This window comes from Somniosus microcephalus, chromosome 16, assembly GCF_052327205.1.
Source record: "Somniosus microcephalus isolate GS21.2 chromosome 16, FLI_Smic_1.0, whole genome shotgun sequence".
NCBI classification, from domain to species: Eukaryota; Metazoa; Chordata; class Chondrichthyes; order Squaliformes; family Somniosidae; genus Somniosus; species Somniosus microcephalus.
The window spans coordinates 83,430,129-83,574,307 of NC_141002.1; the positions used below are offsets into that span (position 1 = coordinate 83,430,129).

The 144,179-nt window shown below is 45.3% G+C and overlaps 1 protein-coding gene across 1 annotated transcript; it reads left to right on the top strand.

Annotated features, from left to right (window-relative positions):
- Positions 1–26,208: 26,208 nt before the first annotated feature.
- On the top strand, positions 26,209–102,780 carry LOC147106346 (carboxypeptidase M-like). The gene is made up of 8 exons (XM_086009376.1): positions 26,209–26,381; positions 41,609–41,706; positions 71,430–71,608; positions 75,328–75,512; positions 77,093–77,260; positions 83,206–83,358; positions 88,662–88,810; positions 93,671–102,780. The coding sequence occupies exons 1-8, from the start codon at positions 26,216–26,218 to the stop codon at positions 93,890–93,892; spliced, it is 1,320 nt and encodes a 439-aa protein (XP_085865502.1). The 5' UTR covers positions 26,209–26,215; the 3' UTR covers positions 93,893–102,780.
- Positions 102,781–144,179: the final 41,399 nt, after the last annotated feature.

Sequence of the window (144,179 nt, forward strand, 5' to 3'; positions counted from 1 at the left end):
AGAGGGGGCGGTACTGGACCTAATTCTAAGGGATGTAGCTGGGCAAGTGGTAGAAGTGTCAGTAGGAGAGCATTTTGGTGACAGTGACCATAATTCGGTGAGATTTCAGGTAGTCATGGAAAAGGACAAAGATGGACCGGAAATAAAGGTTGTAAATTGGGGGAAGGCCAATTTTAATATGATATGGCAGGATCTGGCCAAACTGGATTGGGATCAGCTACTTGTAGGAAAATCCACATCAGAGCAGTGGGAGTCATTCAGAAAGGAAATAGAGAGAGTATAACGCCAACATGTTCCCATAAAGGTCAAGGGTGGGACCAGCAAGCCCAGGGAACACTGGATGTCAAGGGCTATACAAGAATGGATTAGGAAAAAAAAGGAAGGCTTTTGGCAGATACAAAGGACTAAAAAAGTGGAAGCCCTAGAGGAGTATAGAAAGTGCAAGGGGGTACTTAAAAAAGAAATTAGGAGAGCGAAGAGGGGGCATGAAAAAACAGTGGCGGGCAAAATAAAGGAAAATCCCAAGGTGTTTTTATAAGTATATATTAAGGGCAAGAGGATAACCAGGGAAAGAGTAGGGCCCATTAGGGACCAAAGTGGCAATCTGTGTGTAGAGCTCCGGAAGATGTGGGTGAGGTTTTAAATGAATATTTTGCATCTGTGTTCACTATGGAGAAGGACGATGTAGGCATAAAAATCAGGCAGGGGGATTGTGATATACTTGAACAAATTAGTATTGAGAGGGAGGAGGTACTAGCGGTTTTAGCGGGCTTAAAAGTGGATAAATCCCCAGGCCCAGATGAGATGTATCCCAGGCTGCTGTGTGAGGCAAGGGAGGAGATTGCAGGGGCTCTGACACAAATTTTCAGAACCTCTCTGGCCACAGGGGAGGTGCCAGAGGACTGGAGGACAGCTAATGTATTAACATTATTCAAGAAGGGTAGTAGGGATAAACCAGGGAATTACAGGCCAGTGAGCCTAACATCAGTGGTAGGGAAATTATTGGAAAAAATTCTGAGAGACAGAATTAGTCTCCACTTGGAGAGGCAAGGATTAATCAAGGATAGTCAGCTTGGCTTTGTCAGGGGGAGATCATGTCTAACCAATTTGATTGCATTTTTTGAGGGGGTGACTAGGTGTGTGGATGAGGGTAGTGCAGTTGATGTAGTCTACATGGACTTCAGTAAGGCTTTTGACAAAGTCCCGCATGGGAGACTGGTGAAGAAGGTAAGAGCCCATGGGATCCAGGGAAATTTGGCACGTTGGATCCAAAATTGGCTTAGTGGCAGGAAGCAGAGGGTGATGGTCGAAGTTTGTTTTTGTGACTGGAAGCCTGTGTCCAGTGGTGTACCGCAGGGATCGGTGCTGGGTCCTTTACTGCTGTAGTGTACATTAATGATTTAGATATGAATGTAGGAGGTATGATCAGTAAGTTCGCAGATGACACGAAAATTGGTGGAGTGGTAAATAGCGAGGAGGGAAGCCTCAGGCTACAGGACGACATAGACGGGTTGGTCAGATGGGCAGAACGGTGGCAAATGGAATTTAACCCTGAAAAGTGTGAGGTGATGCATTTTGGGAGGACTAACAAGGCAAGGGAATCCACAATGAATGGTAGGATCCTAGGAAGGACAGAGGATCAGAGGGACCTTGGTGTGCATGTACATAGATCCCTGAAGGCAGCAGGACAGGTCGATAAGGTGGTCTTCTTCTTATCGTGGCCACGGACAGTCTATACATAGCCCAGCCAGAACTGGACACATTTTTGCGCCTTGTTGTTGAATTCGGCAAGATCTGCAACAGTGCAGGGTTCCTCTAACGATGGGCATTGCAGGAGATGTTGCATAGTCTGTGCCTCAGTTCCACATTCACAATTTGTCGGGCTAGTTGAATATCCCCATTTGCTTAGTGACACCTTTGAGCAACCTACACCGGTCCTAAGTCTGTTAAGGCACTTCCAGGTTGCCCAGTTGCAATTAGCTCCTGGGGGAAGGCTTTCATCAAGTAAAATTTCCATCACTGGGGGTTGTTCAAGACTGGCGAGCGGTCTTTCCACAAGGCGATGCGGGCTTCAGATGAGGTTGATTGTAATGGAACTGATGTGCCATCAATTACTCAAAGACAAGAAGTTAAAGGATTCAACTGAAGGCTTTTAATCGCTAAGAACATTGCACGCCATTCCACATCGGATTCGTCTGGCAGAATGACTCATACAGCTCTTGAGACCTTTATATGACAAAAGACAGGGGCAGAGCCAATACACACAATAGGGGAAAAGGGGGCGGTACACACAATACAATGCAGGTAAAACACAGGGGCTGATGAAGACATATATTTCATCACATTCACCCCTTCTACAGATTTAGTCTGTCCGGGGGTGTGATAGTCCTTCCTGAACGTCGCAACAGTACCTCGGGTTCCGACCGGGAGTCCGTGGTGCCCTCCTGGGCATACCCATGTGCTGGGGGTGTTGCAGGTACTTCTGGGGGTGGTGAGGATACCTCTGGGGATGGTGGAGGTTCTTCTGGGGGTGGTGAGGATGGGTCGTTGTCGCTTCCTGCCGAGGCGAGGTCCTTTATGGACACGGTGTCCTCACGCCCGTCGGCGTGCTTGACGTACGCGTACTGTGGGTTTGCGTGGAGTAGGTGTACTGCCTCCACGAGGGGATCCGTTTTGTGGCCCCTCACATGCTTCCGTAATAGGACTGTCCCTGGGGTGGAGAGCCACGAAGGTAGGGACACTCCCGAGGTTGATTTGCGGGGAAAAACAAACATCTTCTCGTGAGGAGTGGCGTTAGTAGCAGTACACAGTAGCGACCTTATCAAGTGGAGTACGTCTGGGAGGACCTCTTGCCAGCGGGAGGTAGGGAGACCTTTAGACCTTAGTGCTAAGGTGACCGCCTTCCACACCGTCGCGTTCTCCCTCTCCACTTGCCCATTACCCCGGGGGTTATAACTAGTGGTCCGACTCGTGGCTATCCCCTTCGACAGCAGGTATTGGCGCAGTTCGTCGCTCATGAACGACGCCCCCCTGTCAGTGTGGATGTAGTTCGGCATGCCGAACGTGCAAAACAGGCTGCCGAGGCACTTGATGACCGTGGCACTGGTCATGTCTGGGCAGGGGTAGGCGAATGGGAAGCGGGAGTACTCGTCCACAATGTTGGGAAAGTACACATTGCGGTCGGTGGAGGGGAGTGGTCCCTTGAAATCTAAGCTCAGGCGCTCGAATGGCCGTGTAGCTTTGATCAGGTGGGCTCGGTCGGGCCTGTAAAAACGGGGCTTACATTCCGCACAGGTGCGGCAGTCCCTGGTCATAGACCGGACCACCTCGATGGAATAGGGCAGGTTACGGGATTTTATAAAGTGAAATAGCCGGGTGACCCCCGGGTGGCAGAGGCCATTGTGGAGGCCCTGTAGCCTGTCCCCCTGGATGCTGGCACACATCCCTCGTGATAGGGCGTCGGGGGATTCGTTGAGGGCCCCCGGCCTATATATTATGTCGTACTCAAACGTGGAGAGTTCGATCCACCACCTGAGAATTTTGTCGTTCTTGATCTCCCCCCTCTGTTTGTTGTTAAACATGAAGGCTACCGACCGCTGGTCGGTAAGCAGGGTGAAGCGTTTGCTGGCTAGGTAGTGCCTCCAGTGCCGCACTGCCTCCACTATGGCCTGGGCCTCCTTCTCTACCGAGGAGTGCCTGATCTCGGGCCCTTGGAGGGTTCTTGAGAAAAAGGCTACGGGCCGCCCATCCTGGTTGAGGGTGGCTGCTAAAGCGAAGTCGGACGCATCGCTTTCGACCTGGAAAGGGATGTTTTTGTCCACTGCCCGCAGCGCGGCCTTCTCAATGTCGTGTTTAATGCTGTTGAAGGCGGCGTGGGCCTCGGCCGTGAGCGGGAAGGACGTTGATTTCAGGAGGGGACGGGCCTTGTCGGAATAATTGGGGACCCATTGGGCGTAATAGGAGAAAGACCCCAGGCACCTTTTCAGGGCCTTGGGAGTGTTTGGTAGGGGTAGCTCCTGTAGGGGGCGCAATCGGTCGGGGTCCGGACCGATTTCCCCGTTTTCCACCACGCAGCCCAGGATACAGAGGCGCGTGGTGCTAAAGACACACTTATCCTCATTGTAGGTGAGATTGAGTCTGAGGGCGGTTTTCAGAAATCTCGCGAGGTTCGAGTCGTGGTCTTGCTGGTCGTGGCCGCAGATGGTGACGTTGTCTAGGTATGGATAGGTGGCTGTTAACTGGTTCTCATCGACCATGCGGTCCATCTCCCGCTGGAAGACCGAGACCCCATTCGTTACCCCAAAGGGGACTCTGAGGAAGTGGTAGAGGCGTCCGTTCGCCTCGAAGGCGGTGTATGGACGGTCCTCCGGCCTAATGGGGAGCTGGTGGTATGCCGATTTTAGGTCGATGGTGGAAAAAACCCGGTATTGCGCAATTTGGTTAACCATATCCGCTATGCGGGGCAGAGGGTAGGCGTCTAGCTGGGTGTATAGATTAACCGTCTGGCTATAATCTATCACCATCCGCTTCTTTTCGCTACCCTTAACTACTACTACCTGGGCACGCCACGGGCTGGTACTGCATTCGATGATACCCTCCCGCTTGAGTCTTTCTACTTCAGACGCAATGAACCGTCTGTCCTCCCAGCTGTACCGCCTACTCTTGGTCGCTATGGGTCGACAGTTGGGTGCGAGGTTGGCGAACAGAGAGGGCGGCTTGACCTTCAGGGTAGCCAGACCGCACACTGTGAGGGCCGACTGGGACCCACCGTAGGTAAGCGTGATACTTCGGTGGTGGCACTGGAAGTCCAGACTCAAGATCACGCTCACACAGAGATCTGGCATTATCAACAGTTTAAAATCTCTGTAATCAGTGCCTTTTACCGACAACATAACCGCGCAGAAACCTGTAATTTTTGAGGTATGAGTCTTATCAGCCATGGCGATTTTGCCCTGTGTAGGGACTATCGTTAGTGAAAGTCGTTTTACCAGGCTAGGATGAATAAAGTTTTCGGTGCTTCCGCAGTCAACCAAGCATTTAACCTTGTTCCCGTTTACCTCTATGTCCATCATCGATCTAGACAACGGATGCGGCCTGGATTGATCCACTGTGATTGAGGCCACCAGTGGGTCCTGGGGGTCCGTGTAGTCGGGACAAGATGGTGGACTCCATGAGGGTGGACAAGATGGCGTCCAAGATGGCCACCCCCACGGCGCGCACGCGGCGGTGGCGGAGTTGGAGGCGGGGTTCCCTCTGCAGACTTTACTGAAATGTCCTTTCTTCCCGCATTTAAAACAGGTGGTGCCCTTCGCTGGGCACATATGCCTGGAGTGTTTGTCCTGGCCGCAGAAGTAGCATTTCGGGCCCCGATGCATCGCGGCAGTAGTGGGGCTCCTGGGTGGAGGCTGGGGCTCCGACGGTGCTGGGCTGGCCTGAGACCTGGGAGGTGAAGATGGCTTCCAAGATGGCGGCCCCCACGGTGCGCACGAGGCGGAGTGGGCCGCGTGGCCTGAGGAACAGGATTCAGAGTTCCTCTGGGTCATATCCAGCGATCGCGCTATGCCCATAGCCTGTTTTAAGTCCAGTCCCTCCTTTTCAAACAGTTCCTGCCGAATGTAATTTGAACTGAGGCCCGCAATAAAGGAGTCTCGGATCAGCTCCTCCGTGTACACGGTGGCAGACACGACCTTACAGTTACAGTCTCTGCCCAGTACTTTTAGGCTTAGCATGAAGTCCTCTAGTGACTCACCATGCCGCTGCGTGCGAGTAGTCAGAAGATGCCTGGCGTACACCTCGTTTATTGGCCGCACGTAGTGGGCCTTCAGAATGGTGCAGGCATCCTCGTAGCTGGTGGCATCTCGGATGAGAGGGGAGACCCGATGACTCACCCGGTTTCGCAGGATTCCCAGTTTCACATCTCCGGTGGCGGTCGCGGCTGCTATGGCGGTGGATGAGGTTTCGATGAAAAATTCGAAGCATTGGAACCAGTGTCCGAACTGTGTGGCTGCGTCTGTGGCATGGGGGTCCAGGTCCAAGCGCTCTGGTTTCAGGAGTCGATCCATCTTGGTGTTTTAGCGATTAAAATTGATGTGCCATCAATAACTCAAAGACAAGAAGTTAAAGGATTCAACTGAAGGCTTTTAATCGCTAAGAACATTGCACGCCATTCCACATCGGATTCGTCTGGCAGAATGACTCATACAGCTCTTGAGACCTTTATATGACAAAAGACAGGGGCGGAGCCAATACACACAATAGGGGAAAAGGGGGCGGTACACACAATACAATGCAGGTAAAACACAGGGGCTGATGAAGACATATATTTCATCACAGGAACAACACTGTTCATGAAGCTCTTTCTTGACTTTAGGCGGCTGGGTGTAGGTGTATGACAATGCAGAGGGTATCTCTCATCTGATGTTTGATGGAGTCGCTCTTTCTTGCTGGCTACCGTTCTTCTTATATCAGGGGGAGCGATACCCGCCAGGATATATAGGCTGTTGGTGTTTGTTGGTTTTAAGCAACCTGTGATAAATCGGCAGCTTGCATTCAGAACGGCATCCATCTTCTTGGCATGAGTAGACCTTTCCCATGCAGGGCAGGCGTATTCGGCAGTGGAATAGCAAAGAGCAAGTGCACTGGTTCGCAATGTTTTCGGGCTTGCTCCCCATCTTGTGTTAGTGAGCTTATTCAGGATGTTGTTTCGTACGCTCACTTTTGCCTTTGTCTTCTCGATGTGGTTCTTGAAGGTGAGGCATCGGTCAAGGGTGACTCCTAAGTAGATAGGGTGCTCGCAATGCGTCAGTGTTGCTCCACACCAGGTTACTTTCAGCTGGCGTTTGGCTTCACGGTTTCTGAGGTGGAATGCACAAACTTGCGTCTTTGATGGGTTTGCGCGAAGATGGTTTTCTTCATAGTAGGATTTTAGTCCCTCCAAGGCCTCAGAAAGCGTTTTCTCCACGGTGTTAAAATCAGTGCTTTGGGCAGTGACACATAAGTCATCAGCATATATAAAACAGCGTGTAACACCGTCTATACGTTGGTCATTCGTGTAGATGTTGTACAGCAGCAGTGCAAGCACGCTTCCCTGAGGAAGACCATTCTTCTGAATACGCCACCTGCTGCGCTTCCCACCTAGTTCAACATAGAACCAGCGATTCTGAAGCATGCTTTCTAACAGCTCTGTTAAGTGAATCTCTTTTGTCATCTCTAGAATCTTGCAGAGGAGGCGTCCATGGTTCACTGTATTGTATGCTGCTGACAGGTCTACGAAAACAGCACCTGTTACCATCCCTTGCTCTAAACCATCTTCGATGTGTTGTGTGAGGTTGAGTAGTTGGCTTGTTGTTGATTTGCCGGGGCGGAAACCTGCTTGCTCTGGAATGATCTTCTCGTCTACAGTTGGTGCTATCCTATTGAGTATCAGGCATTCAAACAGCTTATAGGTGGTTAAAAAGGCATATGGGATACTTGCCTTCATTAGCCGAGGCATAGAATATAAGAGCAGGGAGGTTATGATGGAGCTGTACAAAATGCTAGTTCGGCCACAGCTGGAATACTGTGTACAGTTCTGGTGGCCACACTATAGGACGGATGTGATTGCATTGGAGAGGGTGCAGAGGAGATTCACCAGGATGTTACCTGGGCTGGAGCGCTTCAGCTATGAAGAGAGATTGGACAGGCTGGGGTTGTTTTCCTTAGAGCAGAGGAGGCTGAGGGGGGGCCTGATTGACGTGTACAAAATTATGAGGGACATAGATAGGGTAGATAGAAAGGAACTTTTCCCCTTAGTAGAGGGGTCAATAACCAGGGGGCATAGTTTCAAGGTAAGGGGCAGGAGGTTTAGAGGGGATTTGAGGTAAAACTTTTTCACCCAGAGGGTGGTTGGAATCTGGAACTCACTGCCTGAAAGGGTGGTAGAGGCAAGAACCCTCACAACATTCAAGAAGCATTTGGATGAGCACTTGAAACGTCATAGCATACAAGGCTTTGGACCAAGTGCTGGAAAATGGGATTAGAATAGGCAGGGCTTGATGGCCGGCGCGGACACGATGGGCCAAAGGGCCTCTTTCTGTGCTGTATAACTCTATGACTCTATGATAGAATGGGCAAAAAAGTTGCAGGTGGAATTCATTGCAGTAAATGTGAGGTGGTACAATTTGGTTAAAAAAACTTTGAATGGGGGAAGGCTGGGTGATGTGGAAATGCAGAGGGATTTAAGGGTTCGGGTTCACAAGACATTCAACAAACCACTTTAAATGAATAAGGCCATTAAAAAAAAGTTTTTGGAATACTGGGTTTTATGGCAAGAGGTATAGAATATAGAAATTGAGTTGTAATTATGAAGCTAAATAAAACCTTAGTAAGACTACAGGTGGAGTCTACTTGCAATTTTAGGCTCCATACTACATAGAATTACATAGAATGTACAACCCAGAAACAGGCCTTTCGGCCCAGCTGGTCTCTGCCGGTGTTTATGTTCCACTCCAGCCTCCTCCCACCCTATTTCATATAACCCTATAATAAACTTCTATTCCTTTCTCCCTCATGCACTTATCTAGTTTCCCCTTAAATGCATCCATGCTATTCCTCTCAGCTATCCCATGTGGTAGCAAATTCCACATTCTAACCATTCTCTGGGAAAGAAGTTTCTCCTGAATTCCTTATTGGATTTATTAGTGACTATCTTATATTTATAACCCCTAGTTTTGGATTAGTATACATAATTTCTTGCAAGTCATGAGAACAATGTATTTGACAACAGTGCCAAGTTGGAAATCCTATAAACTAGAACATGATCATGTTTGTACAGGCCAACAAAAGAGATTCTATCTTCATTTAAAAGTATGTAATTAACTGAATGTAGAATGAGCTTTTCTTTTAAAGAAAGAAAGATTTGCATTTATATAGCGCCTTTCACAACCACCGGACATCTTAAAGTGCTTTACAGTCAATGAAGTACTTTTGAAGTGGAGTCACTGTTGTAATGTAGCAGCCAATTTGTGCACAGCAAGCTCCCACAAACAGCAACGTGATAATGACCAGATAATCTGTTTTTGTTATGTTGGTTGAGGGATAAATATTGACATGGACACTGGGGATAACTCCCCTGCTCTTCTTCGAAATAGTGCCAGGGGATCTTTTACATCCACCTGAGAGAGTAGAGGGGGCCTCGGTTTAACATCTCATCTGAAAGACGGCACCTCCAACAGTGCAGCACTCCCTCAGTACTGCACTGGAGTGTCAGACTAGCTTTATGTGCTCAAGTCCGTGAAGTGGGATGTGAACCCACAACCTTCTGACTTAGAGGCGAGGGTGCTACCAACTGAGCCACAGCTGACAGTTATTGCATACTATAATTGCAAAATACTGTGGATGCTGGAAATCTGAAATAACAACAGAAAATGCTGGAAATACTCAGCAGGCCAGGCGGCATCCGTGGAGAGAGAAACAGAGTTAACATTTCAGGTCTGGGGCCCTTCATCAGAACTGAAAAAAGCTGGCGATGTAACAGATATTAAGCAGGTGCAGAGATGGGGGGCGGGGGGGGCGGTTAGGAGGGGAGGAAGGAATTGAAAGAACATCCTGTACTTTTGTAAGAGGCAGGAAATGTTGCAAATGGGAGTGGCAAAAATCATACTGCATGAAAAATGGGGGCAGGGATAATTATCTGAAATTGTTGAACTCGATGTTGAGTCCGGCAGGCTTTAAAGTGCCTAATCGAAAGATGAGGTGCTGTTCCTCGAGCTTACGTTGAGCTTCATTGGAGCAATGTAATAGGCCGAAGACAGAGAGATCAGAGCGGGAGTGAAGCGGTGAATTAAAGTGACAGGCGACCGGAAGCTCAGGGTCACCCTTACGGACTGAACGGAGGTGTTCCGCAAAGCGGTCGCCCAATCTGCGTTTGGTCTCCCCAATGTTGAGGAGACCACATCGTGAGCAGCGAATACAGTGGGATAGATTTTCCCGAACCTGTCGGGAAGAAGGCGGGACTTCCCCTTTTGGGTTTTTGACCCGCCTACTTCTACGTCCGGCCAATCCGCGCGATTTTCCCTTGATTGACCTTGTTGAGCCCGCCCAGCGGGCTCAGCAGGCCAATTAAGGGCCACCCGGCAACAGGTGACTTCACAGACTGCAATTTCATCTGTCAAGAGTTTTTGACAGATGAAATATCAGTGTTTCACAGCTGTTTGAAGCTGTGAAACACTGACAGTCTGAGTTCTACCATGAGTCATTCTGCACAGACTCAGTTAGAACTCTTACCGGCACTCAAAGTTGCAGGCTGTCACTTTTCACAGATTGCAGCCGTTCAGCTTTCAGTTCCGGTTGAGTGATGGGCTCCCAACGGCTACAGGAAGAAAGGCTGTGAAGGTAAGTACAGGTAAGTAAAAGTTCTTTACACACTTTAGACACACCAAACACACTTACCTTTACACTCATACACCCATCACTCACCTGAGCACCGACATCGCGACCCCTCCAACTCCTTCAGCCCGACGGCCCGCCTGCTCTAACCTGGCGTGGTTTGGAGCCGTTGGGAAACCCACACGAAACCCCTCAAAATAGGGATTAGGCTAAAAACTGCCTGTTAACTACCTGTTAACAGACAGTTAATTGGCACTAATCCCTTCCCGCCTGGTTTCGGCAGGTCCCAGTGCGGGGTGGGTACCCGCCGCCCCTGAAACTTACGTGGGGCGGGGTTTTGGGCGGGATGGTGTTGGGACCCCAAATTCGGGATCTCCCCCCCCCCCACACGCCTGAAACCCCGCCTGACGGCTCCACGAAAATCTAGCCCAGTATATTAAATTGCAAGCAGCACAAGTAAATCGCTGTTTCACCTGGAAGGGTGTTTGGGGCCCTGGACAGTGGGAAGAGAGGAGGTAAAAGGGCATGTGTTGCATCTCCTGCGCGAGATGCAACACATGCCCTTTTACCTCCTCCCTTCCCACTGTCCAGGGCCCCAAACACCCCTTCCAGGTGAAACAGCAGTTTACTTGTGCTGCTTGCAATTTAATATACTGTATTCACTGCTCACGATGCGGTCTCCTCTACATTGGGGAGACCAAACGCAGATTGGGCGACCGCTTTGCGGAACACCTCCATTCAGTCCGTAAGGGTGACCCTGAGCTTCCGGTCGCCTGTCACTTTAATTCACCGCTTCACTCCCGCTCTGATCTCTCTGTCTTCGGCCTATTACATTGTTCCAATGAAGCTCAACGTAAGCTCAAGGAACAGCACCTCATCTTTCGATTAGGCACTGTAGGATTCGCAAAAATCCAGGAAAATACAGTCTACATTGTAAAACCCCTGAAATGGCCACATTTTATGAACACAAGATGGAGTTGGCAGATCACATGATTCATTTCAGAAGGACATACCACTGCAGTATCTTAAAGAAACCTGAGTCGCCACCGATTAGAAGATTCCAGAACTGACTGCAATTGATATGGTAAAATGGTTACAGTAGTAACGAAGTCAAAACAAAAGTATTTACACCTCAAGGTGTGTTAATTGCTAGCAAAACGCAAACCCATCTCTGAAATCGCAGAGCACAGACAAAACCTATTATCTGTACCAAACTCAGAGGGACACAGGACAGATCCCATTAGTTTCATTTACAAGACATTAAAATAAAGTACCCGCTTTTGTCAAAGCAGCCTGCCCATTACTTTAACAAAAGAAAACCCCTGATTTGGCGCCAAGATAAGGGCAAGAAAACAGTATAACTGTTGGGGGGAAAAGAGAAAAAAACACAGTTTCATACAGGAGCACCAAGGTCAAGAACAGTTTTAAAAACCCTGGTGAGGTTCGAGGAGCACAGAGGGCCTACAAGTTCGAGCAGGAGAGCAGGTTCAGGAGCCGGTCCCATAAGGAAGATTGGAGATCCCAGACGATACAGGAGCACCAAGGTCAAGGACAGTTTTAAAACCCTGGTGAGGTTCGAGGAGCACAGAGGGCCTACAAGTTCGAGCAGGAGAGCAGGTTCAGGAGCCGGTCCCATAAGGAAGATTGGAGATCCCGGGCGATACAGGAGCACCAAGGTCAAGGACAGTTTTAAAAACCCTGGTGAGCATAGAGGCCCAACTCCACCTAACTGATCTAGTTGAGGTATACTGTAGAGACGGGAGGGTTTTTAATATTAAGGGCTTTGTAATTCGGGAGTGTTATTCATCCTTCGTTGTGCCGTGCGCTTTCTCCACCCCCGTTTTATTATATCGCTGATCTAGAATTGATGTATTATGATAGTCAAAGTAACTCTTGTGTGTTAAATTTTAGTTCCCATTGAGAGGCGTGTTCATGATTTTTGTCTGCATTGTTTCTTCATTCTCTATGTTTTATTCTCCTTAAAAATAAAGATACCTTTGATTTAAAACTTACCTTGTCTCACCTGATCCATTTGTCTTCCGAGTCACAAGTTGGGCCAACACATCAAGGTGGTCTGGCAAAAAGCCCAGTGTCTAGAACCGGTGAGGGGGGAGCGCTTCGGAACCGCTCACGAGCAGTGTGAAATCAAAAACCGATCTCACACACCACAAGCTCGTTAAAACGACCCCTTACACACTTTAAAGCCTGCCAGACTCAACATCGAGTTCAACAATTTCAGATAATTATCCCTGCCCCCATTTTTCATGCAGTATGATTTTTGCCACTCCCATTTGCAACATTTTATCTTTCCTGCCTCTTACAACAGTACAGGATGTTCTTTCAATTCCTTCCTCCCCTCCTAACAACCCCGCCCCCCCCCCCCCCCCCCCACCGTCTCTACACCTGCTTAATATCTGTTACATCTCCAGCTTTTTCCAGTTCTGATGAAGGGTCCCAGACCTGAAACGTTAACTCTGTTTCTCTCTCCACGGATGCTGCCTGGCCTGCTGAGTATTTCCAGCATTTTCTGTTGTTATTTCAGTTATTGCATACTGTCCAGTTATGACTGCTTTGTTAGTTTTGAATAATTCTTTCTGTTTGTTCTGATTATGCTTTAATACTGAACGTGCAGTAATAGCACAAAGGATAAAATGTGCCTCGTTAGCTTAGATTTGATTTAAAAATAAACTTCATAATTAAAATGTAAATACAGTACCCTAAAGAACCAGAAATTTATTCTGAAACTAACACATTTTTTTTTGGCAGAAATGTTCTTTAAACTTAAATATCTAATTGCAGCGCAGGAGTATCAAGTTACTGAAAATATTTATTAAAACAGTAAAATTGCAAGCTGTCAGAAGGATGTCACAGCATTAGACGGTACAGAGCAGATGCACTAGAATGCTATCTAGAATGAAGAAATGCAAATAGGACTATAAATATTGGGGCTTTTTTCATTAGAAGAGAGATTACGGGGTGATTAGATAGAGGTGTTTAAAATGATGAAGGATGGGACTGGGTAGATAAAAACAGACTGTTTCCAATGGCTAATGGGTCTAGAATGAGGGGACATAGATATAAGATGAAATGTAATATTTAGAGCAGCGAGCAAGAGAAACCTTCTTTCATACTTGCAAGGCTTTGGAATGCATTACTAAAGTTAATAATTGAAACAGAGACCATGTCAACATTTAAGAATGGGTTAAATAGGAAAGGGGAAATAAAGTGATGTAGGGTCACAGAAGGCGTGGGAATAGGATTACTGCTTGTGTGGAGGATGAAGACCAACACAGACTGGTGAAGCCAAATGGCCTGTTTCTTGTTGCAATTTCTAGGCAATTTTATGTAATTCACTAAAACATGTTCTCCTGTGTTTCTCTTTGATATGCCTATCAATTAGTCCAATAAAAGGCGACGAGTTAAGAACGTAACTGAAGGTTTTTATTGGCTAAATAACAGAGCCCACCCTCGTGGGTGATCCGATCCAACAGGGAGGAATACTAGCCAGTCAGCTACCTTTATACCTGGGCAGGTAATGGGCGGAGTCGGAGGTGGTCAGCCCAGGTATAACAGTGCGACAAGAGGCGACCTCGTGTAGTGATGTGACAGTGAGAACAGTGAGAACAATATACAGTGATAACTATAACAGTGGTTTACCACATTCACCCCTTGTTTAGATTAGAGTCCGGCGGGGTGAAGTGTATTACCAGCTCTGGTATGTCAGTCTGTCCGGAGGCTTCGTTAGCCTCTCCGATCGTCGCAGCGGCGGTGTTACATTATCCGGTGTTAAAGCTGGTGTCTGCGTAGTCGGCAAAGGCTCGTGGGGTTCCGGCATGCCGTCTACCTCGGCTGGACTCGGGGGGTTGGGAGGGGGGGGTGAGGGTGCGAGGTCTCGTAAGGAGACAGTGTCCTCCCGTCCGTCTGGGTAAGCCACATAGGCGTACTGGGGGTTGGCGTGCAGGAGGTTCACCTTCTCGACCAGGGGGTCCGTTTTATGGGCCCTCACGTGCTTTCGCAGCAAGACGGGTCCCGGAGAGGTCAGCCAGGTTGGTAGGGTGGTTCCCGTAGTCGACTTCCTGGGGAAGACAAACATTCGAGCATGGGGGGTGGTGTTAATGGCAGTGCAAAGTAGTGACCGGATGGAGTGCAGCGCAATCGGGAGGACCTCTTGCCAGCGGGAGGTTGGGAGGCCCTTAGACTTTAAGGCTAAGAGGGTGGCCTTCCATACCGTCGCGTTCTCTCTTTCCACCTGGCCGTTCCCTCGGGGGTTGTAGCTGGTGGTCCTGCTTGCTGCAATACCCCTCTCCAATAGGAACTGACGGAGTTCCTCGCTCATGAAGGAGGCGCCCCGGTCACTATGTATATAGTTCGGGAACCCGAACAAGGCGAAGAGTTTGTTCAGGCATTTAATGACCGTGTTACTGGTCATGTCTGGGCAGGGGAAGGCAAAGGGGAAACGGGAGTACTCATCAACGATGTTGAGGAAGTACACATTACGGTCGGATGACGGTAGGGGCCCCTTGAAGTCGATGCTCAGACGCTCGAAGGGGCGGGTGGCCTTGATCAGGCTTGCTCTGTCCGGCTTATAGAAGTGCGGTTTGCACTCAGCACAGATCTGGCAGTTCCTGGTCATGGTCCTGACCTCCTCGATGGAGTATGGCAGGTTGCGGGCCTTAATGAAATGGTAGAGTCTGGTGACTCCGGGGTGGCAGAGGTCATTGTGGAGGGTCTGAAGTCTATCACTTTGCGCGCTGGCGCATGTAATGCGTGAAAGAGCATCAGGGGGGTCGTTCAGTTTACCGGGCCGGTACAAGATCTCATAATCATAGGTGGAAAGCTCGATTCTCCACCTCAAGATTTTGTCGTTCTTGATCTTGCCCCTCAGCTTGTTATTAAACATGAAGGCAACCGAGCGTTGGTCGGTGAGGAGGGTAAATCGTTTGCCTGCCAAGTAGTGCCTCCAGCGCCGTACTGCCTCCACAATTGCCTGGGCTTCCTTCTCGACCGACGAGTGTCGGGTCTCGGGGCCCTGTAGGGTCCTTGAGAAGAAGGCTACCGGCCTACCCTCCTGGTTAAGGGTAGCGGCTAGGGCGAAGTCGGATGCATCGCTCTCCACTTGGAAGGGGATTGACTCATCCACTGCGTGCATTGTGGCCTTGGCTATGTCTCCCTTAATGAGGGAGAAGGCTGCGCACGCCTCTTCCGTGAGGGGGAAGGATGTGGTTTTCAGGAGGGGTCTGGCTTTGTCCGCATAATTGGGTACCCATTGGGCATAGTAGGCGAAAAGCCCCAGGGTTCTCCTAAGTGCTTTTGGACAGTGGGGGAGGGGTAGCTCCATGAGGGGGCGCATTCTTTCGGGGTCGGGGCCGATGACTCCGTTCTCTACTACACAGCCAAGGATGGCAAGGCGCGCTGTGTTAAACACGCATTTCTCCTTATTGTAGGTGAGGTTCAGCCGTTGGGCCGTACGGAGGAATTTCTCCAGATTCACGTCATGGTCCTGCCGGTTGCGGCCGCAGATGGTGACGTTATCGAGATAGGGGAAAGTGGCCTGTAGTCCGTTCTGGTCAACCATCCGGTCCATCTCCCGTTGGAAAACCGAGACCCCGTTGGTGACACCAAAGGGGACCCTAAGGAATTGGTAGAGGCGGCCATTCGCCTCGAAGGCGGTGTACTGGCTGTCCTCCGGGCTGATGGGGAGTTGGTGGTAGGCCGACTTGAGGTCGATGGTCGAGAATACGCGGTATTGTGCAATCTTATTGACCATGTCCGATATGCGGGGGAGGGGGTATGCGTCCAGCTGGGTGTATCTGTTTATGGTCTGGCTGTAGTCGATAACCAGGCGATTTTTGTCGCCGGTCTTGACTACCACCACCTGGGCACGCCAGGGGCTGCTGCTCCCCTCAATAATGCCCTCTTTCAGGAGTCGCTGCACCTCAGAGCTAATGAAGGCTCTGTCCCCAGCGCTGTACCGCCTGCTCTTAGTAGCGACAGGTTTGCAGTCGGGGGTGAGGTTAGCGAACAGGGAAGGTGGCGGTACCTTGAGGGTGGATAGGCTGCAGGTGTTACGCGGTGGGCGGTTTAACTTTCGCTGGTTGTCGACTGTGAGTGGGGGGAGGGGTCCACCGTATGCTAGGGTTACACTTTGGAGGTGGGATTGGAAGTCCAGCCCTAGTATGACGGCAGCGCACAGCTGGGGGAGTACGAGGAGTTTAAAATTTTTATACTCTGTCCCTTTAACCGACAATGTCACGACACAGTAGCCGCTGATGTCTGTGGCGTGCGACCTCGATGCCATCGAGATGCGGCTGCGCGTTGGCAGGACGGGGAGGGAGTAGTGGCTCACCGTGTCTGGGTGGATGAAGCTCTCCGTGCTTCCGCTGTCGAACAGGCAGGTCGTGGCGTGGCCGTTGACTTTGATGTCCATCATTGAGCTGGCCAGGTGGTGCGGGCGGGCTTGATCCAGGGTCACGGAAGCTAGGGTGTAGATGAGCGCGTCGTTGTCATGACAAGATGGCGGCGAAGATGGCGGCCCCCGTAGTTCACATGAGGCTCTGTTTAAATCGTTTGCCCCGCACAAAGATGGCCGCCCCTGCTGTTCCCATGAGGCTCTGCAGGCTTCGGCTGCCCCGCACAAAGATGGCCGCCCCTGGTTTTCCCATGAGGCTCTGCAGGCTTCGGCTGCCCCGCACAAAGATGGCCGCCCCCAGGGTTCGCATGAGGCACTGCTGGCTTCTGAGGATTTGCTTCTGCAGGCCTTGGAGAAGTGGCCTTTCTTGAGGCAGGTTTTGCAGGTCGAGTTTTTGGCTGGGCAGCGCGACCTCGGATGCTTCTCCTGGCCGCAAAAGAAGCAGCCAGCGGCCCGATCGGGGTTGCCTGATGTCGGGGCCGGTACCGGGGCTAGCGGGCCCGGTCGGATCCGTGATGCAGACGCTGAGGTAGGTCCCGGGGGCAGCGCTGTGAAGGGTGGTGGGGTGGGGGTCGGGCCCGAGTCCCAGGGTCGCGAATAGTACCTGGCAAACGCTTCCTGGTCTTGCTGGGTGGCCTCTAGGGTGAGGGCGAGGGCTTCGGCCTTGTCCAGGTCTATGTCCTTAGCTTCAAGCAGTCTTTGCCGTGTGTAGTCGGAACGTAGGCCTCTCACCAAGGCGTCGCGGACATTGTCTTCCATGTTCGCAGTAGCCGTCACCGCTTTAAAGTCACAGTTCCTGCCGAGTTGTCTCAGCGCTCGTGAAAATTCAGCTATCGATTCTCCTGGCTGTTGCTGGCGAGATCTTAAGAGATGCCTAGTGTACATGTAGTTTACCGGGCTCCGGTACTGCTGTTTCAGTAGGTTGATGGCGTCGTCGTACGTAGTCATGTCCTGGATGAGTGTATATACTCTCGGGCTCGCTTGGGCTTTCAGGACTCTTAGTTTGGATCTCTGAGGGACGACGGCTTCCTCCAGGTACGATTCGAAGCAGTCCAGCCAGTGTTTGAAGTCGTTGGCTGAGTTTGGTGCCTGTGGGTTTAGATCCAGGTATGGTGGTTTCAAGGCTTGCAGCCAAGCCAGCTGGTGTGGCCCGTTGTCTGGAGGCTGCTGTTGCTGTGCTGCTGGGTGAGCTCCTTGCTGTTGCTGTTCATTATCAGACATCTTTAAAATTTAGTCAATAAAATTGATATGCCTATCAATTAGTCCAATAAAAGGCGACGAGTTAAGAACGTAACTGAAGGTTTTTATTGGCTAAATAACAGAGCCCACCCTCGTGGGTGATCCGATCCAACAGGGAGGAATACTAGCCAGTCAGCTACCTTTATACCTGGGCAGGTAATGGGCGGAGTCGGAGGTGGTCAGCCCAGGTATAACAGTGCGACAAGAGGCGACCTCGTGTAGTGATGTGACAGTGAGAACAGTGAGAACAATATACAGTGATAACTATAACAGTGGTTTACCACACTCTTTTATTGCAATTTTTGGCCTTTACTGACACAAGCATTTTATGTCATCTTCATTAACATAAGAAAAGTGCTTGCTTTTGTTTATTATAGCAGTGACTTTGGTAACTTTCACATAATATCCAATTGGATGGCTTAATTTATTGCTGGTGGAAGTTTAAGATGCAATGGATTGTAACATGCAGGGTTAGCAGCTTGACAACTGGACTAGATCTTGCATTATTGACTGTGGATGGATGGAAAATCCTATTGTACTTAACTGCAGACAGCTGTCTAAAATGCCGTCATGCACAAAAACGAAATTGGCCTTTTATTACCAAAAAACCTCGTCATCTAACTTTTCCTCAGTGTTGCGCAAATTAGTTTCATTACTCCTTTCAACACAGCTGTCCTTTTGCTTCACTGACTATATATGTTCATACACTTGTTTTTCTTTCAAGAAAATTATTGTTCTCAGCACTTATGGAGTGACTTGAGAGGAAGCTGGATGACCAATATTACAGCATTGGTGGGAGACCACATGGTTATGACTCGTTTGGAAATACAAAGTACCAGAACTTTCAAGCTGATAGATAATTTGAGATAACTGCAACTTCTATTCCTTTAAGAAGAATGAATGGAAGGACAATAGGATAGTCACCGAAAAGTATGAGTGATTACTTTCCTCAGCAATATCGGATAAGAACAAGTAAATATCAAAGGAGAAGGAAAGGTGGACTGGGAGTAAGAGGTTGAAGAGATGACATAGAAGAGGGATAAGTTTGGAGACACACATATTGAGGATCATGAGAGGGATACCATCAGGGCCAGAAGTATTATTGGAGTCCAGAAAGTGGAGGGCAAAACATGGTATTAATTATTAATTGTAGAACAGAATGCAGCAATGGAGAGATGCCATTGGAGATATCAGCTTCACGAGATATCAGCCTTCTACTAATCCATGCCTCCAGCTGCCTGTGCCAAAAAATTTCAAGCAATGCTACATGTTTAGTATCATTTAGTTACTTATGTACACATACATTTCTATCGACACAGCATGTAGTGTAATTCAAATAAGTTACTGTTAGGAATAGTTTGTGAAAACATAAATAACACTAATGCCAGACTACATAGTTGCCTAAACCTTGAACATGGTAGATTATACAGTATTGATGTCAATTAGTAGTTTTATATTTTAGAAAACTATTGCGCCTGGGTATTTATTCGTTCGATTTTCACTTTATAAAAAAAAAACCTCAGCACTGTTTCGGTCTCAACCTTGGCTCAATGGTAGCACTCTTGGCTTTGAGTTATAAGGTTGTGGGTTCAAGCCCCACTCCTTCATCTTGGCTGACACCTCAGTGCAGTACTGAGGGAGTGCTGCACTGTTGGAGGTGCCATTTTTTGGATGAGACGTTAAACCTGTTTGTCCTCTCAGTTTGATGGAAAAGTGCCTATGGCACTATTTAAAGAAGAGTTGGGCATTTCTCCTGGTGGCCTGGCTAATCTTTATTATCTTTTAATTTATCTTATTGCTGTTTGTGGGACCTTGCTATGTGCAAATTGGCTGCCATGTTTCTCTACATTACAATAGTGACGATATATTTCATTGGCAGTGAAGCCCTTTGAGGCATCCTGGGGTCATGCAAGATGCCATGTAAATGCTCCATGTTGGAACATCACTTGGAAGAAGCAAGGGCACAGAATATACTCTGGGTGGAGACTACAATGTCCATCACCAAGAGTGGCTCGGTGGCACCACTACTGACCGAGCTGGCCGAGTCCTGAAGGGCATAGCTGCCAGTCTGGGCCTGCGATAGGTAGTGAGAGAACCAATACGAGGTAAAAACCTACTTGACCTCATCCTCACCAATCTAGCTGTCGCAGATGCATCTGTCCATGACAGCATTGGTAGCAGTGACCATCGCAGTCATTGTGGAGACCAAGTTCCATCTTCACGCTGAGGACACCCTCCGTTGTGTGGCACTACCACTGTGCTAAATTGGGATAGATTCAGAACAGATCTAGCAGCTCAAAACTGGGCATCCATGTGGCGCTGTGGGCCATCAGCAGCAGCAGAATTGTATTCCACCACAATCTGTAAACTCATGGCCCGGCATATCCCTCACTCTACCATTACCATCAAGCCAGGGGACCAACCCTGGTTCTATAAGGAGTGTAGAAGAGCATGCCAGGAACAGCACCAGGCGTACCTAAAAATGAGGTGCCAACCTGGGGAAGCTGCAACATAGGACGACATTCATACTAAAAAGCAGAAGCAGCATGCTATAGACAGGGCTAAGCGATCCCACAATCAACATATCAGATCAAAGCTCTGCAGTCCTGCCACATCTAGTCGTGAATGGTGGTGGACCATTAAACAACTAACGGGAGGAGGAGGCTCCATGAATATCCCCATCCTCAATGATGGTGCAGCCCAGCACATGAGTGCAAAAGACAAAGATGAAGCATTTGCAACCATCTTTAGCCAGAAGTGCCGAGTGGATGATCCATATCAGCCTCCTCCTGAGGTCCCCTCCATCACAGAAACCAGTCTTCAGCCAATTCGATTCACTCCACGTGATCAAGAAACGGCTGAGCGCACTGGATACAGCAAAGGCTATGGGCCCCGACAACATCCCGGCTTTCGTGCTGAAGACTTGTGCTCCAGAACTAGCTGTGCCTCTGGCCAAGCTGTTCCAGTACAGCTACAACACTGGCATCTATCCGACAATGTGGAAAACTGCCCAGGTATGTCCTGTCCACAAAAAGCAGGACAAATCCAACCCGGCCAATTACCGCCCCATCAGTCTACTCTCAATCATCAGCAAAGTGATGGAAGGTGTCATCGACAGTGCTATCAAGCGGCACTTACTCACCAATAACCTACTCACTGATGCCCAGTTTGGGTTCCGCCACGAGCACTCGGCTCCCGAACTCATTTCAGCCTTGGTCCAAACATGGACAAAGGAGCTGAATTCCAGAGGTGAGGTGAGAGTGACTGCCCTTGATATCAAGGCAGCATTTGACCGAGTCCGGCATCAAGGTGCCCTAGTAAAACTGAAGTCAATGGGAATCGGGGAGAAAACTCTCCACTGGCTGGAGTCATGCCTAGCACAAAGGAAGATGGTTGTGGTGGTTGAACGTCAATCATCACAGCCCCAGGACATCACTGCAGGAGTTCCTCAGGGCAGCGTCCTAGGCCCAACCATCTTCAGCTGCTTCATCAATGACCTTTCCTCCAACATAAGTTCAGAAATGGGGATGTTCGCTGATGACTGCACAGTGTTCAGTGCCATTCACAACTCCTCAGATAATGAAGCAGTCGATGCCCGCATGCAACAAGACCTGGATGACGTTTAGGCTTGGGCTGATAAGTGGCAGGTAACATTCGCGTCACACAAGTGCCAGGCAATGACTATCTCCAACAAGCAAGAGTCTAACCACCACCCCTTGACATTCAACGGTATTACCATCGCCGAATCCCCCACCATCAACATCCTGGGGGTCAGCATTGACCAGAAACTTAACTGGACCAGCCACATAAATACTGTGGCTACAAGAGCAGGTCAGAGGCTAGGTATTCTGTGGTGAGTGTCTCACTTCCTGACTCCCCAAAACCTTTCCACCCATCTACAAGGCACAAGTAAGGAGTGTGATTGAATACTCTTCACTTGCCTGGATGAGTGCAGCTCCAACAGCACTCAAGAAGGTCGACACCATCCAGGACAAAGCAGCCCGCTTGATTGGCACCCCATCCATCACCTAAAACATTCACTCCCTCCACCACCGGCGTACCGTGGCTGCAGTGTGTACCATCTACAAGATGCACTGCAGCAACTTGCCAAGGCTTCTTCGGCAGCACCTCCCAAACCTGCAACCGTTTCCACCTAGAAGGACAAGGGCAGCAGGCGCATGGGAACACCACCACCTCCAAGTCACACACCATCCTGACTTGGAAGTATATCCTTCATCGTCACTGGGTCAAAACCCTGGAACTCCCTCCCTAACAGCACTGTGGGAGTACCATCACCACACGGGCTGCAGTGGTTCAAGAAGGCAGCTAACCACCACCTTCTCAAGGGCAATTAGGGATGGGCAATAAATGCTGGCCTTGCCAGCGACGCCCACATCCCATAAAGCGAATTAAAAAAAAGTTCTTCTTTCCTTCTAAATTAATCTTACAAGAATTTTGTTGACATCCATTGGGAGGTTGTCAGCAGATTTGCTTCTTGCTGGTGGCAGTATCAGCTGTGTGCAAATGTTTTCAATTTTCATTTTAGTTCAATTATGAAACTAATCTGTATCATCAGTTACAACAGAATCATTGCAAACTCTTGTTGATAAACATAATTGAATACAGCAGAAACTCCCACTATATTCGAGTGTTGTTGATGGCTTGAAGATGAATAATTTAAATGCAGCGCTCATTACATACAAAGAAATGTCACAGAGCACTTTACAGACAGTGAATAGTGAATGGACAGTGAAGGAATTAAAGATGCTCAGGAGGAGACAAAAGAATGGTCAAAGATGAGCTTTTTGAAGAGAGGTGGCATGCTGAGGGAACTGGTTCCAGAGGGTGTGGGAAAGGTGGATGAAGGAACGACTACTGATGCTGGAGTGGAGGACAAGAGTTATGCTGGTGTTGGAGGACCAAAGATTCCATGCAGAAACATAAAGCTGAAGGAGATCACAGAGGTAGGAAGGGCCGAGGCGGTAAAGAGACCTGAAGGTGAGGAAAAGAATCTTAAAGCTGATTCTCTGGGACACAGGAGCTCGGTAAGGACTGGGGTGATATGTGGACTGGGGAAGTGATGGGATGCAGGCCTTAATACAGATGAGGATGTTGGTCATGGTATTGTGGATGACTTGTAGTTTATCAATGAGAAACAGGGAGGTGGGCAAGGAGAACAATGGAGGATTATGGCCATGAGATGAAAAATGCTTGGATTAAAGTTTTGATAGCAGAGAAGGGAGAGAGGTAAGGCCAGTTGTGGGCAATATTGTAAAGGTGAAAAAAAGTAGTTTTGGCAACAGATCAGATGTGGAGAGGGGCTTGGCTTCTCTGTCTACCTATCAGGAAAGATGAACAGGCTGGGTCTCTTTTCTCATGAAAAGAGAAGGCTGAGGGGTGACCTAATAGAGGTCTTTAAAATTATGAAAGGTTTTGATAGAGTAGATACAGAGAGAGCGTTTCCACTTGTGGGGAAGAGCATAACTAGAGACCATCAATATAAAATAGCCACCAAGAAATCAAATAGGGAACTCAGAAGAAACTTCTTTATGCAGAGGGTGGTGAGAACGTGGAACTTGCTACCACAGGGAGTAGTTGAGGCAAATAGTATAGATGCATTTAAGAGGAGGCTAGATAAGCATATGAGGGAGAAGGGAATAGAGGCTTATGCTGGTAGAGTTAGATGAGGAAAGATGGGAGGAGGCTCCAGTAGTGCATAAACACTGGTTGGGCCGAATGACCTGTTCCTGTGCCATATATCCTATGTTATCCTATGTTTGGCATCCAGCAATCCACTAAAGGTCCGCAGCTATAAGCTAAGCCTGAGGTAACAGCTGTGGCGGGAGAGTTAGTGATGGCCAGCAGCACATAAATGGTTTGGGAAACAGATGAGGATAGCTTCAGTTTCATTGATATTAAGCTGGTAGAAGTTTTGGTCTTAACTGTCACATAGACAGCTGGGAGACAGTGGTAGGGTTGACCTGGGTGCAGCATCATTGAGGGATAGCATGTAAATGATGAAGAGGGGGGGGCAAGGAAAGAACCTTGGTGCACAACCGAGGTAACCATGTTTGAAAGGAAGGAGAAACCGTGTCTACAATGCAACAGGTAAGTGTGGAACCAGGAGAAAGAGATGGATTGTGGAGGAGAAGTTGTGAAGTTTGAGGAGGATGGAATGGTAGACATTGTCAAAGGTAATGGGAAGGAAGAGAAGGGACAATGAACCGCTGTCAAGAGTAAAAAAAAGCTATTGGTGAATTTGACCAATGCAATCTGGGAGCTGTGGGTGGGGCGGAAGCTTGATTGGAGGGCTTTAAATATGGAATGGTACTAGAAGTAGAGGTGTGGTTCCAGGGTTTTTTTTTTAAAGACTGGAGCTGGGGCAGTAATTGGAGAATTTGTAAGGGTTGAGAGTAGTTATTTTGAGGCAAGGTTAATAATAGCTGTTTTTATAGAGCTCTCGGAGGTCTCAAGCCCATGTGTGATGAAAAAATCAAGTGGTGACCATGACTGGGAGTCAATATACAAGGTTAGATTGAGGGAGACGAGGAAATCAACACAGGAGTGGAAGAGGGAGCACCTCCCAAACTTGTGACTTCCACCGCCAGAAGGATAAGGGCAGCAGATGAATGGGAACACCATCGCCTCCAGTTCCCCCCCACCCCCAAGTCACACACCATCAAAACTTAGACATGTATCGCTGTTCCTTCAGTGTTGCTGGGTCAAAACCCTGAAACTCGCTACCTAACAGCACTGTGGGAGGCCCTTCACCACATGGGCTACAGCAGTTCAAGAAGAAGGCTCACCGCCACCTTCTCAAGAGCAACCAGAGATGGGCAATAAATATTGGGTTTGCCAGCATCGCCCACAGCCCAAGAATGAATTTTTATAAACAGGGACTTCAGGTTTGAGGGATGGGTGAAACGATCAGCGGAGGGTCGTTGGGGGAACTGTTGCGGCAATCCATCGCCAAGATCCACGATGGGGGGTTGGGGGCAGTGTGTAATGGCTAGGCTGAGGCAGAAGAAGGCAATAAGCCCGTCCAGGAGGGATTTGAATCTGGGATGGCATGGGGGCAAAGAGTTTGGTGGCAGGCGTAACTGCATGTGTGCCCAGGGGGCAAGGCACGGCGGAGGTAGTCAAGCCAGAACCATGTTCCTATAGCTCCCTTGAAAATACATTTCCCCTTTAGTCATTTCTGAATCACGGGCACTTACTGTACTTTAGTCTGCTGCAGTAAAAGTAGTGGAATGTTGGGTATACTAACAGTTTAATTTATGATAAGCCAGCATGTGACCACACTCTGTGTAACCCCTTTGCTTTCATGTCATTCAGAGCTGTTTTTGAACAACTAACTTTTGAAGGTGGAGAGGTTGGAGCTCTGTCGGGGTATTCGCCTTTTTGTGATAGGAACAACGAAAGTTAAGACATTAGACAGGTTAAAAAACGTTTTACAAAGAAGACCTTTCTGATGAAAGGTCATCGACCTGAAACGTTAACTCTGTTTCTCTCTCTACGTGCTGCCTGACCTGCTGAGTGTTTCCAACATTTGCTGCTTTCATTCTAGATTGCCAGCATCCGCAGTATTTTGCTTTTGAACATAGAAGGCAATATTAACCTGTTAGTCATGGAATTTATGCTTAAGGAGGTGACTCAACTTGGAGGTGACTCAACTTCGAGTACTACAGGACAGCAGACATGGCGACCTGCGAACTGACCTACAGCTATAACACCGCTACTAACAGCAACCGCACAGGCAAAACTGATGTCTTATCTCTCAAACAAAGGCAGTTTGTGTGGGGTGGGGGAAAGAGACTCGCCGTTCTGTGTTGATTAGTGCTCGGTTTGTTACCCGTTGACGGGTTGAACCTTTTGGGAAGTATGTATGGCTACTTCTGCTGTCAATCAAACGAGCCGGGTGCTGGTTGGTGAATCGCAGCAGAGCAGTCTGGCTTTTAAAGAGTAAATTGCCGCAACCCATCAGTAATGTGAGATGGATGTTTGCTTGAGGCGCTTTAGAAGAACAGCCAGGTAAGGAACACTTTTTCCAGTTACCTTTTCAGTGTGCTCGCCTATTCATTCCTCATTTGAAGAAGAATTAAGATTTAAAGATAAATTACAAGAATATTAAGGTTACAGATTTTTTATTGTCAAAGTTCGAGTGAACTTATATTTCTGTTCTTTCAAAGTTTTTTTTGAAAGATGTTCCGCAGCATAACGCTTCTGTGGATCTGGGTGATTATTCCCTTTACGGCCGCACTGGAGTTTAAATATCACGATGGAAAAGACTTGGAATCGTTTTTACGGGACATCAACAGAAAGTACTCGTCAATTACACACTTGTACAGTATTGGGACATCTGTGAACGGTGGGTATGGTATGCAGGCTTGTTGTTTTGAATGAATGCATTCATTGGTCGCGGATGAAAACTTTGGTGTACTGTTCTATTCTCTGTGCGAGATTTTCAGTTCCCCGGTTCTCTTTTTAAATTGCCTAATATTGCGAAATGTACTCAGTTAAGCAATGCACGTCCTGCGAAATACTCTTTAATTTAACGACCGGCTACTTACTGGGCATGTGATAACACACTGATTTGTAGCCAATCTTCTCTTACAAGTTTGAGGATATGTCAAGTGGTGGCAGAGTGACTTCTTTGCAAAGTGCACAGTCCCGTATTCATTCATCAGAAGCTATAAATTGGTCGTTGCAAAACTGATTTCTGCAAACATTCAATTCAACACACTTTTTTAATTTGTAAAATATTGTCAATCGATCGGTTTAAAGTTATGGTATACAATTAAGACCTTCATTTGCCATGCCCACTTTGAGTAGCATCAGTGGTGTAGTGGTCATTTTAGAGTAGGTAAACCGTACATGAGATTTTTCTTCGATAGCAAAATACTGCAGATGCTGGAAATCCGAAATAACAACAGAAAATGCTGGAAAAACTCAGCAGGCCAGGCAATACATTTTTACTTATTTTTTATCCACACCTTTGTTTTGGCCCTTCCCCCCCCCCCCCAACTTTTTTCTCTCCCACGTGGCAGCTGTCTCCCATTCTGCCAGCGCATTTCACACCTAATCTAGAGCCGTCTTTTGTCTCCACTAGTCCTATCACCATCTCATCTCGTTTTGAATACCTCTTAATGTCTCTTCACTTCTCTTTTGTTCTCTCTCAGCCCCCAAACTGGCCTCATTTCCTGTGCTTTTTCAGTCTTGACAAAGGGTTTGACCCGAAACGTTGACTCTATTTCTCTCCACGGATGTTGCCTGGACTGCTGAGTTTTTCCAGCATTTTCTGTTGTTATTTGAGATTTTTCTTCTATTGTTATTGATATTTATATGATCACTTCTTAAACATTTGTCCACTTATTACCAATTTCTAGGCTTTGGTCTCATTGAATCAATAATATAATAGTATTGTATAAAATAGGTTTTTAATATAGTAACTACTATAGAGGCTTATGTTCTTTTATTTCTGCTTTACGAACCAGAACTTAAGCATCCAAAACATTAAAAGTGGGTTTGCCCCATACGCCTTCAATTACATGCTGCCAAAAAAGTGTGCCAACTGAGTTTAATGTTAACATAGAAACATAGAAGATAGGAGCAGGAGTAGGTCATTCGGCCCTTCGAGCCTGCTCCGCCATTCAATGAGATCATGGCTGATCATCCAAATTCAGTACCCTGTCCCTGCCTTCTCCCCATATCCCTTGATCCCTTTAGCCTTAAGAAATATATCCAACTCTTTCTTGAATATATTTAATGAACTGGCCTCCACCGCCCTCTGTGGCAGAGAATTCCACAGGTTCACCACTCTCTGGGTGAAGAAATTCCTCCTCATTTCAGTCCTAAATGGCTTACCCCTTATCCTTAGACTATGACCCCTGGTTCTGGACTCCCCGGCCATCAGAAACATCCTTCCTGCATCTAGTCTGTCCAGGCCTGACAGAATTTTATAGGTTTCGATGAGATCCCCTCTCAATCTTCTAAACTCCAGTGAGTATAAACCCAATCAACACAATCTCTCCTCATACGTCATTCCTGCCATCCCAGGTATCGGCCTGGTGAATCTTCGCTGCACTCCTTCCATGGCAAGAACGTCCTTCCTCAGGTAAGGCGACCAAAACTGCACACAATACTCAAGGTGTGGTCTCACCAAGGCCCTGTACAACTGCAGCAAGACATCCTTGTTCTTGTACTCGAACCCTCTTGCTACGAAGGCCAACATACCATTTGCCTTCTTAACCGCCTGCTGCACCTGCATGCTTACCTTCAGCAACTGGTGTACAAGAACACCCAGGTCTCTTTGCACTTCCCCTTCTCCCAATCTATTACCATTCAAATAATAATCTGCCTTCCTGTTTTTGCCATCAAAGTGGATAACCTCATATTTATCCACATTATAGTGCATTTACCATGTTTCTGCCCAATCACCCAGCCTGTCCAAATCGTGCTGGAGTTTCATGACATCCTCCTCACAGCATACCCTCCCATCCAGCTTTGTGTCGTCTGCAAATTTGGAGACAGTACATCCAATTCCCTCGTCCAGATCATTAATATATATTGTGAACAGCTGGGGTCCTAGGACCGATCCTTGCGGTACCCCACTAGTCACTGCCTGCCACTCGGAAAACGACCCGTTTATTCCAACTCTTTGCTTTCTGTCCGCCAATCAGTTCTCTATCCAAGTCAATACCTTGCCCCCAATCCCATGTGCCTTAATTTTGCACGCTAATCTCTTATGCGGGACCTTATCGAAAGCCTTCTGAAAGTCCAAATACACCTTATCCACTGGTTCTCCCTTATCTATTTTACCAGTTACATCCTCAAAAAATTCCAGTAGATTAGTCAAGCATGATTTACCTTTTGTAAATCCATGTTGACTTTGTCCGATCCAGTCACTGCTTTCCAAGTGCTCTGCTATTACATCTTTTACAATGGACTCTAGCATTTTCCCCACTACCGATGTCAAGCTTACCGGTCTATAATTCCCCACCTTTTCTCTACCACCTTTTTTGAATAGTGGGGTAACATTAGCTACCCGCCAATCCATGGATACCGTTCCAGAGTCTATCGAGTTCTGGAAGATGACCAGCAATGCATCTACTATTTCTAGGGCTACTTCCTTAAGTACCCTGGGATGTAGATTATCAGGCCCTGGAGATTTATTGGCCTTCAGTCCCATCAATTTTCCTAACACCATTTCCCTACAAATACTGATTTCTTTCAGTTCCACCCTTTCATCAGACCCTATGTTCCCCGGCATCTCTGGGAGGTTATTTGTGTCCTCCTTTGTGAAGACAGAACCAAAATATGTATTTAGTTGGTCTGCCATTTCTTTGTTCCCCATTATAAATTCCCCCGATTCTGACTGCAAGGGACCTACGCTTGACTTCACCAATCTTTTTCTCTTCACATATCTATAAAAGCTTTTACAGTCAGTTTTTATGTTCTCTGCAAGCTTACTCTCATATTCTATTTTCCCTTTCTTAATTAATCCCTTTGTCCTCCTTTGTTGAATCCTAAACTGCTCCCAATCCTCAGGATTATTGCTTTTTCTGGCCAATTTATATGCCCTCTCCTTGGACCTTATGCTATCCCTAATTTCCCTTGTTAGCCACGGTCAGGTCACCTTTTTTGTTTTATTTTTATGCCAAACTGGGATGAACAAATTCTGTAGTTCATCCATTCGGTCTTTGAATGTTTGCCATTGCCTATCCACCGTCAACCCTTTGAGTGCCATTCCCCAATCAATCCTACCCAACTCGCTCCTCAGACCATCATAGTTTCCTTTATTTAAATTGAGGACCCTAGTCTCCGAGTCAACTACTTCATTCTCCATCTTAATGAAGAATTCGATCATCTTATGATCGCTCCAACCCAAGGGGCCTCTTACAACAAGATTGCTAATTAATCCTTTCTCATTACATAATACCCAGTCTAAGATGGCCTGATCTCTGGTTGGTTCCTCGACATATTGGTCCAGGAAACCATCCCGTAAACACTCCAGGAATTCCTCCTCCACAGTATTGTTACTCATTTGGTTGGCCCAATCTATATGTAGATTAAAGTCACCCATGATGACTGCTGTGCCCTTATTGCACGCTTCTTTAATTTCTCTTTTAATGCCATCCCCAACCTCCGCCTTACTGTTTGGAGGTCTATAAACCACTCCCACTACATTTTTTTCCCCTTAGTATTTCTCAATTCTACCCATACAGATTCCACCTCATCAGAGCTAATATCCTTCATTACAATTGTGTTAATCCCTTCTTTAACCAGTAATGCTACCCCACCTCCCTTTCCTTTTTGCCTATCTTTCCTGAATATCGAATACCCCTGGATGTTGAGTTCCCAGTCCTGGCCTTCCTTGAGCCACGTTTCCGTAATCCCAACCAAATCGTATTTGTTTACTTCTATTTGCGCAGCCAATTCATCCACCTTATTACAAATGCTCCTCGTATTAAGACACAAAGCCTTCAGGCTTGTTTTTTTAACGCTCTTAAACCTATTAGAATTATTATTTACTGTGGCCATGTTTGATTTAAAGCGTTGATTTCTCTGACTGCCACTTTTGTTTTTCTCCTTCCTATCTTTTGCTTTTATCCTTGTTTCCCTTTCCTCTGTCTCCCTGCTCAGGTTCCCAACCCCCTGCCATTTTAGTTTAAAAATGGCATTGAGGAAAATAAAGACGAGAGCCACTGTTATTAAGCCCAAAAAGGCAACAAAAGAACAAGCTCGAATTTGCAATGAAGTCACTTCATATCAAGCAGCTCTGTCAGTAGTCTATATCAGTAGATTAAAGAGGAGAGGAGTAAGAATTTAAAAGAACCCCCTGCAGTTTTCTGTCTGTATATTACTACTATGGTTGTAATTCATTGGGCAAATTATACATTCCATTAGAAGAAAATGTTCCTCAAAAAGGGATGAGCGGCAGAGTCAGTTTTAAGTACCTGTGAAACCCATGGCAGACGATGGGAAAGAGTTTGATGGCAAATGAATCAACCTTGACGCTGGTCAAGTTAAGCAATTGGCGCTTCAGAATCAATGGCACATAATAAAACGTGCTTATGTAACTCGATAGATTGAAGATACTCTACAGCAGAAGGTGGCCAGACCATAGGCCGGAGACTATATGCAGCCTACTAGCCCTTGCAATCCAGCCAATGATGCCCAGGCAACTTTGCGCTTGTATTTCTTGTTGCTGATTTGTCCTTTTTGAATTTCATGGCCTGAATATTTGGAGCAGGCTGTTGCCTTATTTTTCAGTAAATTCTGAATTGGAATACTAATATACATTTCTGTTCCTGCTAGTTAGGTGTTGGTCCACATATATTAAGAAGAATGTAGTATGAGCACATGAAGTTTTTGTATATGAACTTTGCTGATCAGAAAATAAATCCCACCAGAAAATTGGATAGGTTTCCAATGAGAGAGAATTGAGAAAACAACAAACAACTTCAATTTATATGGAACCTTTCATGGCCTCTGGACGTCCCAAAGCAGTTGCCAATTAATTCATTTTTGAAGTGCATTTATTGCTAATGTAGGCAAGCATGGCAGCCAATTTGCGCACAGTAAGGTCCTACAAATAGTGAATGAGATAAATAAATAGCCACCCAATCTGTTTTGGTCATGTTGGTTGAGGGATGAATGGTTGGTTGAGGGATGAATGTTGTCTAGGACACTTGGTTTAATCAGATTGTGCCACAGGAGCTATTATTTCCACCTGAACGAGCAGATTGAGTATGGTAGTGTTATTGTACACTCTATCCTACATTATGGTACGGACTAATAATCCAGAGAAAGGGAGTTTAAAATCTCACCATGGCAGTTTGAGAATTTCAATTCAGTGTGTGTATATATATATTTTTTAAAAATCTAGAAATAAAAAGCTGGCATCAGTAAATGTGATTATGATGCTGTCGGATTGTTGTAAGAACCCAACTGGTATACTAATGCCCTTTTTAGGGAAGGAGAACTGCTGTCCTTATTTGGTCTGGCCTATATGTAACTCCAGTCCCACACCAACGTGGTTGATTCTTACCTTCCCTCTGAAGAGGTCTAGCAAGCCACTCCGTTGTATTGAAACGCTACAAATAATAAAAATGATTGCAGCAGATTAAGATGGGCCACCACCACCTTCTCAGGGCAACTAGGGATGGGCAAACAATGGCCACATCCTGAGAATGGCGGGGAGGGGGAAATACCGGCGCTCAGTTTAAAGTCTCATCTGAAAGATGACATTTCTGACTATGCAGGACACCCTCAGGATTGCACTGAAGTGTCCGCCTAGATTATAAGCTTGAATCCTGGAGTAGGTCTTGAACTCACAACCTTTGTGACTCCAAGGCAAGAATGCTGGCAACTGAGGCAAAATGACAACTTGGCAATGTAGTAAGAAGCTGGGAGGTGGGGTTAATCTTTAAAAAGAAATAAATAATGGCTATTCATGATCTTAGAAATTCTTATATTCTTGTGTTCTGTATGTGTGCAGCTGTTAGGAGTAACCATGCTTAGTGGTTGTGAAACTGATGCTGAAGGAAGACTGTGTTTTTCTACATATTGTATCCTGTTTAGAATGTATTGTTGGTCTGGGCACTGGGCATTTATTTGTTTGTTTTCTTTTTAATCTTGCATATTTTTGTTATGGAAATGGGCTTTGATATCCCAATATATCCACTCCTCACCCCGCCCCACCCGAAAGCCATGTAATCTCCTGGGAGAGGCGAAAAACTAGATTTTTAAAAACCCAGGCCAATTAGGCGGGGGGGGGGTGGTAATCTGGAAATTTTCCCTCCGACCCCTTTAAGCGATCAAAACGAATCCAGGAGACCATTCTAACACTCTGATTAATGTTGTGCAGTACCTGCCTTTTGTACAAAGTGATCTCCGCCCCAGCCAGAAACGGGCCCCGCTCTCGCTTGACGGAATTTAGCAAATCAGTGTTCACCGCATGTGCCGTCAGCCTGTTCCAGACGTCCGCTATTCTCCGGGAATAGAACCACCTCCTAACCTCTAACCTAGCTCTGTCCTTGCATAACTTGAGAGTACTTTTTGAAGTGTAGTCATTGTTGTAGTGTAGGTAAAAGCAAGGCCCCATACACACTGCATTGAGCTAAATGACCAGTTCATGGGTGCCAGCTGTCCTCTGGTACCTTAGCCAAGTGGTCATTCTTCACGTGTGTAGGGTGAGTGTCAGGCTATTGAACCATCACAGCCAAGTGTGACTTATTGCAAGGGGGTTGCGTGTGTGACTCATTATGATGGAGAATAAAGGAAGGATAAGGTGCTATGAACCCCAAGCTGAGGCCAGATCTCCTTCCTCTTAACGTCTATATTTGCAGGGTCTGTTCCTCAAAAGTGAATGGAGGATATAGGTTTGCTAGTCTTCCTCGTGTTCTCAACCACTCCTTGTTAAGTGCTCTCTTTTGCAAAACCAGTGGCATGCACTGAGCAATTGACATTTGTGGCATGACATACACTCATGGTTGTATATTCACGTGGTATCTCTAGATGCTGGGAATATAGAAGCACGCATCTTGCAGGTGCTACACACGGATGAAGTTGGCGGGGAGGTGTACAGTTGAGGCTCCTACTGAAGGAGGTGGCTTACCCAACAGCTATTGGGGGAAACAGAACTCTTATCCTCTGCTGCATTTATTGCAGTGAGATTTCTGTGCCTCTCTCCTTGAATTGTGTCACTCTGCTGCCACAACTGCACCTGATATTTTCCTGTGCTCCTTTCAGCATATCGGCAGCAAAATGAGAGAGAGAGGAAAAATGATTTGTCCCATTAAGCTGCTGCACATGAATTTCCAGCTGCATGGCCATGTGCCCAATAGCCGGCAGCCCATATTGTGCTAATTGGCTGATTCAGGCAAAAGTGAGGCCCAGGCATGTGCTAACATTGCACTGCCTAACACACGCCAGGCCAACACAAGAATTGGCCTCCGAGTGCCTTATCCTGCTTCCCTTCTGGTAAAAAAAATCAAGCAATGCTATTAATATCTAACCAGAGAGTGGTGAGAATGTGGAACTGGCTGCCACAGGGAGTAGTTGAAACAAATAGAATAGATGCATTTTAGGGGAGGCTAGATAAGCATATGAGGGAGACGGGAATATGCTGATGTAGTTAGATGAGGAAAGACAGGAGGAGGCTCGAGTGGAGCATAAACATCGGCATGGACTGGTTGGGCTGAATGGCCTGTTTCTGTGCTGTGTATCTTATATAATCTTGTGTAATAACCTTCAATCCTTTTTCTCAACATCCAGCTGCCGGTTAAAGGTGCCAATTGAACCCAAATGAACTAATTGCATTCCCTTCCACATGCCCTCTTTCCTTTAGGGGATGGAAAGAGATTTTTCTCATCCCTATCTTTGCTTCAAGATTGTAAAATTTGCATTTGTGGCCTCTATTTCTATGATCATGATCTGATTTCAATACCTTATTTATATTTTTTTTAATAATGAATCATGTTGCCCTTTGGTCATCTTTTCTGCAGTGTATATAAGTTTAGTTGCTTGAGCCTTTCTTTACAATTAAGGCTCCTAGGGTCTGGAATCATCTTTGTCATTCTTTCTAATGCATCTATAATCCTTTTGAGTTGGGGTGATCTGGTCTCACCACAATGTTAATATAACTCCATCTGATTTCTAATCCAAAGCCCCCCCCCACAAAAGCATCCCAACTTCCCATATTCATAAATGACTCGGACTGATCAGATGCTTTTGGTGAGTTCACCCTTTTACTTTTTAGCTGTGGTCGGTGGGGACTTAAAAATAGGATTTTTTATGTTCCTGCATTACTATGATCCCAGAGTGCTGCCAGACTACTATAAAATGGGACCCTTTTATGCTTTACACATGTTTACTGTTAATTTACCTGTGTTCCTTGCTCTAGATTTATCCACATTAAAAATGGTCTGCCATATTTCAGCCCATCTACATAATTAGTCATAATGTCTCAAGTGTTCTTTCCACTCATTATGTGCCCACATGACTTTGTGCCATCAGCAACTCCGAACACCCTATTTTAAATTATTCACAAATTTAATGAACAACAGGGGTCTTTGAACAGATCCCTGTGGAAGTAATTACTGATGACTTATTCCTAGGCAGGGTTTTATTTTCCGTTTATCTCCACCCTCTGCCTTCTGTACTTTAGCCAATTCTCAATCCATCGAACCAGTTTGTCATTTATTCCAACAGTCTTGACTTTCCTACTAGGAACTTAAATCTAAGTGAACAACATCTCCTGCATCAATTAGCTTAGTTACCATCTCACAGAATTTTAGTAGGTTTATAAAACCATCCTAACTGCTCCTATACTCTTTAGAAATGTTCCCTTTAATTTTTTTTTTGGTTGCGCGGCCTATTCAAAATGCCACCCATGCTCGTTTTTTCCCATTTAAAAGCCGGTGAGCCGGCTGTGCAGGAGCTCCAGAGCGCGGCATGGCTGTGGAGCTTAAAGGGAATGTCGCTCTTCAAGTATTCATTTTCTGGTAACCCGTAGAATGACCACAAACATTGATGGTTAGCCAGTCTGTCATTATAGCATCACTACTTTTTTTTTTAAATATTGGAATTATGTTTGCTATCCTCCAGTCTTTAGGCATTATTTCAGCATTTATGAAACTCTGAAAACTATCTAAGTATCACTAACTTCTTCATTTAGTATCTAAAGGATTCCAGGATGCAAATGGTCCAAGAGCCTCGGGGATATTTAATACTTCCAGTTTTTGCAGAACCTATTTTTTAATTGGCTCCATATATTACAGATCACTTATCTCCATTTACTATGACTAGAATTTGTTTAGTCATCTTTTGTGAAAGCTGAAGAATCCATTCAATATATTTTGTATATCCTGATCCTCTGTAAACTTGGCTCTTGTATTACATTATTTGTTATTGGTGCAAATTAGCATATCCGATGATAACTGCTGCAGTATAAGTTCTTAAAAAAAAAAGTATGTATATGTAATTAATTCTCTTATGCATATCATGTTTGTGGTCACGATTGCTATATGGCATTTACCGAGAAGTACATTGGCGCATCAGGGTTCTCCTTGCATTCCTCCTTCGAACACACCTCTTTGACTAAGCTTTTTGTTATCCTTCCTAATATCTCCTTTGGCTTGGCATTTATGTCAGATTATGCCTCTGTGAAGTACCTTGGGACATTTTTCTATGTTATTGGAGACGTATGTTGTTGTTTGGTCTGATAGCGAACCCTACGGGCCTCAATCATAAACTAGTGAGTACTCCTGTTAAATGGATATCTGTGTATTTCCACAAAACAAACTAATGTGTGCCTGAATTATAATTAGCCCACAAGTAGAAATAAAATATATTGGTTATCCTACATGTTGCTCTGGTTCAATTATTACAAAAACCCAAAGGAAAGTTAAAGTTATAAACCTTTTTAGTGATGTTGTGATTTCACTGTGGCTCATTACTTTGGAAACTCTTTGTATTTTTACAATTTTGGAAACACAACAGTGTTGTGATCAATTTTTGCTATTTTTATGGCAAATGATTCCTGTTGAGACCCAACTGTTCTGGTTCTAAACCAATATTTTATTTAACGTCTGCAATAAGAAGTAACCTTGCATTCTTTTGGTGAGTCTGTTATTGTAAATGCTCATTAACAACCAAATTGATTCTTATTCATAAAAGGTGTTTGAAATGGCATTACCATCACTGAATCCCCCACTATCAACATCCTAGAGGTCACCATTAACCAGAAACTTAACTGGACCAGCCACATAAATACTGTGGCTACAAGAGCAGGTCAGAGGCTGGGTATTCTGCGGCGAGTGTCTCACCTCCTGACTCCTCAAAGCCTTTCCACCATCTACAAGGCACAAGTCAGGAGTGTGATGGAATACTCTCCACTTGCCTGGATGAGTGCAGCTCCAACAACACTCAAGAAGCTCGACACCATCCAGGACAAAGCAGCCCGCTTGATTGGCACCCCATCCACCACCTTAAACATTCACTCCCTCCACCACCAGCGTACCGTGGCTGAAGTGTGTACCATCTACAAGATGCACTGCAGCAACTTGCCAAGGCTTCTTCGGCAGCGCCTCCCAAACCCGTGACCTCTACCACCTAGAAGGACAAGGGCAGCAAGCGCATGGGAATACCACCACCTCCAAGTTTCCCTCCAAGTCACACACCATCCTGACTTAGAAGTATATCGCCGATCCTTCATGGTCGCTGGGTCAAAATCCTGGAACTCCCTCCCTAACAGCACTGTGGGAGTACCATCACCACACAGGCTGCAGCGGTTCAAGAAGGCAGCTCACCACCACCTTCTCAAGGGAAACTAGGGATGGGCAATAAATGCTGGCATTGCCAGCGACGCCCTGATCCCATAAACGAATAAAAACAAAATTACTACAGAATCTTGTTTCAATAACTTAGACAAATATGAGTATAGAGCAATTTATCTGTATTACAATGTATTGATTGATTAGTAACAGCAGATGGGATTGAAAATCTGAAAGGCAGTTCTGCATATTTGTGTTTTTGTTCCAGTTTTTTAATGGTAACCAACAGTTTTTGTATATGGCTTCTTACTTCCAAAAGTCAGTAGCAAATCTCTGCATGGCGTCACTTACTTGCTCTTTCCAGATTTTACCTTGTTGCATTATAGTTATGCTTCAGGAAGGTCCATGAATTCATCCCTAATTTGTATTGAGATATCTGCTCTCATTGGTGGCCATGAGCTCAGATGCCCTCTCTTGATTGCCTTCCAGTGATTTTTCTTTTGCTGGGAAGTGTGTGGAAGTTCAGGTGAGGACAGAATCCGGCTTGCCTATGATGCCACCCACGGTTGAGTTGACTTGTGGAACTGTCTAGACTCAGCCATGATGGGGGTCAGGTGGGGGGGGGGTTGGGGAAGGAATCTGTCCTTCTGGGACCAGCAGCAGTCAACAGCTTCAGGTGAGAGGCAGGTCAGGTAGCATCTGTGGAGAGAGAAACCGAGTTCGATGTGAAACGTTAACTTTGTTTCTCTCTCCACAGATGCTGCCTGACCTGCTGAGTATTTACAGCATTTTCTGTTTTTATTTCAGATTTTCAGCATCTGCAGTATTTTACTTTTGTCCAGGTTGATTAACATGGATTTTAATTAGTGAGAAGAAAATCAGTCAGGACTTGCATTCTAATAGTATCCAGTGATACCTGCTAGAAGTACATATGTATAGGTGCCAGGTAAGGAGAATATCAGGCTAATCTGTGATGCCCTGCAGCTGAATAACTAACTGGCTAGCAATTGCAGTCATCACTCACCTGAGAATACTGGCCAGTTGGGTGTTAGAAACTAGGGGTGCTTAAAAATGTATATGGCTACGTGAATAATACTGTGTTTAAATGATTGTATTAGTGCTCAAGACAAATAAAGGGTTATGCACAAGTTGTTTTACTGGAACTGGAAGTTCCATTTTCCTGGAGGCTTGTATTAGACTTTGAAACACAATGGGGGTGATTTTCACTCAGAAGTCAGGAAGGAGGCGGGACTACAACTTTTGGGGTTGTAGTCCCGCCTCCATCGAGATGCGGCCAATCCACGCGATTTTAACTTGATTGACCTTGTTGAGCCCGCCCAGCGGGCTCAGCAGGCCAATTAAGGACCACCCGGCAACAGATGACGTCACAGACTGAAATTTCATCTGTCAAGACGTTTTGACAGATGAAATATTAGTGTTTCACAGCTGTTTGAAGCTGTCAAACACTGATAGTCTTACTTCTAACCTGAGTCCTTCTACACAGACTCAGTTAGAAATCTCTCTGGCACAGAAAGCTGCAGGCTGTCACTTTTGACATCACAGCCATTCTGCTTTCTGTGCCGGTTAGATGATGGACTCCCGAAACCTAGAGGAAGGAAGGCTAAAAAGGTAAGTACAGGTAATTTAAACTTCTTTACACACTTTAGACACACCAAACACACTTACCTTTGCACTCATGCACTCATCACTCACCTGAACACTGACATCTCGACCCCTCCAAGTCCTTCAACCTGACGGCCCGATTCCTCTAACTTGGCGTGGTTTGGAGCCATCGGGAATCCCACAGTTCAAGCTTTAAAATAGGGATTAGGCTAAAAACTGCCTGTTAACTACCTGTTAACAGGCAGTTAATTGTCACTAATCCCTTCCCGCCTCAGGTAGGCGGGTCCCAGTGCGGGGCGGGTACCCGCCTCCTTTGAAACTTACATGGAGGCGGGTTGGGGGTGGGATGGTGTCGGGACCCCCGAATTCGGGACTTTAACCCCCGCACGCCTCCAATCCCGACTCCACGGGTCAGTTAAAATCGAGGCCAATGTCTTCAGTTAGTTAGATTAGATGAGGCATAACATCCTACACAGAGGCCCATAGTATGGCCTTGTCGGCTAACAACAGTCTGTTGTTTGTAAGTTTAGGATTTTGACTCTGTTGTTGTTTCTTTAATTTGGCCAATGAAGGCCCAACCTATGTTTCTTCCATTATTACTTATAACCATATTATAATACTAAGGTAGAATTTGGAGTTTGTTTAACAGAACTGTTTGCGAAGATAATTAAAAGTTAAGTAGTATAAAGGACATAGAATAGAAGGAATGTATGGGAGTTAAGGTACCATCTCAGGATGGAATAGTCTGTTAGATTAAGTGGAGATAGTTTGGATAGTGGCTGGTTGAGCAGACAGCTCTGGCTTGGGCCTCTGATTTAATGGCCCAAAGCTGTGCCTGGTACACGCACTGGCTGCACCAGGGGGGACAAGACAGGATGAGATAAGAGACTATTGCTTTGGAAGGAAAGGGCCGGATGAGATAAGGGAAGACAGTACTCAAGATGCTGTAAGGCTATGATTGGTCAAGTACAGAAAGCATGTGTAATGGTTGTGAAGGCCCCTTAAGGGAGGGTCTTCATCTGTCGGTTTAGACAAAGAACTCGACATGCCATTGGGCACCTTGTTTTAAGGGGAACATCTATAGGTTAAATGGTCTTGTCCATTATCCTACCTCAGGCACACCCCTAAAAAGAGAATAAAAGGAAGAGCTAAAGAACTCTTAGCTCAGACCGTGGAGTGGAAACGGTGGTCTAGCACTCTTCAGAGAGTGGACCCATGTGGACCCTAGTCTAACACTCTTGGGTAGTTCAGAGAGAGAGACACGTGAGACAAGGAGAATGAATAAGAGTTGTTTGTGCACGCCAGCTGTCTGTCCGATCATGTCCGGTACCAACTACTTGTCACGATTGTATACTTTTGGTGTATCACTAATGTTATATTCCATCCTAAACTCCAATTAAACACAATATACCCACCATATTGGTTTGCACTCGATCCTGTTTACCAGAGATATGTGAATCTCTGCATGGGTGAGGTACTGGAGGTGACTAGTGTCTGTGGAACCATATCCTAGCCATGGGTGAACATCTTTAAAGGAGGTGGGGAATAGAGCAAAATGTTCTTGGAGTTTTGAAGAAAACAAATTGAAAGGCTGAATACCCTCTTTCTTCTCGATAGCAAAATACTGCCTCTTTCTTCTCTTTTGTGCCACTCCCCTTCCAGAAAATTGCAAAAATAGAAATATCTGAAGAACTGCATAAATTGAACTGAGTTGCCTGGGAATGGGCATATTTTGCTTCAGTGCACATTCCAGATAATGCTTCACAATGATGCAAATATTCCTGATTTTTTTAACGGCCTATCAACACAACAACTTGCAATTATATAGCAGTTAATGTAAAAAGAAAGGATGCTTTATTGAGAGAAGGGATGAGAAGAGAAGAAAAGTTAAAAGCAATAAAGGAATGAAAAACCGCTGTAATTTGTTTTTAAAGACTATGGGCTACAAATTTGGTATTTCCCCGGGGGCGCTAACCTTTGAGAAGTTGGAAGTTTAGTGCCAGGCGCTAATCAATCTCACTGCCCGCTAAATTCAGTCTCGGCGCTCAAAGAATGCAGGGGAGCGCTAAATCAGGTGCTAATGGTGCAGGTGAGTGACGTTAGGCTCTAAATGATAAGGAATATGAGGTGTTGTGTAATTGGGAGTGAGCATTGGCGCAGGCGCCTTCCAGCCATTAAAGGGGAGGGTCACTGGAGTCTGCACACCAGCCCTCGGTGATTCGGGGAGCGCAGAACGGCGATATGCTGTGGGATGAAATGCAAATTCCTTTAATGGCCCGCAATACTCCGGGCACTAAGCAACCTTTATTTGGCTGCAGTTGCATCCTGCGCTCTCTGCCACTCATAACTGACCTCTGGAACGAGCTGGGGCGCATCCCTTTATGTAGCGCCCCGCCAGCCAGTTGGTTCACGCCTCCGCTCCCTGGCGCAGTCAGCACGAGGCGGTAAGGCGGGGGGCGCTACTGAAGTCTGCAGATTGGGCGCCGTTGCACACTCGCTGACGTCACGATCTGCATGGCGAAAGGTGCCGAGGCGTTAACTGTTATCGCCGGCGCTACGGGACTGGCGAATTTACCATGCGGCGCTAACTGGGGGCGCTAACATGCCGAATTTCTCCCCCTAGGTCTTTATGACCAAAAAGATTTGTGTTGCAAACTTTCCAGTCAATAAAGGGCTTCTTTTGTTTCTGATGTAGGCACTGATGTCTGGGTTCTGGCAATTGGAAAATATCCAAAAGAACACACTGTAGGGATTCCAGATATGAAGTACATTGGTAACATCCATGGGGATGAGGTAACTTATTTTTCTCTATTTAACTTATACTGTCCAATTTATTTTACATCAATGTTTTGCTGGAATTAAGTGTATGTCAAAAAAACAATTTTGGAAAAAATGCTTTTGATAAAAATTGTCACTCCAAAGTGGATTGGCCAGATTTGATTCCCTTTTATTCTTTCCTTTATCTAAAGACTCCATGTTGCAGCTAGGCACTGTCTACATTCACTTTCTAGCTAATATTGGAACAAATATTTAATGAAATAGTATAAAATTCATTTGCAGCACAGAGTCCAAATCTGCTGTGTGAAATATAAATAGCAGTTATTTGTTGCCACATATCCTCTCAGTTGGGGAAACAATTTAATTACCTAATTTTCCATGAATTCCCTTAGCTTTAATCTTTAAAGGGATACATGTGGACTAAATTACTACTGAAAATTCCAGTAAATTATTTTCACTGGACTGTCCTGGAAACTACATCAAAAGATAGCTGGAGATTTAGAATCATAGAATAATACAGTACAGAAGGAGGCCATTCGGCCCATTGAGTCTGCGCCAGCTCTTTTGAAGAGCAATCCAGTCAGTCCTACTCGCCTGTTCTTGCCCCATATCCCTGCAATTTTTTTCACCTTCATGTATTTATCCAATTCCCTTTTGAAGGCTACTATTGAATCTGTTTCCACCACCCTATCAGGCAATGTATTCCAAATCCTAGCCACTCGTTGCGTAAAAAAAGTTTTCCTCATGTCGCCTCTGGTTCTTTTGCCAATCACCTTAAATCAGTGCCCTCTGGTTATCGACCCTTCAGCCATTAGATACCGTTTCTCTTTATTTACCCTATCTAAACCCTTCATGATTTTAAACACCTATCAAATCTCCTCTTGGCCTTCTCTGCTCCAAGGAGAACAACCCCAGCTTCTCCAGTCTATTTGCGTAACTGGAATTCTTCATCCCTGGAACCATTCTAGTAAATCTCTTCTGTAGCTCCTCCAAAGCGTTCACGCCCTTCGTAAAGTGTGGTGCCCAGAATTGGACACAATACTCCTGCCGGGGTGAACTACTAGCGTTTTATATAGATTTAGCCATATTGGTAAAGGGGGTTAGCTTAGCGCACACAAACCTAACCTCCGCTGGTAGCATGCAGAGCAGGCAGATCATGACATCAATCAGCAAGCAATGCTGATTTGACGCCAGTGCTGCCATTTTGGAGCTCCATGCTTCAGCCTACACCCTCTCTTCACCTCCCACAGCTGAACACTCTTCAACGGCATGAAGGACCCCCCCCCCCCCCCCAACCACCACCAGCGCTATTTAAAGGGATCATCAACTACTTACAGGTTAGTTGCTGGATTATTTCTGGCTGTTGCTGCAATTCTACGCTTTTTGGGTGCTTTTCATTACTTGTTAAAAGTTTCAATAGTCCACAGGGAGTGGTCTGGCTGTTACTGAAGTACTTTTTTGGTGACTTAAAGGCTTGTGCACAAACCAGTTGCTTCCAGAAATGGGGGGCCTAGTAGGGTTTCCTCTTGGCATTGAGCATGGTGGGGGGAAAATGCAGAGGCCATGCAGAGAAGGGCAAGCTGCTAGAGGAGGAGGAGGAGGAGGGGCAGGATGCCATATCCACAGAAGGTCTTTAGGGAGCAGATCCATTGGGGAACAGATCGCTGGAGTGCTGTGATGCCCTGGAAGTGCCTTTGCACACAGGTATGCAGAGCCACGATGGCAGCAGTCTGAGCTTCCATGGCAGCAAGCTGAGATTGCATGACAGAAGCACTCAGACGTTGGGTGGATGCTGCTTGTGCTGCAATGGAAGCTGGGACAGTGACCATCAGATGCTGCATCCTGGTGGGCTCAACAGGTGCGTTGATGGAGGTGGCCTCCGTTCCATGTTGGAAAAGATGGGCTCCAAGCTCTGTGCAAAGCCCTGTGCCAAGTTAATGTTGGACTCCTCCATGCTCCTTGACCTTGAACGCAGGCTTTCCAGCAGGCTTCCCAGTGCACCAAGCATTTGTACACCCACCAGCCGCCTTCTGTAGCCTGGCCCATCGAAGTCCTCATCTGAGTTCTCTGCAGCAGAACTAGTGTGCGACCTTGCCCTCCGGTGAGCTGGCACCTGTGCTATCTTTTCCCCCAGCCCTGGCTCCAGCGCACTTGTGCCTGGTTTCTCACCATGTGCAGGTCCCACCTATCCTATCCTCTAAATGACATGCAGTTTCAGTATCTGAGCCAGTGGCTGCGTCTGTGAAATCGAGTGATGGTGTCCCTTAATCTTCACTTTCTTCTGGTTCTTCCTCCACTGCCTGGGCAGGTTCCAGTTCTTGAGTATCTGAAATGAAAAAGGGACAAGGGTTGGGTTGTGGTGAGGGGAGAGGAGAAAGTACGAGTGCATGCTTACACCATCAGCAGCTTGTACATCAGAAGAGATTGAGGGAGAAGTGGGACGAGAGAAGAAGAATTACGTATGCGGATAACCTCCTCTTCAATGGCTTCAGCCCTGCTGGTGGCTATGGCCTCAGCAATGGCCCTTCCCATAATGGCCAGCACCGTCTCCTACATGGAGGTTAGAACATGCAGGCGCGCCTTTCCCCCTCCGGTCAGTGAGTATCATACAATGGGGGAGAAATTCAGTATCGCCCCTTTTGGGGCGCCATTATCGACCGTGCGCAAAGTTTAACGCCTGGCGCTAATTATCGCCTCCGACGGCAAACTTGGAGGTGATTGGAGTGCTAAATCAGGCGCTTCACACCTGTCTTAAGGCGCAAAGGCCGAGGAGCGAGGCGCTACCTCAGAGCGCTGGCGAAGCAAGGAAGGGCAAATCAAAATGAACCTGCAAAGTGCTGCTCAGTACCCAAAACTCCTTCACACAACGTAGAATCTCTCCAGAAGTCTCTCTCTCTCTCTCAGAATGCATGGTGCAAAAATGTCACCAACAAAAAAAGGCAGGAAGCGGTAGCCTTTAAATAGCGCTCCCCCATCCCTTTCTAACTGCAAAACGCTCCCCTCAACCTGTCATTGCTAGCGGCAGGCAGTAAGGCAGGGGGCGCCACTCAATATCCAGTCCGGGGTGTTGTGCACTCAACTGACGTCACAATCTGCTGGGGCAGGAGATCGTGGCGGTAGTGTTTAGTGCTGCCGCAAAATGTCTAGTTAATTTCGCAAGCGGCGCAAACATTGCCGCGCCCGGGCGCTAGTTGCTTTGCACCCCATTAGCACCCTCTTAAGGCGCTAACAGGAGGTGCAAACAACTGAATTTTTCCCCCAATATGTTTGGGTGATGTGGCTGTCATGGTTGAATAGCTGGCAGTGTGTGCTAGCTGTGAGATGTGAGTTTGAGGCTTACAACAGTGCTAAGTTTGCATGGGTGAAATGAAGCATATGAATGTTGGGTATGAGTCCTGATTGATAGAGATTGTTAGTAGGTGAGTGATGGGGGTGTGGTGAATTGAGCAGTGGTTGAGGCTAGCGGTGCAGTTGGTAGATTATGGCATTTGAGGATTCATTCACTGACCTTGACCACTTGTGTGAGATCATTAAACTTCTTGCGTTGCACACGTGTGCTTGGAGCTATACACCTGGTATTGACCTCTTCCGCTACCTCTTGCCACTGCCTTCTGAGCATGTGTCTGAAAGGCTTCCGGCCCTGCTCAGGGTACAGGACATCTCTCCTCTGTCCCACCTCTTCAACCAAGACCTCCAGTGCAGTGTCCGTAAACCTTGATGCTCACTTTCTCGCATAGTCAGCCATGTTGATTGTTGCACAGCACATTATTCCCAATGATCTCAGCACCTCCAGCAGCCACAGTGCAGCTTTCTGTTTAAGTGGTGCAGGCTAGCTTTAAGTAGTGCTAGGCATCAACAATATTGAGGGGCCCCTACTAATGCGTGCAGCCAATGAACAGCGTGGTTAGCGCTGGCTGCACACAAAAATCATTATAATGAGCAGGCAGCACAAAGTTGGCATCCTGCCTGCATTCCACGGAACGGGCACTGGAAAATCATGTATAGAAACATAGAAACGTAGAAGATAGGAGCAGGAGTAGGCCATTCGGCCCCTCGAGCCTGCTCCGCCATTCAATGAGATCATGGCCGATCATCCAAATTCAGTGCCCGGTCCCTGCCCTCTCCCCATAACCCTTGATCCCTTTAGCCTTAAGAAATATATCCAACTCCTTCTTGAATATATTTAATGTACAGGAAACTTTGGTTTATCCAGAGGTTGTATGTCCGGAAACCTCGATCTACCGGCAGAAATCAGGAGCCGTTTTTAGGTTTTTTTCCTTCTCGTGGCTTTTTTTTCAAACAGTCAGGCTCTGGAAAGTCTCTCTCTGAAGCTGTTGCTAAGCTACAGAGATGCTGCCAAGGTACGGGCCGACTGTTTAGAAGCTGTTGCTAAGCAACAGTGTTTGTTGTCAGATACGGAGATGAAAACCTCCGTATGCTTCAACATTAACGCTGGTATGTCCGGCAGTTTTGATAGATCGGCAACAGCTCGGTCCCGTCGGTGCCGGATATAACTAAGTCTCCTGTATTGGCCTCTACTGCCTTCTGTGGTAGAGAATTCCACAGGTTCACCACTCTGGGTGAAGAAATTCCTCCTCATTTCTGTCCTAAATGGCCTACCCCTTATCCTTAGACTGTGACCCCTGGTTCTGGACTCCCCGACCATCGGGAACATCCTTCCTGCATCTAGTCTGTCCAGTCCTGTCAGAATTTTATATCGTGATCCCCGCACCTGTTTTCAGGGGCTAACCAATTTAACCCCCTATGCCTCTATTTATAAAGCCCAGAATCCCATATGCTTTATTAACTGCTTTGTAAACCTGTTCTGCCACCTTCAGAGATTTGTGCACTAACACCCCCAGGTCTCTCTTCTTGCACCCACCCTTAAAATTGTACCATTTAGTTTGTATTGTCTCTTATTTTTCCCACCAAAATGTATCACCTCACACATTTTGATTCATTCAGGATATATTTTGACATGATGGGAGGATTACATCTCTTTTGGATCAGCTAAGGACATTGCTTCCATTCCTCACCTGGAAGACCATTCCCAATGTTGATCACTCTTTGAAGAAGTTCTTCCTGATAGATGCCCTAAATTGTTTTATCAGTTTTAATTTGCACCTTCTTGTCTTTGGCTTGACTTCAAGTAGTGCTCTAGATCTACCTTCTCAATAACATTTAAACCTGTATATGGTTCTCTTTACACCTCTTTCCAAGGCTAAAGAACTCCAATTTCTCGAGTCTTCCCTTGTAACTCAACCCTTTGATTCCAGGGATCAGCATATAGAGGGGCAGGACAATAGGAAATATAGCATAAGCTGTCGTGCCTTTATCCCGCACTAATTTGCATGCCCTCCGTTTTATTTTGGTGGTCCTTGGCAGTACTATTTTCCAGGGAGTGGATGAGTGAAGTGATCCCGAGCCACTTTCCACCCACGCTTGTCACTTGTATACTCATTTTCAGGCAGGTAGGAGCCAGAATAATCAGGCCATCCTTTAAAAAAAAATTAATATTAGTATATTGCCCATGGTCAATTGCTGAATTTTTTTTTATATACAAGATGGGGGAAAGAGCGAATTCAAAAGGTTTGCTCTGTGGAACCAACTAATGACAACAGCTTGCAAATACACTGCCAATTTACATAATTAAATTTAATGTTCAATGCTGACTGAAATGCGTAACCAAAAATCTTGACTGGAGGATATAAAAGTTGTTGGACAGAAGAGCACACCCTTTGCAATATATAGATGGACACTTTGTTTCCAATCTAATGGGACCTCCCCTGCAATCATTGACTTCCTTAAGATGATTGGCAGCAAATTTCATCCCCAGTTGCTCTTAGTACCCTGGGATAGATTTCATAATAAATAATTCCCCAGGAATAGATGAATAGGCTTTTAACCTGTGCAGAACCTCTCTGTTAATGTTGAATTCTCTAAATCTACTTAGATTATACCCGATAATGAAGGGCATGTTAACTGGAATCTTAATTTAATCTTTTTGAAATAAAATTGCCCAACCCAGTTTTCTAAGTGTAGACCATGCAGCTGCAGCAGGATCACTGGTTCATTACTTCAACAGTTGGATATGGTTGATCAGCCTTCAATTGTTCAGGCATATATATTCTAAATTGTTTACAGGGCACATGTCCTACACGCCATGGTACTGTGCATTGGACTAATCATATTTTCCACTGTTGTACCCTTTCAGCCTTGTTTTAAAAGGATTTTGTGATGCATTCCTTCTGCCCTATCTCTGGTTTAGGTTGAGTGCTAACAGCAGGCTAGGCTGGGAATTGCTGTCTAGCATGCCTTTCAAAAGTGTACACTTAAAATGGTGGTCTCAGTTCTCAATCTTTAACTGTCACCCATCCATGGAGGGGGAGGGGTAAAAATCATGATTGATTCAACATGGTTGACTCTTAACTGCCTTCTGAAATGGCCGAGCAAGCCACTTAGTTGCCAAGAAGAAGCCCCACCACTATCTTCTTGGGGCAACTGGCGATGGGCAATAAATGTTGGCCTTGCCAGCACACTCCCATCCTGAGAATTAAAAAAAAACTCTTTATCCTGTTAACAATCAAAGCCGATTGATTTAAGTGCTAATGAGGAATGAGTCATCAGCAGAAAATGGAAAATCAAATATATCTCTTTTATTTTTCAAAGCAATCATTCACAAACCAGCATGTATCATAAAACTGGCCAATCAAACTGTTCAAATTATGTCTTAACTGTTTTCCCCTTCACTCAAGTGTGTGTATATCTATAAATAATATTTACAAACGATCACCAAACTTACCTCCTAAAATTGGTTAGTTGATGTTGTAAATGACTGCAAGAGGTTTCCCCATAATAAATAAAGCCCCTGTATTTTGAGCACGTCCACCCTGGGCGGTAGAGAAAAATCCTTCTTCTTCTTAGGCAGTCCCTCAGAACCGAGGATGACTTGCTTCCACATTAAAAATGAGTTCGCAGGTGACTGATGAGTCCAATGCGGGACCTACAATCTCTGTCACAGGTGGGGCAGACGGTGGTTGAAGGGACGGGTGGGTGGGGTGCTTGGGTTGAAGTGCGCTCCTTGCGCTGCCTGCGCTTGGCTTCCGCTTGCTCCCGGCGAAGAGACTCGAGGTGTTCGGCGCCTTCCCGGATGCTCCTCCTCCACTTTGTGCGGTCTTGGGCCAGGGATTCCCAGGTGTCGGTGGGGATGTTACACTTTTTCAAGGAGGCTTTGAGGGTGTCCTTGAAGCGTTTCCTCTGCCCACCTGGGACTCTCTTGCCGTGCCGGAGCTCCGAATAAAGCGCTTGTTTTGGGAGTCTCGTATCGGGCATGCGGACAATGTGACCCATCCATCGGAGCTGATCGAGCGTATTTGTAATGTAAACAACTGGGAAAAGAGGTTTTGGAGAAGCAAGAACAAACGGTTACTTTACAAAACTTGCTCAAGATGTAAGGAATAGGTAAATAACTTTACATACCTCACTGATATAATGGCTCAGAAATTCGGGTCGGGGGCTTCCCGCGGGTACAAGCCTCCGACCTGCACTTACCTAACGCATCGGCTGTTGAGCTGTGAGCCCCTGTGGAATTCCGATCCGGGCCCTGGTCCAGCTGCTGGCGCACAGTGCTTGCATATCCCAGGGGCGCAGTTAGTTCAATGCGTCCCCTGGGATCAAGTGGGCCATGGGGAGCCAATCGGAGCAGGGAATGCTCCATTCATAAGATTGACAGGAAGACCTGTCAATAGTTATAAATACTATGGCCCCAAAACAGCACTAAATCTTCAAATACATTTTTTTTTATCACATTTTTTAAATAAACTATAAATTACATGGAATAACTATTTTAAACAATAATTTAAATTTTTGAAAAAAATAATTTTATTTTCTAACGGGGCTAAAAATAAACTTATCTTGCTTTAAAGTATTTAAAAATAATAAACCTGTGGAAAAAATGTTTTAATTTTACGCCTGCTTTTTAAATGTCCAACTTCTGGAGACTTACCCTCCCGGGAAAACCTGCAAAAAAAACAACGTTCGATGCGCACGCGCTGCCTCTCCCGCGCACGCGTTCGACCTCTGAACCTCTTCGTTCAGGGGAACGATGTAATGTATGTACCTTTAAGGGGAGAACTACTTTTTACAGCTCCTGTATACTGTAGTACCGGCAGTGACCACACCTGTATATAAACCCTGAGTAGTGATCTGTACAGTTAGTTCTAGAGTAACCCTCATTCAGTAAACACCTGTTGAATCGTTCCCTGCAGCCTGTTGTCTGATTATTGAAAGACACAACATTAAGATACACGGACCTAACATTGGCGACGTGGCAGATTCGAACCTACCTGCAACTCTGCATCACCTCCCAGGGATTCGCTCCTGTAGAACAGTGGAAGAAGGTCGAATCCAGAAGCACGGGCGTCGACCACGGGCAACCGCCCAGTCATCCAGCGGAGATTTGAGCATCGCAGGGGAGGCTGCCAAGAGGCAGGCTTGGCTTTCCAGTCACGGTGGTCTAGCGAAACGGGCTGGCAACAGGTACTGCGCAGACCCTTCCCGGACAGCGACGGGCTAGAGCCCGACTGAGCGGCACAGAAAAAGGCCGAGCAGCGTCGACGGGGGAGAGAGAGAGGGCAGAGTGCACAGGGCGCAGCCGGTGTTCAGGACCGAGCGGCGTCAACGGGGGAGAGAGACGAGAGAGAGCAGAGCGCAGCCGGTGTTCAAGGGCCGAGCAGCGTCAACGGGGGAGAGAGGCACGCAGGAAAACGCGAGGCGCTGCCATTGCCACGAGGACCGTAGAGAGCGGCGTTGGCAGCAGCGCAGGAGCAGCGCACTAAACCCACAGGGCGTCGCCATTTGCCACGAGGACCGCCGAGAGCGGCGTTGGCAGCAGCGCAGGAGACGCCATTTTAAGTCGCAGCGGGGAAGAAAGGAAAGCGCGGGAGACGCCATTTTAAGCCGCAGCGGGGAAGAAAGGAAAGCGTGGGAGACACCATTTTAAGCCAGTCTAACCACACCCAAAAATGCCGAAGAGTGGCAGTATCATAGCGTTCGACAATGAAGTCGAAGATTGGATGACATATGTCGAACGCATAGAAGTATACTGCAAGGCGAATGAAGTGCCAGATGACAAGAAAGCGCTGGTATTGTTGAATTCAATGGGTGCCAAAACGTATGGCTTACTACGAAACCAAGTAACCCCAGAGAAGCCAGTAGAAAAGGATTTTTTAAGACCAGCCGTCGAAGCAGAGCTGGAGAGTCTGGAACGTTCAGGTGTACTGTTCAAGGTAGACTGGAGCGAGTGGGCTACACCCATCGTCCCTGTGATGAAAAAGTCGTTGAGCAGCACGCCTGGGGAACCAAGGAAGGTTCGCATCTGTGGGGACTTTAAGGTAACAGTGAACCCGGTCCTTCACACCGTACAATATCCACTTCCGCGGATTGAAGATATTTTCACCTCGCTATCTGGAGGGAAACGCTTCACTAAGATTGATATGGCCCAGGCGTACCTGCAAATGGAGGTAGAAGAAGCATCAAAAAAATACCTCACAATCAACACCCATAAAGGTCTCTACCAATACAACCGGCTGGTATTCGGGGTAGCATCAGCTCCGGCTATTTGGCAGAGGGCAATGGAACAAGTCCTGCAAGGGATCCCAGGGACCCAGTGTTATTTGGACGACATCCTGGTCACGGGCGAAAATGACAGTGATCACCTTGCCAACCTGGAGCAGGTGCTCACTAGATTGCAGGAATATGGGCTCCGAGCTAACCGCCCCAAATGCGAGTTTTTTAGAAAACAGATCTCGTATTGTGGCCACATTATCGATAGAGGGGTTACATCAGTCCCCAGAGAAGATTGAGGCAGTAATCAAGGCTCCAGCACCGGAAAATGTGTCACAACTGAGGTCGTTCCTCGGGCTGGTAAATTACTACCATAAGTTCTTGCCAAATTTGTCTACAATACTGCACCCACTGAACACCCTACTGCAAACTGGGGTGCCATGGAAGTGGAGTGACGAATGTAGATGAGCTTTCCAGAAGAGCAAAACACTAATCACATCGAAAGAGGTATTGGCCCATTACAACCCGGCATTACCAATTCGGTTGGCATGTGATGCGTCACCCTACGGCTTTGGAGCGGTGCTATCGCACAAATTCTCGGACGGCTCAGAGAGGCCAATAGCCTTTGCGTCACGATCACTAACCTCAGCCGAGCGTAACTACACCCAGATTGACAGGGAGGCCCTCAGCCTAGTGTGGGGAGTGAAAAAGTTCAATCACTATCTGCACGGGCAGAAGTTCACCTTGCTGACTGACCACCAACCACTAGTCTCCATCTTTAATCCAAAGAAGGGCGTTCCGGTGATGACTGTGCAACAGCTACAAAGATGGTCCCTTTTTCTAGGGGCGCACCAATATGAAATCGAGTATAAGGGCACGAAACAGCATGGAAACGCTGATGGGCTATCACGCCTGCCACTGCCTACTGCGGAGGAAGCACCAGCAGTGGATCCTGTCGAAATATTTCATTCGACTATAATTGAATGCTTGCCAGTAACTAACGCTGGTATAGAGAAGGAGACCCGAAATGACCCGACACTGTCTCGGGTATATGATTTGACGGTGAAGGGATGGCCAGCACATGGCGACTCACTGTTGCCAGCATTCTCATCCAGAAGAGAACAGCTGTCAGTATGCCAGGGGACCTTGATGTGTGGATCCCGAGTGGTAATTCCACCCAAGTTAAGGGAGAGAGTGCTCAATGAGCTTCACGAAGGTCATCTGGGAGGGGTGAAAATGAAAAGCCTTGCTAGGGCTTATGTGTGGTGGCCGGGGATCGATCAGCAAATCGAGGACCTGACAAAGAGCTGCTCAGGATGCCAGAAGGTCCAAAATGCACCACCACATGCCCCTCTACACCCATGGGAGTGGCCCTCATCTCCATGGCAACGGGTGCATATTGATTTTGCTGGTCCATTCATGGACTCAATGTGTTTAATAGCCGTGGATGCGCACTCGAAATGGCCTAAGGTGATCAAAATGTCCTCCACCACCACGGAGAAAACTATTGCAGTCCTACGGACCATTTTTGCCAGGAACGGCTTGCCAGAGCAGATTTGCTCTGATAACGGACCACAGTTTGTGTCCGAAGAGTTTTGAAGATTTATGAAAAGGAATGGGGTAAGGCATTACACATCCGCCCCGTATCATCCAGCCACAAATGGATTGGCTGAGAGGTTCATACAAACCTTTAAGAAGGCAATAAAGGCTATGTACAATGACAACATTCCGCTGCAGCACAAGGTGGACAATTTGCTGTTCGCCTACCGGAATGCGACACATGCAGTCACCAACCAGGCCCCAGCCATGATGTTCTTTAACCGAAGGTTAAGATCTCGCCTGGATTTGCTCAGACCAAACGTACGAAGAGATGTTGAGAGTAAGCAATTCCAGCACATCCATGAGAAGCCAACAAGGAGCTTCAATGTAGGGCAACCAGTCTTGGCCCGCGACTACCGAACAGAAAAATGGCAGCCAGGAACGATATGCACACGGCAGGGCCCACTAATGTACACAGTGGACGTTGGGGAGAGCATTGTGAGACGCCATGCTGACCAGATTCTAGAGTCACAGGAACAAGTCAACCCCATGCCTCACCCATACGTACCTGGTGATGAACCCGACGTACAGGTAGCATCTACCCCAGAAACAGTAGCATCGGAAGCTGATGAACCAACCGACGACAGGGGGCCAGAATCGCCTCCGCACCTAGAGCAAGACACTCGGGAAAGGCGCTATCCAGAAAGGATCAGGAAGCCTCCCCAAAGACTGGATTTATAAATAGACTATTTTCAGCTAATGTTGCATGTTAAAAGTGTTAATTGTAATTAGTTTGATATTTAATTGTTAAATGAGTGTTATGGTACTGTTAATCTAAAAGGGGAGGAATTGTAATGTATGTACCTTTAAGGGGGCGAACTACTTTTTACAGCTCCTGTATCCTGTAGTACCGGCAGTGACCACACCTGTATATAAACCCTGAGTAATGATCTGTACAGTTAGTTCTAGAGTAACCCTCATTCAGTAAACACCTGTTGAATCGTTCCCTGCAGCCTGTTGTCTGATTATTGAAGGACACAACAGTAAGATACACGGACCTAACAAACGGAAGCGCCGGTTTCCCGCGCATGCGCAGTGCATGCAGGAAACCGGCACTTCCATTGGGCTGACGGGTGTGTACCCTGTGCGTACTCGCCCGTGGAGACCCGAATTTCCGGGCCATTAATTGCATCAGTAAGATACATAATATATTTACTTTAGTTATTTGTGCAATTATGTTGTTGTATTACTGTGATTGTCTAAACACTTTGCATTTAGGATGCATTGGTAAACATAAGAGCACACTCCAATCCTGACCTGCTGTTTTTTTTCCAAATAATGAGTTTCTTCACACTGTGATACAGTATTGCATTAACTCTATTGTCTGTGTATCACAGACAAGATATTCAAAGCTGGAGCCTTGCCTTTGAGTTTACAAAACATGCTTCTAATCTTGTGCATGTCAATTTTAACGTTTATCAAACGGGATCAACTGGTTCAGCGACATACTGTGTGTTTTCATGCTGGAGAGAACCTGCTAAAGGGCATATTTTCTTTTTAAAGTGAAATTCATACATTATAAAGTAATGCCATTTCATGCCAGAATGAATTTGAGGACTGTATGATCAATGGGCAATTTGTATAGATTGATGAACCATTGTAAACAAAGTGTTATAAGGGCTCTTGCCAACTTTACAGAATACTGTTTTCATAATAAGGTACGGTAAGGTTTTATTTTATAAACCGAATCTGGGAACACACGGGGGAGAGCACAGCAAAGTAACCAGGATGCATTTCAAGAAAACTGGCATGATGAATTACATAAGAACATCTGAAACCGGAGCAGGAATAGGTCACTTGGCCCCTCGAGCCTGCTCCGCCATTCAATAAGATCATGGCTGACCTTGGGCTCAAAGCCACTTCCCCGCCCGCTCCCCACAACCCTTCACACCCTTATCTTGCAAAAATCTGTCTATCTCCACCTTAAATGTATTTAATGACCCAGCCTCCACAGCTCTTTGGGGCAGAGAATTCCACAAATTTACAACTCTCTGAGAAGAAATTCCTCCTCCTCTCAGTTCTAAAAGGGCGACACTTTATTCTAAAACTGTGCCCCCCACGTTCTAAATTTCCCCATGAGGGGAAACATCCTCTCTTGTCCAGCCCCCTCAGTATCTTGTATGTTTTAATAAGATCACCTCTCATTCTTCTAAATTCTAATGAGTATAGGCCCAGCCTGCTCAACCTTTCATAAGAACATAAGAAAAATGAGCAGGAGTAGGCCATTCGGCCCTTCGAGCCTGCTCCGCCATTCAATGAGATCATGGCTGATCTTCTGCCTCAATTCCATTCACCGGCCCTATCGCCATATCCCTTGATGCCCTTACTAGTCAGAAATCTATCGACTTCTGTTTTGAATATACCCAATGACTGAGCCTCCACAGCCCTCTGGGGTAGAGAATTCCAAAGGTTCACCACCCTCTGTGAATAAATGTCTTCTCATCTCAGTCCTGAATGGCCTACCCTTTATCTTGAGGCTGTGGCCCCTGGTTCTAGACTCCCCAGCCAAGGAAAACATTCTCCCAGCATCCGTCCTATCAAGCCCTGTAATAATTTTGTATGCTTCAATGAGAACCCCCCTCATTCTTCTGAATTCAAGAGAATACAGGCCTAGTTTACTCAATCTCTTCTCATACGACAGTCCCACCATCCCAGGAATCAATCTCGTGAACCTTCGTTGCACTCCCTCTATGGCAAGTATATCCTTCCTTAGGTAAGGAGACCAAAATTGTACACAGTACTCCAGGTGTGGTCTCACCAAGGCCCTATATAATTGGAGTAAGACTTCTTTACTCCTGTACTCAAATCCTTTTGCAATGAAGGCCAGCATACCATTTGCCTTCCTAATGGCTTGCTGCACCTGCACATTCACTTGCAGTGGCTCCTGTACAAGGACACCCAGGTCCCTTTGAGCATCTGCATTCCCCAATCTTTCACCATTTAGGAAATACTCTGCCTTTCTGTTTTTTCTACCAAAGTGGATAACTTCACATTTATCCACATTATATTCCATCTGCCATGTTCTTGCCCACTCACTGAGCCTGTCGCGATCCCCTTGAAGCCTCTTCACATCCTCTTCGCAATTGACACTGCCACCAAGCTTTGTATCATCAACAATTTTGGAAATGTTATATTTAGTCCCCTCATCCAAATCATTGATATAGATTGTGAATAGCTGGGGCCCAAGCACCGATCCTTGCGGTACCCAACTAGTCACAGCCTGCCATCCTGAAAAAGACCCGTTTATCCCATCTCTTTGTTTTCTGTCTGTTAACCAATTCTCAATCTATGCTAGTATATTACCCCCAATTCCATGTGCCCTAATTTTGTTCACCAACCTCTTGTGTGGGACCTTATCGAAGGCCTTCTGAAAATCCAGATACACCACATCTTCATAAGTCAACCCCCTCATCTCTGGTATTAACCTAGTGAATCGTCTCTGAACTGCCTCCAATGCAAATATATCCTTCCTTAAATAAGGAGACCAAAACTGTACACAGTACTCAAGGTGTGGTCTCACCAATACCCTGTACAGTTGTAGCAGGACTTCCCTGTTTTTATACTCCAACCCCCTTGAAATAAAGGCCAATATTCCATTTGCCTTTTTGATTAATTGCTGTACCTGCATGCTAACTTTTTGTGTTTCATGCACAAGGACCCCCAGGTCCCTCTGAACTGTAGCATTTTGTAATCTTTCTCCATTTAAATAATAATTTGCTTTTTTATTTTTCCTGCCAAAGTGTATAACCTCACACTTTCCCACATTATACTCCATCTGCCAAATGTTTGCCCACTCACTTAGCCTGCCTATATCCCTTTGCAGATTCTTTGAGTCCTCTGCACAACTTGCTTTCCCACCCATCTTTGTATATCCGCAAATTTAGCTACATTACACTCGGCCTCTTCATCCAAGTCATTAATGTAGATTGTAAATAGTTGAGGCCCCAGTACCAATCCCTGTGGCACCCCACTAGTTAACGTTTGCCAACCGGAAAAGGACCCATTTATCCTGACTCTCTGCTTTCTGTTAGTTAGCCAATTCTCTATCCATGCTAATATATTACCCCCAATTCCGTTAGCTCTTATCTTATGCAGTAACCTTTTATATGGCACCTTATCGAATGCCTTCTGGAAATCCAAAAACACCACATCTACTGGTTCACCTTTGTCTACCCTGCTCGTTACCTCCTCAAAGAACTCCAGGAAATTTGTTAAACATGATTTCCCTTTCATAAAACCATGCTGACTCTGCTTGACTGCATTATGATTTTCCAAATGCCCTGCTACTGCTTCCTTGATGAAGGACTCCAGTATTTTCCCAACGACAGATGTTAGGCTAACTGGTCTATAGTTTCCTGCTTTCTGTCTCCCTCCTTTCTTAAAAAGGGGTGTTACATTTGCGGCTTTCCAATCCACTGGGAGCTCTCCAGAGTCCAAGGAATGATGGTATATTGCAAACAATGCATCCACTATCTCTGCAGCCACTTCTTTTAAGACCCTGGGATGCAGGCCATCTGGTCCAGGGGACTTGTCATCTTTTAGTCCCATTATTTTACCAAGTACTATTTCCTTAGTGATAGTGATTGTCTTTAGTTCCCCCCTCCCTGTGGCCCTTGATTATCCATTATTGGGATGTTGTTAGTGTCTTCTACCGTGAAGACAGATACAAAATATTTGTTCAGAGTCTCTGCCATTTCCTGGTTCTCCATTATTAATTCCCCAGTCTCATCCTCTAAGGGACCAATGTTTACTTTAGCTACCCTCTTCCTTTTTATATACCTGTAGAAGCTCTTACTATCTGTTTTAATGTTTCTTGCCAGTTTGCTCTCATAATTCATCTTCTCTCTCTTTATTTTTTTAGTCATCCTTTGCAGGTTTTTCAAAATGTCCCAATCCTCTGGTCTCCCACCAATTTTGGCAAAATTGTATGCCTTCGTTTTCAATTTGATGCCATCCTTTACTTCCTTAGTTAGCCACGGATGGTGCTCCCTTCTCTTAAAATCTTTCTTTCTCACTGGAATATATTTTTGTTGCGAGTTATGAAATATCTCCTTAAATGTCCGCCACTGCATTTCAACTGTCTTACCCTTTAATTTATTTTTCCAGTCCAATTTAGCCAGTTCTGCCCTCATGCCATTGTAATTGCCTTTGTTTAAGATCAGGACACTGGTTTGAGATACAACTTTCTCACCCTCCAACTGAATTTGAAATTCAACCATGCTATGATCACTCTTTCCGAGAAGATCCTTTACTATGAGATCATTTATTAATTCTGTCTCATTACACAGTACCAAATCCAAATTCGCCTGCTCCCTGGTTGGTTCCATTACATACTGTTCTAGGAAACCATCCCGGATGCACTCTATGAACTCCTCCTTAAGACTACCATGGCCAGTTTGATTTCTCCAATCAATATGGAAATTAAAATCACCCATGATTATTACCGTACCTTTTTTACAGGCCCCCGTTATTTGTTGATTTATACTCTGTCCAACAGTATTGCTACTGTTCAGGGGCCTGTGAACTACACCCACCAGAGACTTTTTCCCTTTATTATTTTTTATCTCCACCCAAACCGATTCTACATCTTGATCTTCTGATGCAATATCACTTCTCACCACTTCACTGATCCCATCCTTTACCAACAAAGCCACCCCACCTCCCTTACCTTTCTGTCTGTCCTTCCGAATTGTCAGATACCCTGGAATATTCAGTTCCCAGCCCTGATCACCTTGCAACCACATCTCTGTAATGGCGATCATTTATACCCATTTGTATCTATTTGTGCCGTCAACTCATCTATCTTGTTACGAATGCTGCGTGCATTCAGATATAGAGCTTTTAACTTTGTCTTTTTACCATTTCTCCTTGTTTTGGTGTTGCTATGGGAACCCACATGGGTTCTAGTTATGCCTGTCTTTTCGTGGGCTATGTAGAACATTCTTTGTTCCAGTCCTATTCAGGTCCCCTCCCTCACCTCTTTTTCCAGTACATTGATGACTATCGGTGCCGTTTCCTGCTCTCGCCATGAACTAGAAAATTTCATTCATTTTGCTTCCCATTTCCACCCTTCCCTCACCTTCACGTGGTCCATCTCCGACCCTTCCCTTCCCTTCCTCGACTTCTCTCTCTCCATTTCTGGAGATAGGCTATTGACAAACATTCACTATAAGCCCACTGACTCCCACAGCTACCTGGATGACACTTCCTCCCACCCCGCTTCCTGTAAGGACTCTATTCAATTCTCCCAGTTTCTCCGTCCCTGTCGCATCTGCTCTGACAATGCCATCTTCCAAACTAGTGCTTCCGATATGTCTTCCTTTTTCCTCAACCGAGGATTCCCCTCTACCATGCTCACGATGCGGTCTCCTCTACATTGGGGAGACCAAACGCAGATTGGATGACCGCTTTGCGGAACACCTCCATTCAGTCCGTAAGCGTGATCCTGAGCTTCGGGTTGCCTGTCACTTTAATTCTTCGCTCTGACCTCTCTGTCCTCTGCCTCCTACACTGTTCTAATGAAGCTCAACGTAAGCTCGAGGAACAGCACCTCATCTTTCGATTAGGCACTTTACAGCCCTCTGGACTCAACATCGAGTTCAACAATTTCAGACCATAACCTCTGCCCCTATTTTTTTTTCATATGGCAGCTGTTGATGATTCTGCCATTTACACCTCATTTAGAGTCATCTTTTGTTTCTTAACTTGTCCCATTACCATCTCCTTTTGCCTTGCACCATCATCCCTTTTGTCTTTTAATCACTCCTGCCTTCCATCCTATCACAGACCTTCTGTTTTATTCTTTCCTCCCCTCCCTGCTTTCCCTGCCCCTGCACTTGCTTAAAAATCAGTTACATCTCTAACTTTTTCCAGTTCTGACGAAGGGTCATCGACCTGAAACGTTAACTCTGTTTCTCTCTCCACAGATGCTGCCTGACCTGCTGAGTATCTCCAGCATTTTCAGTTTTTATTTTATGACGTCTTTGTTGCATCTGCTAGTGGAATATGTGTAGAGACAACGCCATTTTCACTTTACACCGAATCTCTAATCTTGCATGTGTTCTGGCAAAAGTGCTGTACCATCTATACTCGTCCTCGAATAACCTAACTTTTAATTTCTCAATTTTAAATCTGTTCCAAGCCGACTGAGATTTTCCATATTTTTTTTATTCCTTCATGGGATGTGGGTGTCACTGGCAAGGCCAGCATTTATTGCCCATCCCTAGTTGCCCTTGAGAAGGTGGTGGTGAGCCGTTGCCTTGAACCGCTGCAGTCCGTGAGGTGAAGCTACTCCCACAGTGCTGTTAGGGAGGGAGTTCAAGGATTTTGACCCGGCGACGATGAAGGAACGGCCGATATACTTCCAAGTCAGGATGGCATGTGACTTGGAGGGGAACTTGGAGGTGGTGGTGTTCCCATGTCCTTCTAGGTGGTAGAGGTTGTGGGTTGGAGGGAAGGTCATTGATGAAGCAGGTGAAGATGGTTGGGCGTGAGGTGTGAAACGCCCTCTGTCGCAGAGAGTTTCAGAAACCTCTTCCAGGTGGGAGAATTTAGATCTTGCCTTAATCATTAAAAAAAAATGATGCACCATACTAACCTGAAGTAAAATAAATCCATTCACCCACCAGCTCTTGCCGAGCTCGCCGCTTCTCCCGCGCATTGTAAAGGTTCCGCCCTCAGGCCAGTCACTATTGGCCGAAACACTGGGTCAGATTACTTAATCCCCCAGAGTGCAGTGCTGTCTGAGCTAATGATGGGGCCTTTTTTCTGTCGCGTTGCATTGTGGGAAGTTGGGTCCGTCTTCGTCGCCTACGTTCAACCGGCTCCTGGAATCCGTTCCTGAGCTCAAACCAGGTGAAAATGAGCCGAGAAACCGGGGTTTCTGTGTATTGGCGTTTTTAAAAAAAAACTAAAGATTTAATTTTACCAGTTTATCCAAAAATAAAGTTAAAATACAACTTCTGCTGCCCAGCGGACCAATGAATATGGTTCTACTCTGGGACAAGTTTCCTGAACCGGGGATGTTGTTTGCCTGTGGACATGGTACCTAATCTGGGGACTGTCCCTGGAAAACAGGGGTGTATGGTCAGCATATAATAAGGGTGCTTGAAATTAGAGTTTGGATGATTGTTAAAAGACGTTGTCACCTTAGTTGTGCCTCTCCACATCCCTTTCCTCCTTAAAAATTACTTCTTTGACCAAGCTTTTGATTACCTCCCCCTCCCTGCAATCTTGTCCTTTGGCTTGGTGTCCATCTTCCTCGTGTCTCTGTGTAGCACCATTAAACATTTTTCTATGTATTCTAAAGTTGCTATAGTTGCAAGTTGTTTTAGAAATTATTATTGTTGGTATACTGTGTTTAGCTTTCTCTCTTTATAATTGTAAACATTTTGATGGCCTACCTGTCATCTTACACTTAAACGTAGGAGGTAGCACAAAGTCAATATGTCATTGGAGATGCTCTTGTCGTTTTTCACATCTGGATTCTGGGTGTACTGAAATTGTTAGGCCAGGTATTTATAGTTTCAAACCAAGAATATGTTTCCTGTCCGATGTTTTATATAAAACAGCCAAGTCAAAATTTTGCAGTCTAATTTTAGTTTTTAAATCATAATGGGCAGACGCCAAGTAAATTGGAAAAACTGATCCCTGACAACTCATCCTTTAGTTCTCTAAAGCAGCAACGATTGCAGGCTGTAATTAGAGGAAATGGGTGTGGTTATTTGTTTTTCCCATGTGTTTTGTGGTGTAGCCATAATTGAAAAGATGTGTAGCGAAACTAAGTATTTTGTGTTTTTTTGGTTTAAGGAAAAATGAAATTTTATAGGAAGATTTATAGAGAGGCTCAGCCCAACCTGGAAAGGAGTAAAACGGGCTCTGTGACTGTCCTAAAGCTAGTAAAATACATTTTGAACATTTGTTTTTATTACAATGTGGTAGTTGGAAATAAAGGTCATAGAAATTTAAAAGGAAAGCCAGATGCTCCTTTTTATTATTTGACAACAGCGCTTCCCTGATATACCGCTCAATAAATTGTAAGGACATTTGAATCTGACACCAAATATGGTTGCAATGCAATTGTGTTCAACCAAATCTTTGACACATGCAATGTCGCTAAGCAGTAGACATACAGAGAAATAAACTTAGCCCATTTTTCCTCTGGGTAGAGATATAACCTTTGTCAATCCTTTCGATCTTGACTCTCAACAAATTGTGGGAAAGCTCAAGGTCTTTATAGGCCTCCAGTCATGCATACTGTCCTAGATGATTTATGTCCTGATAACAGTAATTGTGAACCAGACCCCCAGAAATGAGCTAGTTCCTGTCAAAACACCAGATGCTAACTTGTTTACCATTTAGCATGTTACTAGTCATCCTGAGCTGATTGTCCTGTTTCCTTATCTCAAGACTGTCTCGTTTCCCAATGTATTTTTTTTTAATTCGCTTATGGGATCTGGGCGTCGCTGGCAAGGCCAGCATTTATTGCTCATCCCTAAAATTGACAAAGTTTCGTCAAACAGACATGAATCACACACCCTGCATCTTAACAGCACAGTCAGCTAAATTTTACGTTGATGAATCAAACCCTAAAACATCCAGGGAATGAACAAATTAACCATTTCATAATTTCTAGCTACAATACAAATCCACAAGCTATTTAGAAGTAAAAAGAAAGCAAAAATCCTAATCATATGAGATTAAACCAAATGCTAATCCTACGTATATATGTATACATGACTTTGGTACCTGCACTGCCTAATGTTCTGCTGAGTGATAATTACATGGAAGGTACCAGGCTCAATCCCAAGTCTGGGCTAGGGAAGGGCCTAACAAAATATCATTTATTGAGTGACCACTACTGAAAGATGCATTTGGTGGATGTCCAATGAGGGTTTTTTATTTATTTTCGTTCTTGGGATGTGGGCGTCGCTGGCAAGGCCAGCATTTATTGCCCATCCCTAATTGCCCTAGAGAAGGTGGTGGTGAGCCGCCGCCTTGAACCGCTGCTGTCCGTGTGGTGAAGGTACTCCCACAGTGCTGTTAGGGAGGGAGTTCCAGGATTTTGACCCAGTGACGATGAAGGAATGGCGATATATTTCCAAGTCCGGATGGTGTGTGATTTGGAGGGGAACTTGGAGGTGATGGTGCTCCCATGCGCCTGCTGCCCTTTCCTTCTAGGTGGTTTGGGAGGTGCTGCCGAAGAAGCCTTAGCGAATTGCTGCAGTGCATCTTGTAGACTGCAGCCAAGGTGCGCCGCTCGTGCAGGGAGTGAATGTTTAAGGTGGTGGATGGAGTGCCTATCAAGCAGGCTGCTTTGTCCTGGATGGTGTCGAGCTTCTTGAGTGTTGTTGGAGCTGCACTCATCCAGGCAAGTGGAGAGTATTTCATCACACTCCTGACTTGTCTTGTAGATGGTCTAAAGGCTTTAGGGAGTCAGGAGGTGAGACACTTGCCACAGAATACCCAGCCTTTGATCTGCTCTTGTGGTCACAGTATTTATGCAGCTGGTCCAGTTCAGTTTCTGGTCACTGGTGACCCCCCAGGATATTGATGGTGGGGGATTCATCAATGGTAATGCCGTTGAATGTCATGGGGTGGTGGTTAGACTCTCACTTGTTGGAGATAGTCATTGCCTGGCATTTGTGCACCGCGAATGTTACTTGCCACTATCGGCCCAAGCCTGAATGTCATCCAGGTCTTGCTGCATTCGGGCATGGACTGCTTCATTATCTGAGGAGTTGCGAATGGAACTGAACACTGCAATCGTTTGCAAACATCCCCACTTCTGACCTTATGATGGAAGGAAGGTAATTGATGAAGCAGCTGAAGATGGTATGGCCTAGGACACTGCCCAGAGGAACTCTTACAGCAATGTCCTGGAGCTGAGATGATTGACCTCCAACAACTACAACCATCTTCCTTTGTGCTAGGTATGACTCCAGCAAGTGGAGAATTTTAGTCCGATTCCCATTGACTGCAATTTTACTAGGGCTCCTAGATGCCACACTCGGTCAAATGCTGCCTTGACCTAAAGGGCAGTCAGTTTCGCCTCACCTCCTGGAATTTAGCTCTTTAGTCCATGTTTGGACTAAGGCTGTAATGAGTTCTGGAGCTGAGTAGTCCTGGCGGAGCCCAAAGTGAGCATCGGTGAGCAGGTTATTGGTGAGTAAGTGCCGCTTGATAGCACTGTCAACGACACCTTCCATCACTTTGCCGATGATTGAGAGTAGACTGATGGGGCGGTAATTGGCTGGATTGGTTTTGTCCTGCTTTTTGTGGACAGGACATACCTGGACAGTTTTCCACATGGTCTGGTAAATGCCAGTGTTGTAGCTGTACTGGAACAGCTTGGCTAGAGGCGCAGCTAGTTCTGGAGCACAAGTCTTCAGGACGACAGCCGGGATGTTGTCAGGGGCCATAGCCTTTGCTGTATCCAGTGCACTCGGCCATTTCTTGATCACAAGGAGTGAATCAAATTGGCTTCTGTGATGCTGGGGGCCTCAGGAGGAGGCTGATATGGATCATCCACTCGGCACTTCTGGCTGAAGATTGCAAATGCTTCAGCCTTGTCTTTTGCACTCACATGTTGGGCTCTGACTTCATTGAGGTTGGGAATATTCATGGAGCCTCCTCCTCCCGTTAGTTGTTTAATTGTCCACCACCATTCACGACTGGATGTGGCAGGACTGCAAAGTTTTGATTTGATCTGTTGGTTGTGGAATCGCTTAGCTCTGTCTATTGCATGCTATTTCCACTGTTTAGCATAGAGAACTTGAGCCTCTCTCTGGATCAACCTGTACAAAACTCAACTTCTGTTTCCCGTGTGCTGAGTCACCAGAAGCAGTTAATTTTTCTTTTTCAAATTGGAGAGGAGTCTGAACCAAAACGACCCTACACTGTCTCAGTTGGACTACTAGCAATGCGGCGTGATCTGTGGAAACCGACTTTCCAGCATGCACAATGAACTACAAGTCGATAGTTTTGCATGTGTTTGGAGCTGGTGTAGATTGACACAATTTTTTTCCCATAAGTAAAATGTACTGCTATTTTTACGACATTTAGACTGCTGTGTGTAACAGCATTGTAGTATCTTCCTCCTTCTGGTTTCCTCACTTCCTTAAGATGTTGACTCTTGGTGGGCTGCCATTTTATGGCTGCTAGCTACCCTCTGGTACAGTGCACAAGTGGTTATTCTTCATATGTGATCTTAGGCAGTAAGTGTTGATATAATGTTTTGTTCTTGGAGAGAGGGTATCACAGCCAAACTGAATGATGTCCTCGAGAGGGCCTAGTAGGGGGCCTCCCTTTCTCCAAATGGCCCCCCAGGACTTGCCTTTGTAGGCCTTGATCTGTGCTGGCCACCACTCTACCTGAAAGTGACTTCCCCACCCCCACAAATTGTGTTACTGAGGGGGAAAAAATGGTATATAAAAGTGTTTTCAAATTGCCTCACTTTTTTTTAGTATTGGTACTTTTCCTGACTGGTCATTTCCAGTTTTGAGCCAATTAGCTTTTGAATTGTATATTTCCTACTGCTTCATTTCTGATTTGCTGCTGCTTTTTCATTTTGAGCCAAACAGCACAGTGCGACAGCAAAATGTTGACATGCAAAAGTCTGACTGAACCCCATGATGTAGGAAGTAACATTAATGACTGTAAAGTTCGGCACCTTAGCGCTGGCTGTTAAGACCGGTTTCGGAGGAAAAATGGAGGCTTCTGGTGGGTCCCATGGCGGCTGCCATTTTGGGCGGCCGTTGCCTGCGCTCGCTACAGAAATGGTAATGAGGTAGATCGTGCCATCAATCGGTGTGCAACACTGATTTGTCGCATGACCTGCCATTTTCAATGTCGCCGCTCCATTCAATGCCCTCTCAAAATCACAAACCGCTGAACATGTGTTCAGCAATAGAAGGGACCCCCACCAGTGCTATTTAAAGGGATCAGCAACAACTTGCAGCTGACTTGCTTTTTCAGTTCTATTGTGTAAGTTTGTGCAACTGCTGGGAGCTTTCTACAGTTACTTAAAGTTGGTGAGGTGACGGGGAGTGTTGCTTCAAGTGGAGAACACCTTGCTTCAGATGTAAAGGGTTCTGCTGACTCCACTTGCTCCCATAAGAACATAAGTAACAGGAGCAGGAGTAGGCCAATCGGCCCCTCGCGCCTGCTCCGCCATTCAATAAGAATCCAATCTTGTCCTCAACACCACTTTCCCGCTCTCCCCCCATACCCCTTGACTCTCTTGCAGTTCAAATGTCTGTCAATCTCCGCCTTGAATATATTCAGTGACTCCGCCTCCACAGCTCTCCGGGGTAGAGAATTCCAAAGATTCACGACCCTCTGAAAGAGGAAATTCCTCCTCATCTCCGTCTTAAATGGGTGACCCCTTATTCTGAAACTATGCCCCCTAGTTCTAGATACCCCCACTAGGGGAAACATCCTCTCAGCATCCACCCTGTCAATCCCTCTCAGAATCTTATGTTTCAATAAGATCACCTCTCATTCTTCTAAACGCCAATGAGTATAGGCCCAACCTGCTCAACTTTTCATCATACGTCAACCCCTTCATCCCAGGAATCAACCTAGTGAACCTTCTCTGCACTGCCTCCAATGCAAGTATATCCTTCCTTAAATATGGAGACCAAAACTGTACGCAGTACTCCAGGTGCGGTCTCACCAGCGCCCTGTAAAGTTGCATCAAAACTTCCCTACTTTTATACTCCATACCCCTTGCAATAAAGGCCAACATTCCATTAACATTCCTAATTACTTGCTGTACCTGCATGCTAAGTTTTTGTGTTTCATGTACTAGGACCCCCAGATCCCTTTGTACCGCAGCATTCTGTAGTCTCACTCCATTTAAATAATAATTTGCTTTTCCATTCTTCCTTCCAAAATGGATAGCCTCACATTTTCCCACATTATACTCCATCTGCCAAATTTCTGCCTACTCATTTAACCTATCTATATCCCTTTGCAGACTCTTTGTGTCCTCCTCACAACTTGCTAACCCACCTCTTTGTATCATCAGCAAATTTGGCTACAGTACACTTGGTCCCTTCATCCAAGTCATTAATATAGATTGTAAATAGTTGAGGCCCCAGCACTGATCCCTGTGGCACTCCACTAATTACTGGTTGCCAACCGGAAAATGACCTATTTATCCCAACTCTCTGTTTTCTGTTAATTAGCCAATCTCCTATCCATGCCAAAATATTACCCCCAACCCTGTGCGCTCTTATCTTGTGCAGTAACCTTTTATGTGGCACCTTATCGAATGCCTTCTGGAAATGCAAATACACTACATCCACTGGTTCCTCTTTATCCACCCTGTTTGTTACATCCTCAAAGAACTCTAGCAAATTTGTCAAACACGATTTCCCTTTCATAAAACCACGTTGACTCTGCTTGATTGTCTTATGATTTTCTAAATGTCCTGCTATTACCTCCTTAATAATGAATTCCAGCATTTTCCCAATGACAGATGTTAGGCTAACTGGCCTATAGTTTCCTGCTTTCTGTCTCCCTCCTTTCTTGAATAGTGGCGTTACATTTGCGGTTTTCCAATCCGCTGGGACCTCTCCAGAATCCAGGGAATTTTGGTAGATTACAACCAACGCATCCACTATCTCTGCAGCCACTTCTTTTAAGACCCTGGGATGCAGGCCATCAGGTCCAGGGGACTTGTTGGCCTTTAGCCCCATTAGTTTGCCCAGTACTTTTTCTCTAGTGATAGAGACTGTTTTAAGTTCCTCCCTCCCTATAGCCCCTTGATTATCTATTATTATTGAAATGTTTTTAGTGTCTTCTACCGTGAAGACCGATCCAAAATAATTGCTTAGACTCTCTGCCATTTCTCTATTTCCCATTATTAATTCCCAACGACGGCGCTGCCAGTTGCCCTCAAGGTCACCGTGGCCCTCCGTGAATCTGCCACATGTTCAATTGATGTCTGCAGTGAAGAAAATCCTTCCCTGATATTACTGCAAATGATGGCTATAAACTCCAGAGTCACAATTGTTAGTTGCTGCACATCTTCAGACCCTGCATGTAGGTGTAATACTCCTCAAATATCCGTTTTTTTTCAGGTGAGTACCCATGAGATCTCGGTCCTACAATTCAAACTCCAAAGGAGCCTTCACACACTCCTCAGGTTGTCTCATACTCTTTGAATCCCAGTGCCACAATCTTACTGTCACAATCTAATTCCTCCCAGGTAAAAGTATCTGAGATAGAGTCATGGGCCTAGAAATTCAGGGCGCCAGTCTCGCCAGAAGTACCGTTAGGCCAGGTATTTATAGTTTCAAACCAAGAATATGTTCCCTGTCCGATGTTTTATATAAAACAGCCAAGTCAAAATTTTGCAGTCTAATTTTAGTTTTTAAATCATAATGGGCAGACGCCAAGTAAATTGGAAAAACTGATCCCTGACAACTCATTCTTTAGTTCTCAAAAGCAGCAACGATTGCAGGCTGTAATTAGAGGAAATGGGTGTGGTCGTTTGTTTTACCCATGTATTTTGGGGTGTAGCCTTAATTGAAAAGAAGTGTAGTGAAACTAAGGCCTAGAAATTCGGTGGCACCCCGTCGCCAGTCTCGCCAGGGCGCCGGAAGTACCGCCCCGGAAGGAGTCGCGGCCGCCCACCGCAAATTCACTTTCAGCGCCCCAGACGGAAGCGCGGCGCTACTCGAGGCGCCCCGCATCCCTCTTGGGGCGCTGTAACTGAAAATCGCAGCGCAACGTGCCGCAGCGCCACGCGCTCCGGCACGGCGCGCTGCAGTACTGCAGGCCTTCCTCCCCTTCTTAAAGGGGAGGGGCCTGCTGCAGCGTGCTCGAAGAGCACGAGTGCTGGCAAAAGAGCCCGGCACCGAGGAGAAGTGCCGGGCTCTTGGGACACAGCCAACACTCCGCGGGGGGGGGCTCAGGAGGTCGGGGACGGCGGCGCGGGGAGGTGCTGGCAGGTGGCCAGCAAAAAAAATGGCCGCCCCGCACCTCAGCACCTCTACTGCCGCAGGTAGGCCCCCCTGAACTGGTCGCAAATTGCGACCGGCGTTAAAGCAGCGGGCGCTACTAAATTTCGCGTTCGGGGTGGTAGCGGGGCGCTGCGCACACCGATGACATCATCGGTAGCGGCGCAGCGCTAACGGCTAGCGCCACCATTAGCGTCCCGCTAAATTTAGCGGGAGGCGTGGCCAGTGGCGTAAAACCCACTAAGTGCCCTCTTAGGGCGCTAACAGGTGGCTTAGCCCACTGAACTTCTAGGCCATGGAGTCATGGGGCTCGATTTTCCAAGCCCCAAGGAGGCGGGCATGGAGGCGGGACAGCACGTAAAATCAGAGAAAGTGGGGGCGGATGGCAAACCCGCCCCCATCCCGCCTCCGTGCCCTTTTGCCAGGAGGCAGGAAGATTTGCAGCTCGGGTCCTGTCTCCTGGAGGCGGGAAAGGCTTTTAATCCTTTTAACTGCCTGTTAACAGGAAGTTAACGGGCAGAAAAGGGATTAGTGCCATTTTACCTTCACAGGTGAAGGCTTCCCGACCTCGGAGAACCCCGCCGGGTTGAAGGAGACATGGAGGAGGTCTGCGGCAGTCGGAGGCACCTAGAAGTAAGGTGTAGAGGTGAGTGATGGGTGCAAGTGTGGAGTGGTAAGTATGCAAGGTGAGTGATAAGTTTAAAAAAGTTCACTTACCTTTTTTTACTTCTGTAGTCTTTAGCCGTGCTGGATCGGGAGAGCGGACATCCACCTTGTCAATTTCAGGTAATGGCTGATGGACCCTCCAATCCATCAGACATCTGAAATTTACATTTTTACAATGTTTTTTCAGTCCTCACCACAAAAACTATTCAAACTCAAGAGAATGTCAGTGTTTGACAGCTTCACAGAGTTGTCAAACACTGTCATTTCTTCTTTCAAGAAGTCTTGACAGATAGCACGTCTGACGTTGACGTGATCTGTCAGTGACTTCTTCCCTAATTGGCTTGCTGAGCCCGCAGGGTGGGCTTAACAAGCTCAATCAGGGGAAAATCCCTCTGAATGGTCAGGCGGGACAAATACACAAGCAGCAGTCCCGCCTCCAAGTCGCCTCCATTGACAAAATCCAGCCCATAGAGTTATACAGCACAAAAAGAGGCCCTTCGGCCCATCGTGTCTGCGCCGGCCATCAAGCCCTATCTATTCTAATCCCATTTTCCAGCACTTGGTCCGTAGCCTTGTATGCTATGGCGTTTCAAGTGCTCATCTAAATGCATCTTGAATGTTGTGAGGGTTCCTGCCTCTACCACCCTTTCAGGCAGTGAGTTCCAGATTCCAACCACCCTCTGGGTGAAAAAGTTCTTCCTCAAATCCCCTCTAAACCTCCTGCCCCTTACCTTGAAACTATGCCCCCTGGTTATTGACCCCTCTACTAAGGGGAAAAGTTCCTTTCTATCTACCCTATCTATGCCCCTCATAATGTTGTACACCTCAATCAGGTCCCCCCTCAGCCTTCTCTGCTCTAAGGAAAACAACCCCAGCCTGTCCAGTCTTTCTTCATAGCTGAAGCGCTCCAGCCCAGGTAACATCCTGGTGAAACTTTCTGCACCCCCTCCAATGCAATCACATCCTTCCTATAGTGTGGCAACCAGAGCTGCACACAGTATTGCAGCTGTGGCCTAACTAGCATTTTGTACAGCTCCATCATAACCTCCCTGCTCTTATATTCTATGCCTCGGCTAATGAAGACAAGTATCCCATATGCCTTTTTAACCACCTTATCTACCTGTCCTGCTGCCTTCAGGGGTCTATGTACATGCACACCAAGGTCCCTCTGATCCCCTGTCCTTCCTAGGGTCCTACCATTCATTGTGTATTTCCTTGCCTTGTTAGTCCTCCCAAAATGCATCACCTCACACTTTTCAGGGTTAAATTCCATTTGCCACCATTCTGCCCATCTGACCAACCCGTCTATATCGTCCTGTAGCCTGAGGCTTCCCTCCTCGCTATTTACCACTCCACCAATTTTCTTGTCATCTGCGAACTCACTGATCATACCTCCTACATTCATATCTAAATCATTAATGTACACTACAAACAGCAAGGGACCCAGCACCGATCCCTGCGGTACACCACTGGACACAGATGGTGCGTTGGAGTGAAACAAAACAGTTAACACTGGGTGAGATTGAGAGGCCTGTGGTCGAGGAACATGGGGCAGAATGTTGATCCAGAAACCCATGAGTCAGCTTGGCCATCACATCCTCTCTCATCCTCCTCCTCCTTCTCGTAGTTGTCATCTTTGCTTCTTTCTCTTGTGGTAAAATTTATTGTTGCCTTCTTGGCTAGTTTGTGTTGTACTTTCAGATTTTTAAAAAATCCTGATTTTTCTTGTAGAAACTGTGGAATTTTTAAAGTTAAAAAAAATTCTTCTCCATTTTAAAGTTGTATATGTTGAGTAGAAAATAACTAGAGCTAGTTGCTTACGTATACACATACTAAAATGTACCCGTACCAGAAAGTAAGCCAGAATCTTCAGTGATAATATATAGAAGCCAGGCTTTTTGAGGTATAGTTGAATTGAAACAAAATTGTGATCTAATGCAGGTGGTGGGCAGAGAAATGTTGCTTCACTTGATTGAACATCTGGTTAAAATGTATGGAAAAGATGCCACCATAACAGGGCTAATAAATAATGCCCGGATTCACATCATGCCATCCATGAACCCAGATGGATTTGCAATCACCCAACTTAAAGCTCCAGACTGCCTTTACTCTGATGGCAGGTAAGAAAATTGCTTTTAGCTGTTCTGTGTAGCTGGATGGAGCGGTTTTCAATTCCATGCCAGCTTTTGTTCTCGTCACTCCTCAGTTGCAACACTCTCCAAAGCTGAAGTGGGTTATGACAAAGAAGAATGTTTTGTGTAGTTCAGCACTCAAATGATTACGCTTAAATCAACCTGTAAAAGAGGGGGGTGTCTGTGTGTGTGCTCTAGCTTGGAGGACTGGAGGAGCACTTCCCAAGGTCATTTGTGCATAAGTGGCCTCTTCATTAGTGTCAGCTGTGGCTCAGTTGGTAGCACCCGCTCCTGAGTCAGAAGGCTGTGGGTTCCAAGTCCCACTCCAGAGACTTCAGCACAAAAGTCTGGGCTCACACTCCAGTGCAGTACTGAGGGAGTGCTGCGCTGTCTAAGGTGCCATCTTTCAGATGAGACGTTAAACCAAGGCCCCGTCTGCTATCTCAGTAGACAGAAAAGATCCCACGGCACTATTTTGAAGAAGAGCAGGGGAGTTATCTGCGGTGTCCTGGCCAATACTTATCCCTCATTCAACAACACAAACAGATTATCTGGTCATTATCACATTGCTGTTTGTGGGAGCTTGCTGTGTGCAAATTGGCTGCTGCGTTTCCTACATTACAACAGTGACTACACTCTAAAAGTACTTCATTGGCTGTAAAGGCGATCTTATTGAAACATATAAGATTGTGAAGGGGCTTGATCGGGTGGATGCGGTGAGGATGTTCCCAATGATGGGTGAAACTAGAACTAGGGGGCATAATCTTAAAATAAGGGGCTGCTCTTTCAAAACTGAGATGAGGAGAAACTTCTTCACTCAGAGGGTGGTAGGTTTGTGGAATTTGCTGCCCCAGAAAGCTGTGGAAGCTACATCATTAAATAAATTTAAAACAGAAATAGATAGTTTCCTAGAAGTAAAGGGAATTAAGGGTTACGGGGAGCGGGCAGGAAATTGGACATGAGTCTAGGTTTGGAATGGTCATGGCCCTGTGGGTAGTGGAGCGGGCCCAGGGGCCGTGTAGCCTGGTTTTGTTCCTACTTCTTGTGTTCTAATTCTGTGTTAGATTTCAGGAGATGGTTTTATTCCTGTTTCTGGCTGGGGTGGAGATCGCCTTTACAGAAGGTAAGTACTGTAGAAAATATAGGGACAGAGTGATCTCCTGGAAGAGTTTCGATCGCCTAGATGGGTCGGAGAGGAATTTCCCAGATTTTTTCTCCCAAATTGGCCATTGGGTTTTTTATCTGGTTTTTCGCCTCTCCTGGGAGATCACATGGGTTCGGGTGGGATGGAGAGTGATAGAAGATTTGAGGTTAGGATCAGGTCAGCCATGATCTTATTGAATGGTGGAGCAGGCTCGAGGGGCCGATTGGCCTACTCCTGCTCCTATTTCTTATGTTCTTATGGGACATCCGGTGGTCGTGAAAGGCACTGTAGAAATGCAAGTCTTTCTTTCTTTCATTAGGACCAGAGACCGTTGATCCCATATACTGGCTAGGTGATTGACTATTAGAAATGTCAGGCACCGCATGGAGCAGGCTCCTGAAGTACTAATCTATCAAATGTAATATGAAGAAAAAAGTTGTAAGGCCTAGAAATTCACTGCCAGTCTCGCCAGGGTGGCGAAAGTACTGCCCCGGAAGGAGTCGCGAGTACCCGCTGGAAATTCAGTTTCAGCGCCCCAAACGGAAGCACGGCGCTACTCGAGGCGCCCTGCATCCCTCTTGGGGTGCTGCAACTGAAAATCGCAGCGCAACGTGCCGCGGCGTCACACGCTGCGGCACGGCGCGCTGCAGGCCTTCCTCCCCTTCTTAAAGGGGAGGGGCCTGCTGCAGCGCGATCGGAGATCTTAAGTGCCGGCAAAAGAGCCTGGCACCGAGGAGAAGTGCCGGGCTCTTGGGACACAGCCAGCACAATGTGGGCGGTGCCCAGGAGGCCGGGGACGGCGGCGCGAAGAGGTGCTGGCAGGTGGCCAGCAAAAAAAATGGCCGCCCCACACCTCAGCGCCTCTACCGCCGCAGGTAGGCCCCCCTGAACCGGTCGCAAATTGCGACCAGCGTTACAGCAAGGGGCGCTATCAAATTTGGCGATCGGGGCGGTAGCGGGGCGCTGCGCACACTGATGACGTCATCGGTGGCGGCGCAGCGCTAACGGCTAGCGCCGCCATTAGCACCCCACTAAATTTAGCGGGAGGCGTGGCCAGTGGCGCAAAACCCACTAAGTGCCCTCTTACGGCGCTAACGGGTGGCACAGCCCACTGAATTTCTAGGCCTAAGTGTTTTTGGATCGCTGTAGTGCATCCAGACACCTGTTTTGCTTTCTAAACACAGCACCATATTTTTTGTACCCACCATTCACATTTGTCTCAATTGGTTTAATGAGTTTGCCTATTCATAGCCAAGGAGCTGATAGAAGTGAGTTACAACTCCTGATTTCAAGAATATCTTTCAATGTACTTCAATCTTTTTGTTACAAAGTGATATCTTCTACACAGGTCAGATAACCACAATCAATCCTGCAAGAATGGATGTGGCAGACAATTTTTATATCTGTACTTTCTACCCATACCCTTTTACCCTACTTCCATATTTTTAATTATTTGGACTTCACTATTACTTTAAGCTTATATCTTTAAATTATTTTTAATGTTCTTTGCTTTTTTTTAAATTAGGTTTTTCTCCTTGATGTCAGGTCTCTATCTACAGTTCCCCTCTCTCCCAACCGTGCACTATTACCAGCCTGTTCAGCTTATTTCCTCTCCTCAGCCCAGATATCTCCGACCGTCTGAATTTCTGCTGTGCCAGACTGGACTTGACCAATCAAAAACTAACAAATAAGTCTCAAGAATATGCGTGACGAGCTTGTATACAGGGAAAAAGGGACAGAGACAAATAGAGGTTTACTCAAATTGAATGCCAGACATACAGAATGGAAGATATACTGCAGGGAGAGGGAACAGAGAGAAAGACAGAGTAACTAGCACAAAGATGAGATAGAAAGAAAGAATGAGATAGACTCAGACAGATACAGCAATAACGAGTGTCTCCAAGAAACAGAGGAAAACACCCAAGTAGAAACACACTTGCATGAGGAAAGATAAATTTTATTATTTTTGTACTTGAACAAAGCCATGGGTAAAATTCCTACATTACAACAGTGACTACACTTCAAAAAAGTACTTCATTGACTGTAAAGCGCTTTGGGACATCTGGTGGTCGTGAAAGGCACTATATAAATGCAAGTCTGTCTGTCTGTTTCCTGTCTTATGGGCTTTATGAATAATCTGCACAACACAAACCCTGGTGTACTTCTTCAGTTGAATATTTGTTTTATGTACAAAATGTTCTTTTTAAAATGAGAATTTAATTGATAACAATCTTCTCGGCACTATGATCTATTCTCAATTAGAAATTTGCAATAATATGTCATGCTCATATGACCGTGAATCACCTAACGTTCTCATCAATGATTTTTGTCATCACAGATAACTTGCTAAAATCATCATGGGATTTAATGTTTGTGCAATGTGTCTATTTCCGTTGGGTGCCTGTTGTCATGGTTAGTTAAAAAAAAATAACAACTTGTTGAAATGATAAAGAACAATTTCTAAATGTTTTTTTTGATCTTACAATGGGTCCAATTTTCCAGAAGAAATCAATCTTGCTGCATTTAACAGAAGGTCGCTGCTAACTTTTGACCCCCTCCTCAGATACAATAAAGAAGGCATCGATCTGAATAGAAACTTCCCTGATGCCTTTGACAATAACATGTCACCATTGCAACCGGAAACCATGGCAGTAATGAAATGGATTATGAATGAAACTTTTGTTCTGTCCATAAGTTTGCATGGAGGAGCTGTTGTAGCCAGCTACCCATATGACAACAAACAAGCAGGTAATGCAGCTGAAACATTTGCCTGTTTTTTCTAAAATGCAAGCTTGCTGTACAGTAATTGATACTGTCTTGATCTAAATACAGGAAACTTTCTGGTATCCGGCACTGACGGGGCCGAGCTGGTGCCGTTAGATCAAAACTGCCGTATAAACCAGCGGCAATGTTAAAACATACAGAGCTTTTCAGCTCCGTGAATCAACAAACCCTGTTGCTTAGCAACAGCTTCAAAACAGTCGGCTGCAGCTGCAAGCGTCTCTAGCTGAAGCTGTTGCTTAGCTACAGACCTTGCAGAGCCTGACTGGGAAAAAAAAAAGCAACGAGAAGTAAAAAAACTTATAGAAAACGGCTCCTGAATTTTGGCGGTAGATAGAGCTTTCCGGACTTTTAACCTCCAGTTAAACGAAAGTTTCCTGTACCCTATTCAAAGCTCAGTATTTAGTGTTAATGTATTTAACGTATTAATCCTTTGAACACTGTTTATTCTTTTTGGGGGAGAAGTCGCAACCATGTTTTGTGGTATGGCTTGCCATATTCCAGTTCACTACAGGGTCCAGTTCTTGAAACATCAACCTGTTTGGATGCTAATAATGTATACACACAAAATCGTTAATAAACTGTACTACCTGTATTACTTTTCCTTGCGGTGGCATAAATGAGAATTATTCTACTTTTATAAATATTTAAAATTGATTCCACATCTCTTTTAATTAATTCTCGGGATGTGGGTATTGCTGGCAAGACCACCATTAATTACCCAATTCTAACAACCAAGTGGCTCTGAGTCACTTCAAAGGTCAGTTAAGAGTTAAACATTAGTGTGGGACTAGTCACATTTAGGCCAGATCGGTTTCCTTCCCTAAATTAGTGAACCAGTTGGGTTTTTTTTTTTATGTTAACCGCTTCGTGAGCACATTTACTGATTTTTCCAGATTTTTAAAACTATGTTCAAATTCCCAAACTACCATGGTAGGAATTTGAACTTGCATTCCCTGGATTTTCTTGGGTTCAGGCCTACTGGATTACTAGTGCAGTAACATAACCACTACACCACCGTACCTGTGATGGCTATGGTTTAAACAACTTGAATGGTGCACATAAAGAACACAGCTGGTCAAGAATGATTCTAGCTGTAAATATTGTTGTAGATTGGCACTTTTTGTTTAAAAGGTATGGAAATTGAGTTCTGCCAGCCATTCAGTAGGAGGAGCAGATTTCCTATTGGGCCAAAACCTAGAAAGTAAAACAAGATGACTATCTAGCACTTCTGTTTTTATAAGAGTAACTCCAAGGGCCACTGTTATACTAGTTTCTGTCCCTGTACTGCCAGATTCAAAACTGGACTCCCTGACTCTCTGCTGTCTCTATTAAGAGACATTGAGATGTGCTTTAACATTTTTTTGTAAATCCATCTTATGTCTGCACATTTTCAATTTGGAAAAAAATGCCCTTGATTTGCTACATTATGCTTGTAACCTAATTGTTTAACTTCACATATCAATGGGCTGAAACCCATCATTATGTTTGTGTTTGATGTCCATTTAGCTTCACTACTAAACTTGAGTTTATGTCTCTCCACAAAGGCATGCAATTTCTAGGCTACAGCAAATGTCCTGATGATGATGTCTTCATGTATCTTGCAAAGAACTACTCTTATAGCCATGCAAGCATGTTCGATGGAGATGATTGTGAAAATATCCCATATTTCAAGGATGGAATTACCAATGGAGCCAACTGGTATGCTTTTGCAGGTAAACCTTGTATGACCAATCATTTTTAAATCCTATTTTGAATTGCCTCTATCTCCTAACCTGAAATAAATGCGAAGAACCATGAAGGAGAATTGATAACATGCAGGTTTATATGCAGTGAGACTTTCTTGCCACTGTCCTCTTTCAATACCTCATATCTGTCTCTTGCAGATTATTCTGAAACAAGTCAAGTTTTGTAATCGAGTCCAATCTTGTTTGGGACTTTGGGATAGAAATTCAATATTGTTGGGTGGTTTTTTTTGGGGCATAAAACCAGTGTAATAAATTTAGCAGTGGGAAGGCTCAAACCCAATTTGCCCTTGAAAATTAGGGCCAATTCTGTTGTCAGATCAATAATCAATGTCACGCTCTCTGTCTTTCCCTCCAGGATGTCCATTCACTCGTGATCAAGGTCCTTGGCATCAACAATCTTATTGTGGATGATTATATTGACATTCTGGCTTTGACTAAAATTCATGAGTGGCCCATACTGAAGCCTCCCAGCCTTTCCAGCACCTGCACCACCCAACCACTGCAACAGTGGCATGACCTGCATCACCAAACCACATCTTGGTCTCTTCCCTCTACTCCTCTGGCACTTATTCCTCCTCTGAGCACCTCACCCTGTTCCACTGATCTTGCCTCACCTTTAAAATCCTGTTACATCGCTCCAAGCTCCACCCCAAGTTTCTTTACCCGAGATATCTTCCCTCGGAAATGAACAACTGCTCATCCACGGCGATTTCAATCTCCTTCTCACCTTCCCCATGCTGTTTCTGCTTTGAATTCACTGTCCTCCTGCCCTCCCTAAACCTCACCCTCCATATAAACTCTACCTATATTCATTGCCATCCCCTCAACTTTATCATCTCCAATGGTTCTGCTCACTGACCACTTCATTGCATCCCACAGCACCACCCCCCCACCCCAAAAGGCCTTCCAACTCCACTTCCTTGTGCACTGCCCCTAGAAAAACTCCACCAAGTCACTTACAAGTGCACTTTAATACTTTTAACTGCCAAGCTTGTGGCCCTCATTGCCACAATAACTTGGCACTATTGATTTGTTCAATTACTCTCTCATCACTTTTAATGCCCTTGTTCCCAGCAAAACCTTCTGTGTCTCCCATCTCAGTCGTTCCCTGACTATGGCCCCCATTCTTCACTCCCTCCAGTCCAAGGGGTACACTCTTGAGCATATCAGGCACACAAGAGGCTTAGCCATGTATCGCCAGATCTGTTTGGACCACATCAAACTCTACTGGGCCACATTCTCCTCTGCTAAAATTGGGCTACATTCTCCTCTGCCAAAAACACCTACTACTCTAGGATTATCCCGAAGAGAAAAGATAACCCCTAGATTCTTTTCTCCACTACCAACTGCCTCCTTAAACCTAATACAAAAAGAAAATACTGCAGATGCTGGAAATCTGAAATAAAAACAGAAAATGCTGGAGATACTCAGCAGGTCAGGCAGCATCTGTGAAAAGAGAAACAGAGTTAATGTTTCAGGTCGATGACCGTTCGTCAGAGCTGGAAAAAAGCAGGAAATGGAACAGATTTTTAAGCAGGTGTGGGAGCTGGGAAAGGGGGGAGGGCTAACAAGGGAAATTAGGGATAGCATAAGATCCAAGGAGAAGACATATAAATTGGCCAGAAAAAGCAGTAAACCTGAGGATTGGGAGCAGTTTAGGATTCAGCAAAGGAGGACAAAGGGATTAATTAAGAGGGGGAAAATAAATGCGAGTAAGCTTGCAAGGAACATAAAAACTGACTGTAAAAGCTTTTATAGATATGTGAAGAGAAAAAGATTGGTGAAGTCAAGCGTAGGTCCCTTGCAGTCAGAATCAGGGGAATTTATAATGGGGAACAAAGAAATGGCAGACCAATTAAATACATATTTTGGTTCTGTCTTCACAAAGGAGGACACAAATAACCTCCCAGAGATGTCAGGGAACATAGGATCTAAAGAGAGGGAGGAACTGAAAGAAATCAGTATTTGTAGGGAAATGGTGTTAAGGAAATTGACGGGATTGAAGGCCGATAAATCCCCAGGGCCTGATAATCTACATCCTAGGGTACTTAAGGAAGTGGCCCTAGAAATAGTAGATGCATTGCTGGTCATCTTCCAAAATTCAATAGACTCTGGAACAATTCCCATGGATTGGAGGGTAGCTAATGTTACCCCATTATTCAAAAAAGGTGGTAGAGAGAAAACGGGGAATTATAGACCGATAAACCTGACATCGGTAGTGAGGAAAATGCTAGAATCCATTATAAAAGATGTAATAGCAGAGCACTTGGAAAACAGTGACAGGATTGGACAAAGTCAACATGGGTTTACAAAAGGTAAATCGTGCTTGACTAATCTACTGGAATTTTTTGAGGATGTAACTGGTAGAATAGATAAGGGAGAACCAGGGGATGTGGTGTATTTGGGCTTTCAGTAGGCTTTCGATAAGGTCCCGCATAAGAGATTAGCGTGTAAAGTTAAGGCACATGGGATTGGGGGCAAGGTACTGACTTGGATAAAGAACTGGTTGGCAGACAGGAAGCAAAGAGTTGGAATAAACGGCTCTTTTTCCAAGTGGCAGGCAGTGACTAGTGGGGTACCGCAGGGATCGGTCCTAGGACCCCAGCTATTCACAATATATATAAATGATCTAGACGAGAGAACTAGATGTAATATCTCCAAGTTTGCAGATGGCGTGTGTGCTGTGAGGAGGATGCCGAGAAACCAGTATGATTTGGACAGGTTGGGTGATTGGGCAGAAGCGTGGCAGATGCAGTATAATGTGGATGAATGCAAGGTTATCCACTTTGGTGGCAAAAACAGGAAGGCAGATTATTATCTGAACGGCAATAGATTGGGAGAAGGGGAAGTGCAACGAAACCTGGGTGTCCTTGTGCTCCAGTCACTGAAGGTAAGCATGCAGGTGCAGCAGGCGGTTAAGAAGGCCAATGGTATGTTGGCCTTCATAGCGAGAGGGTTCGAATACAAGCAAGGATGTCTTGCTGCAGTTGTACAGGGCCTTGGTGAGACCACACCTTGAGTATTGTGTGCAGTTTTGGTCGCCTTATCTGAGGAAGGATGTTCTTGCCATGGAAGGAGTGCAGCGAGGATTCACCAGACTGATACCTGGGATAGCAGGAATGACTTATGAGGAGAGATTGGGTCGATTGGGCTTATACTCACTGGAGTTTAGAAGAATGAGAGGGGATCTCATTGAAACTTATAAAATTCTGAAAGGACTGTACAGACTGGATGCAGGAAGGATGTTCCCGATGGCCGGGGGGTCCAGAACCAGGGGTCACAGTCTAAGGATAAGGGGTAAGCCATTTAGGACAGAGATGAGGAGGAATTTCTTCGCCCAGAGAGTGGTGAACCTGTGGAATTCTCTACCACAGAAGGCAGTGGAGGCCAATTCATTAAATATATTCAAGAAGGAGTTGGATATATTTCTTAAGGCTAAAGGGATCAAGGGATATGGGGAGAAGGCAGGGACAGGGTACTAAATTTGGATGATCAGCCATGATCTCATTGAATGGCAGAGCAGGCTCGAGGGGCCGAATGGCCTTCTCCGTCTCCTATCTTCTATGTTTCTATGAAAGAACAAAAGGGAAGGTCTGCGATAGGATAGAAGGCAGGAGAGGTTAAGAGAAATTAAGAGATATTCAAGGCAAAAGGAGACGGTAATGGGACAGGTTAAGAAACAAAGGATGGCTCTAGATGAAGTGTAAATTGCGCTGGCAGAATGAAAGACAGCTGCCATGTGGGAGAGAAGAGAAAAAAAAAGTGTGGGAAAAAAATATATATGATAGAGGCCGAGGTTATGATCTGAAATTGTTGAACTCTATGTTGAGTCCAGAAGGCTGTAAAGTGCCTAATCGAAAGATGAGGTGCTGTTCCTCGAGCTTACGCTGAGCTTCAGTGGAACAATGTAAGAGGCCGAGGACGGTGAGGTCTGAGTGGGAGTGGAGCGGAGAATTAAAGTGACAGGCGACCGGAAGCTCGGGGTCCCCCTTACAGACTGAACGGAGGTGTTCCGCAAAGCAGTCACCCAATCTGCGTTTGGTCTCCCCAATGTAGAGGAAGCTTCCGATCTGGAAAAAAATCTACGCACTTACCTGAGGGCTCCCAAGGTGCATGTAGTTCCGATGCTGGGCCTCTCCAACTCCAAGTGCGCAGGGCCCACGTATCTCAGAGGTGCAGGCGGTTTGCAGCGTCCCTGGGATCACGTGGGCCATGGGGAGCTGATCAAAGAAGGGAATCTCCCTTCGTACACTTGACAGATAGACCTGTCAAATATATGAATGGAGATCACCCCAAAAATACTTCAAAACATTAAATACATTTTTTTTAATCACATTTTTAAAATTATTTGAAATCACAATAAATTAAATATTTTAAACAAAAATTTAATGTTTTGAAAAAAATAAAGTTTTTTACAGGGCTAAAAATAAACTTACCTTTTTTAAAAGTATTTTAAAATGATAAATGACTGAAAATTTTATCCTGGTAAAAGCAGGCCTTGCGCTTGCTTTTACCAGGCGTAAGAATTCTAAAGGTTTTCTGCGGGCAGAGGGGCTCCAGAAAGCGGAACTCTCCCCCCGCAGAGGCCCTTCTCCAGGGCAGGCATCCGATCTGTCAAGAGCGTTCTTGACAGATCGGAAATGCCGGTTTTCAGTGCGTGCGTTGTGCATGCCTGAAACCGGCATTTCCGATGTCCCTACGGATGGGTACACAGCCTGTACATGCTCGTAGGGATCGGAATATCCAGGCCAACAGGAGGGGTGACCAAAAGCTTGAACAAAGAGGTGGGTTTTAAAAGGGACTTAACAGGGGGAGGGAGATGAAAGGGTTTAGGGAGGGTCATTCCAGAGTGTGGACCCTACATGGCTGAAAGCACTGACATTGGCCTCGGTGTAACTATGGGGATGAAGATAAATGTGTCAAACTTCACCTTGACCATCATCAACTAAACTTGTAAATTATCATTGCCTCAGTTGGTGATGGTGGAAGTCAAGCTTGTACTAGTTTATTGATAGAATGCCTGCATGATTTTATTTTTTTCAGTTTTGTTGCTCTCCCTGCAGCGATTTTGGCATCCGCTTGGATAGCCCCACATCAACACCATAATTCGGAGTAATGTTAAACAAGTTGAGTAAATACCAAAATCACCATATTAGATATTCCCAACAGGTCCACACTGAGCAAATCTACTCCTCCTGCCATGAAGTTTACTGATCAACATTATTGAATGCTCTTCCCCTTGTTTTTTTTAAAATCCCTGTGATAATCAGCTTTCCTAAATGACCAGAAAATTGCACAGGTGTGAGAACAAAAGTTCACATGGCAGGGTCAAAGGTTACACAGGGCCATGGAAATTCTTTCTTAATAAATCCCATTTTAACAACTGCCAGGGGACATCACAACTGAACCTAAACCTGTCCTCAACTGGAATAGTGAGCAGGAGCGGGAACTCTTGTTAATTTTCCCCTTCCTAACCTGGGGGCACGGAGGATCATGGTAGCACTGGCGAAGATCAGCTAGCCCAGCTAAATCTTGAACTTTCCTGGTTTGTATGACTAAGTTCTATTGTGTGTATTCAGTGAGAAAATGTGTTTTAAAAGAAATACTTGGTGACCCCACTAATTCATATCCTTAATTTGAAAGATGCCACTTTTGTCTTTATTGAGGCTTATTATTGAGTGCACAATTTAGGCATTTACCATTGATATAATATAGCTGCAAAGCCACTTTTGCATTACCAGTGATGTATCCCCAGAGTGAAATATGCAGATAAATATTGGGGATTTTTATATATAATTAAATAGATTTTTTTTTAGGTTTTCAGCAGACAAAAGGCTAAACAAATATCAATTATTGTATAACTTCTGTCGTTAACTACTACTAAAATTGCACTTTAAATCTTTTTTTGTTAGGTGGAATGCAAGACTTCAACTACATTTCAGGACAGTGCTTTGAGCTAACTGTAGAGCTGTCATGTTGTAAAAATCCACCGGCAATAACGCTGGAGGAACACTGGAATGAAAATCAAGTCTCTCTGATTAATTTCCTCAAACTTGCTCATCTAGGTTTGTGCAAGGTCTCATTCTATTATTGTGTATCTTTGTGGCAACAACTAATAATATAGACCAATGAGACTGCGTAAATATCAAATCTATTTTGTCATAAACTGCAGTTACTACAGTTATACAGGGCCTTGGTGAGATCACACCTGGAGTACTGTGCAGTTTTGGTCTCCTTACCTAAGAAAGGATATACTTGCCATAGAGGGAGTGCAGCGAAGGTTCACCAAACTGATTCCTGGGATGGCAGGACTGTCGTATGAGGAGAGATTGGGTCGACTAGGCCTGTATTCACTAGAGTTTAGAAGAATGAGAGGGGATCTCATTGAAACGTATAAAATTCTGACTGGGCTAGAGAGACTGGATGCAGGGAGGATATTTCCCCTGGCTGTGGGCTCTAGAACGAGGGGTCACAGTCTCAGGATACGGGGTAGGACATTTAGGACTGAGATGAGGAGAAATTTCTTCACTCAGAGGGTGGTGAACCTGTGGAATTCTCTATCACAGAAGGCTGTGAAGGCCAAGTCACTGAATATATTTAAGAAGGAGATAGATAGAATTCTAGACGCAAAAGGCGTCAAGGGGTATGGGGAGAGAGCGGGAATATGGTATTGAGATAGAGGATCAGCCATGATCATATTGAATGGTGGAGCAGGCTCAAAGGGCCGAATGGCCTACTCCTGCTCCTATTTTTTTTTCTATGTTTCTATGCATGTCCTATAAATTCATAGGACTAAATCATTACATCATTAATTAACATTCTAGCTCATTTTATCCAATTATTGACCACTTATGTGTCTACTCATCTTATTAATTGGTTATAGTTCTGAAGAGCCATTGAAATTCAACCTAAACAACATTTTCACCCAGACTAAGTAGAACTTCCCATTGGTCCAGAAACATTTAGTAGTAATCTATAATCTGATCTATATATACTTAAATGCCATTCATACCTCATTCTTGTCTGTGTAAAGTATCTTCTTGCTATTCTTGAGGGGTGCTTCTCTGTTGTGCAACATTGATAAACTCCTTCCTATACTTCTGGGCTTGGTCAAAGTTGGATATTCTGACTCATCAGTAATTTTAACATGGTGACTCCTGCATTCTGCGAATTATTTTTAAGCTTTCCTCCCTATGGGTATATAGGTCTGATGCTCTTTCAGCACACGTTGGCCTGGATTTTCCTCTGCTAGCTCTCTCAACTCAGGTGGGATAATGCTAGAAACATTGGGGAAAATCAGGTGGTTAGGCCTACCACCATCTCCCACTCAGACATTTTCCACCCCCCTCCGTGGCTCCAGCAGGGAAGACCATCAGTGGCCCCTTCACGGCTCCGCTGCATGTAACTGGCAACCCAGTGTATTTACCGGCCTCTGCCGCTAATCCTACTGACCCGAGGGACCACCAGGGGAGGGGTGGTGGTCGTCCCTAGGGGAGTGTTGAAAGGCCAGCTGGACCTCCCTTTGGGAGAGGGCTTAGTCACTCACCAGCTGAAGGCCTAGGCACAGTCTGAGGCCTAAACAAAACATTGAATGCTGACACAAAAGGCAAATACTGGCAGTTGCTGGAAATCTGAAATAGAAACAGAAAATGCTGGAAATACTAAGCAGGTCAGGTAGCATTGACTGTTATATCTGCTAATGTTGAAGGGTTCTCTATAGCTAAACAAAACATCCTCGCTACATTATGCACTGAGTTGGAGTGTGATGTCCTCTGCCTGCAGGAGACACATAGAGGAAGTGAGAACAACTGCCCAAAAATACCAGGAATGGTCCTGGCTATTGAAAGACCTCATCGACAATATGGCAATGCTGTATTTGTTAGAGCTGGTTCAGTTGTAGAAGCCACTTCTAAAACAGAGGAGGACAACATTGAAATTCTAACCGTAGAGCTGAGCAAAGTAGTAGTGACCTCAGTGTACAAGCCACCTGGCACAGATTTCAGCTTCTCTAACCCTGTACCCAACCTGCACAATAAACCACAGATCATCATTGGAGACTTTAATAGCCACAGTACCCAACCCGGAGTACAAGGAGACTAACAATGATGGAGAAGCAGTCGAAGAATGGATGGACGCTAACCAGCTTAGTCTCATCCACGATCCTAAATTGCCAGCCTCCTTCCACAGTGCCCGCTGGAAGTGTAGATATAATCCAGATCTTGCCATTGCCAGGAACGACATCACTGGCCTCTGCAAGAAGCTTGTCACAGACCCAATACCACAGACACAACACCGTCCTATTGGTATCCAGGTAAATGCAGCAGTGTTACCAACCGTCATACCATTCAAAAGGCGCTTCAACTTCAAGAAGGCCGATTGGAACGGTTTCACACGAGCACTTGACCGCAAGGTTAAACGCATTAAACCACTACCTGAGCACTACAACCTCTTTGCAAAAGCTGTCCAAAAAACAGCTAGAAGGAAGATCCCCCGAGGTTGCAGAGTACACTACATCCCTGGTTTCACCAAGGAGAATGCTGAACTCTACTGGGAGTATGTCTCAATGTTTGAATCTGACCCCTTCTCAGAGGAAACAATATCTACCGGTGAGAAGGTGATGTTAAGTATCTCTCAAGAACGTCAAAACACCTGGAACACCTTGATAGAGACAACAGATCCTACAAAAAACAGCAAGAAGGCATGGTCTCTCATACGCAAACTTGGAGGTGATCCCAAGAAAGCTGCCCAACATCCAAATGTGTCTGCTAACCAAGCTGCACACCAGTTGCTCCTAAATGGAAAAATCAACAAGAAACAACCAAGAGCACAACTAGATAGTAAGAAGTACAGCGATGATCCTGGCTTCACTAGACCATTCACCATGGAAGAGCTGGAAACTGGTACATCTAATCTAAAACACGGGAAAGCAATTGGTCTTGACAACATAGCAACGGAGCAGATAAAGCATTTTGGACAGCAAGCAAAGAAGTGGCTCCTACAATTGTTCAACCACTGTCTGGCAACACACAAGCCACCTAATATCTGGCAGAAGGCACATGTAATAGCACTATTAAAGCCTGGAAAAGATCCCTCAGATCCTAAGAGTTTTCGGCCAATTTCACTGCTTTGCCACACCTATAAGCTGTTTGAACGCCTGATACTCAATAGGATAGCACCAACTGTAGATGAGAAGATCATTCCAGAGCAAGCAGGTTTCCGCCCCGGCAAATCAACAACAAGCCAACTGCTCAACCTCACACAACACATCGAAGATGGTTTTGAGCAAGGGATGGTAACAGGTGCTGTTTTTGTAGACCTGTCAGCAGCATACGATACAGTGAACCATAGACGTCTCCTCTGCAAAATTCTAGAGATGACAAAAGATATTCACTTAACAGAGCTGTTAGAAAGCATGCTTCAGAATTGCCGGTTCTATGTTGAACTAGGTGGGAAGCGCAGCAGGTGGCGTATTCAGAAGAATGGTCTTCCTCAGGGAAGCATGCTTGCACCGCTGCTGTACAACATCTACACGAATGACCAACCTATAGACGGTGTCACACGCCGTTTTATATATGCTGATGACTTATGTGTCACTGCCCAAAGCACTGATTTTAACACCATGGAGAAAACGCTTTCTGAGGCCTTGGAGGGACTAAAATCCTACTATGAAGAAAACCACCTTCGCGCAAACCCATCAAAGATGCAAGTTTGTGCATTCCACCTCAGAAACCGTGAAGCCAAACACCAGTTGAAAGTAACCTGGTGTGGAGCAACACTGACGCATTGCGAGCACCCTATCTACTTAGGAGTCACCCTTGACCGATGCCTCACCTTCAAGAACCACATCGAGAAGACAAAGGCAAAAGTGAGCGCACGAAACAACATCCTGAATAAGCTCACTAACACAAGATGGGGAGCAAGCCCGAAAACATTGCGAACCAGTGCACTTGCTCTTTGCTATTCCACTACCGAATACGCCTGCCCTGCATGGGAAAGGTCTACTCATGCCAAGAAGATGGATGCCGTTCTGAATGCAAGCTGCCGATTTATCACAGGTTGCTTAAAACCAACAAACACCAACAGCTTATATATCCTGGCAGGTATTGCTCCCCCTGATATAAGAAGAACGGTAGCCAGCAAGAAAGAGCGACTCCGTCAAACATCAGATGAGAGGCACCCTCTGCATTGTCATACACCTACACCCAGCCGCCTAAAGTCAAGGAAGAGCTTCATGAAGTGTTGTTCCATTACAATCAACCTCATCTGAAGCCCGCATCGCCTTGTGGAAAGACCGGCTCGCCAGTCTTGAACAACCCCCAGCGATGGAAATTTTACCTGATGAAAGCCTTCCCCCAGGAGCTAATTGCAACTGGGCAATCTGGAAGTGCCTTAACAGACTTAGGACCGGTGTAGGTTGCTCAAAGGTGTCACTAAGCAAATGGGGATATTCAACCAGCCCGACAACTTGTGAACGTGGAACTGAGGCACAGACTATGCAACATCTCCTGCAATGCCCATCGTTAGAGGAACCCTGCACTGTTGCAAATCTCGCCGAATCCAACAACAAGGCACAAAAATGTGTCCAGTTCTGTCTGGGCTATGTATAGACTGTCCGTGGACACGATAAGAAGAAGAAGGTAGCATCTGTGGAGAGAGAAACAGTTAACGTTGTCCTTTGGGGCTGTTCTGCTCCCTTTGGTTTCCTCCTCTTCGGGTGCTGCAGCCGCAACGGGAATCCCACTGGGAGACTGCCCTGTATAACTAATGACCCCTGACCCAGGAAAATGAGTTGAGGTCAGTGCAGCAACAGGCAGACATCCTGCCCCAACTCTCTTGGGGTGTTTTGGAAGAAAATACAGGCCTGTCTTTCTACAGTTGTTGGCTGCAGTTTGTACACGTGGCTATTGAGGCTATCAACCTTTTTTCCCCCCAATTTTAATTTTTTTTTTCTTAATTTGTAAAATTAGAATACATTTAAGATGAGGAGAGACAGAAACTAAACTGCTCAGTGACAACAATGCATGTTGTGAGGTAGGTTTTAAGATTTGTACAAGATTGAGAACATTAACCCATCCCTTGGGTGTTGGGTGTTGAATACTGTTGAGAGTTTCAACCATAACCATATTGAGGGAATTAATTGAGTTTCTAACTGGTACCTATCTGATTCTGCAGCAGTTGGAGGGAATGTTTGGAGGATTCCAAGTTAACAGCAGAGACTATACCATAGCTATACCCTTTTCCCAAGGAATATTGTCATAAGCATCATGTGCACAGTAAATAGTTGAAATTGGTTATGACCAAAGAGATCTCAACAGTTCTCCATGCTAATCTATTTTATAATTTATTTTTAACATTTCCATTTATACAGGTATAAAAGGGCAAGTTCTGAATACTCATGGTACTCCCATAACAAATGCAATAGTGGAGGTTCAAGGCAGAAAAAACATCATTCCTTTTCAAACTAATAAATGGGGAGAATATTATAGACTCCTGTTACCTGGATTGTATACCCTGAATGTAAGTTCAATTTAATTATTCTTGTGCCCAGCCACATTTGTCTTGCTATATTTTGTTGTATTTAATAGCAACCGCCTAAAGGCACAGGGAATAATAACACAATTCACTTCACCCTGTGTAAAGATGAGCTGCCACTCAATAGGTGACCTTCACTTCAGGGCAATGAAGCATTTACTCAGAGATGCCTATGCTGGCTGTTTGAAAGAGCTATCCAATTAGCCCCATTGCAATGATTTTTCACCTGAGGAAACTAGGTTCACTAGGCCTACTACTTTTACTCAGCAGCAAGAGAGGAAAGTGATGTTTGTCAGTGAGTTACGTTGATTTGTTTCATTTTTTTGGAAAGTACACTTAACACACAAGCAGGCAGCACTTGAAAACAAACTGAAATATTCACCAGTATAATGAAGATTAACTACTGTGAAATGATTCTTAAGTCTAATTTTCAGTTTTTTTTAAAAACTGCCTGATAGCAATTGGAAATAATAACATTTTAGCTGGACGAGTGTGTGCTTTAGAAGCCTTTGCTGTGCTACTTTCAATTTGCGTTTGGTTGGACTATAGGTAACCATAGCAATCTCAGCATGCAGTGGATAGTCATGATTTGAAAAAAGTTGGCTTAATTTTTGGGTTGCATCTCTTTAACACTGTTGAACATGTTGTCTGCAGAATCAGATGATCAAGAACATGGGGAAAAAACCAATTGGTCCATTCTACTTGTCTCATTCAGTCTACTTGTCTCATTCAGCCTACATGCACCATCAAACCACCCCCCGCCCCCCAGTCACAATCCTCAGAGAGGCAAATGGACAAAAAAAACTTAGGGCAATTTAGGACCCACAAAGAAACTCGAGCATGAGTCTGAATTAAATGATAACACCAGTGGCTTCTGGCTCCACTTACCTTCTGTAACTCTGTCTTGCACTCGCTGCAACTCACCCAGCTCCTTTTTGAAGGCCTGTAATGAATCCAAAATTCACTGGGGGTGATTTTCACTCAAAAGTCGGGAAGGAGGCGGGACTACAACTTTCGGGGTTGAAGTCCCGCCTCCATCGAGATGCGGCTAATCCACGCGATTTTAACTTGATTGACCAATTAAGGGCCACCCGGCAACAGGTGACGTCACAGACTGAAATTTCATCTGTCAAGACGTTTTGACAGATGAAATATCAGTGTTTCACAGTTGTTTGAAGCTGTCAAACACTGACAGTCTTACTTATAGAAACATAGAAAATAGGAGCAGGAGTAGGCCATTCGGCCCCTCGAGCCTGCTCCGCCATTCAATGTGATCATGGCTGATCATCCAAATTCAGTACCCTGTCCCTGCCTTCTCCCCATATCCCTTGATCCCTTTAGCCTTAAGAAATATATCTAACTCCTTCTTGAATATATTTAATGAATTGGCCTCCACTGCCTTATGTGGTACAGAATTCCACAGGTTCACCACTTTCTGGGTGAAGAAATTCCTCCTCATCTCTGTCCTAAATGGCTTACCCCTTATCCTTAGACTGTGACTCCTGTTTCTGGACTCCCCCGCCATCGGGAACATCCTTCCTGCATCCAGTCTGTCTAGTCTTGATAGAATTTTATAAGTTTCAATGAGATCCCCTCTCATTCTTCTAAACTCCAGTGCGTATAAGCCCAATCGACCCAATCTCTCCTCATACGTCATTCCTTCCATCCCAGGTATCAATTTGGTGAATCTTCGCTGCACTCCCTCCATGGCAAGAACATCCTTCCTCAGATAAGGCAACCAAAACTGCACACAATACTCAAGGTGTGGTCTCACCAAGGCCCTGTACAACTGCAGCAAGACATCCTTGTTCCTGTACTCGAACCCTCTCGCTACAAAGGCCAACATACCATTTGCCTTCTTAACCGCCTGCTGCAGCTGCATGCTTACCTTCAGCGACTGGTGCACAAGGACACCCAGGTCTCGTTGCACTTCCCCTTCTCCCAATCTATTGCCGTTCAGATAATAATCTGCCTCCCTGTTTTTGCCACCAAAGTGGATAACCTCGCATTTATCCACATTATACTGCATCTGCCATGCTTCTGCCCAATCACCCAACCTGTCCAAATCATACTGGAGTTTCTCGGCATCCTCCTCACAGCACACACGCCCACCCAGCTTTGTGTCGTCTGCAAACTTGGAGATATTACATCTAGTTCCCTCGTCTAGATCATTAATATATATTGTGAATAGCTGGGGTCCTAGCACCGATCCCTGCGATACCCCACTAGTCACTGCCTGCCACTCGGAAAAAGAGCCGTTTATTCCAACTCTTTGCTTCCTGTCTGCCAACCAGTTCTTTATCCAAGTCAGTACCTTGCCCCCCCAATCCCATGTGCCTTAACTTTACACGCTAATCTCTTATGCGGGACCTTATCGAAAGCCTTCTGAAAGTCCAAATACACCACATCCACTGGTTCTCCCTTATCTATTCTACCAGTTACATCCTCAAAAGATTCCAGTAGATTAGTCAAGCACAATTTACCTTTTGTAAATCCATGTTGACTTTGTCCAATCCTGTCACTGTTTTCCAAGTGCTCTGCTATTACAACTTTTATAATGGACTCTAGCATTTTCCCACTACCGATGTCAGGCTTACCGGTCGGTCTATAATTCCCCGTTTTCTCTCTACCACCTTTTTTGAATAATGGGGTAACATTAGCTACCCTCCAATCCATGGGAACCGTTCCAGAGTCTATCGAATTTTGGAAGATGACCAGCAATGCATCTACTATTTCTAGGGCCACTTCCTTAAGTACCCTAGGATGTAGATTATCAGCCTTCAATCCCGTCCATTTCCCTAACACCATTTCCCTACAAATACTGATTTCTTTCAGTTCCTCCTGCACAGACTCAGTTAGAAATTTCTCCGGCACAGAAAGCTGCAGGCTGTCACTTTTGACAGTTCGCAGCCGTTCTGCTTTCTATGCCGGTTAGATGATGGACTCCCGAAACCTAGAGGAAGGAAGGCTAAAAAGGTAAGTACAAGTAATTTAAACTTCTTTACACACTTTAGACACACCAAACACACTTACCTTTGCACTCATGCACCCATCACTCACCTGAACACCGACATCTCGACCCCTCCAAGTCCTTCAACCCGACGGCCCGACTCCTCTAACTTGGCGTAGTTTGGAGCCATCGGGAATCCCACACTTCAAGCTTTAAAATAGGGATTAGGCTAAAAACTGCCTGTTGGGCAAAGATGGGAGGGAAAGCAGTGAGTGAGGAGGACATAAAAAACCTGCAAAAGGACATAGACAGGCTAAGTGAGTGGGCAGAGATTTGGCAGATGCAATATAATGTTGGAAAGTGTGAGGTTATGCACTTTGGCAGAAAAAATCAAAGAGCAAGTTATTATCTAAATGGAGAGAAACTGCAAAGTGCTACAGTACAAAGGGATCTGGGGGTCCTGGTGCATGAAACACAAAAAGTTAGTATGCAGGTGCAGCAGGTGATCAGGAAGGCCAATGGAATCTTGGCTTTTATTGCGAGGGGGATGGAGTATAAAAACAGGGAAGTCTTGCTGCAGTTATACAGGGTATTGGTGAGGCCACACCTGGAATACTGCATGCAGTTTTGGTTTCCATATTTAAGAAAAGATATACTTGCTCTCGAGGCAGTTGAGAGAAGGTTCACTCGGTTGATTCCGGAGATGAGGGGGTTGACGTATGAGGAAAGGTTGAGTAGGTTGGGACTCTACTCATTGGAGTTCAGAAGAATGAGAGGCGATCTTATCGAAACATATAAGATTGTGAGGGGGCTTGATCGGGTGGATGCGGTGAGGATGTTTCCACTGATGGGTGAGACTAGAACTAGGCGGCATAATCTAAGAATAAGGGGCTGCCCTTTCAAAACTGAGATGAGGAGAAACTTCTTCACTCAGAGGGTAGTAAATCTAAGGAATTTGCTACCCCAGAGAGCTGTGGAAGCTGCACCATTAAATAAATTTAAAATGGAGATAGACAGTTTCCTTGCAGATAAGGGAATTAGGGGTTACGGGGAGAGGGCAGGGAAGTGGACGTGAGTCTAGATTCGGATCAGCCATGATCCTATTGAATGGCGGAGCAGGCCCGAGGGGCCGTATGGCCTACTCCTGCTCCTACTTCTTATGTTCTTATGTTAATTACCTGTTAACAGGCAGTTAATTGGCACTAATCCCTTCCCACCTCGGGTAGGCGGGTCCCAGTGCGGGGCAAGTACCCGCCTCCTTTGAAACTTACATGGAGGCGGGTTGGGGGCGGGATGGTGTCGGGACCCCCGAATTCGGGACTTTAACCCCCTGTACGCCTCCAAACCCGACTCCACGGGTCAGTTCAAAGCGAGGCCACGGTGTTCTCGCAATCTGTTCGAGGTTGACGATTCTCTGCGAAAAGAAATACATCTTGGCATCTAACCTCCATTCTATGTTTTCTTACTTTTGTACTGATACCTCCTCATCCTCCCTATCCAGCTCGTAAGCAATGGCTTCATATATCCTGTTGCATGGGCTGCTAGCTCTGACAGATACTGATATGTGACCAATAAATGGCTGGCAGCTAGGATAAAATACACCTAATTTCAAACATTAAAGCAGAAATAGGAGGGAGATTTGTTGATGTAAGCAAAGGGAACCGGGCTTTGTTTAACATAAAACTGTATGCTTCGATTCTTTCATTAACTACATGTGCTTAAAATCTATCCATTCAAAACAAAACAGTGCAAAGCTTTCAGATTCAATTGCTGAAAATGTTCTAAATCCTGTGTTGCGAGTACTTTACTTGATCTGAAAGGAATGTATCTTGTTGGTGGTTGCAATATAATAGAAAACTAACTAACTCATTTTTGTAACTTTTTTTTTCTTCAAGGTTACTGTGCCGGGAATTGAATCAAAAACAACTGAGCTGCAAGTTTTGAATGACCTGTCGAATGTCTCCGCATTAGTCTTTAACTTTCACTTTGCCACCAATATTACACACGTGCCATCTCTTAAAGATGGCACTTATCAACAATTTGGCACTGCTAGCATAATGCAACAAAACACAATTTTGTTGATCACTTTTGTGTTTTGCTCAGTTTTAATTTATTAGTTAATGGATAGAGGTGTTCTAATGTTATAATTATAACCTGCCACCAAATCCTGTTACATAAAACCCGATCAGACTCTTGTATCCTACTAATTATAAATGTTAAAATTACAATTAAGGTAAGTTAGAACTGATGAAATTTAAATAATTTTATTTTAACACTTGGGTAAGATCAAATTTCATCTAAAAGATGAAATTTATGGAATTATACAATATTACCATGGATTTATCATGTTAGTATAATTGAAGTACTATTGATTGCATTGTGACACTCCTACATAGGAGGAATCCTCAGCTACCTTAACCCAACTACCGATGTTATCAAAGATAAAGAGAAACAATGGTAGCACTATCTGATCGAGAAGTTTGAGTAAAGACATACGCTATCCTAGAATTTGTTAGAAAGAACTTGGGGAAACTTGATCACTTAATATTTGAAGTCGTGGTTAAGATGCTTTGTTGAACATGTTTAATGTTTAACACCAGGCCATCCAATTGGAAGAGTTCCATTTACCAGTGAGCACCACATTTAGTCAAATGTCAAAGGGTTTACAGTACAGAAACAGGCTATTCGGCCCAACTGGTCTATGCTGGCATTTATGCTCCACACAAGCCTTCTCTTGCCTTACTTCATCTAACCCTATCACCATGTCCTTCTATTCCTTTCTCCCTCCTGTGCTTATCTAGTTTCCCCTTAAATGCATCTATGGTGTTTGCCTTAACTACTCTTGTGATAGTGTGTTCCACATTTTTATCACTCTTTGGGTAAAGATGTTTCCCCTCTCCCTCAAATCTGCCGTCATCATCCCTCTCTCCAAAAAAACAACTTTTGACCTCTCCATCCTTGCAAACTACTGCCCGATCTCCAACTTCCCTTTTCTCTCAAAGTCCTTGATGGTGTTGTCGCCTCCCAAATCCGTGCCCATCTTTCCCGCAACTCCATGTTTGAATCCCTCCAATCAGCCTTCCGCCCTTACCACAGTACCAAAATGGCTCTCATCAAAGTCACAAATGACATCCTTTGTGACTGTGACAAAGGTAAACTATTCCTCCTCGTCCTTCTTGACTTGTCTGCAGCCTTTGACACGTTTGACCACTCCATCCTTCCCAACGCCTCTCCACTGTCATCCAGCTGGGTGGGACTGCACTCTCCTGGTTCCATTCTTATCTATCTAATCATAGCCAGAGAATCACCTGCAACAGCTTCTCTTCCCACTCCCACATCATTACCTCTGGTGTCCCCCAAGGATCTATCCTTGGCCCCCTCCTATTTCTCATCTACATGTTGCCCCTTGCTGACATCATCCGAAAACACAGCGTCAGTTTCCACATGTACACTGATGACGCCCAGCTCTACCTCACTACCTCTTCTCTCGACCCCTCCACGGTGTCTATATTGTCAGACTGCTTGTCCGACATACAGTTCTGGATGGGCAAAAATTTTCTCCAATTAAATATTGGGAAAACCAAAGCCATTGTTTTCGGTCTCTGCCACGAACTTCATTCCCTAGCCACTGACTCCATCCCTCTCCCTAACATTTGTCTGAGGCTGAACCACACTGTTTGCAACCTTGGTGTCATATTTGACCCTGAAATGAGCTTCCAACCACACATCTGCAGCATAACTAAGAACGCCTATTTCCACCTCCGTAACATTGCCCATCTCCGCCCTTGACTCAGCTCATCCGCTGCTGAAACCCTCATCCATGCCCTTGTTACCTCTAGACTTGACTATTCCAATCCACTCGTGACTAACCTCCCATGTTCTACCCTACATAAACTTGAGGCCACCCAAAACTCAGCTGCCTGTGTCCTAACTTGCACCAAGTCCCGTTCACCCATCACCCCATGTGCTCGCTGACCTACATTGGTTCCCGCTTAAGCAATGCTTCGATTTCAAAATTCTCATCCTTGTTTTCAAATCCCTCCATGGCCTCGCCCCTCCCTATCTCTGTAATCTCCTCCAGCCCCACAACCCCACCCCCGAGATATCTGCGCTCCTCTAATTCTGCCCCCTTGAGCATCCCTGATTATAATCGCTCAACCATTGGTGGCCGTGCCTTCTGTTGCCTAGGCCCTAAGCTCTGGAATTCCCTCCCTAAACCTCTCCGCCTATCTTTCCTCCTTTTAAGACACTCTTTGACCAAGCTTTTGGTCACCTGCCCCAGTTTCTCCTTATGTGACGCGGTGTCAAATTTTTTGTCTTAAAATACTCCCGTGAAGCGCCTAGGGACGTTTTACTACATTAAAGGCGTTTTTGTTGTTGAATTCCCTATTGGATTTATTAGTGGCTATCTTGTATTTATGACCTCTAGTTTTGGACTCCCCCACAAATGGAAACATTTTCTTTACGTCTACCCTATCAAACCCTTTCATTATCTTAAAGACCTGTATCAGGTCTCCCCTCAGCCTTCCCTTTACTGGAGAAAAGAGGCCCAGCCTGTTTAGCCTTTCCTGATAAGCTTATCCTCTCAGTTTCGGTATCATCCTTGACGCAAGAAAACTACTAGGCACTTGGTCTAAGTGTTAAACAAAGCTTTAATCAACTGTTTTACAACATGGAGGTCTAGTTGTGTCCTTCACTAGTTCCTGTTAAGAATGTCCTGCGCAAGCTGGGCCCATGCCCGAGTATTTATAATCTCCCTGGACAGCGCCACCTGCAGGCCACTCAGTATTATTTCATAAGTCTTTCTTTCATGAATGACTGATTCGTGTCAGTCCTTGTGAATCTTTTTTGCACATTCCCCAATGCCTCTATATTCTTTTTATAATATGGAGAGCAGAACTGAATACAGTATTCCAAGTGTGGTCAAACCAAGGTTCGATACAATTCCTGCCTTGTGGTGGAAAAATTGCAGTGAGGTGATCTGCATTTTCACAGAACAAACTGCAGATACAAGAGGAATAAGATGTTGAGTAATATATCAGAATTTCATCATCTAAAGAAACTGTTTCCTTTTATTTCTCAAGATGGGGGCAATGTTGGTAAGCCCAGCATTTATTACTCATCCCCGGTTGCCCTGATTTAGTAGTTTGATAAAACCGAGTGGCTTGCTAGGTCACTTCAGAGGGCAGCTAAGAGTCAATGTTGGTGTGGGAGTCACATATAGGCCAGACCGGGTAAGGATGGCAGGTTACCTTCCCAAAGGACATTAGTGAACCAGTTGGGTATTTAACGAAAATTCCAACAGCTTCATACTTGCCTTTTCTGATACCAGCTTTTTATTTCCAAATTTAAAAAAAACTGAATTCAATTTCTCAACCTGCCATGGTGGGATTTGAACTCTCATTCTCTGGATTATTAGTCCAGGCCTCTGGATTACTGATCCAGTAACATAACCACGAAACCATAGAGTGAGCCTTTGGGTTAGTGGTAGCATTTCCGCATCAGGGTTTGAAGCCCACTCTAGACTGTCCCGGTGAGTGGAGACGGGAGCTCTGGCTCTGAATTCTGGGTTGACATCCAGTGGGATACACCCGTCCGGTGGGTGTGGCTGGCCCCCCTCTACATATGGGTTGTGGGAGCCCATAAACTCTCCCTCCCTTCCCTGCTGTATAGGCCGAACCACCCTACTGGCTGGTATAAAGATGGCTACAGCCCTGGAAGGAGCGTTCACGTTGCAGCCTGTCAGACTGTTAATCCTCCTACTACTTCACACTGTTCTCTTAGGGAAGATCTCTTAAAATTGACTGATGTGGTTCTAAGCTGTACAAACTAGAAGTTCCTAAGTTTGATCTCCTGTGTCATGAATCTTACCATTCATGTAGAAATGGCTCATGAGATAACACTGGGCGGCCAGCTGGTGGCGCCGTCCAAGTATAAATACTCGGGCGTGGGCCCAGCTTGCTCAGGACGTTTTTGTAACTAGGAATTAGTGATGTAACTAGAACTCATGGTTGTGAAACAGTTGATTAAAGCCTTGTTTTATACTCAGACCAAGTGCTTAGTAGTTTTCTTACGTCACCCTGCCTTTGCTGAGCTAACTATTGTCACGGGGCCGTGCATTCACAGGGCCGTTTTGCTAGGGTTTCGGTAGTGGACCCAAGCGCAGGAAACCTATCCAAGGACTCGAGACCAGATAGAACTCGAAAGATGCTTCACTTGACACTTGAAAACACAGAGACATGGTAACACTCGAAAGGAGATTCAGTAGAGACTCGAAAACACAGAGAGACATCAAGAGCTGTTACTTGCAGGCAGGCAAACCCAAGACTGAGCAAAGAGGACAGGAAACAGGAAGCTTAAATACAGGCTAGAGTGGTCACGTGACATAATTATTCAAATGAGACAGGAGACAAATACTTTAACAACACACAGGTGAGGCCAGAGGCACAAAGACAAGACCGAACAACTTTATTAACTAGCCTAATTACTCTGATGAGATCAATTACTCAAGAAACAGGTGAGGAGAGGGCCCAGGAGGCACGGCAGCAGTGCACCGAGGCCTCAAAAACCGCCCTCAGGCGGCGAGCAGAGGGAAGTGCCACTGAAGCCGTTACAGCTATGTCATTTGGCTCAACAAATGGGGTGCTATAAGTGTTTTCAATGGCTCTGGGCAAGGGAAGGGAAGAGAAGATCTCTGAAGGATTATTATCCAGTGACCCCTGTTAGGAAGTACCTGTGTGTGGACATAACTGAGGACAGGATCAGGTTCAGCTGGACGAAATGTAAATATAAACACCTTCAGGAGAGAAGAGCTATTCAAAATACACTTAATTTCAGCATAGAAATGGAATGGTGAAGTGATGTTTCATTGTAATTCGTAACAGCGAGAACGCAAAATAATCTAAATGCATCATTTTATGCACTTAACTAAAATTTCTCTTGACTGTATTCCAGAGAAAATAATGGTATGAATTTCAGCTTTTAGAAATGGAGTCAAGTGAAATAGATACCGGCTGCACATTCATTCCCTTCCCCGAAATCCTCTCCTGAACTGTTGACTCCTTACTGGAGTACAGTTTCACAGGCATCAGCTGCCTCTGCTACCTCTGTGACCATTATCCATATCTAAGTCTTCACAGTAATTTTTTGACCATGGGAGTTAAGTCACTCAAGAATTCACAAATGTAATGCAAACAGATCAAAGTTGGAGCACCAATGATGGTTGGGATCTACAATCAGGAGATTGGACCTCAATGCCACAATTGGAAATTACCAAAATTAATTGCGGACAAGCAATTGAGCTTGTAGCAGATGATAAAGTGGTGTACTTAAGTCAATCCCATCATCACCTGATGTCCACAAATTTCTTGCTACATAGTGATTAGGAGTGGGAACCCTAACGCTTTTACTGTCCCTAATTCAGGGACACAAAGGCCAATTGTAGCATTCCGAACACCATCCTAATGGAGACTGACTAACTCAGCACACACCAGGAAGTCAAACCAGGGACCTTTCCGCTTTGTAACGCTCAATGGATAAATACATTGAGCTATTGAGGGCGTGACAATGACTGACTGATTTCATGGCACATTCAAGTTGTTTAATGTAACTCTTATGAATTAGTTCTTTACTAGATGGCATTTAACAAGTCCAAATAGTTTTTGTCTACTTACAAATACTGTACAGTTCTGACAATTATATCCATATACACTGTTTTTATAGGTCACGGCCCAGATTCTCCACTTCTGTGCACTTAACTAAAGTTTACCTTGACGGTATTCTAAAGAAAATAATGATATGAATTTAGTACCCAGTCACTTTAATGGGAGGAAAATCATCGGCTGACAAGCATAGAATCTGAAAACCCCAGCTATAGACTTGACTTAATGATATTTATATCTGGCGGTGATATGGTAACAGTTAAATGTGTCTTGGCTAGACTCATTTTTTAGAGGCACAAGAATTCCAAGGTAACCGATACTACTGCATTTACCGAGATGCAGTGCAATAACACATTCTTCGTTGTTACTCTGCAGTATTAAGAAGTCCAAGAAAACTGGCATTAAAATTTATGGAAAACTTTGCTTGGAGGATTCTTTCCTAATCAGAACATCAGCAACATAAAAGATTTGACACATGTCACCACACATGACTTCTGATGCAATGTGGGCAACACACAGCTATATTGGGCCGGAATTTGTGGTGGGTAATAACGGCAAACTAACAACATTCGCCGTTATTACCCCTTTGAAACTGACCACGACTTCAGAAAGTAGCACATCTAAACGCGGAAATCCTGAAGTTACGGTCAGTCATTCACTGCTCCCACACAGGCTGCGCTGTGGACCACCTCCCCCATAGCAGGCAATCAGTGAAACTGACACAAACTTGGGCTTTTCCGTGGTAATATCGCTGTTAAATGGATTAGGTGTAACTGGGGTTTTATTGACTGCTAAACAAATGTTATGGTCCTGAAAAACCATAACCATTACTTCTGTGGAGTGGCAAATTTCTCCATTATGATAAAAATTACAATTTAAGAAACTTTAAAAAAGTTTGTTCATGATATTTCAGGTTCTCCCTTTATCTCCAATCTTTGTTATGCTCTCTAACATTTAAAAAAAGTCAGGATAAAAGCAGGTTCTCATTTCCTGCTTCCCTGCCTGAGAGAATTCTGCAATGTAATTGGCTGCATAGACAGCTTGTTGATTTCACAGCAGATCGCATCAAAAAGGTAAACTTCTTGCCACAGAGATTGCAAGATCTTTGTGAGCAGCTTTTTTCCAGGCCAGTGGCAAACACCTTTGCTTCGTCGCTGACCGCAAATTACGGACCATTATTGTTTGATGCTAGTGAAATGGTCAGGATGAGTTTAAAGCAGGAAACTATTCAGAGGTGAATCCAGAAAAGAGTACCCCATTGAAGCTAAAAGACTCTGGAGTTTACTTCTGTCAGTTATAGGATTCTTTCCTGTCTGCAATATACAGCTTGTTGAATTTGGAAATTAAGGTGGAGGTAGCAAGAGTAAATAAAACATTTCTCTCTAGCACTGACTGAAGTAACTATTGCTGTAATTACCAATAAGGATATAGTAGTGCAGTGGTTATAGTACTGGGCCAGTAACCCAGAGGTTCTGAGTTTAAATCCCACCATGGTAAGTTGTGAAATTGAATTCAATACATTTTGTCATTTGTAGACTGGCACTAGAAATAAAAAGGGTCATGAAAGCTGCTGGATTGTTGTAAAAAACCAAATGGTTCATCAATATCGTACCTGATCTGGGCTACATGTGACTTCCATTCTACAATACATGGTTGATTCTTTTGCCCTCTGAAATGGCCAAACAAACTGTGCAATTGTAAACTAGATGTGCAATAAATATGGCTTTACCAACATCGTCTGCCTCTGTTAAAAATTATAAACAATCGCTTAGACAGGTTCTATGCAATATTTTTATCCCAACTGCTCTTTATACAGTTTGGCAAAATTAAGTATTTTTCCTCTTCTTTACTACTAACCTGTGATGGAATACCAATAGTGAAGAAACATGGATTGTGTGTGTATCTGTTTTTTAAAATATATATATCCTTTTGTAGCAGATATTGGATTGTGTTAATGAGTATGTAAACCCAAATGATAGTTCTCTTCATTTTTTTACTTAGATGAAACTGTTCTTCATTATTGTAGAGCTATAGATTTTTCCAGATTAAGAACCAATGGGTTTTTAGAATTAGATTAAAAGCCATTAAATTTTGATGTGGACCAAATTTATGTATTTGAGAAAGTTATGTATAGCTTCTCATCCTGTCTAAACCTGGAAGGCGCAAGGGAATAAATTTGACAGCCATAAATCTCAAAAGAGAACAGTGTTTCTCTGGAAAATTGGCAGCCTCTCTGCACAATGTATTCTGACCAACACTGACTAGAACGACCGCTGAATTGGGCCTTGCACGCCTTCTAAAATAGTTTCACCCAATCTCAGGATCATGGAAGGATCAGTACCATTCTGCTTGCATGCTCATCAACACAATTCAGTTTATGATGCCACCTAGAGTGTATGGAGAGAATGGAAAGAGAGGAGCAGCTTCTGCCTAATCAGTTGAGGTCTGTGGGAAAGCTTATTTTCTTGGCCCAGATCAGCTATTGGCAGTTCCTAATCTGAGGAACCCAAAATATGCAAAGATTGGTGGCATCACTTTAAAAATAGTCTTCAAGCCACTGCGATTATTTAACTTCTAAACTTCAGTTAAACTATGCCAACCAGTTTTACACTGGTAGGACTTAACTGCTGTGGCAGGGAACAAGTTCTACTGGTTCACTTGCACGGCTCTCAAATCAGAGGAAAAATGTAGAATTCTACATGTGCCTTTGACACATGTGTAGGTTGTGCTTGTCTAAGTCCAGCTACCAGAGATATTTTTTTATTGTTAGTGAAGAGCTGACTGTCATGCTGGCTTTTTTATAACAATAGTATTTTTAGAATGGTCCAATGGAGTGTGTTGGGCGTTATCTTTTTAAAATTTAACTTTAGTAACTGTAACTGGTAAAAAGTCAAGTTTTAAAGTGATGTGAAATTGCTTCCGAGGGGATCGCACGTCTTGACGTCAAATCCTGAACGCATCCAAGTTCAGTTGCACTAATATTGCATATTTCATGTAGATGAAACTGCTTTTCAAAATGTACAGTGTAAATGCTCCATAAGAATAAAAATACACTTTGTTATTACACCTGGTTGGGAACAATTTGAATTCAATTAAAACAATGTTCTAACTGAGTGTCACTATGATTAATGTATCAAGGGCTAATGGTATATAAACTCTTAAGATTTGTTACAAATTCATTTTTACCAACTTTTGCCATTACATCTTTATGCAGCACATATCACTAATAGAATGTGATCTTGGTTTCAATATGTTAATGTTTTATACATAATTACCCTGTTGATTTGAAAAGTTGAAGGAGTTATCTTGTTAAACCCAAAATAAATGTTCATGCTTTACTTGTATTCATCCTGTACTGAATATTTGGAAGAGAGACTTTCTCATAAGGTATTTGTGGAATTAAATCTTGCTGTGCGTGTGTATGGATTCCTTCATTCACGATTTTAACCAAGGTGTTAACCAGTTTATCCTTCACTGCTCCTTAGACCTTTCCATGCAACACGCTATCTCCTGGGCAGATAACTTGCTCTTAGGCGTTGACAAATGCATCTTTGAGCTCTCCTGCTAAGAGATGTGCAAGAACAGTCTGAGGTGATACTTCACTCAGATTTTTCCATCAAGTTGCAGGTCTGGGTATGGAATTGGGGGAGAAAGAGTGCCTGGCCTTTGCGTGATCTTAGGTTAACTTGTGGTTGAGTGCCACTGCCAACCTTCTCCCACATGATGCAATGCCACATGTCCCACTGATACTCTCATGACCTTTTACTGAATTTTAAGGTCCCAATACAGTTCATCTTCTAATGGAATTATGCCATATCAGAAATATGGCATTATAAAGTAATAACATTGTTTTAAATGGGCGGCCCATCTTGTGGTTCTTCTGCAGCTCTGGAATGAGTTATGAAATGTAGTTTTAAGAACCTAAGAAATAGGAGCAGGAGTAGGCCAATCGGCCCCTCGAGCCTGCTCCGCCATTTAATAAGATCATGGCTGATCTGATCCTAACCGCCAATCTACTATCACAGAACCATCCCCTGAACTTAACAGAATTAGACACACGAAATAGGAGCAGGATCAGGCTACACGGCCCCTGGGCCCGCTCCGCTACCCACAGGGCCATGTCCGATCCGAACCTAGACTCATGTCCAAATTCCTGCCCGCTCCCCGTAACCCTTAATTCCCTTTACTTCTAGGAAACTGTCTATTTCTGTTTTAAATTTATGTAATGATGTAGCTTCTACAGCTTTTTGAGGCAGCATATTCCATGGACCTACCACCCTCTGAGTGAAGTAGTGCCTCCTCATCTCAGTTTTGAAAGAGCAGCCCCTTATTCTAAGACTATGCCCCCTAGTTCTAGTTTCACCCATCATCGGGAACATCCTCCCCGCATCCACCCGATCCAACCCCTTCACAATCTTATATGTTTCAATAAGATCGCCTCTCATTCTTCTGAACTCCAATGAGTGGAGTCCCAATCTACTCAACCTCTCCTCATATGTCCATCCCCTCATCCCCGGGATTAACCGAGTGAACCTTCTTTGTACTGACTCGAGAGCAAGTATGTCTTAAGTATGGACACCAAAACTGTACGCAGTATTCCAGGTGCCCTATTTTTATATTCTATCCCCCTAGCAATGAAAGCCAACATTCCATTGGCCTTCTTAATCACTTGCTGCACCTGCATACTAACCTTTTGAGTTTCGTGCACCAGGACCCCCAGATCCCTTTGTACTGCAGTACTTTCCAGTTTCTTGCCATTAAGATAATAACTTGCTCTACGATTTTTCCTGCCAAAGTGCATAACCTCACACTTTCCAGTATTGTATTCCATCTGCCAAATCTCTGCCCACTTACTTAGCCTGTCTATGTCCCCTTGCAGGTTTTTTATGTCCTCCTCACTCACTACTTTCCCTCCCATCTTAGTATCATCTGCAAACTTTGATATGTTACACTCGGTCCCCTCCTCCAAATCGTTAATATAGATTGTAAAGAGTTGGGGACCCAGCACTGACCCCTGCGGAACACCACTAGTTACTGATTGCCAGTCTGAGAATGAACCATTTATCCCAACTCTCTGCCTTCTGTTAGATAGCCAATCCTCTATCCATGCTAGAATATTACCCCCAATCCCGTGATTTTTTATCTTAAGTAATAATCTTTTGTGTGGCACCTTGTCAAATGCCTTTTGGAAGTCTAAATACACTACGTCCACTGGTTCCCCTTTATCCACCCTATATGTTACTTCCTCAAAGAACTCCAGCAAATTTGTCAAACATGACTTCCCCTTCATAAAACCATGCTGACTTTGTCCTATTAAATTATGATTATCCAAATGTCCTGTTACTGTCTCCTTAATAATGGACTCCAAAATTTTACCTACCACAGATGTTAGGCTAACCGGTCTATAGTTTCCAGCCTTCTGTCTACTGCCCTTTTTAAATAAGGGTGTTACATTAGCAGTTTTCCAGTCTGCCGGGACCTTTGCTGAGTCCAGGGAGTTTTGGAAAATTATTACCAATGCAGCCACAATCCCTACCGTCACTTCCCTCAAGACCCTAGGATGTAAGCCATCAGGTCCAGGTGATTTATCCGCCTTGAGTCCCATTATTTTACCGAGTACCACTTCCTTAGTGATTTTGATCATGTTTAGCTCCTCCCCCCCATAGCCCCCTGTTTGTCCAGTGTTGGGATATTCTTAGTGTCTTCTACTTTAAAGACTGATACAAAATATTCATTCAGTGTTTTTGCCATCTCCATATTTCCCACCATTAATTTCCCGGTCTCATCCTCTAAGGGACCAACATTTACTTTAGCCACCCTTTTTCTTTTTATATAACTATAAAAACTCTTACTATCTGTTTTTATATTTTTTGCTAATTTACTTTCATAATCTATCTTCCCTTTCTTAATCAATCTTTTTGTTATTTTTTGCTGTCTTTTAAAGTTTTCCCAATCCTCTATCCTCCCACTAGATTTGGCTACCTTATATGCCCTTGTTTTTAGTCGAATACTATCCTTAATTTCTTTACTTAGCCACGGATGGCTGTCTTTTCTTTTACACCCTTTTCTTCTCAGTGGAATATATATTTTTTGGAAGTTGTAAAATAACTCCTTAAATGTACACCACTGATCATGTATCGTCTTACCCTTTAATCTATTTTCCCAATCCACTCTACTCAATTCCGCTCTCATACCTTCATAGTCTCCTTTATTCAAGCTTAGCACGCTTGTTTGAGATCCAACCTTCTCACCCTCTAATTGAATATGGAATTCAACCATGTTATGGTCACTCATTCCAAGGGGATCCTTTACTAGGACATTTTTAATTAATCCCGTCTCATTACACAGGACCAGATCTAAGGTTGCTTGCCCCCTGGTCGGTTCAGTTACATACTGCTCAAGAAACCCATCCCTAATACACTCAATGAACTCATCCTCAAGGCTGCCCTGCCCAATTTGATTTGTCCAATTAATATGATAGTTAAAATCCCCCATAATTATAGATGTTCCCTTATTACAAGCCTCAACTATTTCCTGATTGATACTCCGTCCAACAGAGTTGCAACTGTTCGGAGGCCTATAGACTACGCCCACTAGTGTTTTTTCCCCTTATTATTCCTTATCTCCACCCAAACTGTTTCATTATCCTGATCTTTTGACCCAATATCATTTCTCTGTATTACAGTGATTCCTTCCTTTATTAACATAGCCACCCCAGCTCTCCTTCCTTCCTGCCTGTCCTTCCTGATCGTTAAATAACCTGGTATGTTTAATTCCCAGGCATTGTCACCCTGCAGCCATGTTTCTGTAATGGCCACAAGATCATACCCATATGTAGTTATTTGTGCCATTAACTCGTCTATTTTGTTACGAATGCTACGTTCATTCAGATAGAGAACTTTCAAATATGTTTTGTGACACTTAGTTCCTGCTTTTGCCCTTTTTATTACTTTACCTTTTACTCCATACCTTCTGCCCCTTCCTGACACGCTCTGGTTTTTAATTTCCCCACTGCTACCTAAGTCTATGACCTTCTCTGTTGTCATTTTTATTATTTGCTCTCTAGGAACCTCCCACCCACTAGTTAGTTTAAAGCCCTCTCTACAGCCCTAGTTATATGATCCGCCAGGACTCTAGCCCCAGCACTGGCCAAGTGAAGCCCGTCCCAACGGAACAGCTCCCTCCTGCCCCAGTACTGGTGTGTCCCAGGAATCAAAACCCATTTCTCCCACACCAGTCATTGAGCCACGTATTTAACTCTCTAATTTTATTTGTCCGAGCCAAATTCGCTCCCTTGAGGTTCTGTTTTTTAATTTGGCCCCTAGCTGCTCATACTCCTTTAACAGAACCGGCTTCCTCGTCCTATCTACGTCGTTTGTACCAACATGGACCATGACAACTGGATCTACCCCCTCCCACTGCAAGTTTCTTTCCAGCCCAGATGAGATGTCCTTAACCCTGGCACCGGGTAGGCAACACAGCCTTCGGGACTCTCGCTCTCGGCTGCAGAGAACTCTATCTATCCCCCTAATAATACTATCCCCTACCACTATAACATTTCTATTTACTCCCCCCTCTTGAATGGCCCCCCGTTCCACGGTGCTGTGGCCAGGTTGCTCATCCTCCCTGCAGTCCCTGCTCCTGTCCCCATAGGGAGTAAGAACCTTGAACCTGTTGGACAAGAGCAAGGGCTGCGGCTCCTCCAGCTCTACCTCCTGGATCCCCGTACCTGCCTCACTCGTAGTCACACCGTTCTGTCCCTGACCATGGGCTACATCTGAATTAATTAACTTCATAGGTGTGACCACCTCCTGATACACAGAGTCCAGGTACTTCTCCCCCCTCCCTGATGTGTCGCAGTGTCTGAAGCTCAGACTCTAGCTCATCAACACGGAGCTGGAGTTCCTGTAGCAGCAGACACTTGTCACAGACGTAATCACCGTGAGCCTCAATGGGGTCCACCAGCTCCCACATCTCGTAACAGTAACACATCACCTGCTCCATTCTATGTAATTAATTAAATTTTTTATTGTTAGTTATGGACACCCTCTGCCCGATTTTAGATGCTAGTATCCCCTTTAATTAATTGGATTTAAATTAAATAAATCCCTCTAATTACACCAGTTAAATGGTTTACCAACAGTCACTCTGCACCAGAAAGGCCTTATTAACTACAACCCACAGAGTTAAAGTTTGAAAAGAGCACCTAACACCCCATTTACCCTAACTCACACTTACCCAAACTCACAGCACTCTCTGCTGACTCACACTCAGTGCTTGCTCGCACTAGCCTGGTCTTTTTATACTGTTTGTTTACAGCCAAATGAGTCACCCCTGCTGATTGGTTAGAAAACTGGTTTCCACTGCCTGCTGTGCCAATTTACTCCTACTGCAGTGTAACCTTGTTTTACTCTTCTTAAACCAACAGAATCCCAATTATTTAACTTTTCCCCTTTACTTAAACTGCTTAAGTAATCTTATCAAGAATGATTTAAAGAGAAATAACAATTAAAGATCTCTCACACTTACCCAAACTCACAGCACTCTCTGCTGACTCTGCTAACTTCCCCAATTTTACAATTATGATAGAACCAATTTTACCACACTGAAAATGTTTAGTCATTGAATTCTTCATTTCAAAAATTAGACTTTAATTGTTGAAGGGGTTTTACGTGTTTCTTTGTGAATAAGGAAGATTGCTGAAGGGGACTGGCTTCCCCCCACCTGTAATTCTACACCTCTTTTGACAATTCTAACCAAATGACACTACTCCCATGCCAATAATTAAGAATGAGATTAATAATCTCACAGCAGCTCACATTAAATTAAAAAATGTAATAATTTTGTATTCATTTGGAAGTATTTAATTTTCTTTGTTATACTTGTATTGATATGGCCCTGTGACTTTAGTTCCAGTTGAGAGATTCTCAACATGGCTGCCAATCCTCTCAATAGGCACAGCCAGGGTAACCCATCTAATTAAATGGGAGTACAAGAGCTTTCTATAGTTCATAATCCCCTTAAAATTAAGCACCTTAAAGGGAGGTATGCACTAAGGTTTTAACAGAACAAATCACTGGAATTCTTAAGCAGTAGGATTTTGTAGCAGTAGGCTTTCTTTTCCTAGCAACGTTACAATTTTCTTTAAATACAGGTTACTGTGGTGCTAAACCAATGGCATGATGGCACAGCCAAGATGCTTCAACGGCAATGTTATGAAGCAAGCCAATAAATAATTTTGAACACTTGAGGCGCTGTGGACAGATTCTCATCCAGACACAATCATACTATTGGTGCCACAGGGAACTCTTCCAGTGGTAGTAGCTCTCCATTTGCCATGAGACATTCATGTCAAAGACCAATGTGCAGGCATCTCAGGCACCATCAGGCCAATCTTTGTAGCATTAAAATTGGACTGGCTTAGAGATAATTCACGGAAAAATTGCTCCAAAAGTCTATCAGATGCCAGTCTTTTTCAGTGTTGTTCTGACCTCTAAGACGCGATTTTGCCGGCGCTCAGAGGGCGGGTTTGGAGGCAGGTCAGAGGTTAAATTTGTTTTGATTGACGGCGGGTTCCGAACCTGCCGCCGTCCCGCCTCCACGCAACTTTGCCAAGTGTCGGCTCTGGGAGTCACGATCAGATCCACCACCAAGCGGCGGGAAAGGCACTTAAGGCAGTTAACAGCCTACATAATCCAATTTTAGCAGGCTCTTCCCATTTTAGGACATTTTCAGTGTGTTCCACGTCGTTCGCAAAACACGCCAGCTAATTGTGCCGGGTTCAGCAGCTACGCGAATTCTTGACAGCTGCACCTGCAGCATAAAAGTGGACCTGTAACATGGCTGACTTTCAGAAGACAGAACTTTGTTTTTTGAGGTGTTGGAACACTTTTTGCAGGTCTATTGAGCTTGTAAGTGGTTAAGCTGAGATCCATATGCACTGTGACCTCCTTGGAAAACCCTCTCCCCACATTGAGCGCTTATAACATCTATTCCTCAACTGACATATATACCAGTGGAATGGGAACCATTTATATCATCTCATCCTGGTCCTCAGACTCGGAGGAAGAGCAGCCACGGCAGCAGCAGAATGAGGCACAACAGGAGCGCCAACCTCCTCCTCACCCACCTGATGCTGCACAGGGCAGAGGGCATCAGCGCAGGGCTGCACCTCGCCGCAGGAGATACTCCCAACACAGGGTTTACAGGCAGAGGATCAGCTTCCTCAACATGACTGGGCAGCAGTGCCAAAGGAGGCTGAGACTTTCGTGAGAGGTAGCCGCTGACGTCTGTGCAATGCTGCACCAACACCTGGAGCCCAGAGGAGCGGGTGGACACTCCTTACCAGTGGCTGTCAAAGTTACCACCGCCCTCAATTTTTTTGCTTCAGGGTCCTTCCAGCAATCATCAGCAGCATCTCCCAGTCGGCCGCACACACTTGCATTATGCAGGTTACCGATGCCCCCTTTGCAAAGGCGCACAATTACATCCACTTCTCCACAGATGAAGCAAGTGTAACCGCGTGTGCGTTTGGCTTTGCAAATATGGCCGGCTTGCCAAGGGTGCAGGGCATCGTAGACTGCACACATGTGGCCATTAGGGCACCCCATCACAACCCAGCTGTATTTGTGAACCGCAAGGGCTTCCACTCCTTTAACATCCAGCTGGTGTGTAACCACAGGAAGAACATTATGCATGTTTGCGCCAAGTTCCCTGGCAGTTGCCATGACCTGTTCATCATGCGGCAGTCTACTGTGCCTCAGCTCTTCAATCAGCCAACTTTCCGGATGACTACTTGGAGACAAGGGCTATCCCCTGAAGACGTGGCTAATGACGGCGTTGAGGAGGCCATCAAACGAAACTGAGGAGCGCTACAATGCGAGCCACATTTCCACCAGAGCCATCATCGAGCAAACCATCGGCTTGCTCAAAATACAATTCAGATGCCTCGACAGATCAGGTGGAGCCCTACAGTACTCACCAGCCAGGGTCTCCAGAATCATCGTGGTCTGCTGTGCACTGCACAACATCGCACAGCAGCGTGGCTTACCGCTTCCTGAGGGACAAGTGGCATAGCGCACAGCCTCCTCCTCCTCCTCCTCAGAGGAGGAAGACCTCGCGGAGACGGATGTGCCAGTTCCACCAGCACGCGAGCACATTGCTAGCCGTGATGCAAGGGATGCACTAACCCATGCCAGATTCGCTAAAGTTTACAAAGCAAACACATGTGGCTGCCACCTTCTTAACACACCATACACCCACCTGAACAATAAACTGTGGGTTCCTATCACTCTCACCACCATCATTACAGATGAAAGGTGCCCTGACACCTCACTGTGACACTTCCATTTCTGGACACACATAGGCCTTAGATTCTTTGAATGTTTGCCATCGCATTTCTTTATTACAATTAAAATGACGATCATAGAAACATAGAAAAATAAGAGCAGAAGTAGGCCATTTGGTCCTTCGAGCCTGCTCTGCCATTCAATATGATCATGGCTGATCCTCTATCTCAATACCATATTCCCGCTCTCTCCCCATACCCCTTGATGCCTTTTACATATGAACATACAAATTAGGAGCAAGAGTAGGCCATTCGGCCCTTCGAGCCTGCTCCGTCATTCAATAAGATCATGGCTGATCCGATTACTCCACATTCCCACCTACCCCCAATAACCTTTCACCCCCTTGCTTACCAAGAATCTATCTACCTCTGCCTTAAAAATATTCAAAGCCTCTGCTTCCACCGCCCTCTGAGGAAGAGTTCCAAAGACTCACGACCCTCTGTGAGAAAAAATTTCTCCTCATCTCTGTCTTAAATGGGCGACCCCTTTTAAACAGTGACCCCTAGTTCTAGATTCTCCCACAAGAGGAAACATCTTCTCCACATCCACCCTGTCCAGACCCCTCAGGGTCTTATATGTTTCAATCAAGTCACCTCTTACTCTTCTAAACTCCAGCGGATACAAGCCTAGCCTGTCCAACCTTTCCTCATAAGACATCCCGCCCATTCCAGGTATTAGTCTAGTAAACCTTCTCTGAACTGCTTCCAACGCATTTACATCCTTCCTTAAATAAGGAGACCAATACTGTACACAGTACTCCAGATGTGGTCTCACCAATGCCCTGTATAACTGAAGCATAACCTCCCTACTTTTGTATTCAATTCCCCTCGCAATAAACGATAACATTCTATTTGCTTTCCTAATTACTTGCTGTACCTGCATAGTAACCTTTTGCAATTCATGCATTAGGACACCCAGATCCCTCTGCATCTCAGAGCTCTGCAATCTCTCACCATTTAGATAATATGCTTCTTTTTTATTCTTCCTGCCAAAATGGACCTCACATTTTCCCACATTTCCTCCATTTGCCAGATCTTTGCCCACTCACTTAACCTATCTATATCCCTTTGTAGCCTCCTCATGTCCTCTTCACAATTTACTTTCCTACCTATCTTTGTGTCATCAGCAAATTTAGCAACCATACCTTCGGTCCCTTCATCCAAGTCATTTATATAAATTGTAAAAAGTTGAGGCCCCAGCACTGATCCCTGTGGCACACCACTCGTTACATCCTGCCAATCAGAAAATGACCCATTTATGCCTACTCTCTGTTTCCTGTTAGCTAGTCAATCTTCTATCCATGCCAATATGTTACCCCCTACACCATGAGCTTTTATTTTCTGCAATAACCTTTGATGTGGCACCTTATCAAATGCCTTCTGGAAATCTAAGTACAGTACACCCACCAGTTCCCCTTTATCCACAGCACATGTTACTTCCTCAAAGAACTCCAATAAATTGGTTAAACATGATTTCCCTTGCACAAAACCATGTTGAGTCTGCCTGATTACTTTGAACTTTTCTAAGTGCCCTGCTGTAACGTCTTTAATAATAGCTTCTAACATCTTCCCTACGACAGACATTAAGTTAACTGGCCTGTAATTTCCTGCTTTCTGTCTCCCTCCCTTTTTGAATAAAGGAGTTACATTTGCTATTTTCCAATCTAATGGAACCTTCCCCGAAACTAGGGAATTTTGGAAAATTAAAACCAACGCATCAACTATCTCACTAGCCACTTCTTTTAAGACCCTAGGATGAAGTCCATCAGGACCTGGGGACTTGTCAGCCCGCAGCTGCAACAATTTGCTCAGTACCACTTCCCTGGTGATTATAATTTTCTTGAGTCCCTCCCTCCCTTCCATTTCCTGATTTACAGCTATTTCTGGATGTTACTTGTATCCTCTATAGTGAAGACCGATGCAAAATACCTGTTCAATTCAACTGCCATCTCCTTATTTTCCATTATCAATTCCCCAGACTCACTTTTTATAGGACCAACGCTCACTTTGTGAACTCTTTTTTAAATATCTATAGAAATTCTTACTATCTGTTTTTATATTTCTAGCTAGCTTTCTCTCATACTCTAATTTTTCTCTCCTTATTAATCTTTTAGTCATTCTTTGCTGTTTTTTATATTCTGTCCAATCTTCTGACCTGCCACCCATCTTTGCACAATTATATGCTTTTTCTTTAAGTTTAATACTATCTTTAACTTTTTTAGTTAACCACAGATGATGGGTCCTCCCCTTGCAATTTTTCTTTCTTGTTGGAATGTATATCTCCTGTGTATTTTGAAATATCCCCTTAAATGTCTGCCACTGCAACTCTATTGACCTATCCTGTAACCTGATTTGCCAGTTCACTTTAGCTAGCTCTGCTTTCATGCCCTCATAATTGCCCTTATTTATGTTTAAAATATTAGTCTTGGACCCACACTTCTCTCTCAAACTGAATGTAAAATTCAATCATATTATGATCACTGCTACCTAGGGCTATGAGGTCATTAATTAATCCTATCTCGTTGCACAATACCAGGTCTAGTATAGCCTGCTATCTGGTTGGCTCCAGAACGTGCTGTTGTAAGAAACTATCCCCAAAACATTCCATGAACTCCTCATCTATGCTACCTTTGCCCATCTGATTTTTCCAGTCTATATGCAGATTAAAATCCCCCATGATTATTGCCATACCCTTCTGACAAGCTCCCGTTATTTCTTTCTTTATACTCCATCCTACCATGTGCTTACTGTTAGGGGGCCTGTACACCACTCCCACAAGTGACTTCTTGCCTTTATTATTTCTCATCTCTACCCAAACCGCTTCTACATCCTGGTTTCCTAAACGTAGGTCATCCCTCTCTATTGTGCTAATACCATCATTAATTAACAGAGCCACCCCTCCACTTTTTCCCACCTTCCCGTCCTTCCTAAATGTCATGTACCCTTCAATATGCAGGTCCCAATCTATGCCATCCTGCAGCCATGTTTCTGTAATGGCGATCAGATCATATTTATTTATTTCTATTTGCGCTATCAGTTCATCAGTTTTGTTTCGAATGCTACGTGCATTCAGATGCAGAGCCTGTAGTTTTGTCACCTCTAGTCTTATCTGTTGATTTACACTTAGATTTGTACTCTCTATCCCTTCCCGTCACGGTCTGTTTATCATTTTTAAAATTCATTGATGGGATGTGGGCGTCGCTGGCTAGGCCTGCATTTAGTGCCCATCCCTAATTGCCCTCGAGAAGATGGTGGTGAGCCGCCTTCTTGAACCGCTGCAGTCCATATGGTGTAGGTACACCCACAATGCTGTTAGGAAGGGAGTTCCAGGATTTTGGCCCAGCGACAGTGAAGGAACGGCGATACAGGTCCAAGTCAGGATGGTGTATGGCTTGGAGGGGAACTTGTAGGTGGTGATGTTCCCATGCCTCTGCTGCCCTTGTTCTTCTAAGTGGTAGAGGTCGCGGGTTTGGAAGGTGCTGTTGAAGGAGCTTTGGCGAGTTGCTGCAGTGCATCTTGTAGATGGTACACACTGCAGCCACAGTGCGCCGGTGGTGGAGGGAGAGAATGTTGAAGGTGGTGGATAGAGTGCCAATCAAGCGGGCTGCTTTATCCTGAATGGTGTCGAGCTTCTTGAGTGTTGTTGGAGCTGCACTCATCCAGGCAAGTGGAGAGTATTCCATCACACTCCTGACTTGTGCCTTGTAGATGGTGGAAAGGCTTTGGGGAGTCAGGAGGTGAGACACTTGCCGCAGAATTCCCAGCCTCTGGCCTGCTCTTGTAGCCACAGTATTTATATGGCTGGTCCAGTCAGTTTCTGATCAATGGTAACCCCCAGGATGTTGATAGTGGGGGATTCAGCGATGGTAATGCCATTGAATGTCAAGGGGAGATGGTTAGAGTCTCGCTTGTTGGAGATGGTCATTGCCTGGCACTTGTGTGGTGCGAATGTTACTTGCCACTTGTCAGCCCAAGTCTGAATGTTGTCCAGGTCTTGCTGCATATGGACACGGACTGCGTCAGTATCTGATGAGTCTCGAATGATGCTTTGGCGGGCGTCCTCTGGGTTTGGGAGCCTGGGAGGGCTCGGCAACAGTCTGCTCCTCCTGCGGCTGTACAGGGGCTGAGACGGCCATCTCAGTTGGGTGAGGAATCTGGGGCTCTGACTGAGGGCTCCGCAGTGGCATGGGAGTCTGAGCACTTGGAGAAGAGCCCACACTTCCTTGTTGTCGACCACCAACATCCCTCCCATGGGTCACCCACACTTCACTGCTAGCAAGTAGCTGGAGAGTACCTTGCTGCACATCAGTGGGGCCATGAGGACCTGTCTCTGTACTGACAGTCCTCATAACGGGGACGTCCATGTACCTGTGGTGTCTCTCCTCAATAGCTGCCCATCTATCCTCCATAAAGACCATCTATTTAGAAGAGTCCCATGCTCTGTTGAGTCTGGCGAGTTATGTCCTCCAAGGAGGTTGCCACCCTCTCCATGGTGGCACGTTCATGCGCCATTGCCTCCAATGTGGCATTGCTTATATTTGAGATGGACTCCTCCATTCTCTGCACACTCGCAGTTACCATGGATGCAAACCCTGTCAGAGACTCCTGCACTTGTTGCTGAAGTTCCAGCACCGCTCTCTTTCTGGATGGCCCCAGAGGCACAGGGTCCACATGCAGCTGAGCAGAGCTAGGAGCGCCCTGCGGCCTCCGACGAGGACTCTCCACTGCTGTCCCTGTCTCCACCATCTGCTGATGCTCACTTGTGAGCTGTGATACACCAGGTGACAACACTACTCTATCTCGCAAATGACCCACCGAGGTGTGCGTCTCCGCACTGGTGCTGGGTGCACTCAATACTGCTAACACTGCGCCCTCAGAGGTTGCAGCTTCCTCTGAGGAGTCTTCCGGATCTTCCTCCTGGACAGTGGGGAAGGGGGCTCTCGATGGTCCTGTGGGGGAGTAAAGGCATGAGTTAGACATGTGATATTAACGTAGCAGGCACATCGAATTGTGCAGATGTTCAGAACTCAATCTGTATGAACATCAGATGCCATATCAGTCACTCTTGCAATCTAAATGAGAGGGCTGCAAATCTGTTCTGTCACCAGCTTGCTCTGCTGCGCCCGTCTGACCATCCCCCATTCCAGATCCTCAGCACCTCCGACGATGTGAGAGGAGAGCAGCCTCCTCAGCGGTGGTCAAGTGGGCAATCGAAGGTGGCCCACCTCCTGTCCTGCCCCTCTCCCTCTTATTGTGGGCTCTCTTTTCCTGCAATGAGGGACACAAGTGGAGTTTGAGTGACAATGTTGGAGTGACTGTAGAGAATCCATAGCATAGATGCTTAGAGGGAGACAAAGATGGAGTGAGGTGCCAATACCAAGGGCCCTCCCTGTGCGTTGTTAGTTGTTGTCATTGCATAACAGTGATAACGAGTGTGAGGGGTGCATAGTAGAATAGTGAAGTGATTCTGTACATAGAGAGAGAGGGATGGTTAAGGGTGCAAGGGATGTAAGGGTAAAGTGGGATGTGCAGGAGTAGGTTGACAATGCAGAGTGCTGGTAATGAGAGGAGATGGGGAGCAGATTGAAGGTAAGTGTGATGTTATACTCACTTTTGCTGAGCGTAGCAGATCATTGAACCTTTTCCTGCACTGAACCCAGGTGCGACCACACAAAGACCTGGCGCTCACCTCCTCAGCAATTTGTGGCCAGGCTGCTTTGGTTTGCCGAGGAGGCTTCTTCCGTCCATCTTGGCGCCCTCTCACTCCCTCCACAAGAGCATGGAGGGAGTCATCATCGAATCTGGGAGAAGCCTTTGGTCTTGAAGCAGTCATTTTCAGATGTGCCACACCGAGAAGCAGCAGAATAGGACTCATCAAAAACAAGTCTGCATGGGCCCCTTAAATGCAGCTGGCTGAAAGACGTCAACAGAGGCGAGCAGCAGACCCGAGCCCACTGATTAAGCCCATCGTGCGCGCTACTCGGCCCAATCAGCCCACTTAAGCAAAAATCGTAATTTCAGGGCGGCTGAAGCCGGCAGCGGGACCGGAACCCGCCAAACATCAAAGCCGCCTCCACTCGGAAAATCGCGGTCTAGACTTTGGAGGTTCAGGAAAAAGGATTACTGCTTAAATTTTTTTAAAGGAAAAAAAATTAGAATAGATTGAGTAGAGGCTAAATTATATAGAAATAAAGTAAAGTTAAAGTAATAAAAATAGGGAATGTCTATGCAGAAAAAGGTCAAAGAGAGAAAACAGTATAAGTGAAATGTTAAAAAAAAAAATTCCCAAAAATTGCTCTGTGTTTATTTTATAGGGTTGATAATGTAAAAATAAAACTCATCAGAATGTGTGTATTAAAAGCCTGCCAGCAGTCTCAGGGTTAGAACTATAATTAGACCCTGACTAATCAATCTCACTAAAGTTTAGTGACTTTAGTCATAGCGTACAGTTCGATAGGGTATGAGCTGTGGGCAGGAAGATGGTAACAATGCACTCACATCAGAGTGGGTGTGGCTGGAGAGGGTACAATCCCAGCACTTGGAGATAAAAACAGGTTAGCAGTCAGTAACATAGACCATATCTCACAAGTAGGCCAGTTCCATAATACTCTGCTCCACATAAAGTTGAGGAAGCAAATTTAGATACTTCAACAAGAACAGAAAATGCTGGAAAGACAACAGGCCCACGAGCATTTGAAAAGAGAAAAAGCAAGTTAACATTTGGAGTGAGATGATTTGTCAGAAAGAGAGGGAAGAACATGTATCAGGGAAAATGTAGAGTAATGCTATTATAAATGGGCAGCTAATAGTTTTAACAGCCTGTGAACAGAATTTTCACAAACTATTAAACCCACTGATAGCGTTTCTGTACTGAAGTTACCTAACCCTGTCCCCCATCTCAATTTGGTCAGTCCTGTAAAGTTGTCACACGTTTCTTTAGCATTGGTGAGACCACATCTCGAGTATTGTGTGCAGTTCTGGTCGCCTTATCTGAGGAAGGATGTTCTTGCCATGGAAGGAGTTCAGCGAAGATTCACCAGGCTGATACATGGGATGGCAGGAATGACGTATGAGGAGAGATTGGGTCGATTGGGCTTATACTTGCTGGAGTTTAGAAGAATGAGAGGGGATCTCATTGAAATTTATAAAATTCTGACAGGACTGGACAGACTAGATGCAGGAAGGATGTTCCGATGGTCGGGGAGTCCAGAACCAGGGGTCACAGTCTAAGGATAAGGGGTAAGCCATTTAGGACAGAAATGAGGAGGAATTTCTTCACCCAGAGAGTGGTGAACCTGTGGAATTCTCAACTACAGAAGGCAGTAGAGGCCAATTCATTAAATATATTCAAGAAGGAGTTGGATATATTTCTTAAGGCTAAAGGGATCAAGGGGTATGGGGAGAAAGCAGGGACCGGGTACTGAATTTGGATGATCAGCCATGATCGCATTGAATGGCGGAGCAGGCTCGAGGGGCCAAATGGCCTACTCCTGCTCCTATCTTCTATGTTTCTATGTTTCTATTTGTGATAAAATGTCTCTGATCCGAAACCTTAACCTGTCTTTTTTCAGGCACTAATGGACCTGCTGTGTATTCCCAGCAGTTTCCATTATTTTAATCTAATTTCTTAAATCTCTACAACTGAACCACTTCAATATTCAAAACTATCTTAAATCTGCATGCAACCTACTGGTTACATGGTACTTTTTTTTTATTCGTATATGGGATGTGGGCGTCACTGGCAAGGCCAGCATTTATTGCCCATCCCTAATTGCCCTCGAGAAGGTGGTGGTGAGCTGCCTTCTTGAACCGCTGAAGTGGTAATACACTGCACAATACACAACTGTATTACCTTCAGGAAGGTAGCAAGAGAGAGAGACAGCTTTGCAAATAGTCAAAAATATAACTGCCTAAATGAAACTGCAATTTGCAATCATAAAATAAGAAAAAAATGCAAATCCTGGAAAACTGAAATAAAAACAAAGTGCTAGAAATGCACAGCTGGTCATTCAGCATCCACAAAGAAAAACGATAGGTTATTTATGTATTGGGTGTGTATCCCTCCATCAAAACTGAAGACTAAAAGATAAACAGCCATTTTAGTAAGGTTGGAAAAAAACTGAGAGAAAAGAGGGTTGCAGAGAGAGAGAAAGAAAATCAACAGATATACCAGTCAGAGGCAGGGAATACATGTGTGGAATGACCTGCAAATTGCTCAATAGAAAATTGTTAAATGACACAAAAGGATCACTGGTGAGGTAATGTAGAGAAACTAAAAGAACCAAAAAAATATGCAAATTGTGTAGGATGGAAAGACACACAAGTGGCCCACATAAACACACAAACATGTAAGAAAAGAGCACAAGAAAGGGAGACATGCAAAAAAAATTGTCAACTGCAGCCGATGAGATCTGAAGTCAAAATAAAAAATGTTAAGTATGTGTATTGTATTGAACAATTAACACAAAGACTTAAACGTATAACTCAAACAGGTCTTTACTGGTTGGAGGTAGGGACTATACGTAGGTCTTTACTTCATGCCCACAGGCGGGAACTGAGGGGAGATCAGTACCCACAGTACTATTTATACCCCTATGGCCAGGAGTGGTACTGCGTATCACTACGCCCTACAAGTAGTGCAGTCCTGTCCATAGGTTCAAAGTAGCACACATATTACATACACAACATTCCTCCCTTCCTAGCTTTACAGTCATCTCCCCATTTAGCATAACGTAATAACATATATACATATATAACTTCAGGTTTACATAACAGAATAACATAGATACATAGATAACTTCATGTCAAAACAGATCACAGATTCAGTCTCTGCGGAAAACAGTTCACAGATTCAATCTCTGTGGTGTAGTCGGTTCACGTTGCTGGAGTGACTCATTCAATAGTCCTTCCATGGATTTAACAGTTTGAACTTCCGAACTGAATTGGCTCCGTTCGGAGGGACCACGTGTGTGATCTGGTAGAGGTAATAATGGTTCAGATGGGTCATCTTCTGTTTCGACTTTTCCTTTTCTGCTTCTTGGAGACTCTCTGGGCTCCACTGTCAGCTGCCAGCTGCATGCGCAGTTCCTCCTTCTCTTCCTCCTTTTTCCGTAGTAGAGCCACCTTCTCCCGATGTTCCGTAGACTTTCGGTGCTCCTCCATGATTTCTGTATGGTGGGAGTCGAAGTTACAAGTTGGGCAGGACAGGACATAGTAATATTCGGTGTCGTCCTGATCTAGGCCAGCGAGAGGGTCTTCTATTTCCTCCATACCCAGCTGGGCGTTAGCCAGCTTTTGTTCCAAGTCCAGACATCTTTCCTGAAGAGACTTCTTCATGCGTACCTCTTCATCCAGCTTTTTCTGGGCTTTCAGCAAGTCGTTTACTAATGACCTCATTTGAGATTTTACTACTTCAACTTCTTTTGGAGATTGATTGATCGGACTATTCAATCCCTCTACCGGAGCAGCTGTTTCAGCGGTCTGTTGTTCTACGTTGACGTGAGTCAGCGTACTTTTGGCATCCAAGGGCTGCTCTGTTGCAGTCATCTCAGTCTGTGTTGCCACCTCAGCTCTTCCAATAACCTTTGAGAGCTCCGAACCCCTTTCGTTTGAATATTGAAGTTCGTGTTCAAGTTTTTCCCATTTCAGAGTCCTGTCCTTCCGCATATGCAGGAGTTGGCTGACCGTTAACTCCTCTGACATCAGACGTTTTGTGTGCTCCTGCTCCATTTTCTCCATCAGCTGCTTCTGTTGTCTTTCCAGATTCTCCAACTCTATATCAAAGAACTCTTTCGTTGCATTCAACTCTTGCTCAAAACAGCGAAGCATTTGTTCTAATTGCTGTTGTAGTTTGAAATGGAGTTGAGTTCGAGCCCGGTGTCCCTCAGAAATGGGCACATCAGTAGACTTGCCAGACTCAGAATCCACAGTTAAACTATGTTGTTGTTGCTCAGTGGAATTCTGTGCTGAAACTTTGTCTTTTGCACCTGAGTTGGGCTTACCATCATCCGTTCCAGAGTCTGGGCCGACTATCTTCACCGAGTTCTCACTCGTTATTGTTTGTAGGAAATGCCAGTCCATATTCATTTTCCTAATCCACTCCCGTCCTAGTAGTGGAGAACCTCCTTCAGATATCACATATAAGTCCATTATTTGACTGTCTTCGCCCTTGTGGACCACTGCAACCTCTATTTTCCCGATGGGGTACACTCTTTGCCCCGTGTATGTTTTCAATATAATCCCCGTATCCTGTAGGGGAATATGTTGGAATAACTTTCCGTAATCTTTCTTATTTATGACCGTCAATGCCGATCCAGTGTCCAATTCCAGTTTTACTTGGACTCCTTCTATCTGAAGAGTGACCCAAATTGTCTGGAGGTCTGCACCCTTACCAGCGTTGAGTACTCTTAAGCTAGCCAGTTCATTACAGCTTAAGCTAGCCAGTTCATTACTGCTAGCGTCTGAATCGGACTCCTGTTCGGTCACCTTGTGTACCTTTGCGTATTTTCCTTGCGGTGACTTCTTGTTGCTGGTCTTCTTCCCTGACCTGCATGCTCTAGCTATATGTCCAAGCCTACCACAAGTTCTACATTCTTGGTTTTTAAACCAACACTGGTTCTGATCATGCGTTGTCTTTCCACAACGATAACATTTGCCAGAACTCACACCCAATTTGTGTGCACTGAGCTCCGGTGACCGTAGCTGCATTACTGCCGTGCCTCTCGCTGCGGCTTCGTGTGCTGCTGCCATAGTGACCGCCTTCTCAAGCATCAGCTCATTCTCCTCGAGCAGTCGCTTTTGTGTATCCTGTTTAAATAAACCACACACAAATTTGTCTCGTAGTGCATCTGTCAGTCCCGTTCCAAACTGGCAATATTTCGCTAATTTACGCAATTCCAGCAAATATTCAGCATTGCTTTCATGCTGTAGCTGCCTTCTGTCGTAAAATTTAAATTGTTCCGCTAGCATCAGCGGCGTGGGGTTTAGATGATCTTTCAGGACAGTAACAATCTCATCGAACGTCTTATCCGCCGGTTCATCTGGTGATAACAGGTGTTTCAATTGCCCGTATGTCTTCGCACCCATTAAATTTAATAATGTTAGAGCTTTATCTTGGTCACGAATTTTATTGGCCTTACAATAATTTTTTACTCTTTCAACATATATGGCCCAATCTTCGAGGTCACTATCAAAGGTGCTAATATTCCCGTGTTTAGGCATTGTAGATTTGCAATTTCTCAGATTTTATTTTGTTTACTTGTTATCAAAGATGGCGGCTTCCCGCTCTTGCCGTCGTCCTCCGCCCACAAAATGGCGGTTTTCCCGCGCTTGGCGGTCTTCACCCGTCCCCCGACGCCGTCTCCCTTCAGCCCCCGAGTGCGGCCCTTATCTTCGCCGCGATCGATAGCCCGCGCTGTGCACCGCGGCTCTCGCACCTTGAGCTTCTGCAGCCGCCGCGCCTTTCAGTCCGAGTGCGGCCCTTATCTTTGGTCCCGATCGCTGGCCCGCGCTGCGCCTCGCACTTGAAGCGGCTCCCGGGCTCTGGCTTACCCGCTCGCGCGTTTCACCGCGGCTCTTATCAGGGATTGCGATCGCCCTTATCTTCTCCAACTTCCCCAGCCCTGTCTTTGCAGCCAACGCTGCACGGCTTACCCCACCACCTAGGTTGAACAAGGAAACTGCAGAAAGACTTCTGTCAGTCGCTGGAAGCTGTCAGGATGGCTGCTGCACTCCAGTGCTCAGTCGCTGATGGAGGCTTCAGAGTCCTAAAGCCTGTCGCTTCTAGTGGGGTGGTGATGTTTGAAACCTCTCTTCAACTGCCGCAGGGTAAGAACCTGACTCGTCGCCAGTGTTAAGTATGTGTATTGTATTGAACAATTAACACAAAGACTTAAACGTATAACTCAAACAGGTCTTTACTGGTTGGAGGTAGGGACTATACGTTGGTCTTTACTTCATGCCCACAGGTGGGAACTGAGGGGAGATCAGTACCCACAGTACTATTTATACCCCTATGGCCAGGAGTGGTACTGCGTATCACTACGCCCTACAAGTAGTGCAGTCCTGTCCATAGGTTCAAAGTAGCACACATATTACATACACAACAAAAAATACTAGTGAAACAGAGTGAGGTAGAATTTCCATGGGGGTTCCCCTGATCTCTTGCTGTAACTTTGGCAGAAGAAACATGGAAACCACAGAGAAACAGCATAAACAGCCCTTCAAGCCATTTTTTCTGGGATTTCCTTCAGCTAAAGTTATGACTGCAGGTTGGGAAAAGCCCCCGTGGAAATTCTAGGCAGGCAAGTCTGCCAGTCTTGAGAAAGAAAAACAAGGCAACATCATGGGCTGTGTTCTGACAAAGGGTAGCCACCTCAAACTTCAACATGCCCCCACTCCACTCCCTCCCCCAAACACAGACCGACCAATCCCACATCACAAATACTACCTGCTGTAAAGGAAATGGAGGATATAGCTGAAGCATTTTAAAACTAAACCTAGATTGGGTGATTGCTTCACTAAACATTTCTGTTCCGTCCGCAAGTTTGACCCTGACTTCTATATGGCTCTCCACTTTAAATTCTTCCCTCTGACTTATGTTTGGTCTCTTGCACTGTTCCAACGAAGCGCAACACAAGCTTCACGATCTGTATCATCCTTCTGCTAGGCGCTCTGCTGCCCTTTGCTCTGTAGATTGTATTTAGTAAATTAGCAAGTATGTCACTTTTTTTATTCATTCTTGGGATGTGGGCCGTTAAATTGGTGGGATTTGAACTAGTGTTCAATTCTCTGGATTAGTAGTCCAGTAACATAATCACTACACTACCGTACCCAGTGAATACGCATTCACACAATCTAATTTCTTCTGTGCACCATTGCTTGGCTGAGCGGGTTGGCAGATGACCAGCTTTCAACCGATTACAGTAACTCACCTTCCAGTGTTTCCCTTCCTCTCTTCATTTGTGGAAGTGGTTGGCCTCCAGAAAAAGACAGCAAGACTGTTCGCCCATCTGAATGGAAAATAAAATGAATTTATAAAGGCAATATGACTTTTTGCAAAAAAGAAAAAGAATAGATATGACCACAACACAAGATATATTGAAAGGTGGAGCCAAAGACTGACATTTCAGTTTGCAAATCAGCTTACTTCATGTGATAGTCATTTTAAGTCTGAAGAACATTAGAGCCATTGCCTCTGAAAACTTGTCTCATGAGTGTTCTGAGGATATTGGATTTACTGACTATCGTGTGAGGCACTGTGCCTAATAATAAAGAAACTAGTCATGTGGGTTTTGGCCAATGGATAAAACTGAATAGCTCAGGCACAACCAATATCTTCAGCTGGAGAATGCCAAAACTCAGGTCTTTCTGGAAACTAAAGACATGTAAAGTGTTAAAAAAATGAACAGATCCAGCTAAAGTAAAACATTTCCTAGATATAAGCAAGTTGATCAATTTTTGTAACTATCTTGCATTTAGTCCTCTCCATTTCCATGTTACCAACTGCAAGTCATTAAGATTAATGGAGGGTTCAGTTTTATCACAAACCTTTCCTTATGTCCTAAAGCTAAGACTTGTACGGTCATGTTGTTTTACATAGAAATTACAACACGCAACCAGGCCATTTGGTCTAACCTGCCTGCGGTGGTGTTGATCCTCCACATGAGCAGTAGTCCTTTTCCATATGCTCAACCTGTTCCCATATCCCTTTCACAGAAACCCCACAGTGCAGATAGAGGCCATTTCGGCCCATCGAGACTGCACCGACACATATCCCACCCAATCCCTGTAACCCCTACACCAACACATATCCCACCCTATCCCTGTAACCCCATGTATTTAATCCCCCTAACACTAAGGGTCAATTTATCATAGCCAATCAACCTAAACCCACACATCTTTGGACTGTGGGAGGAAACCGGAGCAAACACGGGGAGAATGTGCAAACTCCACACAGACAGTCACCCGAGGCCTGATTTGAACCCGGGTTCCTGGCGCTGTGAGGCAATAGTGCTAACCACTATGCCACCCCTCTAATCTATTCCTAATATTGGGATCAAGGATGTACCATGAGTATAAATTGACAGCTATATTGTCTTTATGAAGCTGAACAGAGCATTCTCCTTTGCTTAATCTCTTGTTTTGTTTGCCTGAATTGCATTTTTAAATCACTGTTTCATATCCATTTACTTCTATTTATTTTTGATTTTACATAAATTTGGCTAGATATACTAGAGACTTCCCTGTAATGCATTTGAGGAGGAATTTGCATCAGGCAGCAGGCCTAAATAAAAGAAAAAGTAAACCATTTTGCTGTTGAATGGCTATAAATTCTGTTGCTACATCTCAATATGTACAAAAATCACATTCAATCTTAAAGACAATTATACTGCTTTCCTATTGATACTTACAATATTTGTAAAATAGCTATAAATTCACTAGTCTTTCCAATAGTACTGCAAATATTATAAATTCCCTACTGTTTTAATCCTCCGAGTACTGAATATCAACATTGAAAAACAAAGCATTACTCTCCCGGTGTTTGTAACCTCTACAAGTTTGGCAGAGACCTATTTCTTCTTTGCCAATTTTCCATCAGTTCAAATTATGAGGACTAATACCTTCTATTGATATTGGTGCCATAATGGAAGAAAGTACTTGGAAGTATTGAAACGATGATGAAGTGGTATAACTAAAAGCCCTGTTCCTGGGACTAGGGACAGGGTCACTGGCAAGGCTTAGAAGCTAAGCAGAACCAGGCCTGGTTAGTACCTGAAGAGGTGACCATCAGGAAAGACCAGGTACAGAAGGTCACAGAAGGAGCCCCGAGGAGGGGCGGTTGGTGAGAAGGTCACGGAAGGAGCGGCTGGTGAGCAGGCCCGGGCGTTGGGCTGAAGATTGTCGGACAGGAGGAATGGTGGAAATGGAATGGTGGCGCGCACAGACACAGCGGCTTTGCTTCTCCCAGGACGGTGCTATTTACGTTTAATGTTAATGTTATTTGTACTGGACTCATGGGAGCTTGCAAGATCACATTTTGTTGTTCATGTACTTGTGCATTGTACAATGAGAATAAAGTTGAATTATTATTAAAACAAGGATTTTTTCACTTTGCCCTCAAGTGATCAGACAATATTGCATCTGGGTCCATGAGATGGAACTGCCAGCAACAGTAAATAATTGTTGACATTTGCAGACATGAAAGATGTGAGAATGAGAAATTTATAGTTAACTAGCTAGTTACACTTAAGATACGCTGATATAATTTTAGCTGGATATTTAAAATTTATGACAAAGGATTTTTGACTATAATTAGCCAGGTGTTTCAGTAGGTATAGCTCAACAACAACTTGCATTTATTTTTTTATTCGTTTATGGGATGTGGGCGTCACTGGCAAGGCCAGCATTTATTGCCCATCCCTAATTGCCCTCGATAAGGTGGTGGTGAGCCATCTTCTTGAACCGCTGCAGTCCGTGTGGTGAAGGTACTCCCACAGTGCTGTTAGGTAGGGAGTGCCAGGATTTTGACCCAGCGACGATGAAGGATCGGCGATATACTTCCAAGTCAGGATGGTGTGTGACTTGGACCAGAACTTGGGAGGTGGTGGTGTTCCCATGCACCTGCTGCCCTTGTCCTTCTAGGTGATAGAGGTTGTGGGTTTGGGACGTGCTGCTGAAGAAACCTTGGCGAGTTGCTGCAGTGCATCTTATAGATGGTACACACGGTACGCCGATGGAGGAGGGAGTGAATGTTTAAGGTTGTAGATGGGGTGCCAATCAAGCGGGCTGCTTTGTCCTGGATGGTGTCGACCTTCTTGAGTGTTGTTAGAGCTGCACTCATCCAGGCAGGTGGAGAGTATTCCATCACACTCCTTACTAGCTAGGACCAACCTAAAAAAGGGTATCAGGACTGCCAAAAGGAAACAGACACTGCGGATAGAGGATCATTTCCACAACAACTCGGACCCCCGGCGCATGTGGCAAGGCATCTAGTCCATCACTGACTACAAGGGCAAAAACACCAGCCCCCTTGTTAGCGATGCCTCTCTTCCGGAGGAGCTTAACAACTTCTACGCTCGCTTCGACAGGGACAACAGGGAGCTGGCTACCAAAGCCTTGCCACCCCCGGAAGACCAGGTGCTCACTCTGTCGACCTCCGACGTAAGGGGTGTTCTACGCAGAGTGAACACACGAAAGGCTGCTGGACCGGCTAGCATCCCTGGACGGGTACTCAAGGAATGTGCTGATCAGCTGGCTGATGTCTTCACCGCCATCTTCAATCTGTCATTGGCCCAGGCAGTAGTCCCTACATGCTTCAAGACCACTACCATTATTCCTGTGCCAAAACAAACGGCTGTGACGTGCCCGAACGACTATCGACCTGTCGCACTCACACCCATCATAATGAAGTGTTTCGAGAGACTGGTCCTGGCTCACATCAAAGCCAGTGTTCCCGCCTCTCTTGACCAACATCAGTTTGCCTATCGTGCAAACAGATCAACGGAGGATGCAATCACAACTGCTCTACACTCGGCACTGAATCACTTAGATGGTAAAGAGACCTACATCAGAATGCTGTTCATAGACTACAGCTCAGCATTCAACACTATCGTCCCCAACAAGCTGGCCACCAAACTCCAAACCCTTGGCCTGAACACTTCCCTCTGCAACTGGACCCTGGACTTCCTAACAAACAGACCCCAGTCTGTCAAATTAGGTAACCACACCTCACCCCCCCTGACCCTGAACACGGGGGGTCCACAAGGATGTGTGCGGAGCCCCCTCCTCTACTCCCTCTTCACCCACGACTGTGTGGCTGTTCATGGTTCCAACACCATCATCAAGTTTGCGGATGATACCACGGTAGTAGGCCAGATCACCAACAACAATGAGTCAGCCTACAGGGAGGAGGTCCAGCATCTCGTGAAGTGCTGCGCCGATAACAACCTGGCCCTTAACATCAAGAAAACCAAAGAAATCATTGTGGACTTCAGGAAGTCTAAAGGCGGAAGTCACACCCCCATCCACATCAATGGGGCTGTGGTGGAAAGGGTGGACAGCTTTAAGTTCCTCGGAGTCCACATCACGGAAGACCTCTCCTGGTCCCTCAATACCTCCTCTCTGGTGAAGAAGGCCCAGCAGCGCCTATATTTCCTAAGGAGGCTGAAGGCATGTAACCTGTCACCCCTGATCCTCTCTAACTTCTACCGCTGCACAATAGAGAGCATCCTGACAAACTGTATCACAGTATGGTATGGCAGCTGTAGCTACTATGACCGGAAAGCCCTGCAGCGGGTAGTCAAAACTGCCCAACGCATTACCGGCACCCGGCTACCGACCATAGAGCACATATACCAGAAACGCTGTTTACGGAGGTCACGGTCCATCATCAAAGACCCTACCCACCCCAGCCACAGTCTGTTCGACCTCCTGCCATCTGGGAGACGCTACAGATGCATTCGCACCCGTACGACCAGATTTAGGAACAGCTTCTTTCCCAGTGCTGTCATCCTACTGAACTCCACAAATAAACTCTAAAGCCTGCACATCTGCCAATGCACTTTATTATGGTTATGTTTATGTTAATGTATTACAAGCCAAATGTATGTTGAATGTTTAAATGTCTTAATCTAAATGCACACTCTCGGGAGCCGCAAGCCTACATTTCGTTGTACTGCACTTGTGCACTAACAATGACAATAAAAGTTGATTTGATTTGATTCTTATGCCTTGTAGATGGTGGAAAGGCTTTGGGGAATCAGGAGGTGAAACACTCGCCGCAGAATACCTAGCCTCGGACCTGTTCTTGTAGCCACAGTATTTATGTGGCTGGTCCAGTTAAGTTTCTGGTCAATGGTGACCCCCAAGATGTTGATGGTGGGGGATTAGTTGGTGGTAGGGAATTTGTTGATGGTAGGGAATTTGTTGATGGTAATGTCGTTGAATGTCATGGGGTGGTGGTTAGTCTCTCGCTTGTTGGAGATAGTCATTGCCTGGCACTTGTGTGGTGCGAATGTTACCTGTCACTCATCAGCCCAAGCCTGAACATCATCCAGGTCTTGTTGCATGCGGTCATGGACTGCTTCATTTTCTGAGGAGTTGTGAATGGCACTGAACACTGCAGTCATCAGTGAACATCCCCATTTCTGACCTTATGTTGAAGGGAAGGTCATTGATGAAGCAGCTGAAGATGGTTGGGCCTAGGACACTGCCCTGAGGAACTCCTGCAGCGATGTCCTGGGGCTGTGATGATTGGCCTTCAACCACCACAACCATCTTCCTTTGTGCTAGGTATGACTCCAGCCAGTGGAGAGTTTTCCCCCCCCGATTCCCATTGACCAGTTTTACTCGGGCTCCTTGATGCCACACTCGGTCAAATGCTGCCTTGATGTCAAGGGCAGTCAACCTCACCTCACCTCTGGAATTCAGCTCCTTTGTCCATGTTTGGACCAAGGCTGTAATGAGATCTGGAGCTGAGTGGTCTTAGCGGAACCCAAACTGGGCACCAGCGAGCAGGTTATTGGTGAGTAAGTGCCGCTTGATAGCACTGTCGATGACTCCTTCCATCACTTTGCTGATGATTGAGAGTAGACTGATGGGGTGGTAATTTGCCGGATTGGATTTGTCCTGCTTTTGTGGACAGGACATACCTGGGCAGTTTTCCACATTGTCAGGTAGATGCCAGTGTTGTAGCTGAACTGGTACAGCTTGGCTAGGGGCGCCGCCAATTCTAGAGCACAAGTCTTCAGCATGATAGCCGGGATGTTGTCGGGGCCCATAGCCTTTGCTGTATCCAATGCGCTCAGTCGTTTCTTGATAGCATGTAGAGTGAAACGAATTGGCTGAAGATTGGCTTCTGTGATGGTGGGAGCCTCAAGAGCAGGCCGATATAGATCATCCACGCGGCACTTCTGGCTGAAGATGGTTGCACCATTCACTACTGGATGTGGCAAGACTGCAGAGCTTTGATCTGATCCGTTGATTGTGGGATCACCTAGCCCTGTCTACAGCATGTTGCTTCTGCTTTTTAGCATGCATATAGTCCTATGTTGCAGCTTCCCACATTTTTAGGTACGCCTGGTTCTGCTCCTGGCATGCTCTTCTACACCCCTTATTGAACCAGGGTTGGTCCTCTGGCTTGATGGTAATGGTAGAGTGAGGGATATGCCAGGCCTTGAGGTTAGAGGTTGTGGTGAAATACAATTCTGTTGCTGCTGATGGCCCACAGCACCTCATGGATGCCCAGTTTTGAGCTGCTAAATCTATTCTGAATCTATCCCATTTAGCACGGTGGTAGTGCCACACAACACGATGGAGGGTGTCTTCAGTGTGAAGACAGGACTTCGTCTCCACAATGACTGTGCGGTGGTCACTGCTACCAATACTGTAATGGAGCTGCATTTGCGACAGGTAGATTGGTGAGGACGAGGTCGAGTAGGTTTTTCCCTCATGTTGGTTCTCTCACCACCTGTCGCAGGCCCAGTCTGGCAGCCATGTCCTTCAGGACTCGGCCAGCTCTGTCAGTAGTGGTGCTACCGAGCCACTCTTGGTGATGGACATTGATGTCCCTGTGGTAAACCACTGTTTGTATTCCTGTTTGTCCTGTTTGTATTCCACTGTGTACATGCCTGGACATGCCTCGGCTGACTCCTCCCACAGGTCCTAGTATAAAGGTGACTGCTCCCCAGCCCTTTGTATCCTGGACCGGTCGACCACTCGAGGCAGACCTCCATTCTGTTGTTAATAAAAGCCTTTAGTTACTCTTCTAACTCTCAGTCTTTTATGAGTAATTGATAGCGCATCAGTCCCCCACTCAGAGTACATTCTGTGCCCTTACTGCTCTCAGTGCTTCTTCCAAGTGGTGTTCAACATGGAGGAGTACTGATTCATCAGCTGAGGGAGGGCAGTAGGTGGTAATCAGCAGGTTTCCATGGCTATGCTTGACCTGAAGTCATGAGACTTCATGGGGTCCGGAGTCAATGCCAAGGACTCCCAGGGTCACTCCTTTCCGACTGTATACCACTGTACCGCCACCCCGGTGGGTCTGTCTTTCCCGTGGAACAGGACATAGCCAGCGATGGTGATGGAGGCGTTTGGGACTTTGGCTGAAAGGTATGATTCTGTGAGTAGGACTATGTCAGGCTGTTAATTGACTAGTCTGTGGGACAGCTCTCCCAATTTTGGCACAAGTCCCCAGATGTTGGTGAGGAGGACTTTGCAGGGTCAACTGGGCTAGGTATGCCATTGCCGTGTCCGTAGCCAGTGCCAAGGTCTGTCCGGTTTTATTCTTATTGTGTTTCGTAGCGGTTTGATACACCCGAGTGGCTTGCTAGGCCATTTCAGAGGGCAGTTAAGAGTCAACCACATTGTTGTGGGTCTGGAGTCCCATATAGGCCAGACCAGGTAAGGACGGCACATTTCCTTCCCTAAAGGACGTTAGTGAACCAGATGGATTTTTACAACAATCCGATAGTTTCATGGTCACCATTACTGATACTAGCTTTTTTATTCTAGATTTATTTAATTAACTGAATTTAAATTTGAACTCACGTCTCTGGATTCATCCATGCCTCTGCATTACTAGCCCAGTAACATTACCACTATGCTACCGTTCCTGGTTTATATACCACCTTTAATGTAGAACAATATCCCAAAGCACTTCACAAAAAAATGGGCACGAAGTCAAATCTCTTCTCTTCTCAGGCAGTCCCTCGGAACTGAGGATGACTTGCTTCCACATTAAAAATGAGTTTGCAGGTGACTGATGAGTCCAATGCGGGACCTACAGCCTCTGTCACAGGTGGGGCAGACGGTGGTTGAAGGGGTGGGTGGGGTGCTTGGGTTGACGTGCATTCCTTGCGTTGCCTGCGCTTGGATTCCACATGCTCCCGGCGGAGACTCAAGGTGTTCAGCGCCTTCCCGGATGCCTCTCCTCCACTTTGTGCGGTCTTGGGCCAGGGATTCCCAGGTGTCGGTGGGGATGTTACACTTTTTCAAGGAGGCTTTGAGGGTGTCCTTGAAGCGTTTCCTCTGCCCACCTGGGGGTCTCTTGCCGTGCCAGAGCTCCGAGTAGAGCGCTTGTTTTGGGAGTCTCGTATGGGGCATGCAGACAATGTGAGCCATCCATCAGAGCTGATTGAGCGTGGTCAAAGCTTCGATGCTGGGGATGTTGGCCTGAGCAAGAACACTGACGTTGGTGCGCCTATCCTACCAATGGGTTTGCAGGATCTTGCGGAGGCAGCGTTGGTGGTACCTCTCCAGTGCTTTGAGGTGCCTGCTGTACATGGTCCATGTCTCTGAGGCATACAGCAAGGCGGGTATCACTGCTGCTCTGTAGACCATGAGCTTAGTGCCGGGTTTGAGGTCCTGGTCTTCAAACACTCTCTTCCTCAGGCGACCGAAGGCTGCACTAGCACACTGAAGGTGGTGTTGGACTTCGTCGTCGACGTCTGCCCTCATTGACAGTAGGCTCCTGAGGTATGGAAAGTAGTCCACGTTGTCCAAGGCCTTGTCGTGGATTTTAATAATCGGGGGTCAGTAGTGTGTGGCGGGGGCAGATTGGTAGAGGACCTTTGTCTTACGGATGTTTAGTGTAAGGCCTATGCTCTCGTACGCTTCGGTGAAGGTGTTGACGATGGTCTGGAGTTCGACCTCCAAGTGAGCGCAGATGCAAGCGCTGCCTACATACTGTAATTCGACGAGGGAGTAAGTCAACTAAGGAGATATGAGGAGGATCAAAAGCTTGGTCAAAGGGGAGTTTTAAAGAGGGTTAGAAAAGCAAAGAGGTGGATAAGTGTTGGGCGTAAGGGTGGGACAAAAGGAGCAGAGGATGCATAAGAGGCCAGAGTCAGAGGGAATGGAGAATTTTCGTGTGTTAGGGGTGGGGGAAGGTAGGGATAGGTTGTTGGGCTGGAGGAGATTACAGTGACAGGGAAGCCATTAAGGGACTTAAACTTAAGAATTAGAATTTTATGCATTGGGACCAGGAGCCAACGTCAAATCGGCAAGGATAGCATTGGTGGACAAGTGGGACCTGTTGCAGTATAGGATACAGGCAGCAGTATTTTGGATGAGCTGAAGTAGAGAGGGTGGAGGATGGGAGGCCAGCCAGAACAGCACTGAATAGTAGAGTCTGGAGGTGACAATGGCATGGGTGATTAATACAGGTGTTCAAAATTATGAAAGGTTTTGATCTAGTAGATAGGGGAAAAACTGTTTCCACTGGAAAGAGGGTCAATAACCAGAGGACACAGATTTAAAATAATTGGCAAAAGAACCAGGGAGTGGGAAGATGAGAATTTATTTCTTAAGCAGCAAACATAGAAACATAGAAGACATGAGCAGGAGTAGGCCATTCGGCCCCTCGAGCCTGCTCCGCCATTCAATGCGATCATGGCTGATCATCCAAGTTCAGTACCCGGTCCCTGCTTTCTCCCCATATTCCTTGATCCCTTTAGCCTTAAGAAATATATCTAACTCCTTCTTGAATATATTTAATGAATTGGCCTCTACTGCCTTCTGTGGTAGAGAATTCCACAGGTTCACCACTCTCTGGGTGAAGAAATTCCTCATTTCTGTCCTAAATGGCCTACCCCTTATCCTTAGACTGTGACCCCTGGTTCTGGACTCCCCGACCATCAGGAACATCCTTCCTGCATCTAGTCTGTCCAGTCCTGTTTGAATTTTATAAGTTTCAATGAGATCCCCTCTCATTCTTCTAAACTCCAGCGAGTACAAGCCCAATCGACCCAATGTCTCCTCAAACGTCATTCCTGCCATCCTAGGTATCAGCCTGGTGAATCTTTGCTGCACTCCTTCCATGGCAAGAACATCCTTCCTCAGATAAGGCAACCAAAACTGTACACAATACTAAAGATGTGGTCTTACCAAGGCCCTGTACAACTGCAGCAAGACATCCTTGTTCCTGTACTCGAACCCTCTCGCTACAAAGGCCAACATACCATTTGCCTTCTTAACCGCCTGCTGCACCTGCATGCTTACCTTCAGTGACTGGTGCACAAGGACGCCCAGGTCTCGTTGCACTTCCCCTTCTCCCAATCTATTGCCATTCAGAAAATAATCTGCCTTCTTGTTTTTTCCACCAAAGTGGATAACCTCGCATTTATCCACGTTATATTGCATCTGCCATGCTTCTGCCCAATCACCCAACCTGTCCAAATCATACTGGAGTTTCTCGGCATCCTCCTCACAGCACACACGCCCACCCAGCTTTGTGTCGTCTGCAAACTTGGAACTATTACATCTAGCTCCCTCGCCCAGATCATTAATATATATTGTGAATGGCTGGGGTCCAAGGTCTGATCCCTGCGGTACCCCACTAGTCACTGCCTGCCACTCGGAAAAAGAGCTGTTTGTCCCAACTCTTTGCTTTCTGTCTGCCAACCAGTTCTCTATCCAAGTCAATACCTTGCCCCCAATCCCATGTGCCTTAACTTTACATGCTAATCTCTTATGCGGGACCTTATCAAAAGCCTTTTGAAAGTCGAAATACACCACATCCACTGGATCTCCCGTATCTATTTTACCAGTTACATCCTCAAGAAATTCCAGTAGAATAGTCAAGCACGATTTACCTTTTGTAAATCCATGTGGACTTTGTCCGATCCGGTCAGTTTTCCAAGTGCTCTGTTATTACATCTTTTATAATGGACTCTAGCATTTTCCCCACTACCGATATCAGGCTTACCGGTCTGTAATTCCCCGTTTTCTCTCTACCACATTTTTTGAACAGTGGGATAACATTAGCTACCCACCAATCCATGGGTACTGTTCCAGAGTCTATCGAATTTTGGAAGATGACCAGCAATGCATCTACTATTTCTAGGGCCACTTCCTTAAGTACCCTAGGATGTAGATTATCAGGCCCTGGGGATTTATTGGCCTTCAATCCCGTCAATTTCTCTAACACCATTTCCCTACAAATACTGATTTCTATCAGTTCCTCCCTTTCATTAGACCCTATGTTCCCCGACATCTCTGGGAGGTTATTTGTGTCCTCCTTTGTGAAGACAGAACCAAAGTATGTATTTAATTGGTCTGCCATTTCTTTGTTCCGCATTATGCATTATATAAATTCCCCTGATTCTGACTGCAAGGGACCTACACTTGACTTCACCAATCTTTTTCTCTTCACATATCTATAAAAGCTTTTACAGTCAGTTTTTATGTTCCCTGCAAGCTTACTCTCGTATTCAATTTTCCTCTTAATTAATCCCTTTGCCCTCCTTTGTTGAATGCTAAACTCCCTCAGGTTTACTGCTTTTTCTGGCCAATATATATGTGCTCTCCTTGGATCTTATGCCATCTCTAATTTCCCTTGTTAGCCACGGTTGAGTCAGCTTTTTTGTTTTATTTTTTTGCCAAACTGAGATGAACAAATTCTGTAGTTCATCTATGCGATCTTTGAATGTTTGCCATTGCCTATCCACCGTCAACCCTTTGAGTGACATTCCCCAATCAATCAAACCCAACTCACGCCTCATACCATCGTAGTTTCCTTTATTTAAATTCAGGACCCTAGTCTCCGAGTCAACTACTTCCACTCTCCATCTTAATGAAGAATTCTATCATATTGTGATCGCTCCGTCCCAAGGGGCCTCGCACAACAAGATTGCTAATTACTCCTCTCTCATTACATAATACTCAGTCTAAGATGGCCTGATCCCTAGTTGGTTCCTCGACATATTGGTCCAGGAAACCATCCCGTATACACTCCAGGAATTCCTCCTCCACAGTATTGTTACTAATTTGGTTAGCCCAATCTATATGTAGATTAAAGTCACCCATGATAACTGCTGTGCCCTTACTGCACGCTTCTCTAATTTCCCGTTTAATGCCATCCCCGACCTCTGCATTACTGTTTGAAGGTCTATATACCACTCCCACTAATGTTTTCTGCCCCTTGGTATTTCTCAGTTCTACCCATACAGATTCCACATCATCAGAGCTAATATCCTTCCTTACAATTGTGTTAATCCCCTCTTTAACCGGCAATGTTACCCCACCTCCTTTTCGCCTATCTTTCCTGAATATTGAATACCCTGGATGTTGAGTTCCCAGCCTTGGCCACCCTGGAGCCATGTTTCCGTAATCCCAATCATATCATATTCGTTTACCTCTATTTGCGCAGCTAATTCATCCACCTTATTCCGAATGCTCCTCGCATTAAGACACAAAGCCTTCAGGCTTGTTTTTTTAACACTCTTAGATCTTTTAGAATTATTATTTACTGTGGCCTTGTTTGATTTAAACCCTTGATTTCTCTGTCTGCCACTTTTGTTTTTCTCCTTACTGTCTTTTGCTTTTATCCTTGTTTCCCTTTCCTCTGTCTCCCCGCTCAGGTTCCCAACCCCCTGCCATTTTAGTTTAAACCCTCCCCCAGAGCACTAGCAAACACTCCCCCTAGCACGGTGGCATAGTGGTTAGCACTGTTGCCTCACAGCGCCAGGGACCCGGGTTCGAATCCGGCCTCGGGCGACTGTCTGTGTGGAGTTTGCACATTCTCCCCGTGTTTGCGTGGGTTTCCTCCGTGTGCTCCGGTTTCCTCCCACAGTCCAAAGATGTGCAGGTTAGGTTGATTGGCTATGATAAATTGACCCTTAGTGTTAGGGGGATTAAATACGTGGGGTTGGTGGGACATGTACGGGTTACGGGGATCGGGTGGGATATGTGTCGGTGCAGGCTCGATGGGCCGAAATGGCCTCTATCTGCACTGTGGGGTTTCTGTGTGATCTGTGTGTGTGACATGGGTCCAGGCCCTGCCCAGGTGCAAACCGTCCGTTTTGTACTGGTCCCACCTCCCCCAGAACCGGTTCCAATGTCCCAGGAATTTGAATCCCTCCCCCTGGCACCATTCCTCTAGCCACGTATTCATCTGAAAGATCCTTCTATTTCTACTCTGACTAACATATGGCACTGGTAGCAATCCTGAGATTACTACCTTTGAGGGCCTATTTTTTAATTTACCTCCTAACTCCCTGTATTCAGCTTTTAGGACCCCATCCCGGTTTTTACCTATATCGTTGGTACCTATATGCACCACGACAACTGGCTGTTCACCCTCCCCTTCCAAAATGTTCTGCAGCCGCTCCGAGACATCCTTGACCCTTGCACCAGGGAGGCAACACACCATCCTGGAGTCTCGTTTGTGGCTGCAGAAACGCCTATCTATTCCCCTTACAATAGAATCCCCTATCACTATAGCTCTCCCACTCTCTTTCCTCCCGTCCTGTGCAGCAGAACCCCACCTGGTGCCAGGAAGTTGGCTGCTGCTGCCTTCCCCTGGTAAGCCACCCCACCCCCCATCAGTATCCAAAGTGGTATATCTGTTTGAGAGGGGGATGGCCACAGGGTACTCCTGCACTACCTGCCTGCACCTTCTACTCTGCCTGTTGGTCACCCTTTCCCTTTCTGCCTGTGCAAACTTTGCCTGCAAGTCATTAGCATCTGGAAAGCTCTGCCTGAAGGGGTGGAGGAAGCAGATTCAATAGTAACTTTCAGAAGAGAATTAACTATATATACTAGAAAAAGAAAGACTTGCAGTGCTATGGGAAAGAACAGGGGAGTGGGACTAATTGGATTGGTCTTTGAGCTGGCACAGGCACAATGGGCCGAATGGCCTCCTTCTGTGCTGTAAGATTCTATGATGGTTTGCAGGTGGGCTGAGGTAGGGGCAGAGGCAAGTGATGCTATAGAGATGAAGTAGGCATCTTTGTGATGGAAAGGATGTGAGGTCAGAAGCTCAGCTTGGGCTTGAATTGGATGCTGAGGTTGCCAACAGTCTGGTTCATCGTGAGACAGTGATTGGGGAGTTGGTGACGAGGATACGGAATTTGTGGTGGAGGCTACAACCTTCCTACTGTTTAGCTTTAGGAAATTGCGCCTCATCCAAAAGTGGATGGTGAACAAGCAGTCTGACAACACAGAAGGGCTGAAGGTAAAGCTGGTTGCCATGAGCATATATGTAGAAGTGGACTCCATATCTGTGAATAATGTCACCAAGGGGCAGCATAAAGATAAGAAAGAGAAGGCTACAGATAGATCCGGGGGGGATTATGGAGGTCACACTGCAGGGCGAGAAGAGAAGCCATGGGTGTAGATACTCTGCCTTCAATTGATTCGGCAAGAGTGGAACTAAATCAAGGACAGTCCCAGTGAGTTGACAATGGAGCAGTGCCTTGAGGAGGATGGTGTGGTTGAATGAGTCAAAAATTGCAGAATGCTCGAGGACAAAGTGCTATGGTCAATCAGAGGATGTCACATGACTTTAGCTAGAGCCATTTTGGGGCTGTGGGAGGAGCAGAAATCTCATTGGCGATTTAAACAGTTACTGTACAAATTTGGGATGCGCCAACACGTTTAAGGATCTTGGAGAGGAAAGGGTAGTTGGAGATGGGGGGGGGCTTTAGGTTGCAAGGATAGAGGAATCAAAGGAGCAAGAGGTGAGTCTTACGGTGGAGATGAGCTCAGAGTGCATGGGAGAGACGAGAACACTACTAGAGGGACTTCAGGGCAAAGGGTAAATCTGGGGGAGTATTTGGCTTGATGGCCAAGGGAAAAAGGGAGGGGGTGGAAAGCAGCAGAGGTAGCTCAATGGATGGTTTCTATCTTAGTGACAACAAAAAACTATGAGTTCCTCACACTTGTTAGAGGTAAGGATGGAAAGACTAAAGGCGAGGATGGAAAGGATTGGAGAATGAGGTTTAAAAGGGGCAGCTGGTGGAAGAGAAGAGAAAAGAAGCCAGGGGTTATCTTTGCTTTCTTGGATGATCCTAGAGTAGTGGGTGTTTTACAGAAGACAACAAGGCCCTGCTGTGCTTGATGTGGTACAGTCAGATATGGCGATGGATGACTAAACCAATTGTGCACCAGATACACTCCAGTCTTCATACCTAGTATTTAAGGTTGAACACCGTTTCTTAAATACCATACATGAATGAAAAAAACGTCTAATATGAAAAGAATAGGTTTACAGGTGGAATTGTAAAATAATCCATGCAAGTTTAAATTAATTTCCAATCTAAACCAGTGTTTAACCAAAGGCCTTTAAAAAAAAAAAAAAAAAATCCTGTTAGGAATCTGAACATTTCATTTGAGCTGATCATATCACAGGGTGACCAGGTTAAATTAGGTCATGAAAATCAAGTTGACACTTGGCAGCCCAGGCACCCAAATTTTGTATGAAGCACGAGAGATTTTTTCTTTGTTTTAAAAAGGTGGGGAAAAAGGTAAAGACTAAAAAGAAATAGTGGATACAACCCTAAATTTTCAAAGCATGTAGAAATCCCATCTGGTGTGAGAAAAAAAGATTAGCTTTAAGGCATTGGAGTAACTGAGCCAGGCCAGAAAGGTCGCAAGGTTGATCCCTGGTCTGTGCAATTATCCAGACAGCAGCAAGGTCAGCACAATTATCAGAGAATGATACAGCACAGGAGACCACTGTTGGCCAAGGGAGGAGCAGAAACAGAACATAAAAAATAGGAGGTGTAGGACATTTGGCCCCTCGAGCCTGCTCTGCCATTTAATGAGATCATGGATGATCTGATCTGGGGCTCAGCTCCATTTCCCTGCCCGCTCCCCATAACCCATCACTCCCTTATTGTTCAAAAATCTGTCAAACTCCACCTTAAATATATTCAATGACCCAGCCTCCACAGCTCTCTGGGGCAGAGAATTCCACAGATTTATGACCCTCAAAGAAGAAATTCCTCCTCATCTCAGTTTTAAATGGGCAACCCCTTATTCTGAAACTATGCCCCCTAGTTCTAGATTCCCCCACGAGGGGAAACATCCTCCCTGCATCTACATTGTTGAGCCCCCTCAGTATCTTATAGGTTTCAATAAATCACCTCTCATTCTTCTAAACTCCAATGAGTATAGGCCCAACCTGCTCAACCTTTCTTCATAAGACAACCCTTTCATCTCAGGAATCAACCTTGTGAACCTTCGCTGAACTGCTTCCAATGCAAGTATATCCCTCCTTAAATAAGGAGACCAAAACTGTATGCATTACTCCAGGTGTGGTCTCACTAATACCACGTAGAGTTGTAGCAGGGCTTCCCTTCTTTTATACTCCAGCCCCCTTGCAATAAAGGCCAACATTCCATTTGCCTGCCGGATTACTGGCTGTACCTGCATGCTAACTTTTTGTGTTTCATGCACAAGGGCCCCCAGGTCCCTCTGTACTGCAGCATTTTGTAATCTCTCTCCATTTAAATAATAATTTGCTTTTTTATTTTTCTTACCAAAGTGGATAACCTCACACTTTCCCACATTATACCCCATCTACCAAATGTTTGCCCACTCACTTAACCTGTCTATCTCCCTTTGCAGATTCTTTGAGTCCTCTTCACAACTTGCTTTCCCACCTATCTTTGTATCAGCAAATTTGGCTACATTACACTCGGTCCCTTCATCCAAGTCATTAATATAGATTGTAAATAGTTGAGGCCCCAGCACTGATCCCTGCGGCACCCCACTTGTTACTGTTTGCCAACCTGAAAATGACATTTATTCCAACTCTGTTTTCTGTTAGTTAGCCAATCCTCCATTCATGCTAATATATTACCCCCAACCCAGTGAACTCTTATCTTGTGCAGTAACCTATTATGTGGCCCCTTATCGAATGCCCTCTGGAAATCCAAATACACCACATCCACTGGTTCCCCTTTATCCACCCTGTTCGTTACATCCTCAAAGAACTCCAGCAAATTTGTCAAACATGATTTCCCTTTCTTAAAACTATGCTGACTGCATTATGATTTTCTAAATGTCCTGCTACTGCTTCCTTAATAATGGAGTCGAGCATTTTCCCCAATGACAGACGTTAGGCTAACTGGTCAATAGTTGCCTGCTTTCGGTCTGCCTCCCTTCTTAAATAGGAGAGTTACATTTGCAGGTTTCCAATCCACTGGGATCTCTCCAGAATCCAGGGAATTTTGGTATATTGCAACCAATGCATCCACCATCTCTGCAGCCACTTCTTTTAAGACCCCAGGATGCAGGCCATCAGGTCCAGGGGACTTGTCCACCTTAAGTCCCGTTAGTTTAGAGTAATATTTTTTTTTTTTTTTTTAAAGTGATTATTTTAAGTTCCCCCCTCCCTATAGCTTCTTGATTATGTATTATTGGGATGATTTTAGTGTCTTCTACCGTGAAGACTGATACAAAATATTTGTTCAAAGTCTCTACCATTTCCCTGTTCCCCATTATTAATTCCCCAGTCTCGTCCTCTGTGGGACCAACATTTACTTTAGCTACTCTTCCTTTTTACATACCTGTAGAAGCTCTTGCTATCTGTTTTTATATTTCTTGCTAGTTTACTCTCATAATCCATCTTCTAGAAACATAGAAGATAGGAGCAGGAGTACGCCATTCGGCCGCTCGAGCCTGCTCCGCCATTCAATGCGATCATGGCTGATCATCCAATTTCAGTACCCAGTCCCTGCTTTCTCCCCATACCCCTTGATCCCTTTAGCCTTAAGAAATATATCCAACTCCTTCTTGAATATATTTAATGAATTGACCTCTACTGCCTTCTGTGGTAGAGAATTCCACAGGTTCACCACTCTTCTGGGTGAAGAAATTCCTCCTCATTTCTGTCCTAAATGGCCTACCCCTTATCCTTAGACTATGACCCCTGGTTCTGGACTCCCCGACCATCGGGAACAGCCTTCCTGCATCTAGTCTGTCCAGTCTTGTCAGAATTTTATAAGTTTCAATGAGATCCCTTCTCATTCTTCTAAACTCCAGCGAGTACAAGCCCAATCATCCCAATCTCTCCTCATACGTCATCCCATCCATCCCAGGTATCAGCCTGGTGAATCTTCGCTGAACTCCTTCCATGGCAAGAACATCCTTCCTCAGAGAAGGTGACCAAAACTGCACACAATACTCAAGATGTGGTCTCACCAAGGCCCTGTACAACTGCAGCAAGACATCCTTGTTCCTGTACTCAAAACCCTCTCGCTACGAAAACCAACATACCATTTGCCTTCTTAACCGCCTGCTGCACCTGCATGCTTCCCTTCAGTGACTGGTGCACAAGGACACCCAGGTCTCGTTGCACTTCCCCTTCTCCCAATCTATTGTCATTCAGATAATAATCTGCCTTCCTGTTTTTGCTACCAAAGTGGATAACCTCACATTTATCCACATTATATTGCATCTGCTATGCTTTTGCCCAATCACCCAACCTGTCCAAATCATCCTGGAGTTTCTCAACATCCTCCTAACTGCACACACATCCACCCAGCTTTGTGTTGTCTGCAAATTTGGAGATATTACATCTAGTTCCATTGTCTAGATCATTAATATATATTGTGAATAGCTGGGGTCCAAGGACCGATCCCTGCGGTACCCCACTAGTCACTGCCTGCCACTCGGAAAAAGAGCCGTTTGTCCCAACTCTTTGCTTTCTGTCTGCCAACCAGTTCTCTATCCAAGTCAATACCTTGCCCCCAGTCCCATGTACCTTAACTTTACACGCTAATCTCTTATGTGGGACCTTATCAAAAGCCTTCTGAAAGTCCAAATACACATCCACTGGTTCTCCCTTGTCTATTTTACCAGTTACATCCTCAAAAAATTCCAGTAGATTAGTCAAGCACGATTTACCTTTTGTAAATCCATGTCGACTTTGTCCGATCCTGTCACTGTTTTCCAAGTGCTCTGCTATTACATCTTTTATAATGGACTCTAGCATTTTCCCCACTACCGATGTCAGGCTTACCGGTCTGTAATTCCCAGTTTTCTCTCTACCACCTTTTTTGAATAGTGGGGTAACATTAGCTACCCTCCAATCCATGGGTACTGTTCCAGATTCCATCGAATGTTGGAAGATGACCAGCGATGCATCTACTATTGCTAGGGCCACTTCCTTAAGTACCCTAGGATGTAGATTATCAGGCCCTGGGGATTTATCGGCCTTCAATCCCATCAATTTCCCTAACACCATTTCCCTACAAATACTGATTTCTTTCAGTTCCTCCCTTTCATCAGACCCTATGTTCCCCAACATCTCTGGGAGGTTATTTGTGTCCTCCTGTGAACACAGAACCAAAATATATATTTAATTGGTCTGCCATTTCTTTGTTCCACATTATAAATGCCCCTGATTCTGACTGCAAGGGACGTATGCTTGACTTCACCTATCTTTTTCTCTGCACATATCTATAAAAGCTTTAAAAGTCAGTTTTTATGTTCCCTTCAAGCTTACTCTCATATTCAATTTTCCCCTTCTTAATTAATCCCTTTGTCCTCCTTTGTTGAATCCTAAACTGCTCCCAATCCTCAGGATTACAGCTTTTTCTGGCCAATTTATATGTCCTCTCCTTGGATCTTATGCTATCCCTAATTTCCCTTGTTAGCCACGGTTGAGTCACCTTTTTTGTTTTATTTTTATGCCAAACTGGGATGAACAAATTCTGTAGTTCATCCATGCGGTCTTTGAATGTTTGCCATTGCCTATCCACCGTCAACCCTTTGAGTGACATTCCCCAATCAATCCTAGCCAACTCACGCCTCAGACCATCGTAGTTTCCTTTATTTAAATTCAGGACCCGAGTCTGAGTCAACTACTTCATTCGCCATCTTAATGAAGAATTCGATCATATTATGATTGCTCCGACCCAAGGGGCTTCGTACAACGTTTGCTAATTACTCCTTTCTCATTACATAATACCCAGTCTAAGATGGCCTGATCTCTGGTTGGTTCCTTGACATATTGGTCCAGGAAACCATCCTGTAAACACTCCAGGAATGCTTCCTCCACAGTATTGTTACTAATTTGGTCAGCCCAATCTATATGTCGATTAAAGTCATCCAGGATGACTGCTGTGCCCTTATTGCACGCTTCTCCAATTTCCCTTTTAATGCCATCCCCAACCTCCGCATTACTGTTTGAAGGTCTATACCACTCCCACTAACGTTTTCTGCCCCTTGGTATTTCTCAGTTCTACCCATACAGATTCCACATCATCAGAGCTAATATCCTTCCTTACAATTGTTAATCCCTTCTTTAACCAGCAATGCTACCCCACCTCCCTTTCCTTTTTGCCTATCTTTCCTGAATATTGAATACCCTGGATGTTGAGTTCCCAGCCTTGGCCACCCTGGAGCCATGTTTCCGTAATCCCAATCAAATCATATTCGTTTACCTCTATTTGCGCAGCTAATTCATCCACCTTATTACGAATGCTCCTCGCATTAAGACACGAGGCCTTCAGGCTTGTTTTTTTAAAGCTCTTCGACCTATTAGAATTATTATTTACTGTGGCCATGTTTGATTTAAACCATTGATTTCTCTGACTGCCACTTTTGTTTTTCTCCTTCCTATCTTTTGCTTTTATCCTCGTTTCCCTTTCCTCTGTCCCCCTG

Bases quoted from the DNA above. Each gene is read 5' to 3' on its own strand.
- LOC147106346 (XM_086009376.1), top strand. From the start codon at position 26,216: ATGTTCCGCAGCATAACGCTTCTGTGGATCTGGGTGATTATTCCCTTT. The intron at 26,382-41,608 runs GTGGGTATGGTA...TTTCTGATGTAG, and splicing joins TATTGGGACATCTGTGAACG to GCACTGATGTCTGGGTTCTG. The intron at 83,359-88,661 runs GTTTGTGCAAGG...CCATTTATACAG, and splicing joins CCTCAAACTTGCTCATCTAG to GTATAAAAGGGCAAGTTCTG.